General features: G+C 44.1%; 2 protein-coding genes across 5 annotated transcripts; one reads left to right on the forward strand and one right to left on the reverse strand.

Annotated features, from left to right (window-relative positions):
* Window positions 1–5,527: 5,527 nt before the first annotated feature.
* Window positions 5,528–15,228, forward strand: LOC110534900 (olfactory receptor 1496-like). Its single transcript, XM_090186470.1, has 2 exons — window positions 5,528–6,830; window positions 14,224–15,228. Exons 1-2 carry the CDS (start codon window positions 6,803–6,805, stop codon window positions 15,177–15,179), a joined length of 984 nt encoding a protein of 327 aa, XP_090042596.1. The 5' UTR covers window positions 5,528–6,802; the 3' UTR covers window positions 15,180–15,228.
* Window positions 15,229–33,155: 17,927 nt separating this feature from the next.
* On the reverse strand, window positions 33,156–86,205 carry LOC110533736 (connector enhancer of kinase suppressor of ras 2). 4 transcript variants are annotated; one of them, XM_021618221.3, is made up of 22 exons: window positions 85,508–86,205; window positions 79,163–79,326; window positions 69,280–69,482; window positions 66,905–67,010; window positions 66,049–66,090; window positions 65,779–65,898; window positions 61,638–61,697; window positions 61,430–61,498; window positions 59,852–59,998; window positions 51,659–51,792; window positions 50,393–50,598; window positions 49,748–49,837; window positions 48,724–48,899; window positions 48,566–48,614; window positions 48,258–48,436; window positions 48,004–48,077; window positions 41,499–41,570; window positions 41,226–41,293; window positions 39,928–40,031; window positions 38,209–38,716; window positions 35,796–35,995; window positions 33,156–35,262 (listed from the first exon to the last, which is right to left on the reverse strand). In XM_021618221.3, the coding sequence occupies exons 1-22, from the start codon at window positions 85,569–85,571 to the stop codon at window positions 35,215–35,217; spliced, it is 2,883 nt and encodes a 960-aa protein (XP_021473896.3). In that variant the 5' UTR covers window positions 85,572–86,205; the 3' UTR covers window positions 33,156–35,214. The 4 variants fall into 4 exon arrangements, with proteins under 4 accessions (XP_021473896.3, XP_021473894.3, XP_021473900.3 ...); XM_021618219.3 differs by having other exon boundaries at window positions 50,393–50,631; XM_021618225.3 differs by lacking the exons at window positions 49,748–49,837; window positions 66,905–67,010; window positions 69,280–69,482; window positions 79,163–79,326; window positions 85,508–86,205 and having other exon boundaries at window positions 66,049–66,462.
* Window positions 86,206–101,579: the final 15,374 nt, after the last annotated feature.

A 101,579-nucleotide genomic window follows, 5' to 3' on the forward strand; every position in this document is an offset into this window, starting at 1 on the left:
TCTTTCATTAATCCATCTATTCTGAATCTGTTCTGTCCACAAAATTATAATTAAATGTACACCGTTTTGAAAGGGATAGCTTAAGATAAATGTACTGAAAACCATATTGAATGGAAACTACAGAGAAAATCTGTTGGCCAGCAAGTGGGAGGGTTTTCAGTAGTTGAATTCAATTAATTCAGAGAGTGCAGTGGCGACCTGTCATTCAGCACAGGTGGGGCAGAGCCCTAACCCTAACACACATGTTTTGCCCCCCAAAAAACAAACAGGCTTGTTATATTGGCAATAATATGTGTCACATATTAAAATATCTTACAGGCATAACCTGTTGCTGTGTCTCTCTGTGCCTGTGTGTCTCTGTGCCTGTATTTTGCTACAGATTTGATTGTGAATACAATTTGACCCACTACAGTTGAGTCTGAAGTTTACATACACCTTAGCCAAATACATTTAAACTCAGTTTTTCACAATTCCTGACATTTAATACAAGTAAAAATTATCTTAGGTCAGTTAGGATTACCACTTTATTTTAAGAATGTGAAATGTCAGAATAATAGTAGAGAGGATGATTTATTTCAGCTTTTATTTCGTTCATCACATTCCCAGTGGGTCAGAAGTTTACATACACTCAATTAGTATTTGGTAGCATTGCCTTTAAATTGTTTAACTTGGGTCAAACATTTCGGGTAGCCTTCCACAAGCTTCCCACAATAAGTTTGGTGATTTTTGGCCCATTCCTCCTGACAGAGTTGGTGTAACTGAGTCAGGTTGGTAGGCCTCCTTGCTCGCACATGCTTTTTCAGTTCTGCAAACAAATTTTCTATCGGATTGAGGTCAGGGCTTTGTGATGGCTACTCCAATACATTGACTTTGTTGTCCTTAAGCCATTTTGCCATAACTTTGGAAGTATGCTTGGGGTCATTGTCCATTTGGAAGACCCATTTGCGACCAACCTTTAACTTCCTGACTGATGTCTTGAGATGTTGCTTCAATATATCCACATAATTTTCATTCCTCATGACGCCATCTATTTTGTGAAGTGCACCAGTCCCTCCTGCAGCAAAGCACCCCCACAACATGATGCTGCCACTCCCGTGCTTCACGGTTGGGATAAATATTTCACAGAGTTCAAGTAATAGACACATCTCAACATCAACTGTTCAGAGGAGACTGCATGAATCAGGCCTTCATGGTCAAATTGAAACCATTACTAAAGGACACCAATAAGAAGAAGAGACTTGCTTGTGCCAAGAAATACAAGCAATGGACATTAGACTGGTGGAAATCTGTCCTTTGGTCTGTTGAATCCAAATTTGCGATTTTTGGTTCCCACTGCCGTGTTTTTGTGAGACGCAGAGTAGGTGAATGGATGATCTCCGCATGCGTGGTTCCCACAGTGAAGCATGGAGGGGAGGTGTGATGGTGTGGGGGTGCTTTGCTTGTTACACTGTTGGAGATGTATTTCGAATTCAAGGCACACTGAACCAGCATGGCTACCACAGATTTCTGCAGCGATACGCCATCCCATCTGGTTTGCACTTAGTGGGACTATCATTTTCAACAGGACAATGACCCAGCACACCTCCAGGCTGTGTAAGAGCTATTTGACCAAGAAGGAGAGTGATGGAGTGCTGCATTAAATGACCTGGCCTCCACAATCACCCGACCTCAACCCAATTGAGATTGAGTGAAGGAAAAACAGCCAACAAGTGCTCAGCATATGTGGGAACTCCTTCAAGACTGTTAGAAAAGCATTCCAGGTGAATCTGGTTGAGAGAATGCCAAGAGTGTGCAAAGTTATCATCAAGGCAAAGGGTGGCTACTTTGAAGAATATAAAATATATTTTGAATTGTTTAACTCTTTTTTGGTTACTACCAGATTCCATATATGTTATTTCATAGTTTTGATGTCTTCACTATTATTCTACAATGTAGAAAATAGTACAAATAAAGAAAAACCCTTGAATGAGTACTTGTGTCTAAACTTTTGACTGGTACTGTATTTATATATTATATAAATAGTACATCCTATGATGGTGCCACATTGAAAATCACTGAACTCTTCACTAAGGCCATTCTACTGCCAAAATTTGTCTATGGAGATTACATGGCTGTGTGGCCGATTTTATCCACCTGTCAGCAACGGGCAGGGGTGTAAAGTTCTTTGAAGTACTACTTAAGTAGTTTTTGGTGTATCTGTACTTTCCTAAAGAAAATAATGTTATTTTTACTCCTTACATTTTCCTTGACACCCAATAATACTAGTTACATTTTGAATTCCTAGCTGGACAGAAAAATGGTCTAATTCACACACTTATCAAGAGAACATCCCTGGTCATCTCTACTGCCTCTGACTCACTAACACCAAATGCTTTGTTTGTAAATTATGTCTAAGTGTTGAAGTGTGCCCCTGTCTAGTCGTAAATTTAAAAAACAACAAGATCGTGCTGTCTGTTTTAGTACTTTTGATACTTATGTATATTTTAGCAATTACATTTACTTTTGATAATTCAGTACATTTTAAACCAAATCCTTTTAGACTTTTACTCAAGTAACATTTTACTGGGTGACTTTCAGTTTTACTTGAGTCATTTTCTATTAAGGTATCTTTACTTTTACTCAAGTATGACTTTATCACTGAGCTAAAGGCTAGAGCTGCCGCTTTCAAGGAGCGGTACACTAATCCGGACACTCATAAGAAATCCCGCTACGACCTCCATCATACAGGCAAAGCGTGAATACAGGATTAAAATGGAATCCTCCTGCCCTGGCTCTGACGCTCAACGGATGGCTTGTGTTTACAATCTGTTTATCTCAGATTACTAATGGAAGCCCAGCTGTGAGCTGCTCAGCGACACAAGCCTACCGAGCTAAATGAAAGCACTAGCTGTTCCGGAGTGCTTTGTGATTTCACTCTCCATAGCCGATGTGAGTAAGACCTAGGTTAACATTCACAAGGCCGCAGGGCCAGACGGAATACCAGGATGTGTACTCAGAGTATGCTCTGACCAGCTGGCAAGTGTCTTCACTGACATTTTCAACCTATTCCTGATCCGGTCTTTTTCAAGCAGACCGCCATATTCCCAGTGCCCAAGAACACCAAGGTAACCTGCCTAAATGACTATCACCCTGTAGCACTCATCTCTATAGCCATGAAATGCTTTGAAAGACTTGTCATGGCTCACATCAACACTATCATGCCAGACACCCTGGACCCACTCCAGTTCTCATACTGCCCCAACAGATTCACAGATGATACAATCTCTGTTGCTCTCCACACTGCCCTTACCTACCTGGACAAAAGGAATAACTATGTAAGAATGCTGATCATCGACTACAGCTAAGCATTCAACACCATAGTCCCCTCCAAGCTCATCACCAATCTCAGGAACACCTCCCTCTGCAATTGGTTCCTGGACTTCCTGACAGGCCTCCCACAGGCGGTGAGGGTAGGCAACAACATATCCGCCATGCTAATCATCAACACGGGGGCCCAGTGTGGTGCCAGGACAACAACCTCTCTCTCAGCGTCAGCAAGACAAATTAGCTGTTTGTGGGCTACAGGAAATAGAGGGGAGAGTACGCCCCCATCCACATCGATGTGGCAGTAGTGGAGAAAGTTGAGAGCTGTAAGTTCCTCAAGTGTCCACATCACAAAGAAATTAACATGGTCCACACACACAGTTGTGAAGAGGGCACGACATCCCCTCTTCCTCCTCAGGAGGCTGAAAAGATATGGCATGGGACATACCCTCTTCCTCCTCAGGAGGCTGAAAAGATATGGCATGGGACATCCCCTCTTCCTCCTCAGGAGGCTGAAAAGATATGGCATGGGACATCCCCTCTTCCTCCTCAGGAGGCTGAAAAGATATGGCATGGGCCATCCCCTCTTCCTCCTCAGGAGGCTGAAAAGATATGACATGGGCCCTCAGATCCTCATAAAGTTCTATAGCTACACAACTGACATCATCTTGACTGGCTGCATCACTATTGGTACAGCAACTGCAAGGTACCCGACCGTAAGGCGCTACAGAGGGTGGTGATTACAGCCCAGTACATTACTGGGGCTGAGCCGCCAACCAACAAGGACCTCTATACCAAGCGGTGTCCAAAAAAATTTTCAAGGACTCCAGCCACCCAAGCCAAGGAATGTTCTCTATGCTACCACATGGCAAGCAGGTACCAGTGTACCACGTCTGGAATGAACACTACCCTGAACAGCTTCGACCACTATGTCAGAAGACTGCTAAACAAGACCGCAAAATATCTAATCAAATGGCCACCCAGATTACCTGCATTGACCCTTTTTTGCACAAACTCTTGCACTGACTCTATGCACACACACTGGACTTTACCCACACACTCACACATGCATACACTGGCACCACAACACACACACACACACTACATACGTCCACACACACATAACATGGGCACATATGCACACTGATTGATGGAAAATGACCTGTAAGTAAGCATTTTACTGTTAGTCTACACCTGTTGTTTACAAAGCATATGACAAATAACATTTGGTTTGGATTTGATTTGATTTTCCTAGTAATTGACAGATGACTTATGGACATTGTCACTATGAAGAGAATGTAACTTCAGAGTTACAGCATATTAACTTTCAACTATAGATGTTGCTATCCAATTTTGGATATTCTAAAGTTGTGCACATTCTGGAGGGTTCTCAGTACCTTCTGGGATATCGCTGATGAACTGCAAAGTGGATAAACATGTTTATCAGAGGTCATTATCCACTTGATACTTTCATCCCCTGGAAAGCAATTAAAAACCACACACTGATGAGACCTAAAGGACACTCCGACCAAATGGAGCACTCTGTGGCCAGTGTCTGGAGGATAGGGTGAAGCAGATGAGGACAGAGCAGTAATTACCTCCCGTCAGACAACACTGATGGAACTCTGATGGAACTGGATGGAGGGAGAAGGGACCCATGTACCCAATGTGGCCATGCGAACAATGGCAACCCACGTTTGAGGGGGTTAAAATTACTGTAGGCCTATATCGCTTTGTGACCTCTGCATATAGCATTACCTTCCTGGCTAGGGCCTTATTGTAGATGAGAGCTTAGGTCAAATCAAATCAAATGTTATTTGTCAAATGCGCCGAATACAGCAGGTGTACCTTACAGTGAAATGCTTACTTACAAGCCCTTAACAATGCAGTTTTAAGAAAATACCTAAAAAAGTAAGGGATAAGAAAAACAAATAATTAAAGAGCAGCAGTAAATCACAATAGTGGGGCTAAATACAGGGGGTACCGGTACAGAGTCCACGTGTCAATGTGCGGGGGCACTGGTGTCGAGGTAATTGAGATAAATATGTACATCTAGGTAGGGTTATTAAAGTGGCTATGCATAGATAATAACAGAGAGGAGTAGCAGCTTTTGGGGGGGGGGGGGGGGAATAGTTTGGGTAGCCATTTGATTAGCTGTTCAGGAGTCTTATGGCTTGGGGGTAGTAGCTGTTTAGAAGCCTCTTGGACCTAGACTTGGCGCTCCGGTACCACTTGCTGTGCGGTAGCAGAGAGAACAGTCTATGACTAGTGTGGCTGGAGTCTTTGACCATTTTCAGGGCCTTCCTCTGACACCGCCTGGTATAGAGGTCCTGGATGGCAGGAAGCTTGATCCCGGTGATGTACTGAGCCGTCAACATTGTGTTTTTGAAATGTACAACATACAGTCTGTTGTACATAGAGTGAGTGAGTGAGGATGAAATCTTTTTCAATGACTGAGGAAAATATATTGTTTTCGTTTTCCAAGATGGCGTAGCAGTAAGTCGTCCTGTCGTGTCCCTTGTATATATTGTTTCTTTTTCGTTTTTTTACATATTTTTCTAAGCATATCTCTTTAAAAACATTTTGCTAAACCTAAGCTTCGAATACTCTCCTGCGACCCGCCTCACCCAATGTAGCTATTTTTCCTAAAGTATTTATATTTACTTCGGAACCCCTCAACTGAAGCTAGCCAGCTAACCACCAGCTGTGCTAGCGGTCTTCAGCTAACCGGTCATCAGCTAACCTTTAGCTCGGAAAGCTCTCGCCAGTTCGAACAACGCGACTCTAACCAGAGCACAACGGACCTATTTATTTTTTTCATCCCCGGATTCCCACCGCAAACGGAACATTTCTCAGCTGGATCTTCACAACTAGCTATCTAGCTAAACCGCAACCCCGGATGATTGCTCCTGGCTAGCGTTTCCACCCACTTAGTTTGAAGCTAGCCCGGCCAGCGCACCTGTGCTACCACCGTAGCATACTACTGGGCTACACGACCGGTCTATCGATGTCACCGCATGAAGAGGAATAAGCAGACTCACCCCATCGCGACGTCCCCCAAAGGCTAACTCTCTAGCCCTCGCTATCTCCCTGCTTGCTAATTAGGCCTGCTAACTGCTAGCTTGTCCAGCTCCGGTCCGCTAACTGCTACCTTGTTTAGCCCGGGCCTACAAACTGTTAGCTTGTTAGCACAGGCCTGCTAACCGTCTGAATCGCCGCGTCCCAAACACTCACTGGATCCATATTTACTTTCTATCTCTTTTTGATTTTTAACTTGTTTATACCTTCCGGAAACCTGCCTCACCCAATGTGATACGGAATCGCTATTATTTTTTATTTTTAGTACACACTCAAGAACCCCCAGAAGCTAACCAGCTAACTAGCTACAAGCTATTTAGTCACTGTTAGTTTTTTTTAACCTGGATAACACTCGCCAGTCCAGCTTCCCTGCCCCATCCACCGCTGCCCCCTGGACACTGATCTCTTGGCTACATAGCTGATGCACGCTGGACTGTCCATTAATCACGGTACTCCATTCTGCTTGTTTGTTTTATCTGTTGGCCCCGTTGCCTAGTCAACGCCATTTTACCTGCTGTTGTTGTGCTAGCTGATTAGCTGTTGTCTCACCTACTGTTTAGCTAGCTTTCCCAACTCAACACCTGTGATTACTGTATGCCTCGCTGTATGTCTCTCTCAAGTGTCAATATGCCTTGTATACTGTTGTTCAGGTTAGTTATCATTGTTTTAGTTCACAATGGAGCCCCTAGTTCCACTCTTCATACCCCTGATAACTCCTTTGTCCCACCTCCCACACATGCGGTGACCTCACCCATTACAACCAGCATGTCCAGAGATACAACCTCTCTCATCATCACCCAGTGCCTGGGCTTACCTCCGCTGTACCCGCACCCCACCATACCCCTGTCTGCGCATTATGCCCTGAATATATTCTACCATGCCCAGAAACCTGCTCCTCTTATTCTCTGTCCCCAACGCTCTAGGCGACCAGTTTTGATAGCCTTTAGCCGCACTCTCATACTACTCCTTCTCTGTTCCGCGGGTGATGTGGAGGTAAACCCAGGCCCTGCATGTCCCCAGGCACCCTCATTTGTTGACTTCTGTGATCGAAAAAGCCTTGGTTTCATGCATGTCAACATCAGAAGCCTCCTCCCTAAGTCTGTTTTACTCACTGTTCTAGCACACTCTGCTAACCCTGATGTCCTTGCTGTGTCTGAATCCTGGCTCAGGAAGGCCACCAAAAATTCAGAGATTTCCATACCCAACTATAACATCTTCCGTCAAGATAGAACTGCCAAAGGGGGAGGAGTTGCAGTCTACTGCAGAGATAGCCTGCAAAGTAATGTCATACTTTCCAGGTCCATACCCAAACAGTTCGAACTACTAATTTTGAATTTAATTTTGAAAATTACTCTCCAGAAATAAGTCTCTCACTGTTGCCGCCTGCTACCGGCCTCCCTCAGCTCCCAGCTGTGCCCTGGACACCATTTGTGAATTGATCGCCCCCCATCTAGCTTCAGAGTTTGTTCTGTTAGGTGACCTAAACTGGGATATGCTTAACACCCCGGCAGTCCTACAATCTAAGCTAGATGCCCTCAATCTCACACAAATCATCAAGGAACCCACCAGGTACAACCCTAACTCTGTAAACAAGGGCACCCTCATAGACGTCATCCTGACCAACTGGCCCTCCAAATACACCTCCGCTGTCTTCAACCAGGATCTCAGCGATCACTGCCTCATTGCCTGTATCCGCTACGGAGCCGCAGTCAAACGACCACCCCTCATCACTGTCAAACGCTCCCTAAAACACTTCTGTGAGCAGGCCTTTCTAATCGACCTGGCCCGGGTATCCTGGAAGGACATTGACCTCATCCCGTCAGTTGAGGATGCCTGGTCATTCTTTAAAAGTAACTTCCTCACCATTTTAGATAAGCATGCTCCGTTCAAAAAATGCAGAACTAAGAACAGATACAGCCCTTGGTTCACCCCAGACCTGACTGCCCTCGACCAGCACAAAAACATCCTGTGGCGGACTGCAATAGCATCGAATAGTCCCCGTGATATGCAACTGTTCAGGGAAGTCCGGAACCAATACACGCAGTCAGTCAGGAAAGCTAAGGCCAGCTTCTTCAGGCAGAAGTTTGCATCCTGTAGCTCCAACTCCAAAAAGTTCTGGGACACTGTGAAGTCAATGGAGAACAAGAGCACCTCCTCCCAGCTGCCTCACTGCACTGAGGCTAGGTAACACGGTCACCACCGATAAATCCATGATTATCGAAAACTTCAATGAGCATTTCTCAACGGCTGGTCATGCCTTCCGCCTGGCTACTTCAACCTCGGCCAACAGCCCCGCCCCCCCCGCTGCTCCTCGCCCAAGCCTCTCCAGGTTCTCCTTTACCCAAATCCAGATAGCAGATGTTCTGAAAGAGCTGCAAAACCTGGACCCGTACAAATCAGCTGGGCTTGACAATCTGGACCCTCTATTTCTGAAACTATCCGCCACCATTGTCGCAACCCCTATTACCAGCCTGTTCAACCTCTCTTTCATATCGTCTGAGATCCCCAAGGATTGGAAAGCTGCCGCAGTCATCCCCCTCTTCAAAGGGGGAGACACCCTGGACCCAAACTGTTACAGACCTATATCCATCCTGCCCTGCCTATCTAAGGTCTTCGAAAGCCAAGTCAACAAACAGGTCACTGACCATCTCGAATCCCACTGTACCTTCTCCGCTGTGCAATCTGGTTTCCGAGCTGGTCACGGGTGCACCTCAGCCACACTCAAGGTACTAAACGATATCATAACCGCCATCGATAAAAGACAGTACTGTGCAGCCGTCTTCATCGACCTTGCCAAGGCTTTCGACTCTGTCAATCACCATATTCTTATCGGCAGACTCAGTAGCCTCGGTTTTTCGGATGACTGCCTTGCCTGGTTCACCAATTACTTTGCAGACAGAGTTCAGTGTGTCAAATCGGAGGGCATGCTGTCCGGTCCTCTGGCAGTCTCTATGGGGGTGCCACAGGGTTCAATTCTCGGGCCGACTCTTTTCTCTGTATACATCAATGATGTTGCTCTTGCTGCGGGCGATTCCCTGATCCACCTCTACGCAGACGACACCATTCTATATACTTTCGGCCCGTCATTGGACACTGTGCTATCTAACCTCCAAACAAGCTTCAATGCCATACAACACTCCTTCCGTGGCCTCCGACTGCTCTTAAACGCTAGTAAAACCAAATGCATGCTTTTCAACCGATCGCTGCCTGCACCCGCATGCCCGCCTAGCATCACCACCCTGGATGGTTCCGACCTAGAATATGTGGACATCTATAAGTACCTAGGTGTCTGGCTAGACTGCAAACTCTCCTTCCAGACTCATATCAAACATCTCCAATCGAAAATCAAATCAAGAGTCGGCTTTCTATTCCGCAACAAAGCCTCCTTCACTCACGCCGCCAAGCTTACCCTAGTAAAACTGACTATCCTACCGATCCTCGACTTCGGCGATGTCATCTACAAAATGGCTTCCAACACTCTACTCAGCAAACTGGATGCAGTCTATCACAGTGCCATCCGTTTTGTCACTAAAGCACCTTATACCACCCACCACTGCGACTTGTATGCGCTAGTCGGCTGGCCCTCGCTACATATTCGTCGCCAGACCCACTGGCTCCAGGTCATCTACAAGTCCATGCTAGGTAAAGCTCCGCCTTATCTCAGCTCACTGGTCACGATGGCAACACCCATCCGTAGCACGCGCTCCAGCAGGTGTATCTCACTGATCATCCCTAAAGCCAACACCTCATTTGGCCGCCTTTCGTTCCAGTACTCTGCTGCCTGTGACTGGAACGAATTGCAAAAATCGCTGAAGTTGGAGACTTTTATCTCCCTCACCAACTTCAAACATCTGCTATCTGAGCAGCTAACCGATCGCTGCAGCTGTACATAGTCTATTGGTAAATAGCCCACCCATTTTCACCTACCTCATCCCCATACTGTTTTTATTTATTTATTTTTCTGCTCTTTTGCACACCAATATCTTTACCTGTACATGACCATCTGATCATTTATCACTCCAGTGTTAATCTGCAAAATTGTAATTATTCGCCTACCTCATGTCTTTTGCACACATTGTATATAGACTCCCCCTTTGTTTTCTACTGTGTTATTGACTTGTTAATTGTTTACTCCATGTGTAACTCTGTGTTGTCTGCTCATACTGCTATGCTTTATCTTGGCCAGGTCGCAGTTGCAAATGAGAACTTGTTCTCAACTAGCCTACCTGGTTAAATAAAGGTGAAATAAAATAAATAAATAAAAAATATTCAAAGTATACTTCATTCAGACTGATTCAAAAGCACAAAAATAAAAGTAGCTGGTTGGTCCATGTTATCTGTGTGTTAGGGCAGTAAATATCATAGCTAAAATGCTTTGTTTTCAGGGGATTTTTACTTAAAGTCCCACTCCAGCTATTTTTTTTTACTTTTCCAGTTAAAAAACAATATTCCAAGTACAAATACAGTAAAGAACACACACTCAATGGTTACATTTTTTTTTAAACAAAATTTAGTTTAGACACAACTGCGAAAATTAAGTGTTTGGCAATTCAAGGAGTTGGTCTGATCGTGTACTGTGATGTCATCGGCCTCCCCCTTGCTTGCGGGAACATTTGAGGAGCAATTGAGGACAAAAGAGAAAAGACCCACCCCCACTTGTGCCATGTCAGAGGACACATGGACTACCTATTGAGCCTTTTGTTAAGTAAATGAGGTAATAAATTAGGTTCTTCAGAGGCTGGTCGGGGATCTTTAAGTGTTTTATATGGTGTGTGTGCGCGCTGTTTTTTATAGTTCTTAGGAAGAATACTTTCAATACTTGGCTCCCACAGGAATATAGATGAATTGCCCTGACCTAGGGTGTTGTTTTTTTCATCCAAACTGAATACATTTCATTGAATCTCCCCCAAAAATTGACCTGTTATGTTTGTTAGCCAATTATTTAAATATTTGAGCTGCATTCTGTGTATTAAATGTGCTATGCAAATAAATGAATTGTTGTAATTATTATTATTATAAAATCCTGGACATTTCTAAATAACCAGCAATAACCAGCAACCAAACCAATCAACTCCAGCCACTTTAATAATGGGAATTGATGGAAATTGATGTAAAATATATCACTAGCCACTTTAAACAATGCTACTTAAAATAATGTTTACATACCCTACATTATTCATCTCATATGTATATACTGTACTCTAAATCATCTACTGCATTTTTATGTAATACATGTATCACTAGCCACTTTAAACTATGCCACTTTGTTTACATACCCTACATTACTCATCTCATATGTATATACTGTACTCGATACCATCTACTGCATCTTGCCTATGCCGTTCTGTACCATCACTCATTCATATATCTGTATGTACATATTCTTTATCCCTTTACACTTGTGTGTATACGGTAGTAGTTTTGGAATTGTTAGGTTAGATTACTCGTTGGTTATTACTGCATTGTCGGAACTAGAAGCACAAGCATTTTGCTACGCTCGCATTAACATCTGATAACAATGTGTATGTGACAAATAAAATTGATTTGATTTGAACCTATAAACAGTTTGGATCAAACGACAACACCCTTGTTAAGTCAAACATAAGATACAACTTTTTAAAAACAAACTATCCCTTTAATGTCAGGGCCCTAACCAACAAAAGTATTGCTCACTGTGTGTGATCCTGTCCCAAGATGTTTTTCCCATTAAATAAATGAGTTGATCAATTCAAATGCAATTCATTTGTGCAGTTAAGTATATTTTTCATGTCACTACTATATTTGACAGTGTTATTGACACGGTGTGTCTAGGAACACACAGATTACAGCTAGTGTCCTGTGGGATTGGAATACTCAACATCGGTCAAATATGTTGCACAAATAACTGACGTCATGTTTTCACATGTCTTAACAAAAAGACACTTGATGCAACATTTTCATTCACTTCTGCCAACCTGGGGAGGTGTAACACTGGCAGTGTTGGATTGAGAGGGACATTTCACTCTCACTCTCAGACTCTCAGAAACAGGTAAATCATGCACACTGCATTTTCGTTTTCTGAATAACTCTTAATTTATGGTTTCTCCTTTAATTGTTTTCTTTAAAATGTGTTTATTGTATACATTTGTTTCCTTGTTTTGAATTATTTCCTGTTGAGTTATTATTGTTTAATTCAATGACTAGGGATCACTGGAGCTAAGTTGTCTGAAGGTACAATGATATTTAGCAATAGTGTATTTATAAAGGCTAGTTAAAGCCATTTCATTAGTTCATTATCAAATCATTTCTGTGTAACATTTAAGTACCTTACTGTGACTGTTTTCAATACTGAAACTGAAAACGAGCTGTTATTGGAAGAGCGGTTTGGAATTCTCTTTCTTATTGGTCTACAAGGGGCGACAGGTATCCTAGTGGATAGAGCGTTGGACTAGTAACTGAAAGGTTGCAACATCAATAATGACATGCACTTCCTTCTCAGAGGTAATTGTTCCCTGACGTCCCTGCTAGTCGGAACATGGGAGAACCTTAATGCTTTTAATTAAACAAATCAAATTACCACATTCATACAATGGATAAGAGATTAATGTAGATCATATTTACTAAGTGTTTGCACTAGGTGGAATTTAAAGATTGTTGAGAATAATGAGTCATTTCGATGAAGAATAAATTAAGACAATTTCATGTTTTATCTTATTTATGTGTGTTTTACCTCTTGAAAAAACAGGTAGTACCCGCAGAACACCAGTCTCAACATCAACAGTGAAGAGGCGACTCCGGGATGCTGGCCTTCTAGGCAGAGTTCCTCTGTCCATGTCTGTGTTCTTTTGCCCATCTTAATCTTTTATTTTTATTGGCCAGCCTGAGATATGGCTTTTTCTTTGCAACTCTGCCTAGAAGGCCAGCATCTCGGAGTCGCCTCTTCACTGTTGACATTGAGACTGGTGTTTTGCAGGTACTATTTAACGAAGCTGCCCGTTGAAGACTTGTGAGGTGTATGTTTCTCAAACTAGATACTCTAATGTACTTGTTCACTTGCTCAGTTGTACACGGGGCATCTCACTCCTCTTTCTATTCTGGTTAGAGCCAGTTTGCGCTGTTCTGTGAAGGGAGTAGTACACAGCATTATACGAAATCTTCAGTTTCTTGGCAATTTCTCACATGGAATAGCCTTCATTTCTCAGAACAAGAACAGAATGATGAGTTTCAGAAGAAAGTTCTTTGTTTCTGGGCATTTTGAGCCTGTAACTGAACCCACAAATGCTGATGCTCCAGATACTCAACTGGTCTAAAGAAGGCCAGTTGTATTGCTTCTTTAATCAGGACAACATTTTTCAGCTGTGCCAACATACTTGCAAAAGGGTTTTCTAATGATCAATTAACCTTTTAAAATGATCAACTTGGATTAGCTAACACAGCGTGCCATTGGAACACAGGAGTGAAGGTTGCTGACAGCCTCTGTACGCCTATGTAGATATTTCCAGCAGTTTCCAGCTACAATAGTCATTTACAACATTAACAATATCTACACTGTATTTCTGATCAATTTGATGTTGTTTTAAAGGACAAAAAATGTGCTTTTCTTTCAAAAACAAGGACATTTCTTAGTGACCCCAAACTTTTGAACGGTAGCTTATGTAAATTAGATATTTCTGCATTTAATTTTCTATACATTTGCAAAACAATGTATAAAAATGTTTTCACTTTGTCATAATAGGGTGGGTGAGAATAAAATATACTTCATCCATTTTGAATTCAGGATGTAACAAAATGTGTAATAGACAAGTGGCATAAATACTTTCGGAAGGCAGAGTTGAATAAAGGCAATGTTTCTTGTCTTTTCAGAATTCAAGACAAACATGGACAACACATCTGTAACAGTATTTACCATGACTGCGTATGCTGTCATGGAAAATAACAAGTACCTGCAGTTTTCTATATTTATGTTGTTGTATATTTTGATCATCTCGTTCAATTTGCTGCTGATTGCTGTGATATGCTGTCAGAGAGCTCTGCATCAACCCATGTATGTGTTCATATGTAACTTAGCTGCTAACGGACTATACGGCAGCACTGGATTTCTTCCCTCGACTCTGATTCTACTTTTGTCTGAGACATATGAGATATCGTTGCCATGGTGTCTAATACAAATCTTTTGGATACATACATATGCATCGGTTGAATTTCATATTTTGGCTGTCATGGGATATGACCGGTATGTTGCCATCTGTTATCCACTACATTATCACAGCATCATGTCTATTCCCAAGATGTGTAAACTTATTGCATTGGCATGGCTATATCCCTTTTCTCTCTTTCTGATGTACTTCGGCTTCACTTTGAGATTGAGGTTTTGTGGGAGGTTCATACATTTTAAATTGTTTTGTGTCAATTTTGAATTGGTGAAAAATGCGTGTTCTACTACATCTTACCACAGTATTGTAGGACTTGTGCTAATAGCTTTCCTTATGATCCCACAGCTCCTCATGATTATATTCTCATATGCACACATTTTCAGGGTCTGTCTGAAATCCTCAAAAGAATCTCAGGTCAAAGCACTGAAAACTTGCATCCCTCATTTACTTTCAGTAATAAACTACTCTATTGGAGGGTTATTTGAAATAGCTCAAAGTAGATTTAACATGAGTGGGATATCTTTTATGGTTCGGCTCATCATGTCACTATACTATACATTGCTTACACCATTGATAAACCCTGCAATTTACGGAATGGCCAATCAAGCCATCAGAACGCATGTCTTAAATAAATGCCGTGTTTCTAACAGGTTGGCCTCCTGTTAAAAATGGGTTAGACACAGTTCTAGTCCTGTAGACAAAGTTTTCATAATGAATAATGAATAAATTATTAAAGTAAAAGCAATGTCACCGAAAAACTGCAACGTGCAATGAATGTACATGAAACAGATACTGTATATAAATGTCTCATCAAGATGTGGGTGGAGCCTGTCGAGCTTTACATGAACCCTATTATAACAGAATTGAATGGGATATTTACACTTCACATTTGTGAATGTACTTTTCAAAACCACCTTGTAGACCTACAATTATGCTGTAAACATTATTTTAGTTCTAAAGTCACTATAAATAAAGTGTATGAAAACAATGAAAAGCATCTGTAATCCACAATAGTGTATATTTTCATGTTGTCATCATTATTAGTACGATTACTTGTATAATTAGAACTATTTCTGCCACTGTCTGCCCTGTCTCAGAGAGCTGCCCTTCACCTCTGTTGATTTTTTGTTTAGCTATAATCATTTATGTATGTATCTAAATACACAATTGGTCAAAAAAGGGCTCCATGTGGGTTTTCTTAGTCAAGTCTGGGTTTTATATTTAATATCTTATACAGCATACAGCCGCATCAGTCACCAGACTACATTTTAGTCTGAGGCCTACTGTACATAGAGAATGAGACAGAATAAGTTCACATTTGTTAAGTGATGAACAATAATTGTAACTTATATATATTTCATGGATTTCTCTGTCAATTTAATAATAAAAATGAAAAGTACCAGATTAAACAACTGTGTTTTTTGCGTGTGATTTCCTTTATTTTGGAAATATCAATCATCAACCTAAATCATGGGTTATCTAAACAAATACAAGAGTTTGTAATGATCAAAATGGAAAATATAGACTGGCTGTAATCCATCATTTCTGAAAGTTTTACTGTGCTTGACAAATGGCTGATGTTAGTAATGATGATTGGGAGCCCTTGCATATATGCGCTATTCACATTGGCCCCGATTCTAACCCAGGGTAAGCACACGCAAATGGAAAGTAATTCCTTTTTATGTACTTTTATCTCTACGCATATTCTGACCTTGAATTTAAGCATGAGAATAGCATGCTATTCACCCGTTGGCTCAGGGTGGAGATTTAAGAAATGAAGGTGTGGCGGAGGTGTCTACAGATGAACCCTGTTCTGACCTTCACTTTATTCCCTCATAATCCCACCACCTTTACGCGCCAAGAAACCTTGAATAAGGTCGAGCAACCCTGCCGGTTTCTCAGTAGAGAAAGCATCTACTTTATTTTTTTCTGACAGAAATAGTAGCATTCTCCATGCACTGTAATTTATAAATGGATAAGAGCAATATAAAAGAGCTAGGAAAATAAGTAGTCCGTTAGGAGAAGGGGATTGTGAATACACATAGCAATTGTTTTAGATTGTTTTTCCTTAGGAACCATGTAGACAAATGTGAAACTAGCCATATGGAAGCAAACTGAAAATCATATAAACATGACGTGTGGCGTACCCTTTTCCACAGTGAAATAGGCTAGAATGAACAGCTGTATCGTTATTCAACATTTGAATTGTGTGCCCTCACAATTCAAATGGATGAAATTTGGACACCCAAGTTAGAGGCTTCTATAGGGCTGAACTTGCCGAGTTGATGTATGTTTTAATTATAGCCTATACTTGGGCTTTTCTCCGTTTTATATTAAATTGTGTATCATGTCATATATTAGCCACTATCGGGAGCCACCGTCAGTAATACACACATACATTTATAACTGTTACTTTAGTGTTAGTTTTCTTCAATTTGTAGAGGACATTTTTCATCATTCCATTCTGTTTACCTTTCTTTCCTCTATCACGTGGATCACATTAGTGGATCATATTAGGCTAACGTTGTGCAGTAATTTGGGACATGTAGTCTATTTGAATCATTATGGAACTCAGACCAGGTAGCAGTTTAAACCTGGAGCTTGGCTCACGGTTCACAACGACTGGACTGTTGTCATACAGTTCCATGAATAGTGAGGATTAAGGGTATATTTATAAGACTATTGTTCAACCCCTATTGTACACTTTTTTCCAACATCCAATATTTCATGTGTTTCAGGATGAATCAAACCCATGTATTTTTGATTAATCAATATATTTTGTGCGTAAAGGCTCTCCAAACACGTTTATTTAATGATTCATACATGCTTTCCTAACCCTAAAATGTGCCTAAAGAATCTACAGGATCAGGCTATTTTTAAATCTACAAGTTGCTGCTGAAACGGAGACGAAGATGCATAGATGGCATTCTTTCATTAATCCATCTATTCTGAATCTGTTCTGTCCACAAAATTATAATTAAATGTACACCGTATTGAAAGGGATAGCTTAAGATAAATGTACTGAAAACCATATTGAATGGAAACTACAGAGAAAATCTGTTGGCCAGCAAGTGGGATGGTTTTCAGTAGTTGAATTCAATTAATTCAGAGAGTGCAGAGGCGACCTGTCATTCAGCACAGGTGGGGCAGAGCCCTAACTCTAACACACATGTTTTGCCCCCCAAAAAACAAACAGGCTTGTTATATTGGCAATAATATGTGTCACATATTAAAATATCTTACAGGCATGACCTGTTGCTGTGTCTCTCTGTGCCTGTGTGTCTCTGTGCCTGTGTTTTGCTACAGATTTGATTGTGAATACAATTTGACCCACTACAGTTGAGTCTGAAGTTTACTTACACCTTAGCCAAATACATTTAAACTCAGTTTTTCACAATTCCTGACATTTAATACAAGTAAAAATTATCTTAGGTCAGTTAGGATCACCACTTTATTTTAAGAATGTGAAATGTCAGAATAATAGTAGAGAGGATGATTTATTTCAGCTTTTATTTCGTTCATCACATTCCCAGTGGGTCAGAAGTTTACATACACTCAATTAGTATTTGGTAGCATTGCCTTCAAATTCTTTAACTTGGGTCAAACATTTCGGGTAGCCTTCCACAAGCTTCCCACAATCAGTTGGGTGAATTTTGGCCCATTCCTCCTGACAGAGTTGGTGTAACTGAGTCAGGTTGGTAGGCCTCCTTGCTCGCACATGCTTTTTCAGTTCTGCCCACACATTTTCTATCGGATTGAGGTCAGGGCTTTGTGATGGCTACTCCAATACATTGACTTTGTTGTCCTTAAGCCATTTTGCCATAACTTTGGAAGTATGCTTGGGGTCATTGTCCATTTGGAAGACCCATTTGCGACCAACCTTTAACTTCCTGACTGATGTCTTGAGATGTTGCTTCAATATATCCACATAATTTTCATTCCTCATGACGCCATCTATTTTGTGAAGTGCACCAGTCCCTCCTGCAGCAAAGCACCCCCACAACATGATGCTGCCACTCCCGTGCTTCACGGTTGGGATGGTGTTCTTCGGCTTGCAAGCCTCCCCCTTTTTCCTCCAAACATAACGATGTTATTGTGGCCAAACAGTTCTATTTTTATTTAATCAGACCAAAGGACATTTCTCCAAAAAAGTACGATCTTTGTCCCCATGTGCAGTTGCAAACCGTAGTCTGGATTTTTTATGGCGGTTTTGGAGCAGTGGCTTCTTCCTTGCTGAGCGGCCTTTCAGGTTATGTCGATATAGCACAGAGCCCCACTTGTTTTGAGCCCCACATTTTTTGCCCCCCCACAAAATGTTATTTTGGCATTAATGTTAATGTTATTTTGGCATTAATACGTGTCACATATCAGTTTGCGAACAATGTCAAATGTTGCACCGTGATTGGCTCAGTGTTCTGTCACTCATGGGGACACTACGTCACCGCCAAGTCTAAGGGTAGAGCTGGAAAATTCTAGCCCTTTGGGTGCTGCCATAGAGTTACATTAGATGTGCCCATCCAAGAAGGCTCAAAGTCATTGGCCACAGATAAAATTAAGTCAAATCACGTTATATGTACAGTAGCTTTAATTGGACTGATTAGGTCAACATCGTACTTTCAAAATCTTAACTGGCAGTCATCATCACGAATCAAGTTGACAATTCACTGGCAAATCTGTTTTAATCCTTGTCATATGAGGAGAAATAATGAAGAGAAGCTATAGCTAAAACGTATCGGTGCTCATCGGCCATTGGAAATAAACATTACACAATCGCAATTTCAACAATGAGTGGTTTGGAAGAAATCAGTGACAGTAGCTAACTGCAAGCATTGTGAAGCAATCACTAGCCTGTTATTCAGTGGAGTTGCTGTGTGGTCCCATATCTGGAAATAAGGGGCTCTTTTCCAAGTTTAAAATGATAAACATTCAACATTTGCCATGCTGTCAATGAAGCATGATTTGTTCCGCGCTCAAAACAACTGTTAACTCAGAACTGTGAAAACTTGACTTCAGTGAGTTCAAGACAACTGGGAAGTCTTCTGTGAAGTATATACGTATGTATATAAAGTGCAATATTGGGATGTAAAAAAAAACTAACTTAAGCCACCAACTAAGCTACAAAGGACCACAAAGTTCATGTAGAATAGTGGAATACACAAGATTGTGTTGTGCATCAGCAGTTTTGTCTTGTTATGTCAGTTACTGAGTCACTCAATTAGCCATGGCAGCTAACAATTTTTAGATTGGTAAATTATTCTAGCCAGTTACCTAAACTTGTAGTTATCATGGACGAATACCAACAGGGCAAGCAGGACACGTGCCCAGGGCCCCAGACATCCAAGGGACCTACATTGATTTTGTTAGTCACTCTCACTCAGATATCATATTAACATGGCAAAATATGTAGAACTGCAGGAAATTAGCTTTAAAACTGCAGCATTTTCTCTCCCCATGGCAAAATATGTAGAATTGCAGGAAATGTACTTTAAAACCTTTTCCTCTCCGCGGTCAATAAAATGTTTTGCCCACGAGGTGGGGAGGGTCCCCCTCAACCAAATCTCGCTTCGGGACATGTTTTCATGAGCTTAGATCCCAGGAAAACACTGAATTTCTCATCTCGGTCTGAAAAGAGTCTAAAGAACCCCTAGTCTAAAGAATCCATATGTTCTTCTGAAATATGAAAAGAGAAATACTGGACATTTTGAATTCTTATTATGATGGCGATTTAACACAATTACAATCATGGTCCAACCGGTCAAATCGAGTCCGTCTCACTTTAGGTGGTCTCAAACACAACACTGCTAGTTGATATTTGCTTTTTTACCCTCTTTTTCTCCCCAATTTCATGGTGTCCAAATGTTAGTAGTTACTGTCTTGTCTCATCGCTACAACTCCCGTACAGGCGAAGGTCGAGAGCCATGAGTCCTCCGAAACACAACCCAACCAACTGCTTCTTAACACAGCGCATCCAACCTGGAAGCCAGCCGCACCAATGTGTCCGAGGAAACATCATACTCCTAGCGACATGGTCAGCACGCACTGTGCCCGGCCCGCCACAGGAGTCGCTAGTGCGCGATGAGACAAGAACATCCCTACCGGCCAAACCCTCCATAACCCAGACGACACAAGGCCAATTGTGCGTAGCCCCATGGACCTCCCGGTCGCGGCCGGCTGCGATAGAGCCTGGGCTCAAACCCAGAGTCTCTGGGGGCACAGCTAGCACTGCAATGCAGTGCCTTAGACCACTGAGCCACCCTGGAGGCCAATATTTGCTTTTAACCGTAATGGCTTTTAGCTACAAATGCAAATGTGTAAACCGCAGTTTATTTCTGTATCTTTGAAAATGCATCACTGTTAATGACTGTCATGACAGGCTACATTTGCGCAGCAATTGTGCGTGCACACATGCATGCGTGGGGGTTCTCAAGCTTTGAACCACTGTTTTTTGGGGGTCGCAGGTCAAAATGTTTAGGAACCACTTAGCTAGCAAACAGATTGCTGATTTGCTGTACAGCTAAAGGATCAAGTGCAGTGCAACATGTCACATTGTAGGGAGAGCAAATTGCCAAAAATAAAATATCCACCTCCAAAAACAGTTTGGTGGTCAAGAATATTACTTTTCAAGCTCACCAGCAATGGGCATCAAGCAACAATTCCTAGCATAGGCCTAGCTACTGGTCTTTTGGCATGTCAAAACTGCTTGTCAAATTGTGTTTCATAAAAAATAATGAAAAGGGATGTCTGATAGCCTCAATAAATGGACACATTTGTAGTTGTCATTGCATGTGTAGATTTATTTTTTACTTCTTGAGAATTGACTTGAAAAAACTTGTGACTTGACATTGACTCAAACTTGACTTGCTCGTAGAATGCACAACTTGGACTTGACTCGAGACTCGACCCGTTCTACTTGGACTCAACTTGAGACTAAGACCTTAGTTGTGACTTACGACTTGCTTGTGACACGAATAATAGTGATCTGGTCCCACCTCTGATGGTTACTCGCTGTTGTACATTGCTAGCTCTAGGCAGCATTGGGTTACTAAAGGTAGTTAAACTTACCCTCCGTCTTGTCCTTCATCAATGAACAAACATAAAACACAAAGCATGCTCAAACATTGAACAGCTTTTTACATACAGCTATTTACCTTTTTGCAGAGAACACTTCGAAATGTAACACTTTCTTATGTTGCTTTTACTTCAAATGTAAAAGATTTATTAGGAACACAATGTGCACGATGGGTTCACTGTTCTTCAGATCACACACACACCTAGGAATCAGGGCCGGATTAAGACATCATAGGCCCTGGGGCTGTTTTTTTATAGGCTCCCTCCCCCCGCGCCCCTCCGCTACAAATTGGGAGTTGTTGAGAAATGATTATTTCTATTGGTTCTACAGACAGATAGTCTTCACTTTTCAGCAGTCGGCATTTGCTTTCCAATACTTTACGTTTTTCTTGAGATTATATTTTGAAATCTGCAAAAGGCAAACTGACAGCCGCAACCAACCATAGAAATATAATCCATAGATAGTTCCCATTCTAGTCAGGACTGGCATCCATTGCTAGTGTACCCATGAGTTTCATAGTCAAATTGCCAGGATAAGAGGTTAGGAGACCCTTCTATGGATTATATGTCTTTGGCCACAACCTCAACAAGCTGTAGCCTATAATGCAGCCTTTCCAACTGTCGGCATACCAGTAACTGCCAAAATAAAGGAAACATTTGAGTAAACGAGGGATACAAAGAATATGTTGTGTGTGGGGTGCATTTTCCTGGCATGTTTTAGGTCTATGCCATGGCGCATTGAAGCTGTTCTGGCAGCTCGTGGTGGCGCAACACCTTTTTAAGAGATTTTATGTTGGCGTTTCCTTCATTTTGGCAGATACCTGTATGTACTTGAGATAAAACCTAATCTACAGTTATTTTTTATAAACTATTGTGCCTAAATTATGGTCTCTGGTGTATTTTCAAAATTGAGAGAGGACTCCAGTGGTTGGATAAAAATTATTATTATTACAGTAAACATTTTGTTGGCCTCTTGGGCCCCCCATAGGCCTGGGCCCAGGGGCCTCAGCCCCGGTAAGCCCCTGCATTAATCGGGCCCTGCTCGGAATACAAAACCAATTACAAACATTTGGATAGATAGCATGCATACAAAAATAGACATGTGTTTCTGATCAATGATTCATAATTTACAGTACTGGTTTATTATTGCCAGTTCTCGTAATGGCTGCCTACCTACACTACACAACCAAAAGTATGTGGACACCTGCTCATCAAACACGCTTGACATTGGCCATGGTGATTTTAGGTTTGTGTGGGCTGCTCGGCCAAGGAAGCTCCCTGCTAATAGTTCTTAGCTTCCAGAGGCAGTTTGGAACTCGGTAGTGAGTGTTGCAACCGAGGACAGACGATTTTTATGTGCTTCATCACTTGGCGGTCCCGTTCTGTGAGCTTGTGTGGCCTACCACTTCGCGGCTAAGCTGTTGTTGATCCTAGACGATTCCACTTGACAATAAAAGCACTTACAGTTGATAGGAATATCAATTCAATTCAATTCAAGGGCTTTATTGGCATGGGAAACATGTGTTAACATTGCCAAAGCAAGTGAGGTAGATAATATATAAAGTGAATACATAATAATAATATAATATATCTCTAGCAGGGCAGAAATTTCACGAACAGACTTGTTGGAAAGGTGGCATCCAATGACGGTGCCACGTTGAATGTCGCTGAGCTCTTCAGTAAGGCCATTCTACTGTCAATGTTTGTCTATGGGGATTGCATGGCTGTGTGCTCGATTTTACACACCTGTCAGCAATGGGTGTGGCTGAAATTGCCGAATCCACTCATTTGAAGGGGTGTCCATATACTATTGCGTGTATAGTTTATATAGTATACCCATTCATTCTTTAAGAATATAACTTGTAGATGCTCATGAGCTAAGTTCATCTATTGTGACCCATCAGAGTCTGGGTCTTGCAAGGCACACCCAGTTCGCTGAGAATTAAGAGTGCTGGGGGCTGACTTTTGTAAATATGGTGTATGTTCACCCAGTCTTGAAGTGTTAATAACTTCAGAATCTCTGAACACTAAAGTTGAGATGTAATTGCCTTACTTTTTGCACTGACATCGCAGCTAACAACAAATGTTCCCACAACTTTAGAGAACGTTCCCTTTAAGAGTCTCATTACGTCATTATCTAACGTTTTCATATGAATGTTCCAGTGATGTGCAAGACTTTTTCCAAGAGACCATTAAACACAACTTACCCAGATTGTGGTTACTATCAAGGCACAAGGCGAGACCCAGATGCAGACACAGGAGACAGATGGTTGGAGTCTTACAATGTTTAATAATCCAAAGTGAAGGCTGATACCCCATGGAGCACTCGAAAGGGGAGAGTCCCGTGGCAGAATTGGGAAGGGTGTTCCGGGCATACTCCACCACGGCAAGTGGAGAACAAGTCTTGTCTTGCACACACTGTGCAAGCGGCGATGAAGGCAGAGACGTCAGGAACCGTTGTGGGCCACTAGAAACGTTGTCGGAGGAAGGCTAGTGTACAACGGGACCCTGGATGACAGGTCATCCTGGAGGAATGATCCCATTCCAGACCCGGGACCGGACTGGATTAGGGACAAAAGGCCAGTTAGCCGAGCCCCCTTCAGGTCCAGGCTGAGAGCTTTGTGCCTCGCGGACTAGGTTCTCAATACCCCAATCCACAGTGGCAGCAAGGCATGGGGTAGGGAGAATGGTTTCAGAGGTCGAGGGTGTGGCAGAGGAACTGTATAGGTGGGAGAGGGCATCAGGCTTCACATTCCTACACACCCAGGGCGGTAGGAGATGGTGGAGTTAAATCTGGTGAACAGGAGGGCCCACCGGGCCTGCCTGGAGTTGAGGCGCTTGGCTGTACGGAGATATTCCAGTTTTGTATGGTCAGTCCAGACCAGGAATGGCTGTTCTGCTCCTTCCAGGCAGTGCTTCCACTCTTCCAATGCCTTCTTCACAGCCAGGAGATCTCGGTTTCCAACATCATAGTTTCTTTCAGCAGGATTGAGACTGGAAGGCACAGGGATGAAGCTTCTGGTCCTGGGCAGGTCGCTGGGACAGGATGGTCCCCACTCCAACATCCGAAGCATCCACTTCCACCACAAATTGACGCGAGGGGTCCGGATGGATGAGGATGGGTGCTGTTGTGAACCGATGCTTCACGTCTACAAAGGCTTTGTCGACAGCTGGAGACCATTTGAACGGTACCTTGGGAGAGGTGAGTTTATTTATTTTATTTTTTATTTTACCTTTATTTAACTAGGCAAGTCAGTTAAGAACAAATTCTTATTTTCAATGACGGCCTAGGAACAGTTAACTGCCTGTTCAGGGGCAGAACGATTTTTACCTTGTCAGCTCGGGGGTTTGAACTTGCAACCTTCCGGTTACTAGTCCAACGCTCTAACCACTAGGCTACCCTGTCGCCCCAGTGACGAGAAGGGGGCCGCCAGGGTGGTGTAGTCCCAAATGAAATGTTGGTAGAAGTGTGCAAACCCAAGAAACAGTTGCAACTGCACCCTGGATGTTGGTTGAGGCCAATCCACCACTGCTTTCACCTTTCCAGGATCCATCTGAACTTTGCCCTCAGTAATGACATATCCCAGAAAGGTGATTGTAGAGCGGTGGAAATCACACTTCTCGGCTTTCACAAACTGTTGGTTCTCCAGGAGGCGCTGAAGGACCTATCTGACATGAAGATTTTCTTGTGCAGATTGGGAAAAAAAACAGGATGTCGTCAAGGTACAAGAACACAAACCGGTTTAGCATGTCCCGAAGCACATCATTGACCAAAGCCTGGAAAACAGCGGGGGCGTTGGTGAGTCCAAATGGCATGACCTGGTACTCATAATGTCCACTGGCTGTGTTGAAGGCTGTCTTCAACTCATCCCCCTCACGTATCCAAACCAGGTGGTAGGCATTTCGAAGGTCCAACTTGGAAAATATGGTGGCCCCCTGGAGAGAGGAGAGGTAGGGGGTAACGATTCTTGACAGTAATGTCATTAAGTCCCCGGGAGTCACCGCACGGACGCAGGGTTTTGTCCTTCTTCTCCACAAAGAAAAACCCTGCGCCGGCAGGAGATGCAGACGGACGGACGGACCCAGTGGCCAGAGACTCCTCTACGTACTCCTCCATAGCTTTGGTCTCTGGTCCAGACAGAGAATACAATCGACCCCGAGGTGGTGTAGTGCCTGGGAGAAGATCAATGGCACAATCATAAGGATGGTGCGGGGGAAGGGAAGTAACATGTAATCAGATGGTTATCGGCTACATTAACATTGCAGTAGTCAGTGTAGGGTTGATTACCTAGCAAGCCATTGAGGCATGGTAAAATAATCACAAACAGAGCTAGATAAAGCCAGAAGAATAATATACTTGTTGAGCATAGCTATAGCCATCAGTCTTGTGTGTCTATAGCCATCAGTCTTGTGTGTCTATAGCCATCAGTCTTGTGTGTCTATAGCCATCAGTCTTGTGTGTCTACAGCCATCAGTCTTGTGTGTCTACAGCCATCAGTCTTGTGTGTCTATAGCCATCAGTCTTGTGTGTCTATAGCCATCAGTCTTGTGTGTCTATAGCCATCAGTCTTGTGTGTCTACAGCCATCAGTCTTGTGTGTCTATATCCATCAATCTTGTGTGTCTACAGCCATCAGTCTTGTGTGTCTACAGCCATCAGTCTTGTGTGTCTATAGCCATCAGTCTTGTGTGTCTACAGCCATCAGTCTTGTGTGTCTACAGCCATCAGTCTTGTGTGTCTACAGCCATCAGTCTTGTGTGTCTATAGCCATCAGTCTTGTGTGTCTACAGCCATCAGTCTTGTGTGTCTATAGCCATCAGTCTTGAGTGTCTATAGCCATCAGTCTTGTGTGTCTACAGCCATCAGTCTTGTGTGTTTTTCATGGTCATCACTCACTCAAGTATGTCATTCTACAGGGCTTTTTGTTGCAAGCATGCGCGCGCATCACTCAAACATGACGTTTGCTTGTAAACAAAAAAATGGGTCTATGAACCTAGCTAAGCTGTGGAGGTCACTAGAGAATGTTTGCTGTGCTGGTGCTTGTGCACATGTGTAATGTTTTGGAAATACAGTACATTGGGTTAGCGCCAGCCTAGTGCATCAACTCACATCAAAACAAAACACACTGAAAGTAGAGTAGTGAGCATTTTCACATTATAGCATCTAGTTAAATATGTTTGTATTTGTCAGGTGCGTGAATGAGGACCCAAAAGCGAATTAACAAACAGAGTTTCTTTAATGATGAACACACGTGGGCTCAGATGGACAGGTAGATTCCGACAAGACAGGACAAGGTTGCAGCAAACACGATGATAGTCTGGTTCAGGCATGAGACACACAAACAAGAATCCGACAAAGACAGGAGCAGAAACAGAGAGAGATATAGGGACCTAATCAGAGGGAAAAAGGGAACAGGTGGGAAAAGGGGTGGATGAGGTAGTCAGAGAAGACAAGGAACAGCTGGGGGAAAGAGGGACAGAAACGGTAACCTAGTACGACCAGCAGAGGGAGACAGGGTGAAAGGAAAGGACAGAAAGACACAACATGACAATACATGACAGTACCCCCCCACTCACCGAGCGCCTCCTGGCGCACTCGAGGAGGAAACCTGGCGGCAACGGAGGAAATCCTCGATCAGCGCACGGTCCAGCACGTCCCGAGAGGGAACCCAACTCCTCTCCTCAGGACCGTACCCCTCCCAATCTACGAGGTACTGGTGACCACGGCCCCGAGGACGCATGTCCAAAATCCTACGGACCCTGTAGATGGGTGCGCCCTCGACAAGGATGGGGGGGGGGGGGGAAGACGAGCGGGGGCGCGAAGAACGGGCTTGATACAGGAGACATGGAAGACCGGGTGGACGCGACGAAGGTATCGCGGAAGAAGAAGTCGAACTGCGACAGGATTAATGACCCGAGAAATACGGAACGGACCAATGAACCGCGGGGTCAACTTGCGAGAAGCCGTCTTAAGGGGAAGGTTCTGAGTGGAGAGCCAAACTCTCTGACCGCGACAATATCTAGGACTCTTAGTTCTACGCTTATTAGCAGCCCTCACAGTCTGCGTCCTATAACGGCAAAGTGCAGACCTGACCCTCTTCCAGGTGCGCTCGCAACGTTGGACAAAAGCCTGAGCGGAGGGGACGCTGGACTCGGCGAACTGAGATGAGAACAGCGGAGGCTGGTACCCGAGGCTACTCTGAAAAGGAGATAGCCCGGTCGCAGACGAAGGAAGCGAGTTGTGGGCGTATTCTGCCCAGGGGAGCTGTTCTGACCAAGACGCAGGGTTGCGAAAAGAAAGACTGCGTAAGATGCGACCAATAGTCTGATTGGCCCGTTCTGCTTGACCGTTAGACTGGGGGTGAAAGCCGGAAGAGAGACTGACGGAAGCCCCAATCAAACGGCAAAACTCCCTCCAAAATTGAGACGTGAATTGCGGACCTCTGTCCGAAACGACGTCTGACGGAAGGCCATGAATTCTGAAAACATTCTCGATGATGATTTGTGCCGTCTCTTTAGCAGAAGGAAGCTTAGCAAGGGGAATGAAATGAGCCGCCTTAGAGAACCTATCGACAACCGTAAGAATAACAGTCTTCCCCGCTGACGAAGGCAGTCCGGTGACAAAATCTAAGGCGATGTGAGACCACGGTCGAGAGGGAATGGGAAGCGGCCTGAGACGGCCGGCAGGAGGGGAGTTACCGGACTTAGTCTGCGCGCAGACCGAACAAGCAGCCACGAAACGACGCGTGTCATGCTCCCGGGTGGGCCACCAAAAACGCTGGCGAATGGAAGCAAGCGTACCCCGAACGCCAGGGTGGCCGGCTAACTTGGCAGAGTGAGCCCACTGAAGAACGGCCAGACGAGTAGGAACGGGAACGAAAAGAAGGTTCCTAGGACAAGCGCGCGGCGACGGAGTGTGAGTGAGCGCTTGCTTTACCTGCCTCTCAATTCCCCAGACAGTCAACCCGACAACACGCCCCTCAGGGAGAATCCCCTCGGGGTCAGTGGAGGCTACTGAAGAACTGAAGAGACGAGATAAAGCATCAGGCTTGGTGTTCTTAGAGCCCGGACGATAAGAAATCACGAACTCGAAACGAGCGAAAAACAGCGCCCAACGCGCCTGACGCGCATTAAGTCGTTTGGCAGAACGGATGTACTCAAGGTTCCTATGGTCAGTCCAAACGACAAAAGGAACGGTCGCCCCCTCCAACCACTGTCGCCATTCGCCTAGGGCTAACCGGATGGCGAGCAGTTCGCGGTTTCCCACATCATAGTTACGTTCCGACGGCGACAGGCGATGAGAAAAATACGCGCATGGGTGGACCTTGTCGTCAGAGAGGGAGCGCTGAGAAAGAATGGCTCCCACGCCCACCTCTGACGCGTCAACCTCGACAACGAACTGTCTAGAGACGTCAGGTGTAACAAGGATAGGAGCGGATGTAAAACGATTCTTGAGGAGATCAAAAGCTCCCTGGGCGGAAACGGACCACTTAAAGCACGTCTTGACAGAAGTAAGGGCTGTGAGAGGAGCTGCCACCTGACCGAAATTACGGATGAAACGACGATAGAAGTTCGCGAAGCCGAGAAAGCGCTGCAGCTCGACGCGTGACTTAGGGGCGGGCCAATCAATGACAGCTTGGACCTTAGCGGGATCCATCTTAATGCCTTCAGCGGAAATAACAGAACCGAGAAATGTGACGGAGGAGGCATGAAAAGTGCACTTCTCAGCCTTCACAAAAAGACAATTCTCTAAAAGGCGCTGGAGGACACGTCGAACGTGCTGAACATGAATCTGGAGTGACGGTGAAAAAATCAGGATATCGTCAAGGTAAACGAAAACAAAGATGTTCAGCATGTCTCTCAGGACATCATTGACTAATGCCTGAAAGACAGCTGGAGCGTTAGCGAGGCCGAAAGGAAGAACCCGGTATTCAAAGTGCCCTAACGGAGTGTTAAACGCCGTCTTCCACTCGTCCCCCTCCCTGATGCGCACGAGATGGTAAGCGTTACGAAGGTCCAACTTAGTGAAAAACCTGGCTCCCTGCAGGATCTCGAAGGCTGAAGACATAAGAGGAAGCGGATAACGATTCTTCACTGTTATGTCATTCAGCCCTCGATAATCTATGCAGGGGCGCAGAGACCCGTCCTTCTTCTTGACAAAAAAAAACCCCGCTCCGGCGGGAGAGGAGGAGGGGACTATGGTACCGGCGTCAAGAGCTACAGACAAATAATCCTCGAGAGCCTTACGTTCGGGAGCCGACAGAGAGTATAGTCTACCCCGGGGGGGAGTGGTTCCCGGAAGGAGATCAATACTACAATCATACGACCGGTGTGGAGGAAGAGAGGTGGCCCTGGACCGACTGAACACCGTGCGCAGATCGTGATATTCCTCCGGCACCCCTGTCAAATCACCAGGCTCCTCCTGTGAAGAAGAGACAGAGGAAACAGGAGGGATAGCAGACATTAAACATTTCACATGACAAGAGACGTTCCAGGAGAGGATAGAATTACTAGACCAATTAATGGAAGGATTATGACAAACTAGCCAGGGATGGCCCAAAACAACAGGTGTAAAAGGTGAACGAAAAATTAAAAAAGAAATGGTTTCGCTATGATTACCAGAAACAGTGAGGGTTAAAGGTAGCGTCTCACGCTGAATCCTGGGGAGAGGACTACCATCCAGGGCGAACAAGGCCGTGGACTCCCTTAACTGTCTGAGAGGAATGTCATGTTCCCGAGCCCAGGTCTCGTCCATAAAACAGCCCTCCGCCCCAGAGTCTATTAAGGCACTGCAGGAAGCTGACGAACCGGTCCAGCGTAGATGGACCGACAAGGTAGTGCAGGATCTTGAAGGAGAGACAGGAGTAGTAGCGCTCACCAGTAGCCCTCCGCTTACTGATGAGCTCTGGCTTTTACTGGACATGAAGTGACAAAATGACCAGCAGAACCGCAATAGAGACAGAGGCGGTTGGTGATTCTCCGTTCCCTCTCCTTAGTCGAGATGCGGATACCTCCCAGCTGCATAGGCTCAGCTCCCGAGCCGGCAGAGGAAGATGGTAGTGATGCGGAGAGGGGGGCAACGGAGAACGCAAGCTCCTTTCCACGAGCTCGGTGACGAAGATCAACCCGTCGCTCAATGCGAATAGCGAGTTCAATCAAGGAATCCACGCTGGAAGGAACCTCCCGGGAGAGAATCTCATCCTTTACCTCTGCGCGGAGACCCTCCAGAAGACGAGCGAGCAAAGCCGGCTCGTTCCAGCCACTGGAGGCAGCAAGAGTGCGAAACTCAATAGAGTAGTCAGTTATGGATCGATTGCCTTGACATAGGGAAGACAGGGCCCTGGAAGCCTCCTCCCCAAAAACAGATCGATCAAAAACCCGTATCATCTCCTCCTTAAAGTCCTGATACTGGTTAGTACACTCAGCCCTTGCCTCCCAGATTGCCATGCCCCACTCACGAGCCCGTCCAGTAAGGAGAGATATGACGTAGGCGACACGAGCAGTGCTCCTGGCGTAAGTGTTGGGCTGGAGAGAAAACACAATATCACACTGGGTGAGGAACGAGCGGCATTCAGTGGGCTCCCCAGAGTAACACGGCGGGTTATTGATTCTGGGCTCCGGAGATTCGAAAGCCCTGGAAGTGGCCGGTGGATCGAGGCGGAGATGGTGAACCTGTTCTGTGAGGTTGGAGACTTGGGTGGCCAGGGTTTCAACGGCATGTCGAGCAGCAGACAATTCCTGCTCGTGTCTGCCTAGCATCGCTCCCTGGATCTCGACGGCTGAGTGGAGAGGATCCGAAGTCGCTGGGTCCATTCTTGGTCGGATTCTTCTGTCAGGTGCGTGAATGAGGACCCAAAAGCGAATTAACAAACAGAGTTTCTTTAATGATGAACACACGTGGGCTCAGATGGACAGGTAGATTCCGACAAGACAGGACAAGGTTGCAGCAAACACGATGATAGTCTGGTTCAGGCATGAGACACACAAACAAGAATCCGACAAAGACAGGAGCAGAAACAGAGAGAGATATAGGGACCTAATCAGAGGGAAAAAGGGAACAGGTGGGAAAAGGGGTGGATGAGGTAGTCAGAGAAGACAAGGAACAGCTGGGGGAAAGAGGGACAGAAACGGTAACCTAGTACGACCAGCAGAGGGAGACAGGGTGAAAGGAAAGGACAGAAAGACACAACATGACAATACATGACAGTATTGTCATATTAATATGACAGTTTTGGTTGCACAAAACAAAATGTGTTGAACCAAGAAAAAGTGGCAAGTTATCCAATACACAGTGCTAGCCAACATAATTAATCTTGGCTCAACAAACATTACATCGAATTGAACACATTCATGGGAACATGAGTGGGAAAAGTCTTGTAATCATGTATCTGTAGGCCTAGTAGTGCATAAAGGGAAGGGCTGGCTACAGGATATTTATATCATAAGGGTGGCTTTCTAAACCTTAATGAACAGAAAACACATTAGCATAGTTTGATAACAATGACAAGCTCATTAATCAGTGTTGGCCGTCTCCAACGGGATTGTCTTGTAAGTTTACAGTGATCAGATATCGCTCTCCCCATATATCTAAATAAATAGGGAGCAAAAGTTTCTCGTTCTGTCCGAAGCTGATTAGCATGTTAAACTCAAACCAAGTGCAGCCAAATTAAATTGACCAACAAAGGTACAAACGTCCAATGCATTTTTTTAAGAACTTGAACTTGACCGGCTAACTTCAAAACAAGTAATCTTAGATATTAGCTGAAGAACTTATATGCCCTAACCCTCATAAAAATCTAGGATTTTTTTCCAACGGGATGCAACTTCTGCCTCCTTGCTGTCGTCAGCCAATTGCTTCTTCCTTGCCACTCCTTCAATGCTGAGCAGCTCCAGGGCTCTCCAGAGTGATTGGCTTGCGAAGCCCCTGCAACCGACCTAAACTGGGGGCGTATTCATTACGCCGATTCTGTTGCAAAACGTTTCTTCAACGGAAACATACGGAACGAAGCGGGGAGGAACCTACATTCATTTGTCCAATAGAAACTTTTGTGTTCATTGCAAAACACAACTGTTTGCAACTGTTAGGACTAATGTTTTCACACCTGGTAGATTTGAGGCTCTCCATCCATTCTGCTCAGGATGAGGGACTGGTATTTCTTGAGCTTCCAATCATGTGCCTCCTCTATCCTCTCCTCCCAGGGCACTGTAAGCTCGATGACGACCTGTACCTGCGTGGTGCCTCTAGACCAGAGAATGATATCTGGTTTGAGGCTTGTGCTGCCTATCTCCTCTGTAAATCTGAGCTGCTTCTTCATCAACCTCCTGATAGGCTGACAGCCATGTTCAGCGATGGATTTATAGGGAATGTTCTGTTCTTTTCAATAGTGTATCAACATGAGGGTTACCAAGTAAGAAGTACTTATTAATGCTTACTGCTGATACAGTATAAGGAAAAATCCAACATTGAGGGAGAATCTTTCAGAGGAAAATAGTTTTATCTTGTACAATCTGTGTTCCCCTCATCAGGAGTAGAGCACCTAAGAAAATACTTGAAATGGAGGATTCACCATTCAGGGAGAGTTCAGGAGATGGACAAGCCATCGTTTATTATTGAATAAAAAAGTAAATTAGCCACGATACGCCAAACATGTGCGACTTCCATAGATTTCAAATGGCATGATATTCTGTTTAAGTTATACAAAGCATGCTCAAACAACGAACAGTTTATAAATACAGTTATTTACCTTTCTGCAGAGAACACTTCAAAAACAAACACTTTCTCCTGTTGCTTTTACTTCAAATGTAAAATAGCTCTTAGAAACACAGAGTGAATGATGGGTTCACACCAGCAGTCCTCATGATGGGTTCACACCAGCAGTCCTCATGATGGGTTCACACCAGCAGTCCTCAGATCACACACCTCGGAATACAAAACCATTTACAAACATTTGGATAGGTAGCATGCATACAAAAATAGACACGTGTTTCTGATTAAATGCTTCACAATTTACAATACTGGTTTATTATTGCCAGTCCTCACCTGTCTTTCTGTCTCTGTGCACCAGTTTCTGTTTATTATAAGGGAGAGATTACGCCCTGCAGCCATCAACTATTTATGTTCACCCAGTTTTGGAGTGGTAATACTTTCAGAAATCGCTGAGGCACAACACTGAAGTTGAAATTATATCTCCTTAGATTTTGTTCTGACCTACCAGTTATGCGATATCCAGTTTATGAAATAAATATATATGATTAACATACTGTACACTCTCCTAACACACAGACATACATACTCATTTACCATTCACACATGCATAACATAAACATTGTAGACATCAAAAATACAATTGCTTATTATAGTTCGTTTAAGATCAAGATTCATTGTAGTGTTACTGTACACAACCCTGGCATAGTCTTCAGAACAGACAGTACTGTACAGAAGCAGAAGGTTCTAACATGGCCATGCAGGTGAGCAGTGAGTTAAAGGGCGCTCCACTAATGCAGTCTTTCAGATGAGGGGACATATCCAATATCATCAAACCAGAAAAGGCTGTGGAAGTCTTATGTGCCTTCTAGAAGCTTACTCTTAGTAAGTCAAACAATACTGTCCTTCACAGACAATGTTCTGAGAGAGTGAGAGAGATAGAGTGGACAGAAACCCAGAGTGAGATGAATATGTGTCCAAGAGCTGCTGAAACAGGTGGAGGGGAGATGGAAATAAAGACACACAGGGCAACATCCTCATGCAAAACAGCATTGAACTGTGCAAAAAATACCATAAAACTCCATGTTTCAATCAGATCAGCGCTAACAGACAAACTCATAGCTTAATATTGCTTTTATTTAGCCGGTGTCGGAGGTGTAACTGCATTCGTGGACATTGCCATTAGATGCACTGAGTCACATGAGTAGAAATCCCATGCAGCCGTGTTACAAGTTTGAACACTGGATTGTGTGATATAATCTATACCTCGATTAGGCTGATATAAATCATTATTATTTCGTTTAATGATTTTCAATTTGAGTGTCATTATTTCTATATAACCTACACTTTCTCCTTCTGAACTTCTAACGCAGGTGGGACATAAGGATGGCGTGGTTTTCGTGACAACGACCACAAGCGCAGCCGCTCACCGACTTAACAGCTCCAACGCAGATACACCTCCGACATCGCCTAAACAAAGGCAATGTTAAGCTACGCATTTGTTGAATACCGTGGGTTAAAGCTAATCTGATTCAATCCTGGCCTCACTATATTCTCCAGTGCAATTTATGTTATAACTTTCCTTTAACAATGTCAATGAGAAGAAGACTATTATTGAACTAGAGTTTAATTACTGTAAATAGCGTGAACATGCATTGCACGATGCAACTATTGAATATGTTATGGTTATTTTGATCACTGAACAAACTATTTGGCATGAGGGAAGGTCCTTAGAGGTAGATGTGGGCATGCAGAGAGAGAGTGAGATTGAGTGAAAGAGAGAGGTAGAGAGGGGTTAATCCTGGTTGTTGTGACTGTCTTCCAGGGATGTGGGCATGTCTGGGGGTAGGGCAGTAAGGTCACGTCCCTTGGCAGGATGAATTGGGTGACTATGATGGTGCTGCTGTGTCCATGGTCCGTTCCATACAGGCTATCCTAAAAAACCCAACGACGGGTCAGAGTCCTGAAGAGGGACATTCTGTCAGGGGGAAAGAAGAGTATGATTTAAGATGTGATACACTGTATACAGTACATAAACAGTACACCCACTGTGCACACTATATTCTATAGGTCCTGTCATCTATCAATCAAATGTATTTTATAAAGCCCTTTTTACATCAGTAGATGTCACAAAGTGCTTATACAGAAGCCCAGCCTAAAACCCCAAAGAGCAAGCTTTGCAGATGTAGAAGCACGGTGGTTAGGAAAACTAGGAACCTAGGAAGAAACCTAGAGAGGAACCAGGCTCTAAGGGGTAGTCAGTCCACTTCTGGCTGTGCAGGCTGGAGATTATAAGGATACATGCAATTAAGGTCAGATCGTTCTTCAAAAAGATTTTCAAATGTTCATAGATGACCAGCAAGGTCAAATAATAATCACAGTGGTTATAGAGGGTGCAACGGGTTAGCACCTCAAGATTAAATGTCAGTTGGCCGAGCATTCCACACAGCAGGTGCAGTAGAGAGAGAGAGAGGGAGATGGGGAGAGAAAAAGAGAGAGAGGGGGTCATACCTTGAGCGCACTCTGTAGGATGCGGAGACGGTGCAGCTTTTCGCTGAGCAGTGGGTCGTTGACGCGGCGGACAAAGGAGCGTTTGTACTCAAGGCGGGCGGAGGGCCGGTGGTCTCCCATGGAGGACAGGTTGGCCCTCTCCAGGGCCCGGTACAGGTCCCCCAGAGAGTCCGCCTGGGGACGGCCCTCTCTCTCACGGCCTGAGGAAAAGCAGAGTCACAATACATGGCATTCACCGGCTGGCACCACATTCAACAACAAAAACAGCAATATGCATGTGCATCAAGATCTCTCACTCCTGGAAGTTCAGAACAATACTGCATTTCCTCATAGGCAGGCAGAACACACACAGTAAGCTGCTACAGTGGAATGTCCCATGCTATCCTTTACTGCCCTCTTATGGTGCTATTGCCACATAGCTCTTATCTTATCTGGCACCCGTTCAAATGAGTGGATTCGGCTATTTCTGCCACACCCGTTAATGACAGGTGTATAAAATTGAGCACACAGCCATGCAATCTCCGTAGACAAACATTGGTAGTAGAATGGCACGTACTGAAGAGCTCAGTGACTTTCAACATGGCACCATCATAGGATGCCACATTTCCAACATTTCAGATTGTCAAGTTTCCGGAGGTGTCAACTGTAAGTGCTGTTATTGTGAAGTAGAAACGTCTATAAGCAACAACGGCTCAACCACAAAGTGGTAGACCACACAAGATCACAGAACGGGACCGCCGAGTGCTGAAGCACGTAGCGCATAAAAATCATCTGTCCTCGGTTGCAACACTCACTACCGAGTTCCAAACTGCCTCTGGAAGCAACGTCAGCAAAATAACTGTTCGTCGGGAGCTTCATGAAATGGGTTTTCATGACCGAGCAGCTGCACACAAGCCTAAGATCACCATGTGCAATGCCAAGCGTCAGCTGGAGTGGTGTAAAGCTCGCCGCCATTGGACTCTGGAGCAGTTAAAACGAGTTCTTTGGAGTGATGAATCACGCTTCACAATCTGGCAGTCCAACGGACAAATCTGGGTTTGGTGCATAGTGACAGCTGTAAAGTTTGGTGGATGAGGAATAATGGTCTGGGGCTGTTTTTTCATGATTCGGGCTAGGCCCCTTAGTTCCAGTGAAGGGAAATCTTAACACTACAGCATTAAATGACATTCTAGACTATTCTGTGCTTCCAACTTTGTGGCACAAAGCGACAAAGCGAGGTCCACACAGAAATACTTTGTCGAGATCAGTGTGGAAAAACTTGACTGGCCTGAACAGAGCCCTGACCTCACCCCATCAAACACCTTTGGGATGAACTGGAACGCTGAGCCAGACCTAATCACCCAACATCAGTGCCTGACCTCATTAATGCTCTTGTGTCTGAATGGAAGCAAGTCCCCACAGCAATGTTCCAACATCAAGTTGAATGCCTTCCCAGAAGAGTAGAGGCTGTTGTAGCAGAAAAGGGAGGACGAAGTCCATATTAGTGCCCATGATTCTGGAATGAGATGTTCAACTGGCAGGTGTCCACATACTTTTGACAATGTAGTGTATGTTGACTAAAACTTAACCAAAGTTTTTGTGTCTGGTGGTTGTCATACTGTGCTGTGCATTTTCAATACGTGTTTTGGGGGTCAGCAATACGTGAGTTTTGGGGGTCAGTTGTGAAGCTGTGGGGCTGTGCCTCTTTAAGTGTATCATGCAGTATTTGCTGCGTGTTTTTGTGTTAGAGTCTATAGAGGGAGTAGTAGAGACAGTGAGTGATAGAGTGGCAGAGAAATTAGGACAGGAAAAAAGGCCCCTTGGGCATGTTTCTTTGTCCTCTTCAAAATTCAATGTTAACTTGGGCTGAAAGGATTCTCCCTCGCCCCACCTCCCCAAACACTGGAGGTGGGGCACAGCGATGTCTCTATCATGGCTGTGTGTGTGTGTGTGTGTGTGTGTGTGTGTGTGTGTGTGTGTGTGTGTGTGTGTGTGTGTGTGCGTGCATGTATGGAAGACATCGAGGAGGAGCCCGGGCTGCCAGGATGAATTAGTGTCAATTAGGACACTAAGATTTCCCCTCACTTTAGAATAGTGTCCTGGAGATCTGTAGGGATGGGGGATGGGGCTGGTCTAAATCTCAGACAATCAGCAATGTCTGTGACACAGACTGTGTCTGAACAATGCCTATAATTAGCAACATCATTTACCATTGGATACCAGGTTATAACCCTATAAGTACTAATTTCCATGTAAGTATATAAAACAATTTTTACACATCAAGTTATCCTAGAATGTAACAGGGAGAGAGAGGTTAAGGTCATTGTCACATCTCTTTCTTCTCTGTCTCATGGTGCCATGTCTCTCTATCTCATGGTGTCATGGCTGTCACGTCTTTGTCCTGTGTCTCAGTCATGCCTTAGTAATGTCTCACCTGTGTCTCTGGCCAGCTGGTAGTGGTGGTGGTCCCTGTGGTCAGAGGCGCTGGCCGAAGCTGAGAGAATGGCATGGAGCCCACTGTCTCGGGGCAGGGTGAAGCTACGTTGTTTCCCCACAGCCTCTACAGGGACACTGGAGCTGAGTTGCAGGGGCAGTGGGCCATAGTGCTCCTGCAGCAGGCTGCGCTGGGCAGGGAGGGTTGACTGGCGGCGGTACTCCACAGACAGACCTCCTCCTCCAGGGGAACATAGCAGGGCCTCTTCCAGGGGCAGGGGCAGTGTCTGCAGGTAGTGGAGCCCCGTGCTGCCCAAGGGCGTCTCAATTAGGTCCTGCCACGAACGCCGTTGGCTGGAGGACTTCTGGCCAGGCGAGATGCCGCCTCCACTGCTGCTGCCCTCCTGTGGCTCGGGGTGGAACTCCTCATGAGAAGAGCGTGACTGGAAGGTCTCAGAGGAGGAAAGGCGGCCGTGTTTGGGCTCCAGGTATGGACTCATCTGGGACACCTACAGACAGAGAGGTGTCATGGCATAGCATTGTGTCATGACGTTGACCTGGGGGTAGGTTTATGACAGTCATAAATACCTCTTCCCCCCTTTTCCCTCTCTCTACCCTACTGATGTGACATGGTTAACATAGAGATTCTGGGAACATCAGAAGGAAATGAACTATATTCTGGTAATCCGACCAATTGAACATATGCGGTGGTACTTAATGAATATGATGTCAGTTCGGTTGTCATTTGAGACATTCTCATCGATGATAGGATGACATAAACTCTACAGTGGAAAGTCTACACATCAGAGTTATCAGATTCACATGGAATTGTTGTTCAATTTAAATGTTTGAATATAAAATTATTGGTGAAAAGATTAAATGTAATTTTAGCTTCCAAATGAGAGATTTGGGTTTTCATAAGGTTAGGGCTCAGCTCAATCAGTGGCCTGCCCCTGTGAAGGGACATGGATTATAAAACGTTTCAAACACACCCTTCTCGCTCCACTATATAAAGCCTTGACGAAAATGTAACCTCCTGTTCCAAGGAGGTGAGGTCTGCAGCCCCTGCATTAAAAGGACTAACATGTCAACTACAGAATTAAGCAAACCTCAGCGTGAGCTTTGGTTGCGAATGGTATGAACTTTGAACTCTTATTCTCTACAGAAGTGATACCTCCTAGCCATTGAGTTAGCAACAGCAGCTGCAAACGCGGGCTAGGAAAGAACAGACAGAGTATCCCGTCTACCACACAATGACGTTACTACAATGTATTCAATTTACCACCAGGGACATTCTTCAAAGGACTCGGTTGGGCAACACGGCCTTCCATCTACCACCAACCTACCGAAGCGCAGCTCAGAGTAAATATCTATTGCATTTTCCTTTTCCAAATGGGCAGTAATTTAGAATGCATAAGATACTGTATTTACAATAGCACAGCTTCGCCCTTTGTTCCTCAGTCTTCCCGCTCTTTCACTCAATCCCAGACCCTTTTCTTTTGTGTAACCAGCTGTCATATCTGTTCCGCTTGCTAGGGATGTTTTCCTTTATGACGTAATTTGTAATCAAGGAATATTTTTTGTAAAGGGAAGAGACTCAGCTAGAGAGGTATATAATGGCATTGTAACAATAATGTAAATAACAGGAGGATTAGAAAAGAGGGAAGAGTCCAGATTAAAACTATGCACAGAGTAGCTTTTCACAGAAAGAGTGACTTACCGAGGGGGGCCTGGGGTAGGTATCATAGGGGGGAGGAGGGCTGTCCTGTTTGGGCATGGTTGAAGGCATCTCCATGTCCTCATGGTCACTTTCACTCCAGTAGTCTGGTCATGATGACAAGGATGAAGCAGAGAAGAGGACACGTCACCATCAGAAAGAGACAATGTGGGGGGATTTTCTAAAGTAGACCCAGGGCAAATGAAGCAGCTCTTAGCCTCTATTATTGTCAACTATATTAACTTCTTATGGCTGGGGGGCCGTATTGAGTAGCTTGGATGAATAAGTTTGCCAAACTAAACGGCCTGCTCCTCAGTCTCAGTTGCTAATATATGCATATTATTATTAGTATTGGATAGAAAACACTAAAGTTTCCAAAACTGTCAAAATATTGTCTGTGAGTATAACATAACTGATATTGCAGGCGAAACCATGAGGACAATCAAACCAGGAAGTGGCTTCTATTTTGAAAACTCCATGTCCCTTAGCCTGCCTTTGCTCCATTTAAAGGGATATAAACCATATTCCCTTTCCTATCGCTTCCTCAAGGTGTCAACAGTCTTTAGGCATAGTTTCAGGCTTTATTTTGAAAAATGAGCGAGAAAGATAACATTGCGTCATTGTATGGCCGGGTGCCAGTAGCGTTTTGAATGCGCAACAGAGTTTGGGTAGCCATTGCCTTTCCCTCTCCTACTTAAAAAGAGAGTTGCGGTTGATATATTATCAATTATATATTTTTAAAAACAACCTGAGGATTGATTATAAAAAACGTTTGACATGTTTCTGTGGACATTACGGATACTATTTGCAATTTGTCTGCGTTGTCGTGACCGCTCTTTCCTGTGGATTTCTGAACATAACGCGCCAAACAAACAGAGGTATTTTGGATATAAAAATAATCTTTATGGAACAAAAGGAACATTTATTGTGTAACTCTCGTGAGTCTCGTGAGTGAAAACATCCGAAGGTCATCAAAGGTAAACGATTAATTTGATTGCTTTTCTGATTTTCGTGACCAAGCTACTTGATGCTAGGTGTTCATAATGTTTTGTCGAGCGATCGATAAACTTACACAACCGCTTGGATTGCTTTCGCTGTAAAGCATATTTTCAAAATCTGACATGACAGGTGGATTAACAAAAGGCTAAGCTGTGTTTTGCTATATTACACTTGTGATTTCATGAATATAAATATTTTTAGGGTATATTATTTGAATATGCAATTCAGCGGTTGTTGATGAAAATTATCCCGTTAAGGGGATGGCAGCCATAAGAAGTTAATGTGTATTGACGTATTCTCACCCTGGTCCTGTCGGATCCTCTCCTGCTCCGAGTAACCTGCCACTGCCATGGTCAGACGACTCAGCCACCTGTGAGGGAACAACATCAATGACCCCATTCCAAATCTCACACACCATTCTGTTATCTCCTGCTGTTTTTGCATCTCACATCAGCTCACCTGGTCATCTGCCTAGCCCTATTTGTCAAAACCGTTCAGTTTTTCTCACCTCCTTGTCTCTGCCTGCCTCCCCCTCCGTGTTAGCTACAGTAATTATGTCTGACAGTGACTCTCACCTGTTCATGTCATCTGCATTGTCTGCTGCAAAGTAGAAACTCTTGATCTTTGGATGGCAGGCCTTGAAAGCACTGGAACACAGAAACATGCGGTCAAGGACAGATTATACCATACAGTAAATAGTGCTGAGCGGTTAGTGCTTTTTGAGGTCGGTTAGGTTCGGTTTCGGGTTTGATTATAACAAAAATAATTACATTTTTTGGTTTCGATCATTTTTTAATACATTATGAAATACAGCTTTTTAATGGACATTCCAAAGCCAAAAATAGTGGGCATTCAATTGCCAAAACATTTTAAACATTCCATTGTCTCTGTCACGTCTACATTGGGTAGACATTCAAACCCCCGAGCTGACAAGGTACAAATCTGTCGTTCTGCCACTGTTCCTAGGCCGTCATTGAAAATAAGAATTTGTTCTTAATTAACTGACTTGCCTAGTTAAATAAAGGTAAAATAAATAAATAAAATCAATAGAAAAACAGGAAATTACTATGAAATAATAAAATATTTCAGTTATGTGTATTACTTTGTTTTATTTGATGACTTTATTATTTTTCATTTCTTCAAGTCATCTCATCTCTGCTCAGGCACTAGCAGCCAAACCTAGCTTTACCTGTGTGTTCCCCATAATTTACTGTCTTTAGTTATCCTATTTAGCTATTCAGCCTAAGTAGCCTATGCTGCAGAACTGTCTGACAAAATCATTTTACTAGTTCTTCAACGTAGATAAGAGATACTTTCACAAACTGTCTCTGTCCCTCTCGTCGTTGTGTTGTGAACATTCCTCTCTCATGTGGTCTGTGTTTATCTAACCCAGGGTTGCCAGGTCAAGCAAGAAATTTCAAGCCCAATGACCACTCTAAACCCACCCAAAAGACCTGAAAACTAGCCTCATTTTTCTATATACAATAAAGCCTTTTTCCATAATGTTTTCGAGACAATTAAGAAGGAATATCATTGTATCTTGTAATGGCATACAGTGCCTTGCGAAAGTATTCGGCCCCCTTGAACTTTGCAACCTTTTGCCACATTTCAGGCTTCAAACATAAAGATATAAAACTGTATTTTTTTGTGAAGAATCAACAACAAGTGGGACACAATCATGAAGTGGAACGACATTTATTGGATATTTCAAACTTTTTTAACAAATCAAAAACTGAAAAATTGGGCGTGCAAAATTATTCAGCCCCTTTACTTTCAGTGCAGCAAACTCTCTCCAGAAGTTCAGTGAGGATCTCTGAATGATCCAATGTTGACCTAAATGACTAATGATGATAAATACAATCCACCTGTGTGTAATCAAGTCTCCGTATAAATGCACCTGCACTGTGATAGTCTCAGAGGTCCGTTAAAAGCGCAGAGAGCATCATGAAGAACAAGGAACACACCAGGCAGGTCCGAGATACTGTTGTGAAGAAGTTTAAAGCCGGATTTGGATACAAAAAGATTTCCCAAGCTTTAAACATCCAAAGGAGCACTGTGCAAGCGATAATATTGAAATGGAAGGAGTATCAGACCACTGCAAATCTACCAAGACCTGGCCGTCCCTCTAAACTTTCAGCTCATACAAGGAGAAGACTGATCAGAGATGCAGCCAAGAGGCCCATGATCACTCTGGATGAACTGCAGAGATCTACAGCTGAGGTGGGAGACTCTGTCCATAGGACAACAATCAGTCGTATATTGCACAAATCTGGCCTTTATGGAAGAGTGGCAAGAAGAAAGCCATTTCTTAAAGATTTCCATAAAAAGTGTTGTTTAAAGTTTGCCACAAGCCACCTGGGAGACACACACATGTGGAAGAAGGTGCTCTGGTCAGATGAAACCAAAATTGAACTTTTTGGCAACAATGCAAAACGTTATGTTTGGCGTAAAAGCAACACAGCTGAACACACCATCCCCACTGTCAAACATGGTGGTGGCAGCATCGTGGTTTGGGCCTGCTTTTCTTCAGCAGGGACAGGGAAGATGGTTAAAATTGATGGGAAGATGGATGGAGCCAAATACAGGACCATTCTGGAAGAAAACCTGATGGAGTCTGCAAAAGACCTGAGACTGGGACGGAGATTTGTCTTCCAACAAGACAATGATCCAAAACATAAAGCAAAATCTACAATGGAATGGTTCAAAAATAAACATATCCAGGTGTTAGAATGGCCAAGTCAAAGTCCAGACCTGAATCCATTCGAGAATCTGTGGAAAGAACTGAAAACTGCTGTTCACAAATGCTCTCCATCCAACCTCACTGAGCTCGAGCTGTTTTGCAAGGAGGAATGGGAAAAAATTTCAGTCTCTCGATGTGCAAAACTGATAGAGACATACCCCAAGCGACTTACAGCTGTAATCGCAGCAAAAGGTGGCGCTACAAAGTATTAACTTAAGGGGGCTGAATAATTTTGCACGCCCAATTTTTGAGTTTTTGATTTGTTAAAAAAGTTTGAAATATCCAATAAATGTCATTCCACTTCATGATTGTGTCCCACTTGTTGTTGATTCTTCACAAAAAAATACAGTTTTATATCTTTATGTTTGAAGCCTGAAATGTGGCAAAAGGTCGCAAAGTTCAAGGGGGCCGAATACTTTCGCAAGGTACTGTAAGAAGCAAATTTTGGGTTTCTTTCAAATATAAATTATTTTAGTTTCCATACTATAGTTTCTATACTATGCGTTGTGCATGTAACATGAAAAATTATGAAAGTGTTTTAGTCTTGTGAGGGGTGTGATTTGAGAAGCTATAAGAGATAATTATTTTCCATGAACTTTGCACAGGGAGCAGTCACCGCCCTGGAGTGAGGTCAGGGAGCATGCCAGCCTGCCGGAACCACCCCTTTCCAGCAAAAGGTATAAATGATGGGTTTAAAAAAACTCACATTGGACCAAAAAAGAATGAAGCTGCAGCTGCGCATTTAAAGTGGTTTGAACTTTGAAACTCAACACGAGGTGGAGACGATAAACTCACCTCCCAGACAATCATTGGTACGGGTGATTAGCTGTTCTAAGTAAAGTATTTTTGAAAGCGAATTTAAGTAGGATCATCCTGTTACTCTGCTCAAACCATCGATACAGCTGGCTAGCCTATCTTCAAATAAGCCTCTTCCAGAGTGAAAGGAAGGAAAGTCAACTCTGTAGTTCTGTTCAGGACTACACGACAAGTCACCGGATACCGAACAACTACAAAGAAGGACAACAGTAGAAGACTTGGTGGAACCATTTCGGACAATCGGAGCCTTACAAACATGCTGCGAAAAGGACCAACGCCCTTTCCAAGGCTGCCCTGTTTACCGAGAGATCCCCGGGATTTCACGTAAATACATTCATGATTTCTTGCTCAAAGTGGGCGGCTGTTCGTGTGCAAAGTATTTGGTTACTATAGGTGAGAGTAGTTTCTGAATGTACCAAATTTTAAGTGCCTCTGTCCCTCTCTCTCTCCCCCTCTTCTTTAACAAGCTTTAACAATGTTGTTGTCATTCCGCTAGAGACTGGTTTTCAGTGTATTACGTCTCCAGTCAATAACCGGTGCAGAGTGTGTATGTTTATCCTGTGTCCTATTTAAGTAGCTAATAAATAAATACATTTGTGTTGTAGTGGATCACAAGTAAGGCTCAGGTTTTTGCAGATGCAATGAGGTTACGACTGTTCAGAATGATGATATGATACGAGGTTATGATTAATAAGTTAACTGTTTATAGATGTGATAGGTAAATACCTTTTAGAGTTTAATTCGGGAGATGGTAAGAAAATAAAGGTTAAATAAAAAAACAAAAACTAGTTGATAGCACTCTTGTGTTGCCCCAGATCCTAATCAGCTAATTGTTACATGATTAATTGAATTGGGTAACAATTAAAGATAATTAGTTAATTTGATGAATAACCGCCTTCAGATTAATATTAAAGTCAAGTCACGAGAATATGTACAGAAACAGTCAAAAGTCTGGACACACCTACTCATTCAAAGGGTTTGCTTTATATTTACTACACATATACATTGTAGAATAATAGTGAAGACATCAAAACCATGAAATAACACATATGAAATCATGTAGTAAAAGAAAGTGTTAAACAAATCAAAATATTTTTTGCCTTGAAGACAGCTTTGCACACTCTTGGCATTCTCTCAACCAGCTTCACCTGGAATGCTTTTCCAACAGTCTTGAAGGAGTTCCCACATATGCTGGGCACTTGTTGAGTGCTTTTCCTTCACTCTGAGGTCCAACTCATCCCAAACCATCTCAACTGGGTTGAGGTCGCGTGATTGTGGAGGCCAGGTCATCTGATGCAGTACTTCATCACTCTTCTTCATCACTCTTCATATTATTCCAGTGCTAGCTTCCCTACACTGGCTTCCTGTTAAGGCAAGGGCTGATGACGTTTTATTTAAGCAGTCAACATTAGAATGCAGTTTAAACCACCTCTGAGCGAATGTATGTAATGCGCTCTAGTGTGCCTAAAGTCATTTTCCAGTACTTTTTCTCCATTATTTCTTGATGTGCATTAGTTCTAGTGTAATAATATGTTTTATGGAAAAAAGGGTTATAAATAGGTGTCTCCATACCGACAATCTAAATAGCCTACCTACAACTGGGAAAAAGTTGTCACAATGTGCAAGCGTGCTGCTCTCTCTCCTCTCGCTCACGTGACACAGCCAATAAATGTAATGCTCTGTCAACACACACACACACGCACACACCCCTCCGGCCCTCCACGTCACTCACTCATTCAGCAACTATCACGCCCTGACCTTAGAGAGCTGTTTTATTTCTCTATTTGGTTAGGTCAGGGTGTGATTTGGTTTGGGCATTCTATGTTGTCTATTTCTTTGTTTTGGCCGAGTGTGGTTCTATCATTGTCTCTGATTGGGAATCATACTTAGGCAGCCTTTTTCCCACCTGTGTTTGTGGGTAGTTATTTTCTGTATAGTCTCTGTTACCTGACAGAACTGTTCGCTTTCGTTTTGTTACTTTGTTTGAGTGTTTTTTGATAATAAAACAAATCATGAACACTTTTCACGCTGCGCTTTGGTGGACTCCTTCCGACGACAGACGTGACAGAACGACCCACCAAAGAAGGACCAAGCAGCGTGGTCAAAAGGGCGAGTGGACATTGGAGGAGATCCTGGACGGAAAAGGACCCTGGACGTAGGCCGGGGAGTATCGCCGTCCGAAGGAGGAGATAGAAGCAGCAAAAGCGGAACGGAGGCATTACGAGGAGTTGTTCGAGGCATTACGAGGAGTTGGAACAACGAGGCAAGAAGGAGAGGCAGCCCCAAAACATATTTTTGGGGGGAGGCACACGGGGAGATTGGCAGAGTCAGGATTCAGACCTGAGCCAACTCCTCGTGCTTACCGTGCTTACCGTGAGGAGTGAGTGACCGGTCAAGCACCGTGCTATCTGGTTCTGCGCACCATGCCCGCACCAGCTCGGTGCGCTCTGTGCAAACTCCCCGCAGTGGCCGTGCTAGAGTGGGCATTCAGTCAGGACGGATTGTGCCAGCTCAGTGCTCCTGGCCTCCGGTGCGTCTCTTCGGCCCAGGTTATCCTGCGCCAGCTCTACGCACGGTGTCCCTGGTTCGCCAGCACAGCCCAGTGCTGCCTGTTCCAATTCCCCGCACTTGCCGGGCTACGGGGGGTATCCAGCCAGGACGACTTGTGCCAGCTCTGCGTTCAAGACCTCCGGTGCACCTCCACGGTCCAGTGTGTCCTGCGCTGGCTCTATCCTAAAGTACACCGTTGCCTCATTTTGTATCACATTCCAAATATAAAACTGGGGGGGAACAAAAATGCAATTTCAGAATGTGGAGGGACATGCCGCCCCCCGTCCCCAGTGAAAGTTGTGCCCCTGCGTAAAAGTGTATCCATCCAGAGATCTGTATATAATGGCGAGATGCTATTGTCTCCGTCCTATCTATGGGAGTCGTTGTCCCAAAGGCAGGAAGACAGGCGACATGTTTAAATCCAAAATAAGCCCATAGAAACGCATTGGGCTTATTTTGGACAGATTTTGGCGAGAGTAAAACCTCTCGCTTCGCCTCTTCCCCATCTCTGTCCAAAAAAGAAAAAACTGGCGCAATGGATTATAGGATTATAGTTCATTACCACGTTTCTGAGCTAAACTAGGTTGAATATTTGTGAACTACAACTCCCTTTAGCCCAGCGTTCCACATAGCTCTTGACTTGATTTCTGTCTTGAAAGATTTCTCTAGAGAAACGTCACACTGGGCTCACAAAAAAACAAACTACATGGAATACCAGTAATTGAACCGACGTCGGTCAATTAGTTGTTAAATAACAACAAAAAATGAAATGTCGGTTAATCGCTCAGCACTACCTGTAAGTATTCTGGGGCACAAACACAGGTTGCATGTACTGAACATATATTGTATTTAAAGACTCACACACTACATTCTCAATAGATTCAAACAAACACATGCCAAGGTTCACACAGACAAACAGACTACAAGACTCACATATGAATTTATTGTATACAAACACAAATGCATGTACTCACTACTTCCTACGGCACTCAGACGCACGATCAATCTTGAATTCTGGGAGACTAACAAAGCCCTCTGCCTTTTCATCCTGAGGGAGGAACAAACATAATATCATACACTGTTCTGAGTCTGACAAACATTACTTTACTGAGTTACAAAAAATATAGAGGAATGGTTAACATCTTCACAGGATAATCAAGAGAGGATGAAGAGAGGGAGTCACAGTACAACAAATTAGCAAGTTGGTCAGTATCACTCACACACTCACCTCCTCATTCATGTACCAGTATAGGCAGGTATCTTTCAGGATGAACCAGTATTTCTTCCACTTCTGGGAGAAGTAGCTTTTAGCATCCTTCTTTTTCCACAGCCAGCCCTCACAGTCCCCCCGCCCCAGGTCTTTACATGAGATACGCCTCTTACTGATGGAGGACAAAGAGTCACCAGCTGTAGGAAGGAGAGAGGAGTATCAATGAAACAACTGTATTGGATGGTCTGCATCAGATTACATGTATGTATGTAGTGTATATTTGAAACTGTACATGCATTGTGGACTGTAGGTTTTGAATAACTCACCTTTACTCTTCTTCCTAGACCTTGAGCGCAGCGAGGATCGTTCAAACATCTACAAAATAACACACAGGAAAATGAGAGATATCAAACCACATTAATCTGTCTCCACTGTGCTCAGACCTCTATATATCTACTCATAATCACAACAAAAAAACACTTACATGGTAGAGGGAGGCGGAGTCAGAGCCAGACGTGGAGACTTCCATCTGGAGGGCTGGGAGGAGGGCGTAGTGGGCGGGGCTGCCCTTGTCACTCTTCTTCCTGCTGCGCCCTGTCAGGTACTCCTCTGGCATGGCCTTGTCCTCACTCTGATTCACATAGCACAGCAGGGAGTTCTCTACGAGAGCAGGGGAGGCCAGCAATTAGATCACTTTGTCTAACACCATTTGATTATATCGGCCTACTATGTGTACATCATTTCTACCTACTGAATATTCATTGTGCTGTCACTTTGTTACTACAAACTTTAAACAACAGCGAAAAACAAGTCCAAAGCCAATTCTAGAGATTGTGTAATGATTGCTTGGAGGAAAAGGGACAGTTGTGTGACTTGTGGACTTAGTCATGTCATTAGGGCCTTGAGGATACAGCGAGACCCCTGATGAACATCCTCCATCTGACTCTTATAGGCTAGTTTTGGGAGCCATGTCATTGGGAAGTGTAATTGATGTTTTGTGTAATCCTGTGGTGTGTCCAGGCATTCGGCTTTAGGGCTCTGAGGCTTTACTCGGTCTTGTCATTCAGACAAATGCCTAGGCTTCACTCTAACCCCATTATTGCAAATCTTGGGAAGAGCCTGGTTACAGTTGCCAAGGCAACGACATACCTTCAAGACCCAAAAGCAAAGAGAGAGAGAGAGAGAGGCAGAGAGTCACTGAGAGAAATGGGTGAGATTGAAAGAGAAAGAGAGTAGGAGGGACTAACAAAGATACACAGAAAGAAGAGACCGGAAAAGAGGGACAGATAGAGAGGAGGATAGCTAATTCAGCATCATATCTATTATGCACTGAGCCCTGCCTGGCTGCTCAGCTTCCTAGTCCCTTGGCTAAGACATCTGAGATGGGGAAGCAGAAAACCCAATTATGAGAGATATCCACCCACTCACCTCTGCTGCTATAGCTCTCTCTTTCTGTCTCCCCTCTCTTTTTATCTCTCCCTTTCTCTCCATCCTGGCCTCCCACTCACCTCTCCTGCTCTCTCTCTTCAGCTTGGCCGGGTCTTCATAGTCTCCCACCCAGTTATATTCCACTGGCATGGAGATGGGCCTAAGCCTGCCTGGAGCACCAGCACAGATAACACACAACATTACAGACCTACCCAGGAAAATCTAAGAGCTACAAACAGCCTATATTAACAATACAGTGACAAACATCACAAACACAGCAGGCATTGTATACAGATGTAGGATCATTAATTTTGCTACAACAGGAAAATAATCCTGCAGCAACAGGAAATGTGAATTATTATGTGTATTACAATTAATGAGCATTTTTGTAGGGGTTGATACATTTTTTGTTAGGGCAAATCAAGTCTGAAATGTTCAAAGTGGAGATTACAAACTTTAGAAGCATTTTTAAAACAGAAATACACTACACGTTTGCATTTCCTGCTTTGCAGGACATTTTTCGCAGCAACAAAAGAGTGATCAAATCTATAGGAAGTGCACCACCCGCATCTCTCATACAAACACACAGCCTTGGACTGGGTCGTAACATATATGGGGGATAGACATCCTACATACAAACAAACAGGCTTGGACTGGGTCATATCATACAGTATATGGGGGACTGACATCCCTCATACAAATATGCGGTTTGGACTGGGTCATACCATAAGTGGGGGTGCAGTCCCTGCGGACAGGTGGAGGCCCGTGGTTCTGGTCGTATTCGTAGCAGTACAGAACAGCATCCTCCTCCACCAGAGGGAAACGTCGGCGACACTCCTGGTCCAGGAAGGAGTTGGGGGACTCAGAGCCCTTGGCCACCGGGATGTCAGTTTGGAGGTCGTCGTCACCTGATAGATTTCCCTTGTCGTCTCTGCAGCACAGATCATGGAGAGAGTCTGTTCGCCTATGGAGCATCGACTGCATTGGTAAACTTCAACAAAGTCATATACTACAAGGCACATAAATCCCCCCACAAAAGGGAATAAACTGACTAAATTCACAGAGTGAAGTAATTACACAGGTAAACCACTACACTTTTTCACTGCAGATAATAACATAAAACATAATCAAAGTACATTATACAGTGACTACACTGTGTAATCCCTCAGGTAAAACATACAGTATAAATAGTGACTACACTGTGTAATCCCTCAGGTAAGGCATACAGTATAAACAGTGCCTACACTGTGTAATCCCTAAAGTAAGGCATACAGTATAAACAGTGACTACACTGTGTAATCCCTCTGGTAAGGCATACAGTATGAACAGTGACTACACTGTGTAATCCCTCTGGTAAGACATACAGTATAAACCGTGACTACACTGTGTAATCCCTCTGGAAAAACATACAGTATAAACAGTGACTACACTTTAATCCCTCTGGTAAAATTTACAGTATAAACAATGACTACACTGTGTAATCCCTAAAGTAAGGCATACAGTATAAACAGTGATTACACTGTGTAATCCCTAAAGTAAGGCATACAGTATAAACAGTGACTACACTGTGTAATCCCTCTGGTAAGGCATACAGTATAATCAGTGACTACACTGTGTTATTCCTCTGGTAAGACATACAGTATGAACAGTGACTACACTGTGTAATCCCTCTGGTAAGACATACAGTATAAACCGTGACTACACTGTGTAATCCCTCTGGAAAAACATACAGTATAAACAGTGACTACACTTTAATCCCTCTGGTAAAATTTACAGTATAAACAGTGACTACACTGTGTAATCCCTAAAGTAAGGCATACAGTATAAACAGTGACTACACTGTGTAATCCCTAAAGTAAGGCATACAGTATAAACAGTGATTACACTGTGTAATCCCTAAAGTAAGGCATACAGTATAAACAGTGACTACACTGTGTAATCCCTAAAGTAAGGCATACAGTATGTCAAAGTGAGGCAGCTTGTGTGTCTACCTGGGGGTGTATGGTTCCTCGGGGGGCGGGGGGATGAAAAGGTCCTGCAGGGCACAGCTGTCCCTCCTGGAAGGGGTGCTCAGGGTACTGGTGGGTGTGACCACACTGCTGCTGGGGCTCTGAGGGATGATGGGCTGTGAGGAGAGAGAAACCTAATCAGTTGCACAACTGAATGCATTCAACTGAAATGTGTATATGTAACCCAACCCCTCTAAATCAGAGAGGTGCGGAGGGATGCCTTAATCGAAATCCACATCTTCGGCGCCTGGGGAACAGTGGGTTAACTGCCTTGCTCAGGGGCAGAATGACAGATTTTTACATTGTCGGCTCTGCGATTCGATAACCTTTCGATTACTGACCCAACGCTCCTACCCGCCAGGCTACCTGCAGCGGGGGAGAGAGGGTGAGTTTTCTGACATACTGCTGTGATGTGTCGTTTCATAATAAATTACGATCAATCAAACCTTTAAAGCTTCAATATGTAGGAAATGCTAGTCTTGTTTCTCGATTGGAGAATGGCTAGAGGCAGGGTTAGGGAAGGGAAAATTGATTTGATCCTTTGCATTTGATGAATTATAAAGCATAAATCAATAACTGAATCTGGATGTATGATGAAATGAGGAGGAGGGTACAGAGAGGAGAAGAGAGGAGGCAGAAAAGAGGTAAAGGAGAAGGGGGAGGAGATGAGAGGGGATTAGGAGGCGGCAGAGCTCTGACGCGCTCCAGTTGGTCAGGGCCCCAGGGGGAGGGAGGGAAACAGCACTTAGCCCAGCGTGGGACTCAGAGGGGGACAGGGATAGAGTCACATATGCCCGTCTCATCTCCACACATACGCTTCCCTCCACGCACCAGTTCAGATACAACACAGATATGAAATAATTGTTTGGGGTAAAATATGACAGACACAGAGACAGACACATTCACAAAAAGTCACTGCTTTAACGAGACCCACAAACATGGAATGCACTCTCCTGCTTGCATACTCACCATGCACAATCAGGCACATACTGTGCACATACAGAAGCTTGCCCTCTCAGTCATTAACCCAAAAGATAGTGGTATACAGTACATAAATCACCTCTCACTAACACACAGGGCTCTATTTTAACAAACCTAACGCAATGGTAAATCTTATCACTGGTGGTAGCGCTATAGGTCCTGGGTGTGTCAGAAATACTTTTGTTATTTTCACAGCAGGAATTATGAGCTCATAGGCTGGCGGGGGTGTGAAAGGGTTTAGATTAATAAACAATTTGTAGGTGCGACGAGAACTTGGCCACTCACTGGTCAAACAATGTGTTCCATGGCTTAATAATTTTTTTATTTCACCTTTATTTAACAAGTTCTCATTTACAGCTGCGACCTGGCCAAGATAAAGCAAAGCAGTGCGACACAAACAACACAGAGTTACACATGGGATAAACAAACATACAGTCAATAACACAACAGAAAAATCTATATACAGTGTGTGCAAATGTAGTAAGATTAGGGAGGTAAGGCAATAAATAGGCCATAGTGGCGAAATAATTACAATTTAGCAATTAACACTGGAGTGATAGATGTGCAGAAGATGATATGCAAGTAGAGATACTGGGGTACAAAGGAGCAAAAATATAAATAACAATATGAGGTAGTTGGGTGGGCTATTTACAGATGGGCTATGTACAGGTGCAATGATCGGTAAACTGCTCTGACAGGTGATGCTTAAAGTTATTGAGGGAGATATAAGTCTCCAGCTTCAGTGATTTTAGCTATTTTTGCTGGAAGGAAAGGCGGCTAAAGAAGGAGTTGGCTTTGGGAGTGACCAGTGAAATATACCTGCTGGAGCGCGTGCTACTGGTGGGCGTTGCTATGGTGACCAGTGAGCTGAGATAAGGCGGAGCTTTACCTAGCAAAGACTTATAGATGACCTGAAGCCATTGGGTTTGGCGACAAAAAAATAAGCGAGGGCCAGCCAACGAGAGCATACAGGTCACAGTGGTGGGTAGTATATGGGGCTTTGGTGACAAAACGGATGGCACTGTGATAGACAACATGCAATTTGCTGAGTAGAGTGTTGGAGGCTATTTTGTAAATGACATCGCCGAAGTCAAGGATCGGTAGGATAGTCAGGGGGTATGTTTAGCAGCATAAGTGAAGGAGGCTTTGTTGCGAAATAGGAAGCCGATTCTAGATTTAATTTTGGATTGGAGATGCTTAATGTGAGTCTGGAAGGAGAGTTTACAGTCTAACCAGACACCTAGGTATTTGTAGTTGTCCACATATTCTAAGTCAGAACCGTCCAGAATAGTGATGCCAGATGGGCGGGCGGGTGCGGGCAGCAATCGGTTGAAGAGCATGCATTTAGCTTTACTTGCATTTAAGAGCAGTTGGAGGCCACGGAAGGAGTGTTGTATGGCATTGAAGCTCGTCTGGAGGTTTGTTAACACAGTGTCCAAAGAAGGGCCAGAGGTATACAGAATGGTGTCGTCTGCGTAGAGGTGGATAAGAGAATCACCAGCAGCAAGAGCGACATCATTGATATATACATAGAAAAGAGTCGGCCCAAGAATTTAACCCTGTGGCACCCCCATAATACCGCATGCGGTTGTCTCAAGTTGTGTAGGTCATTGACGGTCTTTGAGTTGCTGGGGGCACGGAATATTCTCGTCCTAGTCCACTGTGGAATGACACCAACTACGGTTTATTAAATGGCATAAGCTACAGTAACGAGTATAACAAGAGTAAAAAAAACATCCAGTGTTTGCTCAATATGTTCAGAGTGTTAGCAGTCAACATTGTTGTAATTGCCTTAAATATTTACACACCTCAAATATCGCCACTCCTCCCATCTCAGCGCAAGTGAAATGCCACCCTATTCAATATTTACTATAAAGTAACCACTAAAAAGGAGGACCTTCTTGATGCAATTAAAGCCTTTGAGTCTAGGAAAGGGCTGGATGACATACCAATTAAGGTAGTATATCAAACCTTTTTGGTTGTACTCGGAGGACCGTTATTAGCATGTTTTAACCACTCCTATAAAAATGGTAGATTATCAGACACTCAACAAGAAGGTCTGATTTCACTATTACTGAAAGAGGACCCAAGTGGTAAATATAAAGATCCAGTCCATTTAACAAATTGGAGGTCCCTTATACTTCAGTGTTGTGATACAAAAATTCTAGCAAAATGCAAAGCGCATAGAATTAAAAAGGTACTGTCAGATATTATTATACATTATAATCCTATTAATCCAGTTTTCTTTAACATAAACAATACATTGGAGATAGTATACAGTGCTTCTTCCATGTAAGAATGATCGAGGCCACTGTGTTCTTTGGGATCATCAATGCTGCAGAAATGTTTTGGTACCCTTCCCCAGATATGTGCCTCGACACAATCCTGTCTCGGAGCTCTACGGAAAATTCCTTTGACCTCATGGCTTGGTTTTTGCTTTGACATGCACTGTCAACTGTGGGACCTCACATAGACAGGAGTGTGCCTTTCCAAATCATGTCAAAGTAATTTAATTTACCACATGTGGACTCCAGACAAGTTTTAGAAACATCTCAACGATGATCAATGGAAACTGGATGCAGAGGGTCTGAATACTTATAAGGTATTTCCTTTTAAAATTATTTTTATACATTTGTCATTATGGGGTATTGTGTGTAGATTGATGTGACTACAATTTACTGTAATCCATTTTAGAATAAGGCTGTAACGTATCCAAATGTGGAAAAGGGGAAGGGTTCTGAATACTTTCCGAATGCACTGTAAATACTGGAAACAATAGAACACTATGCCAAGTCTGGGAAACCAGGCCTGGTATTCATAGCTGACTTTGAAAAGGCTTTTGATAAAGTGTCCTATATTACATATATGATCTAAAAACAAAATGAAACTTTTACATTACCGTGTCGTTTACCAATAAAATGGTCTGAATGGGAAGTGGACATACTCTGTATTCATATCCCGAAAGAAAGAAATGTTCTCACTACAATACATTTTAATAGAAAGTTAGCAAAAAATAAATAAGATCTTGTTACCGTGGAAAGGAAAATATCTGTCTATTTAGAAAAATCACCCCGAGTCATATCCCAGTTAACCTATTTGCTTATGGCCCTGCCTACACCTAACGACTTGTTTTTCAGTTATATGAGCAAAAAATATTCAATTTTATTTGGAACGGCAAGACAGACAAAATTAAACGGGCCAATTTATATAATTAATCTGAATTCGGAGGGCAGAAATGATTAAATATTAAAGTATTAGACCTCTCACTAAAGGCTTCAGTCATGCAAAAGCTATACTTAAATCCGAACTGGTTCACTAGCAGATTAGTAAATATGGCTCACTCCGTGTTCAAGAATGGCCTTTTCCCCTTTATTCAGATTACAACCTCTCACTTTCACATTATTTGAAAACGAAATAATCTCCTAAATATTGCTATTTTTAAAACAAACCAAAGAAAGTTGGTTGCAATTTCAGTTTAATCCACCAGAAAAGACAGAACAAATATTACAACAAATATTTTGGTTAAACTCAAATACACTAATTGATAAAAAAAGCATTATTTTTGGAGGAACATTTTTTTAAACGGTATAATCTTTGTAAATTATATCATAAATAGCACTATTCGAGTTATGTCACACATGCAGCTAACAAAAATATATCTAAATGTCTGCTCTATCCAAAATGTCAACCAACTAATTGCAGCAATACCGCAAAAATGAAAGAGGCAAGATGAAGGGGGAGAAAGTGAGGAACTTGTCTGTCAGCCCTGCATTAAAGACCAAAATTTGTTAAAGAAAATTGTGATGAATAAAATAGTATAAGAATCAAAACATTTACAGCTGTGCCATACAGATTCAAAAATAGTTGGGAAGAGATTTTCGATGTACCGATTCCATGGCACTGATACACAAAATAATGCCAGATTTAAAACATAGAGTTTTTAAAATTTAAATGATTATTCAAAATTCTTGAAACCAATGGTATGTTATATACAGTGCATTCGGAAAGTATTCAGACCCTTTGACTTTTTCTATATGTTATTACGTCACTGCCTTAATCTAGAATGGATAAAAAAATATATGTGTATATATATATATATATATATATATATATATATATATATATATATATATATATATATATATATATATATACAGTGCCTTGCGAAAGTATTCGGCCCCCTTGAACTTTGCGACCTTTTGCCACATTTCAGGCTTCAAACATAAAGATATAAAACTGTATTTTTTTGTGAAGAATCAACAACACTTGGGACACAATCGTGAAGTGGAACGACATTTATTGGATATTTCAAACTTTTTTAACAAATCAAAAACTGAAAAATTGGGCGTGCAAAATGATTCAGCCCCCTTAAGTTAGTACTTTGTAGCGCCACCTTTTGCTGTGATTACAGCTGTAAGTCGCTTGGGGTATGTCTCTATCAGTTTTGCACATCGAGAGACTGACATTTTCTCCCATTCCTCCTTGCAAAACAGCTCGAGCTCAGTGAGGTTGGATGGAGAGCATTTGTGAACAGCAGTTTTCAGTTCTTTCCACAGATTCTCGATTGGATTCAGGTCTGGACTTTGACTTGGCCATTCTAACACCTGGATATGTTTATTTTTGAACCATTCCATTGTAGATTTTGCTTTATGTTTTGGATCATTGTCTTGTTGGAAGACAAATCTCTGTCCCAGTCTCAGGTCTTTTGCAGACTCCATCAGGTTTTCTTCCAGAATGGTCCTGTATTTGGCTCTATCCATCTTCCCATCAATTTTAACCATCTTCCCTGTCCCTGCTGAAGAAAAGCAGGCCCAAACCACGATGCTGCCACCACCATGTTTGACAGTGGGGATGGTGTGTTCAGCTGTGTTGCTTTTACGCCAAACATAACGTTTTGCATTGTTGCCAAAAAGTTAAATTTTGGTTTCATCTGACCAGAGCACCTTCTTCCACGTTTGGTGTGTCTCCCAGGTGGCTTGTGGCAAACTTTAAACAACACTTTTTATGGATATCTTTAAGAAATGGCTTTCTTCTTGCCACTCTTCCATAAAGGCCAGATTTGTGCAATACACGACTGATTGTTGTCCTATGGACAGAGTCTCCCACCTCAGCTGTAGATCTCTGCAGTTCATCCAGAGTGATCATGGGCCTCTTGGGTGCATCTCTGATCAGTCTTCTCCTTGTATGAGCTGAAAGTTTAGAGGGACGGCCAGGTCTTGGTAGATTTGCAGTGGTCTGATACTCCTTCCATTTCAATATTATCGCTTGCACAGTGCTCCTTGGGATGTTTAAAGCTTGGGAAATCTTTTTGTATCCAAATCCGGCTTTAAACTTCTTCACAACAGTATCTCGGACCTGCCTGGTGTGTTCCTTGTTCTTCATGATGCTCTCTGCGCTTTTAACGGACCTCTGAGACTATCACAGTGCAGGTGCATTTATACGGAGACTTGATTACATACAGGTGGATTGTATTTATCATCATTAGTCATTTAGGTCAACATTAGATCATTCAGAGATCCTCACTGAACTTCTGGAGAGAGTTTGCTGCACTGAAAGTAAAGGGGCTGAATAATTTTGCACGCCCAATTTTTCAGTTTTTGATTTGTTAAAAAAGTTTGAAATATCCAATAAATGTCGTTCCACTTCATGATTGTGTCCCACTTGTTGTTGATTCTTCACAAAAAAATACAGTTTTATATCTTTAGGTTTGAAGCCTGAAATGTGGCAAAAGGTCGCAAAGTTCAAGGGGGCCGAATACTTTCGCAAGGCACTGTATATATATCAATCTACACACAATACCCCATAATGACAAAGTGAAGACAGGTTTTTAGAAATGTTTGCAAATGTATTAAATATTTAAAAAAAAACAGAAATACCTTATTTAATTGAGTATTTAGACCCTTTGCTATGAGACTCAAAATTGAGCTCAGGTGCATCCTGTTACCACTGATCATCCTTGAGATGTTTCGAACAACTTGATTGGAATCCACCTGTGGTAAATTCAATTGATTGGACATGATTTGGAAAGGCACACACCTGTCTATATAAGGTCCACAGCTGACAGTGCATCGGGGGAGATGGGCCTTGGTCAGAGAGGTGACCAAGAACCCAATGGTCACTCTGACAGAGCAACAGAGTTCCTCTGTGGAGATGGGAGAACCTTCCAGAAGGACAACCATCTCTGCAGCGCTCCACCAATCAGGTAGAGTGGCCAGACGGAAGCCACTCTTCAGTAAAAGACACATGATAGCCCGCTTGGAGTTTGCCAAAAGGCACCTAAAGTACTCTCAGACCATGAGAAACATGATTCTCTGGTCTGATGAAAACAAGATTGAACTCTTTGGCCTGAATACCAAGTGTCACGTCTGGAGGAAACCTGGCACCATCCCTACGGTGAAGCATGGTGGTGGCAGCATCATTCTGGGGGGGGGGGGGGTGTTTTTCAGCAGCAGGGACTAGTCAGGATCAAGGGATAGATGAAAGGAGCAAAGTACAGAGAGATCTTTGATGAAAACCTGCTCCAGAGCACTCAGGACCTCAGACTGGGGTGAGGGTCACCTTCCAACGGGACAACGACCCTAAGAACACAGCCAACACAACGCAGGAGTAGCTTCCGGACAAGTCTCTGAATATCCTTGAGTGGCCCAGCCAGAACCCGGACTTGAATCCGATCGAACATCTCTGGAGAGACCTGAAAATAGCTGTGCAGTGACGCTCTGCATACACCTGACAGAGCTTGAGAGGATCTGCAGACAATAATGGGAGAAACTCCCCAAATACAGATGTGCCAAGCTTGTAGCGTCGTACCCAAGAAGACTCCAGGCTGTAAACGCTGCCATAGGTGCTTCAACAAAGTACTGAGTAAAGGGTCTGAATGCTTATGTAAATGTAATATTTCATTATTTTTTTTATAATATATTTTTTTTGCAAAAATTTCTAAAGAACAGTTTTTGATTATTATGGGGTATTGTGTGTAGATTGACGAGGGGAAAAATATATGGGAAATTGGAAATGATTGGAAATGATGCAGACAATTACATTGATAGAAGCCACAATCTATCTGCAATACTAAAGCTGATCTAATTTAAAAAAATAATAATAATAATAATAAAGAACCACTATTAAGGGAATGGTTTGTGATTTCACACCCATTCATCAGTTGTGTGGAGGTTGAAAGTGAATGTGTTGTCATACTTGCAGGGCTAAGGGTTTCCATCTCATGTTCTTCAGCAGTGCTGGGGTGGATGTCAGCGTGCTCTGTGGTCGCTTCTTCAGAGTCAGCATAACACCCCCGGGGTCCCCACGCAGAGAATTCACCAAGTTCTTCAACTGCCAGCCCACCTAGCGCCACAAGCCAATACACACACACACACACACACACACACACACACACACACACACACACACACAAATATAACACACACACACACACACACAAATATAATGAAAAACACATAGGGCAACATTTCGCACAAACATAGTAGTAATCATAGGGTAGTCCTATAACAGTATGTAAACGTAAGATAAATGGGGATGGACAAGGGAGATAATATAAAAAATATACAAAATTCATGACCTTCACCAGAGCTCGCTCTCAGCCAGAGATGGTTAGCATGTTATAAATGTTTTCTGTAGGATATTACAAAATCAATGTCAAAATGTAGTTTTCTTTATCAATTATCAATGACATAGAATGAATCATTAGATTGGACTTTACAATATTATAACCTTAATATTTCTTGTGTTTGACAGTGTTGATGAAATAAGAATGTTAATTTGCGGTGACCGTTGCTAGTTTAGATTGTGCAACTCTTGGTTGTATCTCTTCCATATTAGGCATTGTGTGGTGGTACCATTTGGATGTGTTTCCAAATGGTTGAACCAATCAAAATCAACTTGATATCATTTTCACCTCCAGATCCTTGGCTTTCATTGCCTAAAATGATGATCACTCTACGTTGAGAGGGGCCATTTCTATGCCGATTTAAAGGGAAAGACTCAGAAATACACTACGAAAACTGGAACAGATTGTCTTTCGCAAAGGGTGGATATTGAAATTCAATCTCTTAGCTTTGTAAATAAATATATATTTAATCTAATTTTAAGTATTGTTTTCAGCAGATTTCATTTAGAAAAAGCCCATGTTTTCACTCATGAACCTGCAGCCACTAGTTAGCTTGTCAGTTGAGTTTCGAAGTTAGCGCCGTTCTGCCACGGAGCAGCGCCACAGAATTCTATTGAGCAGTGACCGCTTTTTTTATCATACAGTGATGACATTCCATTCACTCTAAACATGCTAAATTCTCAGAGTAAATTGTCTGTAACGTTTGAACCATATACAGTGTAGTAGAGACATGAGGTTTGGATTATTGTTTTTCTGATGAAATTCTATATTGACTGGACTTTTCTTTTTATGCAGTCAGATGAACACTCCAAACAGCCTACCCCGACCGATCAGAGGTAGCCGCATGGTCCTAAAGCACACCGTCACATTCCTATGATAAAACTGGGGTTGACAAAAATGCAATTTCAGAATGTGGGGGGGGGGGGGGGGTGTCCTAACCGTCCCCGGTGAAAGTTGCACCCGTTTGTATTAACCTTGAATGAATTAATCCTTTCATGGGTGAACATCTTAAATGTTGTATTGACTACTACTGCTATCTTGGCCAGGTCACCCTGGAAAAAAAGAACCTGCTTCTCAATGCGTTTCTTCCTGGTTAAAGAAAGGTATCATTTTTTTTTTTAAAGGTTAGAAAATAGAGAGAGACGCACCACTGTCTGATGATTGACCTGGATGACTTCATCGCCTGCATGAATTTTCTTACAGCGGTCAGCCAGAGACTGATGGAGAGGAAGAGACACATCACACAGCTATAAAAACACTGATGGGCCTGATGCTGTTCACTGTCATTTAGGAGATTCACTGTGACACCGCCTTGAGTGACACATCTCCCTCTGACTGAGCATGATCGATACTCACTCCCTCTGTAGTTCCAGTGATGACATGCAGGCCATCATATGTTGATTTGATGTACATGCCCTATAGAGATACAGAGAGAGGTAGCTTAGAGCCATAGCCTGGTAATAGTTTGCACATCCATATACAGTACATTACAAACACAAACACATAAATGCATACAGTACAAAATTACAAAAAACATCCATGAATCTATATTGTACATATTCAATCGGACACTGTCACTCAGAGAGGCAAACAGACAAACATACTCAAATGTTCAAGCCTTTCCTCAGGGGGGCTGTAAGTGCATAACAAACAGACACACAGAAACGCACACGCGCGCATACACACACACACATTCAGTGCATCTCAGTCTGAGTGAGAAGAGAGTAAGAGGTTTATTTTTGACCCACTCTGCCCACTCCTCTGTTCAGGTTCAATTGACAGTCCTGTATGTGAAAAGCTCTGTTGCCTTCTGTGTGCTCTGTGGCCCTATGAGGGCTCTGTGCATTTGTGTGTGTGGGTGGGGTGGAAGTTTACAGCCCCACGCAGGACAGACATATCAACAGTTGCAGTCAGAAGTTTACATACACCTTAGCCAAATACATTTAAACTCAGTTTTTCACAATTCCTGACTTTAAATCCTACAAAAATTCTCTGTCTTAGGTCAGTTAGGATCACCACTTTATTTTATAGAAAGTGAAATGTCAGAATAATAGTAAAGATAATTATTTATTTCACCTTTTATTTCTTTCATCACATTCCCAGTAGGTCAGAAGTTTACATACACTCAATTAGTATTTGGTTGCATTGCCTTTAAATTGTTTAATTTGGGTCAAACGTTTCGGGTAGCCTTCCACAAGCTTCCCACAATAACTTGGGTGACCCATTCCTCCTGACAGAGCTGCTGTAACTGAATTAGGTTTGTAGGCCTCCTTGCTCGCACACGCTTTTTCAGTTCTGCCCACAAATTTTCTATGGGATTGAGGTCAGGGCTTTGCGATGGCCACCCCAATACCTTGACTTTGTTGTCCTTAAGCCATTTTGCCACAACTTTGGAAGTATTCATGAGGTCATTGTTCATTTGGAAGACCCAACCAAGCTTTAACTTCGTGACTGATGTCTTGAGATGTTGCATCAATATATACACATAATTTTCATTCCTCATGACGCCATCTATTTTGTGAAGTGCACCAGTCCCTCTTGAGGCAAAGCACCCCCACAACATGATGCTGCCACCCCCATGCTTCACGGTTGGGATGGTGTTCTTCAGCTTGCAAGCCTCCCATTTTTCCTCCAAACATAACGATGGTCATTATGGCCAAATAGTTCTATTTTTGTTTCATCAGACCACAGGACATTTCTCCAAAAAGTACAATCAGTTGCAAACCATAGTCTGGCTTTTTTTATGGCAGTTTTGGAGCAGTGGCTTCTTCCTTGCAGGGCGGCCTTTCAGGTTATGTCAGTATAGGACTCGTTTTACTGTGGATATATGTCACGTTCTGACCTTAGTTCTTTTGTTATGTCTTTGTTTTAGTATGGTCAGGGCGTGAGTTGGGTGGGTAGTCTATGTCCATTTTTCTATGTTGCGTTTATGTGTTTGGCCTGGTATGGTTCTCAATCAGAGGCAGGTGTCGATCGCTGTCTCTGTTTGAGAATCATACTTAGGTAGCCTTTTCCCACCTGTGTTTTGTGGGTGATTGTTTTCTGTTGAGTGTTTGTATCTGCACCAGACAGAACTGTTTCGGTTTTGTTCGTTCACTTTGTTGTTTTTGTTCAGTGTTCTATTACTTTATTAAAAATATGGACACTTACCACGCTGCGCATTGGTCCTCACCTTCTTCCATCGCCAACGGCCGTTACAGAATCACCCACCAAAAAAGGACCAAGCAGCGTGGTATCGGGCAGCAGCAGAAATCTCTGGACTCATGAACATGGGAGGAGATTCTGGACGGAGAAGGACCCTGGGCACAGGCTGGGGAATATCGCCGCCCCAAGGCAGAGCTGGAGGCAGTGAAAGCTGAGCGGCGGTGGTATGAGGAGGCAGCACGGCAGCGCGGCTGGGACGAGAGGCATCCCCAAAACTTTCTTGGGGGGGGCACACGGGGAGTGTGGCTAAGTCAGGTAGGAGACCTGAGCCAACTCCTCGTGCTTACCGTGGAGAGAGGTGGACCGGGCAGGCACCGTGTTATGCCGTGAGGCGCATGGTGTCCCCGGTGCGCAGGCATATCCCGGTGCGTTACATTGCAGCGCCTCGTATCGGCCGAGCCAAGTACCATGAAGCCGGCTCAGCGCATCTGGTCTCCAGTGCGTCTCCTCGGGCCAGGGTACATGGCACCTACTCACGGTGTCCCCGTTCGCCAGCACAGCCCAGTAAGGTCTGTTCCACCTCGCTGCACTGACCTGGCAACGGGGAGTATCCAGCCAGGTAGGGTTGTGCAGGCTCGGTGCTCGAGACCCCCAGTGCGCCTCCACGGCCCGGTCTATCCTGTGCCTCCTCCAAGCATCAGGCCGGTGGCAGCCCCACGCACCAGGCTGTCTCTCCGTGTCCTTCCTCCAGGTGCTCCCTCCTGTCCAGCGCTGCCAGAGTCTCCCGTCTGTCCTGAGCTGCCAGAGTCTCCCGTCTGTCCTGAGCTGCCAGAGTCTCCCGTCTGTCCTGAGCGGCCAGAGTCTCCCGTCCGTCCTGAGCTGCCAGAGTCACCCGTCTGTCCTGAGCTGCCAGAGTCTTGCGTCTGTCCTGAGAGGCCAGAGTCTCCCGTCTGTCCTGAGCGGCCAGAGTCTCCCGTCTGTCCTGAGCGGCCAGAGTCTCCCGTCTGTCCTGGGCGGCCAGAGTCTCCCGTCTGTCCTGAGCGGCCAGAGTCTCCCGTCTGTCCTGAGCGGCCAGAGTCTCCCGTCTGTCCTGAGCTGCCAGAGTCGCCCGTCTGTCCTGAGCTGCCAGAGTCGCCCGTCTGTCCTGAGCGGCCAGAGTCGCCCGTTTGTCCTGAGCTGCCAGAGTCGCCCGTCTGTCCTGAGCTGCCAGAGCCGCCCGTCATTCAGGAGCTGCCACAGTCGCCCGTCAGTCAGGAGCTGCCAGAGCCGTCCGTCAGTCAGGAGCTGCCAGAGCCGCCCGCCAGTCAGGAGCTGCCAGAGCCGTCCATCAGTCAGGAGCTGCCAGAGCCCCCCTTCACTCCGGTGCTGCCGGAATCGCCACCGCGGACAGACGCCCACCCAGACCCTCCCCTATAGGTTCAGGTTTTGTGGCCGGAGTCCGCATCTTTGGGGGGGGCCAACGGCCGTTACAATATACATACTTTTGTACCTGTTTCCTCCGGCATCTTCACAAGGTCCTTTGCTGTTGTTCTGGGATTGATTTTCACTTTTCGCACCAAAGTACGTTCATATCTAGGAGACAGAATGCGTCTCCTTCCTGAGCGGTATGAAGGCTGCGTGGTCCCATGGTGTTTATACTTGCGTACTATTGTTTGTACAGATGAAAGAGGTACCTGGTCTACAATTATTTTTCTGAGGTCTTGGCTGATTTCTTTAGATTTTCCCATGACATCAAGCAAAGAGGCACTGGGTATGAAGGTAGGCCTTGAAATACAACCACAAGTACACTTCAAATTGACTCAAATTATGTCAATTAGCCTATCAGAAGCTTCTAAAGCCATGACATCATCTTCTGGAATTTTCCAAGCTGTTTAAAGGCACAGTCAACTTAGTGTATGTAAACTTCTGACCCACTGCAATTGTGATAAGGTGAAGTATAAGTGAAATAATCTGTAAACAATTGTTGTAAAAATTACTTGTGTCATGCACAAAGTAGATGTCCTAACCGACTTGCCAAACTATAGTTTGTTAACAAGAAATGTGTGGAGTGGTTGAAAAAACGAGTTTTAATGACTCCAACTTAAGTGTATGTAAACTTCCGACTTCAACTGTAAGTGCAAGTTAGGGCAAACATGCAGGTTTTAGATAACGGTTTATATCCACATACTGTACTGTACAGGACAAATATACTAAGTAAATACATAGTAGTTACTCTCCAAAATCTATTACCCAGAAGAGTGATCTGTCACCCAGAAGGAGTGCATGTGTTGTAGTTGTGTTAGAGAAAGAGAGAAGGTAAGTAAAAGGTACAAGACCTTCTAGTCTGTACGTCTGAGTATCTGGGGAGTCTTACCAGTCCCTCAGTGGACTTGATGTTGGCCAGCTGAACCACCTCCAAATGGGCTGACTGGGACACCATCGGGTCAGAGGACAGGGAGATGATGTGATCACATACTCCAGATAGAGTCTTACACTGTAGACAGAAAGGATGGAGAGTAGGGAAAGAGAGAAAACAGGGATTTTAGATGGATTAGGGATGAGTCGCCAGACAGTAACTGAGTTATGGGGACTTTAATTATGTTTGGATGCATTGAAAGGAATGGAAATAAGTGGGCCCACTCACCACATGCAGAATCTTATTTTCTGTCTCATACACAGAACAGTCCTGCCAAACAGAGGGAGATGGAGAGGCAGAGGTTACCACAGGACAACGTGTCAGAGAAGTGCTTATTCCAGTTATAACAAGGTGGCAATATGAAAAGAACAGAGAAGTTCAGCACTGATGCCCCACTCTCACACAAACACACACAAACAGTCCGCTACGAGTCACTCTGCCTTGTCAGGGGCATGTGTCCCCTCTCTCCACTCCTTCTCTCTCTCTACAGACAATATCTCCTGGCCATCAGATAGACTCCATAGACAGCCACACATGGATGAAACCTCTGCTGCTCTACCTGCTGCTCTTTGTAAACACCTCTGCAGCCTTGGACCAGGCCCTCTTGTAGAGCCTGTACCCGAGCCAATCCCTGCAGGACCAGGCCTGAACTCACCCTCCCTCCCTCCCTGCAGCCCTCCTCCTACAGTACGTTGTCCTGCTCTAGTGAAGACGGATGCCTCTATACAGTCACAGCCTTCCCCTATTTATATCTATTGGAACAGTTCAGTTCTGCTCCCGCAGTAGGAATTAGAGCAACACAGAGAAACCCTTCCACATCCTCCCAGCGTACACACATACTGTATGGTAGGCAGGCAGGCTGTCATGCTCTTTACAAAAGGAAAGGCTCCATTTGAGTAGCCAGAGGCTGTCTTTGCTCAGTTGGCATGATGACACATACAGTTATTTCCAATAGCAGAGCAGAGAACACAGGTCCTGTGTTGACTAACTCCATTTAAAAAGACCTTTGAGACATGTTTGTTACAACAGTGGTTAATGCTAGCTAGTGGTACAGCTGTATATGGGATTGTGTTTGATGGCTTGCCTGCTGTACAATCGTGGTGAGCTCTAGACACAGCTGAATCACATTGTTTCTTGTCATGGAGTAGTCTGCCACTGCTGCGAACGGAGACCTGAAAAAGAAGTAGCACCTGGAATGAACCATTAGATCATTCTTCATTCTGATCCCTTTGAGTGGACAATGCATGTGGGTGAGTATGAAGTGTGTCTCGTGTGCCATATTATATATGACAATGACCGTTATCTATGAAGCCGGTGTTGTTCAGTTCTTCAACTAGAGTGCAAGTCTAGGGAATCAAACTAATAATGCAGCTTTCATACAAGTTTGCCTACTGCATATGATAGTCTTAATACACCCACCCACACGCCGGTCCACACACACAAACACACACACATACACACTGTCTGGCAGCAACTCACAGAGGACCTGAGGAGGATACACAGCAGCTCTTAACAGCTCTCATGGCCAACCTCTCAAAAACAACCCTTACATAAAGGCTTTACTCATCCTTTGTTCGTCAGCTGATTGCTCATGGAGATTATGTAAGGACATAGACTTTTGAGTGGTCGAAAACAGACCCTGTCTGTCTGCTACCCAGTGAGCCATCGCTGACCCTTGACCTCTGAATTAATTATGGGTAAATGTTCATATGACACCCTATGGGTCTGGACCAGTGGCGACTCGTCATTTAGGTCAGGTGTGGCAAAAAAAAAAATGGGGGGCTTGCCTGTTTTGCTTGTTATTTTCGCATTTACATGTCACATATCAGTTTGCAAACAATGTAAATAAACAAAAATGTAACTGAGTTAATAAAGCTGCATACATTTTCTTGAGTAAGGCAGCTCCAAAAATGCAGGTGTTTCAGCTTAGCTCAGTGCTTTCTGTGGTGGTGGGGGTAGCCAGCATGATTGGCTCAGTTTTCTGTCATTCATGGTACAGTACGTCACCCCCAATTCTATGGTTAGAGCTCGGAAATTTTAGCCCCTTGGTTTCTGCTATAGAGTTATATTAGAAGTGCCCATCCAAGAAGGCAAAAGATCATTGGCCACAGATAGAATGACATCAAATCACGTTATATCTACAATAACTTTGATTGGACTTTCAAAGTCTTAGCTAGCAGTTATTATCATGAATCAAGTCGACAATCTACTGGCAAATTATTTTTAATCCTTGTCATATGAAGAGAAATAATGAAGAGAAATTATAGATAAAACGTATCGATGCTCATCTCAATTGGAAATAAAGATTACACATCAAGTTGGAAATCGCAAATACAACAATGAGTCTTATGGAAGGAATCAGTGGCTAACTGCAAGCAGTGCGAAGCAATAAGTAACAGCCTGCTATTCAATCGAGTGGCTGTGTGTTTTCTTTTCGAGTTCCTACCATAAATCCAGAGAATGACAGACTTTGATGACAAAGTTTGATGACAAAACCGCAGCGTCACCTTCATGTTTAAGTGAGCAAATCACAAGCCAAGGTGAGTCCAAAAATGTATTGTATGCTGCTGCATAAATTATGTAATATGCCAGGGAGATATGTATACTGCAGCTGAGAGAGTAATACTAAATGTATGTTGTGTGGTAAGCTGTTAGTAGCCCATGTGCCTCACCCTAATCATTTGGTCAATTTTCACCAGCGCGGTACTGTAAACACATCGTTCGTGGCCGGTGTGTGCTTGTTTGCCTATCACCTGTTTAAGAGAAATGTATTCATCAAATATTGTAAGAGCTTTCATTGTCTGTTTGTATGTAAGAACGGCCCATGTTCTGAATTCTGTCACTGTACATTTAAAAAATGCTGAACAAATAGTTCAAGTATATTGACTACGTGGCAGCAGGTAGCCTATATAGTTGGGCCAGTAACCAAAAGGTTGCTGGATCGAATCCCCAAGCTGACAAGGTAAAAATCTGTCTTTTTGCCCCTGAGAAAGGCACTTAACCCACTGTTCCCCTGGCACTCAAGACGTGGATGTCGATTAAGGCAGCCCCCCGCACCTCTCTTATTCAGATTTCAGTTGAATGCATTCAGTTGTAGGGGACTGTGTGATTTGAAAAACAACCTTTGAGAGTAGTCTGTGTATGATAGTGTGTCTCTGAGCATGTACAGTGCAGATGCTGTCAAATATGTTATTGCACTTTACAATGAAGTGCAATGGAGCAGAATGTTCTGTTTCCTCTTTTCAAAACTGGTGGAATGTCTTTTCTACCCTGTAGGCACCTGAAACTTACCACAGGTGAGATAAATTACACAGTAAAGAGAATCACTTGCCACCAACAACATTAATTTGAATGATTTACTTGTTTTACTTTGAAGTGAAAAACGATGTATGCGATTACGTGTGTGTGTGTGTGTGTGTGTGTGTGTGTGTGTGTACTGTAGCTCTTTGCAAATCTCACCTATCCAGCCATGCCAGCAGGCTCTTGGCTGCAGCGATGAGGTCCACCACAGAGGTGAGAAAGTCGTTGGGCAGCTTGTGGGTGGCGCGGCCGTCATAGTGACCACTGCGACGCCTCCCTGTGATGAAGTTCTGCAGGTTCTTGGCTGAGGCATTCAGCTTGTGGGATAGAGTCTTCAGATTCTCTGTCTCCAGACCGTAGTTCTGAGAGAGCGAGAGAGAGAGAGAGAGAGAGAGAGAGAGAGAGAGAGAGAGAGAGAGAGAGAGAGAGGATTTGGTTGACTCTCGTTGTCATTTATTACCGGGATGTTATTGTAGTTTTATTTGGGATTTTGGATGATTTCTGTTGTTGTATGTCTCTACAGAACCCTCATGAAGAGGGACCGGCCGGGGGAGTGGGCGGCGTTCATACCCTGGGCAGAGATGGCCCAAAACTCCCTCCGCCACTCCTCTACCAACTTCTCCCCCTTCCAGTGCGTACTGGGGTACCAGCCAGTTCTGGCGCCGTGGCATCAGAGCCAGATCGAGACTCCTGCGGTGGACGACTGGTTTAGGCGCTCGGTGGAGACAAGGGACGCCGCTCATGTGCACCTCCAGAGGGCCGTGAGGCGTCAGAAAGCAAGCGCAGACCGTCACCGCAGTGAGGCCGCAGTCTCAACTGGTTTTAACCTGTCGATAACAATTCAAAACAAACTACAGAAACTTCAGAGCCAATATAATACATAATTACAGGAAGTTCCCTGCCATGGAGTGCATTTTGCCAAAGAAAATCTTGACTATAGTGTGTGTGTAGAACAAGGTGCACACTAACCAGTAAGTCACATCCTTTACATGTGAAGGCAACTAAAGGAGAAAATTAAAGGTTCCAAACACGCACACAAACATGGGGGAAACCAGAGGGTTAAATAATGAACATGTAATGGAGAAATTAAAACCAGGTGTGTATAAAACAAAGACAAAACAAATGGAAAATGAAAAGTGGATCGGTGATGGCTAGAAGGCCAGTGACGTCGACCGCCAAACGCCGCTCGAACAAGGAGAGGGACCGACTCCGGCTGAAGTCGTGACAGTACCCCCCCCCCCCCCCTTGACGTGCAGCTCCAGCAGTGCGACGACACCGGCCTCGGGACGACCCGGAGGGCGAGGCGCAGGGCGATCCGGATGGAGACGGTGGAACTCCCGCAGCATTGAAGGGTCCAACACGTCCTCCACCGGCACCAAGCATCTCTCCTCCGGACCGTACCCCTCCCACTCCACGAGGTACCGAAGGCCCCTCGCCCGACGCCTCGAGTCCAGTATGGATCGGACTGCATACGCCGGGGCCCCCTCGATGTCCAGAGGGGGCAGAGGAACCTCTGTCACCTCAGGCTCCTGGAGTGGACCAGCCACCAACGGCCTGAGGAGAGACACATGGAACGAGGAGTTAATACGGTAATCTGGGGGAAGCTGTAAACTGTAACAAACCTCGTTCACTCTCCTCAGGACTTTGAATGGCCCCACAAACCGCGGGCCCATCTTCCGGCAGGGCTGCGGCAGGTTTTGGGTCGAGAGCCAGACCGGTGCTAACACCGGGGCCTCACTGCGGTGACGGTCTGCGCTTGCTTTCTGACGCCTCACGGCCCTCTGGAGGTGCACATGAGCGGCGTCCCTTGTCTCCACCGAGCGCCTAAACCAGTCGTCCACCGCAGGAGCCTCGATCTGGCTCTGATGCCACGGCGCCAGAACTGGCTGGTACCCCAGTACGCACTGGAAGGGGGAGAAGTTGGTAGAGGAGTGGCGGAGGGAGTTTTGGGCCATCTCTGCCCAGGGTATGAACGCCGCCCACTCCCCCGGCCGGTCCTGGCAATAAGACAGCAGAAGCCTACCCATATCTTGGTTTACTCTCTCCACCTGCCTGTTACTCTTGGGGTGAAAACCTGAGGTAAGGCTGACCGAGACCCCCAGACGTTCCATGAACGCCCTACAGACCCTTGACGTGAACTGGGGACCTCGATCAGATACTATGTCCTCAGGCACCCCGTAGTGCCGGAAGACGTGTGTGAACAGGGCCTCTGCAGTCTGTAGGGCCGTAGGGAGACCGGGCAAAGGGAGGATACGGAGGGACTTAGAAAACCGATCCACAACGACCAGGATCATGGTGTTGCCCAGTGAGGGAGGAAGATCCGTCAGGAAGTCCACCGACAGGTGCGACCACGGCCGTTGTGGAATGGGTAGGGGTTGTAACTTCCCTCTGGGCAGGTGCCTAGAGGCCTTGCACTGGGCGCACACCGAGCAGGAGGAAACATAAACCCTCACTTCCTTAGCCAAGGTGGACCACCAGTACTTCCCACAGCGCACTGTCCGACTGATGCCTGAATGACCAGAGGAGGGTGACGTGTGGGCCCAATAGATCAAACAGTCGCGGACAGCAAACGGAACGTACAGACGCCCAGCTGGACACTGGAGGGGAGTGAGCTCTGTACGTAACGCCCACTCGATGTCCGCGTCCAGCTCCCACACTACCGGTGCCACCAGGCAAGAGGCCGAGAGTATGGGAGTGGGATCCCTAGACCGCTCCTCTGTGTCATACATCCGGGACAGTGTGTCTGTCTTAGCGTTCTGGGAACCTGGTCTGCAGGACAGGGTGAAAACAAAACGGGTAAAGAACATGGCCCACCTTGCCTGGCAAGGGTTCAGTCTCCTCGCCGCCCGGATGCACTCCAGATTGCGGTGGTCCGTCCAGATGAGAAAAGGGTGTTTAGCCCCCTCAAGCCAATGTCTAGACGCCTTCAAAACAAATGGAAAATGAAAAGTGGATCGGCGATGGCTAGAAGGCCGCTGACGTCGACCAGCGTTCCTGCTCGAACAAGGAGAGGGATCTACTCCGGCGGAAGTCGTGACAGTACTAACTTTCCCAAAAGCTGTAAATATACTGTATGACAATGTTGTTTAGATAATCAAGTCAACAGTAATCATAAAGATGCTCCTTAAACTCACTTTCACGTTAACACTGTTCACCCTCATTCAAAGGAAGGGAATGTGGCATAAACACACAATTCACTGTAGCATGTTTCTTTCCATAAAGGCAGAGAAAGTAAGGGATTAAAAGTGTGGTAAATAAAAAGCCAATTGTACTGACAGGGGCTCACAGGGAGTCTAGCCTGCCTGCTTATGCCTGCCTCAATGTGTGACAAACATGCGAGGATCTAACAGAACGAGTGACCCATCAGACCCGTCCCCCATTCCCCCTCCAGCTGTCACCTCGCATGTGTGGGGAAACCAGAATACTCATTACCCGCTACCCACAATGCCCCGCTGCACGTGGGGGCCTGTGGGCGTCTGTCATGAGAGGGTTTCTTGGAGGGGGGCTGGCCGATGAGTAATCATATTTAATACAGTGCCTAACTGTGCCTGACTGACTGACTTAACCAAATCCGAGTTACATAAGGGGCTTAGGGAGTGAAGGCGAGCTTACCCGTACGGCTAGGGAGGATGAGTGGGCTTCAGATAACATCTGTGACCTCTGACTGGTTACTCTCTATCCCCTCCTCTCTCTATACCCTCCTCTCTCTCTCTCCATTCCCTCCCCTCTCTCTATCGCCTCCTCTCTCTCTCTCTTTCTATCCCCTCCTCTCTCTATCTATCCCCTCCTCGCTATATTCCCTCCTCTCTCTCTCTCTCTCTCTCTCTCTCACTCTCTCTCTATCTCTCTCTCTCTATCCCCTCCTCTCTCCCTCTCTATTCCCTCCTCTCTCTCTCTCTGTATTCCCTCCTCTCTCTCCATTCCCTCCTCTCTCTCTATCCCATCCTCTCCCTCTCTATCCCATCCCTCTCTCTATCCCCTCCCCTCTCGCTCTCTCTCTCTCTCTCTCTATTTCCTCCTATCTCTCTATATCCCATCCTCTCTCTCTATCCCCTCCTCGCTCTATTCCCCCTCTCTCTCTCTCTCGCTATCCCCTCCTCGCCCTATTCCTCCCCTCTTTCTCTATTCCCTCCTCTCTCTCTCTCTCTCTCTCTCTCTCTCTATCCCCTCCTCTCTCTCCCTCTCTCTAGCCCATCCTCTCTCTCTATCCCTCCTCTCTCTCTCTATCCCGTCCTCTATTTCCCTGTCTATCCCCTCCTCTCTCTCTCTCTGTGTATTCCCTCCTCTCTCTATTCCCTCCTCTCTCTCTGTATTCCCTCCTCTCTCTCTATCCCCTCCTCTCTCTCTATCCCATCCTCTCTCTCTCTGCATTCCCTCCTCTCTCTATTCCCTCCTCTCTTTCTCTCTCTCTGTATTCCCTCCTCTCTCTCTATCCATTCCTCTCTCTCTCTCTCTCTCTCTCTGTATTCCCTCCTCTCTCTCTATTCCCCTCTCTCTCTCTCTCTCTCTCTGTCTCTCTATCCCCTCCTCTCTCTCTACCCCCCTCTCTCTATCCCCTCCTCTCTCTCTATCCCATCCTCTCTCTCTCTCTTTCTCTCTCTCTCTCTCTCTCTCTCTGTATTCCCTCCTCTCTCTCTATTCCCTCCTATCTTTCTCTCTCTCTGTATTCCCTCCTCTCTCTCTATTCCCCTCTCTCGCTCTCTCTCTCTCTCTATCTGTCTCTCTATCCCCTCCTCTCTCTCTATCCCCCCTCTCTCTATCCCCTCCTCTCTCTCTCTATCTCTCTCTCTGTATTCCCTCCTCTCTCTCTATTCCTCCTATCTTTCTCTCTCTCTGTATTCCCTCCTCTCTCTCTATCCCATCCTCTCTCTCTCTCTCTCTCTGTATTCCCTCCTCTCTCTCTATTCCCCTCTCTCTCTATCTCTCTCTCTCTGTCTCTCTATCCCCTCCTCTCTCTCTACCCCCCTCTCTCTATCCCCTCCTCTCTCTCTATCCCATCCTCTCTCTCTCTCTCTCTCTCTCTCTCTCTCTCTCTCTCTCTCTCTCTCTCTCTCTCTCTCTCTCTGTATTCCCTCCTCTCTTTCTCTCTCTCTGTATTCCCTCCTCTCTCTCTATCCATTCCTCTCTCTCTCTCTCTCTCTCTATCTCTGTATTCCCTCCTCTCTCTCTATTCCCCTCTCTCTCTATCTCTCTCTGTCTCTCTATCCCCTCCTCTCTCTCTACCCCCCCTCTCTCTATCCCCTCCTCTCTCTCTATCCCATCCTCTCTCTCTCTCTCTCTATCTCTCTCTCTGTATTCCCTCCTCTCTCTCTATTCCCTCCTCTCTTTCTCTCTCTCTGTATTCCCTCCTCTCTCTCTATCCCATTCTCTCTCTCTCTCTCTCTCTGTATTCCCTCCTCTCTCTCTATTCCCCTCTCTCGCTCTCTCTCTCTCTCTCTCTATCTGTCTCTCTATCCCCTCCTCTCTCTCTATCCCCCTCTCTCTATCCCCTCCTCTCTATCTCTCTCTCTGTATTCCCTCCTCTCTCTCTATTCCCTCCTATTTTTCTCTCTCTCTGTATTCCCTCCTCTCTCTCTATCCCATCCTCTCTCTCTCTCTCTCTCTCTCTGTATTCCCTCCTCTCTCTCTATTCCCCTCTCTCTCTCTCTCTCTCTCTCGCTGTCTCTCTATCCCCTCCTCTCTCTCTATCCCCCCTCTCTCTATCCCCTCCTCTCTCTCTATCCCCTCCTCTCTCCCTCTATATTCCCTCCTCTCTCTCTATCCCTTCATCTCTCTCTCTCTCCTTCCCTCTCACCATCAAACAAAATAATATTTAATTTGTCACATTCTTAGTAAACAACAGGTGTTGACTAAGAGTGAAATACTTATTTACGGGCCCTTCCGAACAATTCAGAGACAAAAAAAAAAAAATATTATAATAATAATAGAAAATAGAAAAAAAATAACACGAGGAATAACTACACAATGAGTAAAGATCACTTGGCTATATACATGGGGTACCAGTACCGAGTCGATGTCAAGGGGTATGAGGTAATTGAGGTAGATATGTACATATAGGTAGGAATAAAGTGACTAAGCAACAGGATATACACTGAGCATACCAAACATTAGGAACCTTCCTAATATTGAACTGAATCCCTCTCTTTTTCCCTCAGAAAAGCCTCAATTCATTGGGGCATGGACTCTACAAGGTGTCGAAAGCGTTCCACATGGATGCTGGCCCATGTTGACTCCAATGCTTCTCACACATGTGTCAAGTTGGCTGTATGTCCTTTGGGTGGTGGACCATTCTTCATACACACAGGAAATTGTTGAGTGTAAAAAACACAGCAGTGTTGCAATTCTTGACACAAACCGGGGCGCCTGGCACCTACTACAGTACCATATCCCGATCAAAGGCACTTAAATATTTTGTCTTACCCATTCACCCTCTGAATGGCACACATACACAATCCATGTCTCAAGGCTTAAAAATCCTTCTTTAACCTGTCTCCCCCCCTTCATCTACACTGATTGAAGTGGATTTAACAAGTGACATCAATAAGGGATCATAGCTTTCACCTGATTCACCTGGTCAGTCTATGTCATGTTCCTAATGTTTTGTACACTCAGTGCATAATAAACAGTAACAGCAGCGTATGTGATGAGTCAGAAGAGTTTGTGCAAAAAGGGTCAATGCAAATAGCCCGGGTAACTAGAGTTGACTTCGGAAGTTTACATACACTTAGGTTGGAGTCATTAAAACTAGTTTTTCAACCACTCCACACATTTCATGTTAACAAACTATTGTTTTGGCAAGTCTGTTAGGACATCTACAAGTAATTTTTCCAACAATTGTTTACAGACAGATTATTTCACTTATAATTCACTGTATCACAATTCCAGTAGGTCAGAAGTTTACATACACTAAATTGACTGTGCCTTTAAACAGCTTGGAAAATTCCAGAAAATGATGTCATGGCTTTAGAAGGTTCTGATAGGCTAATTGACATAATTTGAGTAAATTGAAGGTGTACCTGTGGATGTATTTCAAGGCCTACCTTCATACCCAGTGCCTCTTTGCTTGATGTCATGGGAAAATCTAAAGAAATCAGCCACGACCTCAGAAAATAAATTGTAGACCTCCACAAGTCTGGTTCATCCTTGGGAGCAATTTCCAAATGCCTGAAGGTACCACGTTCATCTGTACAAACAATAGTAAGCAAGTATAAACACCATGGGACCACGCAGTCATCATACCACTCAGTAAGGAGACGCATTCTGTCTCCTAGAGATGAATGTACTTTGGTGCGAAAAGTGCAAATCAATCCCAGAGCAAAGGACCTTGTGAAAATGCTGGAGGAAACAGGTACAAAAGTATCTATATCCACAGTAAAACGAGTCCTATACTGTATCAGCATAACCTGCAGGAGGGACTGGTGCACTTCACAAAATAGATGGCATCATGAGGCAGGGAAATTATGTGGATATATTAAAGCAACATCTCAAGACATCAGTCAAGAAGTTAAAGCTTGGTCACAAATGGGTCTTCCAAATGGACAATGACCACAAGCATAATTCCAAAGTTGTGGCAAAATTGCTTAAGGACAACAAAGTCAAGGTATTGGAGTGGCCTTCACAATGCCCTATAGAAAATCTGTGGGCAGAACTGAAAGAGCAAGTGCGAGCAAGGAGGCCTACAAACCTGACTCAGTGACACCAGCTCTGTCAGGAGGAATGGGCCAAAATTCACCCAACTTATTGTGGGAAGCTTGTGGAAGGCTACCCGAAACGTTTGACCCAAGTTAAACAATTTAACGGAAATGCAACCAAATACTAATTGAGTGTATGTAAACTTCTAACCCACTCATTCTTAAAATAAAGTGGTGATCCTAACTGACCTAAGACAGGGCATTTTAACTAGGATTAAAAGTCAGGAATTGTGAAAAACTGAGTTTAAATGTATTTGGCTCAGGTGTATGTAAACTTCCGACTTCAACTGTATTTGTTATCTATTTAACTAACTATTTAGCAGTCGTATGGCTTGGGAGTAGAAGCTGTTCAGGGTCCTGTTAGTTCCAGATTTGGTGCATCTGTACCGCTTGCCATATGGTAGTAGAGAGAACAGTCTATGAGACAGCCTACAGGGAGTTCAGAGACCTGGCAGTGTGGTGTCAGGACAACAACCTCTCCCACAACATCAGCAAGACAAAGGAGCTGATGGTGGACTACAGGAAACAGAGAACCGAACACGCCCTCATGCACATTGATGGGGCTGTAGTGGAGCAGGTTGAGAGCTTCAAGTTCCTCTGTGTCCACATCACTAAGGAATTATCATGGTCCACTCACCAACACAGTCGTGAAGAGGGCATGACAATGCCTCATCCCCCTCAGGAGGCTGAAAAGATTCAGTATGGGCCCTCAGATCCTCAAAAAGTTCTACAACTGCACCATTTAAACCACATACAACTGCTTCTTGACTGGCTGCATCACTGCTTGGTATGGCAACTGCTTGGCATCCGAATGCAAGGCGCTACAGAGGGCAGTGTGTATGGCCCACTACATTACTAGGGCCGAGCTCCCTGCCACCCAGGATCTCTGTTCAAGGCCGTGTCAGAGGAAGGCCCTAAAAATTGTCAAAGACTCCAGCCACCCAAGTCATAGACTGTTCTCTCTACTACCGCTTGGCAAATGGTACCAAGTCACCAAGTCTGGAACCAACAGGAACCTGAACAGCTTCTGCCCCCAAGCCATAAGGCTGCTAAATAGTTAGTTAAATAGATATCCCGCCTCACTCGTTTCCCTTTATTCCCATCAATCTCACCCACTCAATCTTTACTCGGATCCTCTCTCTTCTCTCTCATCCTCTATCTCCCCCTCTTTCTCTATATCCATTATCTTCTGTTGGTCATCGTTCTTTATCGTCCATGTGTCACACCCACCCAAACCACCCTAGAAGCTGGTGTGATTGTGTTGTGTGTTTGGGGTGGTGTGATTGTGTCTGTACAGTATGTGTGGGGTGGCAGAGAGAATGGAAAATTAGTCCAGGGGATTATCAGAGATTATCAATGTTTATTTTCTGTGAGTAACTATCCCTCCGGCATACAGGTGGAACAAGGGAAATTAACTGACAAACAGGGCAATTACCTGATCTGTCACAACACTTGTCAGCCTAAAACAGATATTAGCCAACTGTGAATATGTCAACAACTAATTATCAATAATCAGAAAGAAAATCCAACCTAAAGGGAATATTGAATGATAGAATGTCCTAAAATGGACACAGATGTCAGACAAACAAAACATACAAGATGGAACAAGAGTCTGAAATGCTGTCAGCACAGAAATGCTTTAACATATCACAGCACTTCAATCCTAAACTGTAAAGACTCTTACAGTTGAGCCCTACGCCAGCTGCCTGTCTGACCTCTCCAGAAAGGGGTCTTCACTATGGCCAAAAAATAAGGGGTTGGTTTCCCGGACACAGATTAAGCCTAGACCTAGAGTTTTTGAGTTGGTCTAAGGATGGTTCTCTGACTTCCTGACTTGATTCACACTCTTTGGTGGGTTCATCAGTCCTCAATGATTCTCAACTCCTAATATTGAGCAAATTACAATCACTGGAGTATCTGACATAGACTTTGAAAAAGCCCCCGCGAATAGGCTACCAGTGTGGCAAATGCTACTGGTTGTTGGTAAGCTTTCTTGACTTGGTAAATCATTTTTGCAAAAACATGGCTAACCTTTGTTTAACCAGTTAAACAGCTGCTATTTTTTAGCTGCTATTTTCTAACTTTCTAGCTAATAGGCAGGGATGGAGGACTCACCAGGGCACAGAGTAGGTAAACTTCATCTTCCAATAATAATGTGGGGAGGTCAAAATAGTGAAAAACGATCTACCATATCTATTAATAAAAATAAAAAAATGTTGATTACTTCGCCTTGCCATTATCATTCACCTGATGATAAGACAAGATATGAAAAAAAAAGTTTGGTAACAACAGGTTGAAGACCTGCTCTGGAGGGGAATGAAATGACTGAGTGAAAGGGATGGAGGACTCACCAGGGCACAGAGTAGGTCCACAACCTCCAGGATGAGCTCCTGGTGTCCGATGCGGGTGACCCCCAGCTCCTCCAGCTCCTGGTGGGTGATACGAAGCAGCTGGTCTCCTCCCACCTTCTCTCTCTCAAACGTCTTAATGTACTGCAGCAGACAGTCATCCAGCCCTGGAGGGAGAGGAGGAAATGACACGGTGAAAAGTCTCATTGCATAGGGATATGTTCAGGTAAACAGATTTGTATTGGCTTACTCCTCTCTGCTGCTATCTGCTACTGCTTTATACAAGTATTGATGCATGTATAATTGAGAAATAGCATATTTAGCATATTGTTTTGAGAGACAACATAATATAATTTAAGTAACAGTAATCTTGGTATCAACTCCATCTATCCAGATTACTACCAAGACCAATGCAGGCAGTGTGTTTCAAATGTAAGCTCCAACAACCTCAGTCCCTCAAAGGCATCACTCTAAATATTGTGTGTGAAGATGTTATGTTATCTGGTCGGGGCAGTGTGAAGAAACTTTCTCTTGTCAGCTCTGCAGTCCTGAGGGGTTTACAGTGACTCTATCGCTCCACCTTGTCTCCCCCCCCCCCCACTCTCTCTTTCTATCACTGACTGTGTGTGTGTTTGTGTCTCTCATTTCTGGGCTTTGAAACTGCAGCCTGTGAGTGTGTGCCAGTGCTTGGTTTAACGAAAATGGACAAACAGAGATCTCAGAGATGAACATAGTGCCTTTCTGGGCATCGCTGAACAGATATACACACACAGACTCACCAAGCTTTAATCAACCACGTCACACAGACCTCCACACATGTCCAACAAATTACAGTGGTATGTACAACCCACAAACAACCAACCCTTTCCACATACCATTACATACGCATAACCCCTACGCATACCATTACATACAACCGTCCTACTATTATTGTGTAGTTCTTTCCACACAAAGAACTACACAAAAAGTATCATATCTTTATTAAGATCATGACACATTCAAACACTCTCACATTTACTGCACACTTACAGCCCACTCATAACCAACAGTTGGCACAGGTCATTCATGAGTAAACATTTAGCCCCACACTAAACCCACTTGAAACACAGTACCATCCTTCCATCCTTCCCTCCTTCCGTCCTTCCCTCCCCAGTTTGAACAGAGGAGCTGTTCAAACTGATCCTCCTATCCCACTGGCATGCAAACACAGCGATAGCACCATCTCTGTCATTATCTCTGAAAGCTTTCATTCACAGCTGTACAAACGCTATCTGTCACTGTCTCAATCTGGACTCAACACTCACGCAGACACAAACATTCGCTCCAGCACTGACACACACTGCTGTCTCACACACACTGCTGTCTCACACACACACACACACACACACACATCATGGATCTCATCTCAAGGACCGTTGCCTCAAATAGGGGCAGACCTACTTGGCAGAGCTTGATGTTGTCATGGAAACGCCCCCCCCCCCCCCCCCCCCGCTCTTCATGGATGGTGACATTGTCCTCACATTGGCTACCGAAAGATACCGATATACATATAAACACACACACACGTAAACACACACACACACGTAAACACACATATACATGTTTAAACACACATATACAATGTTCCTCATCTCTCTCAGTCTCAGTGTTTCTCAATCTCTCCTTCATCCACTCTCATCCCACACTCCCTCTCCCACACTCTTTCTCTCCTTTCTCCTCCCTCGGTCAGCCTCCCACAAAGAAGGCTGTGGAGCCCTCATCTCCTCCTTTTGATTCAATCTCAGTGTGTTCTCTGGCCTGGACCTAATGAAGCATTCGGCTCAAGTTCAGCTGGCAGAGAAATTGTGGAGAAGCAGAAAGAGGAGAGTTCCATGGCTTTGCATACAATTTAAGGGCTTAACAAATCAGCCTCTTTACCCAGTTAATCAAGAAGCATTTGTCAATGAAGAAAACCCCATGTTGCTATAGAAACCATGCAGTGGGGTTTGGAGTAGTGGCTCCTGCAAGACAACAAGCCAACAATACTGTAACTAAACATGTAAGTGAAAAGGTAGAGAGAAAGAAAAGACCCTTCTAACATCTTCCCACCAAAACAAGCAGGGACATTGTCTAAAGTATGAATGCTGTGCCTCGCCAGATAACAGCGCTATCTCCCTGCATAAACACAGTAATCTGTTCTAAAGGACAAATACGTACTTGTCCTTTAAACACCTATATTACACCTCAATTCAGAGATGGGCTTTGTCATTCTAAATGGGCAGAGCAACCCTTCTATAACAAACTAGCCTTGCTTTACCCCACATTGCATAGAGCCTTCCCCCCACTTTGCAGAGAAATTCCCCGTTAATCAACTGGCCTGGCCTCCCTAAACAAACAGAGCTATTCTTTGTGATGAGACCAATGGATGAGACAGACAGCCACCCTGACTGGGAAGAGCACACAGAGAGACACAGAGAGAGATGAGATGAGAGATCTGATTAAGAGACTATTAATTTGCTAGCAATTGAGGCTGCGGTGAGTAAGTTGTGTTTAGTGCTGTGATACATTATTGTGTTGGCTTTGTAGGGGAGGGGCACTATGCTAATCTACATCATTTATCAATGTCAAGAGACATGGGCAGGGTGCCAGCCAGTCAGATCAAAACACACACACACACACACACACACTCAAAGTGTAAGACGATAAACACACTTTAACCAGAGAAACATGCTGTAAATGTGTACACACATACTCTATAGTCTATACATACACTCACTTACCCAACATATGGCACATAATAATATTCAATAAATAAAGAATGTCGCCCACTCCATGTATAAACCAGCAATGTGATGGGTATTTACCAACGTTTCGGCATCACTGTGCCTTCCTCAGGGCCAGTGTGACTTCTCTTTATTTGGATAGTTTAAAGTTTATTCGCCGTTAGTCAGCACCTCCACACAAACACATTTTTCAGGGTGTCGGCCAGCTCATGTTTTTTAATCACATAATAATATTCAAACATCAAATGCATGCAATGTTATCCAACACAAGTGAGGAAATGTGTCTAATTTTCGACATGATTCTGCTAGGGCAGTGCATTACAGCTTAGCTAGCTTGACAATCATCTCAGTAATTGCCTTTAGCACAAATGTATGGCAGGTGTTTGTGTGAAAATAACACATTTAAGATAAAAAATATATATTTTTATAAAACCCTTAGCTGGAACATTAGCCAAGTATTTGCAGCTTTCTAAAACAGGGGCTGGAACCGGTTCAGGGAACGGAATCGAAAACTGGAAAAGACCAAACATTTTCAAGGAACAAAAGTTATCCATACTGTTCTAGAACAGAAACATTATTTTAAAAGCATGGGAACCGGTTAATAACATTATTTTACATTCCAGGCATTTTTCAGTGGTATCTTGCACCATAGGCTACACTTGTCTGTCCATCACGCATGTAATCAACTAGCTTGCCTGCTCTATCTGCACTGATTGGTGAAGTCATTTAATGAGCTAATTGTAATATATATATATATATATTTCACAGGTTAAAAAAGGAACAGAAAGGAACGATATAAACCGGTACTTTTTGAAGGTTAAAACCGGTTCAGAACTTTATTTGCTGGTCGGAAGAGTGGAACGAAACAAAAACAATAGCGGTTCTGTTCAGAACGTTCCAACCCCTGGTTTAAAATGCAATACATGGGTAAATAAATTATATGTGCACAATGCACAGTTCACCCTTCATTTCAAATAAGTGGAGGGGTTTCTCAGTGGAGAGGTCTTTGTAGGTGCTGAGAGAGTAGAGAGCTTGGACAGTGCCAGGAGGATGCAGAGAGTGGCATTATGGGAAGGTCACTGGGTGCTCCTATTTGGCCTCAGGTGACATCACTGAGCCCTATGCTAATAATGGAACCTCTGAATGGTAATGATGAGGTGGAGATGCTGTGGGCCCTTGCGACGGGGAGTATATGAATGGATACGAGACAAGATTACACAAACTCCATTTCCTTTCCTTTGTGACTGTGGCATCTTCCTACATCCCTCACTTCACATCCCCATTACTAGACTCTGGGCCTATAACTTGTCTCAGCTCCACTCATCAGATGTGGCTGGGCCACTGTAGGGCCCGCTCTCTGAGATCCACGCTCAGTTTCTTCCAGACCTCATCTCCTCTCCTTCTCTTGCAATATGCAATATAATAATCTCTCCATCAGCTCTGAATATCATCATTATTGTCCTTTTACTGTCTCTTCTGCCATTTCCTCTTTCCACATCCCTCGAATCCTCCTGTTCCTCTTGTCTTTCCAGGCAAAAAAACACACACACACACGCACACACACACACACACACGCCACCTCAAATAGATGTTTTTCACCTCTTCTTCCAATATGAATTGTATGAACTACTGACTCCAGTTTAGAATTAAGTGGAGCGGTAACACTTAATACACTTCTCAGACGTGTTTAGATAATGTAGGCCAAAACGCATGCATATTCAGGGGGGGGGGGGGTCATGCATATTCATTTGAGAGAGGGTATGTTTTCTGTCCATTCTATGTTATTGTTTACATTAATTGTGTGTTGCTGTAATGTGTTTTGTGTGTATCACATGCCTGTGTATGTCTGTTTTCATATATGTCGTCATTACTGTGTAATGTGTTGTTTGTCTCTGCTGAGCAGAGTACTCATGTGGAGGATTCTAACCTCGCAGTGATGCTCCAACCACTTGTTCATTTACTTATTCACGCCTCCACTGCCTGAAAACACACTCACTCAAAGATTCAGTCAATCTCCAAACGTACACAACAGCTCAGCTGGCTGACTGAGACAGGCACACTAGTGCCTGACTGCTGGGATCAGACACAAAGTAGTTCATGAGTTCAGTACAAGAGAACATAGTAGTCAAGGCGTCAGTGTGTGTGTGTGTGTGTGTGTGTGTGTGCGTGCGTGCGTGTGTTTTTTTGCCTGGAAAGACAAGAGGAACAGGAGGATTAGAGGGATGTAATGGAAGAGAAAGAGGAAATGGCAGAAGAGACAGTAAAAGGACAATAATGATGATATTCAGAGCTGATGGAGAGAAGAGAAAGAGATTACATATTGGAAGAGATGGAGACCCACCGGGCACAGAAGTCAATTCAACATCTATTCCACAATGGTACAACTTAATTTTATTGAAATGACGTGGAAACAACGTTGATTCAACCAGTGTGTGCCCAGTGGGAAGGTGATGTTGACTGAAAGAAATTGAGCTTGGATCTCAGAGAGCTGGCCCAGCCACAGGTTCTGGGCCCAGGGGAGCCTAGTGAGTGTTAAAGATAGGCTTACCAACTGCAGTTACCGCAGGCCACAGTGGCTCAAAAGCACATAGGGCACTACCACCATCAGGTTAAGCATCTCTCCAAAGCAACATGGGCCTACTGCCAACCGTTATCCATTGCCTCACACACAATACACCTCTCATATGAATCACCCGAAGTAGCACCACATCCATCTTATCTTCTTCATCTAAGATGAAGCTATTACTGCATTATTACCACCACCTGTGTTGCAGATCTGAAATAGTATTTTTGGATGTAGTTAATAAATAATGGATGCATTTGGTATATGCACTAGATCCACTCCAGAGTGATGATGTAATAGCTATTAGTAATATATTCTCTAGAGTCCATCTTTGACTTTCACTTAGATGGGACTCAGAGAATCAAACAACTATCTCAGCTCCACATCCACAGAAATGAAATACATTAGTGTCTCTCTTCTAGACATTTCGGTTTGTTCCATTAATTATATTCTGCATATTCGGAAACATCAACTGCTTCACTTCAAATACCTACAGGTTTTTACTGTAAATACTTTTATCCCTTCAGTGTCATTCATCCCAATGCCTTCATTTCAGTGGATCATTTCTCCCATAATGCCAATATTCAGACCGATCTGAAATGCTATTTAAAAGGCAAAGACTGCCTCCACACAGAACTCTTTCAATTACCAATAAACCAACTCATCCACCAGTGCTTTGACATTTTCTCGGGTCCAAGTCTATATCACTGCCAATTCCACAGCCCACATTTCAATTGAAATTTGAATTCCATTGGTGGTATAGAGAGCCCATTATAGTAAATAATATAATATAATAGATTATCAATTTGTTGCCATTATAATTTAATACATTATTTCTGAGGTCCAGCAGGTGTTTTTGTTTCACCTAGTCGCCAATGATGGCACTAGCCTCGCACTGTTAATTGATCAGTGTTAGGCGCATTTGGTGCCGTTATACTTGAGTCCAGAGAATATATATTTCCCAGCATTTTGTGTGCAGGTTGATTGGCAACATCTAATGCACATCTTGAAACCGTGGCGTACCTTTCATCCAGTCCACCACTTGACTCGAACTCCACTTGCTCACAGGCTCCATGACCAGAGCCATTGTAGAAGTTTTTCGGGTCTCGCCTGACAAAATAAACGCTCCAACAAGCCCAAAATTCTCAAATGTTTGTTTCTGTAATCCGTTTTCCTGTTTTATAACAACGACGAAGGAGGTCCAACGGATCTGAGACTACGTTATTTTCTGGGTGGCTTGATTCGAGTCGGATAGAGTTATACACATTCCTCTGCGGTCGGTGTTTGTTGTGTTGTGCGCTCGAATAGCTCCCTTGTTTGTCATTAATGCCAGGCGGCTGCACGATTCTGGTGGCACCGTCCGCGACCCTCTCGCCAATTCATCTCATACTACCCTAAAGAGAAGGCATGTAGTGGCGTCTGTGGGTTTATTTCCCAATCGCACCGTGCGGTCCACGCATTCTCCTTCTAGACTGCTACCACCCCATCTGAGTCACACAAGCGCTTGCAAGCTCCCTCTCCCTCTCCCCCTCCCCCTCGCCAGACGTACGTCCACTGTATCTCCCTCCTCTTTCTCTCCCTCTCGCCCATGTTTCCCTCGCGTCTTTGTCGTTGCTCACGCCTCCATCATGCAAGCAAGCGCTGCCTAATGGAAACGACACTCGTAACTGAAGCGAGGATACTGTAATATCTCCTTCTCTTATTCTAATCTTCTGGGAAGCAAGATTTAGGCATTCAGTAAAACATTAATTGATCTGGTTAATTAACATTATGAAAGAGAAGAACGAGCCTATTACAATGTATTTTTATTGGAAATAACAGATAATCAATTTAATAGCACAAGATGTATAATAATATGGTATACTTGCACTTATGAGATTTTATTGAAAGCTTCTGATAAAAGCCTATTAATTATTAATGGGGCAATCAGCAATTGCTGCTACATTCATTTTTGGACTTAGGTAGGGTATAGGTTACCCTATTATAAGATAATAATGAACGTATGGGCGTTTATTTTAATTGATTATTAACATGAACTAATTGTCCTTGCTTAAAGAGAAAATCTGTAATTGATACATTGATTTTTAGACTTAAAACGAATGATACAATAAATTACCAAATGTATGTGGACACCTGCTCACCAAACATCTTATTCCAAAATCATGGGCATTAATATGGAGTTAACCCCCCCCACCCTCCACTCTTCTGGGAAGGCTTTCCACTAGATGTTGGAACATTGCTGCGGGAACTTGCTTCCATTCAGCCACAAGAGCATTAGTAAGGTCGGGCACTGATGTTGGGCGATTAGGCCTGGCTCGCAGTCGGCGTTCCAGTTCATCCCAAAAGTGTTCGATGAGGTTGAGGTCAGGGATCTGTGCAGGACAGTCAAGTTCTTCCACAGTGTCTTGACAAACCATTTCTGTATGGACCTCACTTTGTGCATGGGGGAAACAGGAAAGAGCCTTTCCCAAACTGTTACCACATAGTTGGAAGCACAGAAATAGTCTAGAATCTCATTGTGTGCTGTAGCGTTAAGATTTCCCTTCACTGGAACTAATGAAAAACAGCCCAGACCATTATTTCTCCTCCACCAAACTTTACAGTCAGCACTATGCACTCGGGCAGGTAGCGTTCTCCGGGCATCCGCCAAACACAGATTTGTCCGGCGGACTTCCAAACTGTGAAGCATGATTCATCACTACAGAGAATGCGTTTCCATTGCTCCAGAGTCCAATGGCGGCGAGCTTTACACCACTCCAGCCGATACTTGGTATTGCGCATGGTGATTTTAGGCTTGTGTACGGCTGCTCGGCCATGGTAACCTATTTCATGATGCTCCCGAAGAACAGTTCTCGTGCTAACGTTGCTTCCAGAGGCAGTTTGGAACTTGGCGGTGAGTGTTGCAACAGAGAACAGACGATTTTTCCCTGCTATGCGCATCAGCACTCGGCGGTCCCGTTCTGTGAGCTTGTGTAGCCTACCACTTATTGGCTGTGCCGTTGTTGCTCTTAGAAGTTTCCTCGTCACAATAACAGCACTTACAGTTGACTGGCGCAGCTCTACCAGGGCAGAAATTTGACCAACTGACTTATTGGAAAAGTGGCATCCTATGACGATGCCACATTGAAAGTCACTGAGCTCTTCAGTAAGGCCATTCTACTGCCAGTGTTTGTTTATGGAGATTGCATGGCTGTGTGCTCAATTTTATACACCTGTCAACAACAGTGTGGCGAGAGCGCTGGGAGCTGACACATCACATAGATTACACTCCCTATTTAACATATCCACCAACAGACTCAAGACTCCGTCGAGACTACAATGAATCTCTTTGACATAACAAAGACATCCCACTCACTCAGGTGGAAGCTATAGAATACTGCCATGAATGCATCCCACTACCACAATATGAATAGGCTTACCATAGGTTGAGATGCTGCCTCACGAAGTAGGCCTAAAGAAACAACAAACTCAGATTACTTTGAAGTGGTTTTGCTTCACTGGTGGTCTGGTATAATGTGCAAACAGTATGTGGCGTTCATGGCCTTGGCAAGATGTGATGTAATACACCTGTGCACTGAACAATTATAAATCATATGAATTCCTTAATTAATAATCTAGTCTAAAGCAGGGACACAGCCACTTCAGAATCCTCAGTATTGGTAGTTAGGCTGTTGTGAGGAAGTTTCTACTCAGAGAGCTGAGCCTCACTCACAGCCTTAGCCTGCACACTAGCCCCAAACGCACAATACCTCTGTCAGAGAGCCTACAGAGCGTAGATAGAGAGAGAGAGACTATGGAGTATAGAGAGAGACGTGTCATCAGAACAAAGAGAAACTATTTTCCCATAACCCCTGACCTGGGCACAATATCACAGGCTGTTCAGGCTTTGCTCAGTCTTTTTTTCAGTCTATGCTCCGGTCTGGTTAAATTTGAGGTGAAGTTAGACACTATCATGTTATTCATGTAACAAAAATGTTTGTTCCGTCCAGAATAATGGCACAACAAAGAGTCTAGGTTTCTAAAATGCCTTGAAGACTAATTCTCAGTGATATCAATCAAGATGTATATAAAAAAAGTAGTGTTTGAAGTCCGAGGATATACAGCAAACAAGAGACAAGACATAAGATATTAAATAGGCCTCTCTTAGGACAAGCTGTTAACCAAGTCTTGCTTTGTTAAATCAAAGCATCTTGGCTTGTTCTTTGTTTGGTTTATGTAAGTTTAGCGATGGTTCCTGTCCCTCTGTCACACCCCCATGGGTATGTGAACACATTTGCTCTGTGTGGGGGTATCGTTGTCAGCATCTCTGACAAATTTAATCCAAAGAATGTGTCATCTGCATTGCAAGGCGGGCATGTGAAATACCATAGCCTTACAGCTGTTCAGTCCATTTTGTCCTTGCAAGTTATGAATGGATGGGCTTTTATGTCGCTATTATTTTTCCCATTTTCTGTGAATAATTTATATCCTTGGGGAAGGAAGCTCTCTCTTCTCTCCAGCTATTATTACTCTGCCCTCGTAGACTCGTACCTGTCCCTGTCCTCTGAGTGGGTGTGAGCCGAAATGGGTCGAAGTCTACATCCAAAAGTCTGTTAGGTTTCTTTGAATGATTTGTGAACTAAGTTGTAATTCATAATATTACTGGTATTTTTGGAAATACTGTGTGTCCAAAAACAGTTGTATACAATTTCAGAGCAGATGAAGAGCCACTTTCAAAACACATTGGGCTAATTCAGCCCAATTCTGATCTTTTTCCACTAATTGGTATTTTGACGAATCACATCAGATATTTTTCGGAGCTGATCGGAGTGAAAAAAATATCAGAATTGGGCTGAAGTAGCCCAATGTGTTTTGAAAGTGGCTCTTCATCTGCTCTGAAATTGTATACAACTGTTTTTGGACATACAGTATTTCCCAAATTAGTGAGCACATATTTCACAGTAGGTTAAATCTTTGTTTCAGTTAATCAAACATGACATTACATTTTCAGCTGAGACTCTTATAGTCCTCCTAATGAAAACAGTTAATAGGATAGCATTGTATATCATTTTAATCAGCCCATACCCATGAATATTTACACATATGAATCCATTTTAAATGTTTGAAGATTAAATATTGCAATTAAGGATCAAAACATAATCAGAAATCAGTGATTCTGACAGCTTTTTGGGCACATTTAAAAAAACATTTTAACATATTTATATATCTGGCACACCTGGCTCATTTGGTTGTGTATTCTACATCACTACGAACCTTTCAAGATATTGTTGGGCATACTGCAGTTATATTTCATACATGTATGATCATGCGAAACTGATCCAATAAGATCCCATTGAGTTGTTTGGAGGCCATATTGGAAAATGGCTTCTGTGGGGTTAATTCCTGAATCCTGTGATGGCCCTGTATCTACAAATCCATGTTCTAGCTGTGAATGTGCAATTTGGTGCCTCTATCTGCTAACAATCTTATGTCAATGGCACAATATGGGTGATTTTTAAACAATAGTTGTAGTTAGTGCTTTCAAAGTTGGTTATTTTAGCTATAATTTGAAAGGTAATTTCATGACCTTTCAGAACCGCTTGTCAAGCAAAGTTCAAAATGTATCAGGGTTCCCTTTTTAAAGCCATTTATAAAGGTTATTCTCATACCCTAGGTGTCAAAGGTCATACAGTGCCTTCACAAAGTACTCCGAAAGTATTTTTCCACATTTTGTTAGGTTACAGCTTTATTCTACAATTGATTAAATTGTTTTTTCCCCTCATCAATCTAAACACAATACCCCATAATGACAAAGCAAAAACTGTTTTTTAATAAACGGAAATATTAAATTTTCATAATTATTCAGACCCTTTACTCAGTAGTTAGTTCAAAAATCAAAGCAAACTTTATTTGTGACATGCGCCAAATACAACAAGTGTAGACCTTACCATGAAATGATTACTTACAAGCCCTTAACCAACAGTGCAGTTCAAGAAGAGTTAAGAGAATATTTCCCAAATAAACTAAGGTAAAAAAAAAAAAAAAGTAACACAATGACATAACAATAATGAGGCTATATACAGGTACAGGTACCGAGTCAGTGTGCGGGGGTGCAGATTAGAGGTAATGTGTACATGTAGGTAGGGGTGAAGTGACTATGCATAGATAATAAACAGCGAGTAGCAGTAGTGTATAAAACAAATGGGGGTGTGGGGGGGAGGGGTCAATGTAATAGTCACGTGGCCATTTGATTAGTTGTTCAGCAGTCTTATGGCTTGGGGGTAGAAGCTGTTAAGGAGCCTTTTGATCCAAGACTTGGCGCTCTGGTACCTCTTGCCATGCGGTAGCAGAGAAAACAGTCTATGACTTGGGTGACTGGAGTCTCTGACAATTTTATGGGCTTTCCTCTGACACTGCCTATTGTATAGGTCCTGGATTGCAGGAAGCTTGGCCCCAGTGATGTACTGGGCCGTGCGCACTAACCTCTGTAGCGCCTTAGGGTCAGATGCCAAGCAGTTTCCATACCAGGCAGTGATGCAACCGGTCAGGATGCTCTCGATGGTGCAGCTGTAGAACATTTTGAGGATCTGGGGACACATGTAAAATCTTTTCAGTCTCCTGAGGGGGAAAATGTTTTGTCGTGCCCTCGTCACCACTGTCTTGGTGTGTTTGGACCATGATAGATCGCTGGTGATGTTGACACCAAGGAACTTGAAACTCTCGACACGCTCCACTACAGCCCCTTTGATGTTATTGGGGGCCTGTTCGGCCAACCTTTTCCTGTAGTCCAAGATCAGCTCCTTTGTCTTGCTCACGTTGAGGGAGAGGTTGTTGTTCTGGCACCACACTGCCAGTTCTCTGACCTCCTCTCTATAGGCTGTCTCATCATTGACGGTGTTCAGGCATACCACTGTTCGTCGTCAGCGAACTTAATGATGGTGTTGGAGTCGTGTTTGGCCACGCAGTCGTGGGTGAACAGGGAGTACAGGAGGGGACTAAGTACACACCCCTGAGGGGCCCCAGTGGTGAGGATCACCGTGGCAGACGTGTTGTTGCCTACCCTTACCATCTGGGGGTGGCCCGTCAGGAAGTCCAGGGTCCAGTTGCAGAGTTGCTAAGTCCCAGGGTCCTTAGCTTAGTGATAAGCTTCATGGGCACTATGGTGTTGAATGCTGAGCTGTAGTCAATGAACAGCATTCTCACATAGGTGTTCCTTTTGTCCAGGTGGGAAAGGGCAGTGTGGAGTGCGATTGAGATTGCGTCATCTATGGATTTGTTGGGGTGGTATGCGAATTGGAGTGGGTCTAGGGTATCCAAGAGGATGCTGTTGATGTGAGCCATGACCAGCCTTTCAAAGCACTTTATGGCTACCAACATGAGTGCTACGGGGCGGTAATCATTTAGGCAAGTTACCTTCGCTTCCTTGAGCACAGGGACTATGGTGGTCTACTTGAAACAGGTATTACAGACTCAGTCAGGGAGAGGTTGAAAATGTCAGTGAAGACACTTGCCAGTTGGTCCGGGCATGCTTTAAGTACACGTCCTGGTAATCCATCTGGCCCTGCGGCTTTGTGAATGTTGACCTGTTTAAAGGTCTTGCATCGGCTATGGAAAGCGTTATCACACAGTCATTACAGTCCCTGGCCACTAGGAGCGCCGCTTCTGAGTGAGCATTTTTTTGTATGCTTATGGCCTTATAGATTTGGTTGAGTGCGGTCTTAGTGCCAGCATCGGTCTGTGGTGGTAAATAGACGGCTACGAATAATATAGATGAGAACTCTCTTGGTAGATAGTGTGGTCCACAGCTTATCATAATGTACTCTACCCCAGGTGAGCAATACCTCAAGACTTCTTTAATATTAGACATTACGCACAAGCTGTTATTGACAAAAAGACACACAAACACACCCCTAGTCTTACCAGACGTAGCTTCTCTGTTCTGCCGGTGCATTGAAAATACCTCCAGCTCTATATTATCCGTGTCGTCGCTCAGCCACGACTTGTGAAACATAAGATATTACAGTTTTTAATGTCCCATGGTAGGATAATCTTAATCGTGGATCATCAATTTTATTTTCCAATGATTGCATGTTAGCAAGTAGGATGGCAGAATTCTCAAAAAGCAGCCTGATCTGCGTCCTCTTTTCCTTCTTCTTTTATTCACGCAAATGACTGAAATCTGGGCCTGTTCCAGGGAGAGCAGTATATCTTTCTTGTCGGACTCATTAAAGGAAAAAGCTTCTTCCAGTTGGTGGTGAATAATCCCAGTTCTGATGTCCAGAAGTTATTTTCGGTCATAAGAGATGGTAGCAACATTGTGTACAAAATAAGTAAAAAAATAAGTTTCAAACAACAAAAACAACAAAAAATAGCACAATTAGTCACGGGCATGTAAAATGTCAGCCTTCCTCTTTGCGCCATCTTGATCTTGAAGCACCTTTGACAGCGATTACAGCTTTGAGTCTTCTTTATGTTTGACGTTACAAGCTTGGCACACCTGTATTTGGGGAGTTTCTCCCATTCTTCTCTGCAGATCCTCTCAAGCTCTGTCAGGTTGGATGGGGAGCATTAAAACACAGCTATTTTCAGGTCTCTTCAGAGATGTTCGATCAGGTTCAAGTCTGGGCTCTGGCTGGACCACTCAAGGACATTCAGACACTTGTCCCAAAGTTACTCCTGTGTTGTCTTGGCTGTGTACTTAGGGTCGTTGTCCTGTTGAAAGGTGAACCTTCACCTCAGTCTGAGATCCTGAGTGCTCTGGAGCAGGTTTTCATCAAGGATCTCTCTGTACTTTGCTCCGTTCATCTTTGCCTCAATCCTGACTAGTCTCCCAGTCTCTGCCGCTGAAAAACATCCCCACAGCATGATGCTGCCACCACCATGCTTCACCGTAGGGATGGTGCCAGGTTTCCTCCAGATGTGACGCTTCGCATTCAGACCAAAGAGTTCAATCTTGGTTTCATCAGACCAGATAATCTTGTTTCTCATGGTCTAAGAGTTTTTAGGTGCCTTTTGGCAAACTCCAAGCGGGCTGTCATGTGCCTTTTACTGAGGAGTGGCTTCTGTCTGGCCACTCTACAATAAAGGCCTGATTGGTGAGATGGTTGTCCTTCTGGAAGGTTCTCCCATCTCCACAGAGGAACTCTGTTGCTCTGTCAGAGTGACCATTGGGTTCTTGGTCACCTCTCTGACCATTCCCCCCCGACTGCTCAGTTTGGAAGAGTCTATGAAGAGTCTTGGCAGTTCCAAAATTCTTCCATTTACGAATGCAAATGTGTTCTTTGGAGCCTTCATTGCTGCAGACATTTCTGGTACCCTTCCCCAATTTTAGAATAAGGCTGTAACGTAACAAAATGCGGAAAAAGTCAAGGGGTCTGAATAAATTCATTAGGCCCTAATCTATGGATTTCACATTAATGGGAATACAGATATGCATCTGTTGGTCACAGATACCTCTAAAAAAAGTTGGGAAGTGGATCAGAAAACCAGTCAGTATCTTGTATGACCACCATTTTCCTAATGCAGCACAACACATCTCCTTCGCATAGAGTTTGATCAGGCTGTTGCAAAGTTGCTGGATATTGTTGGGAACTGGAACACGCTGTCGTACACGTCAATCCAGAGCATCCCAAACATACTCAATTTGAGACATGTCTGGCGAGTATGCAGGCCATGGAAGAACTGGGACATTTTCACAATTCCAGGAATTGTGTATAGATCCTTTCGACATGGGGCCGTGCATTATCATACTGAAACATGAGGTGATGGCGGCGGATGAATGGCACGACAATCCTGGGCCTCAGGATATCATCACAGTATCTCTGTGCATTCAAAATGCCATCGATAAAATGCAATTGTATTAATTCTCCGTAGCTTATGCCTGCCCACACCATAACCCCACCGCCACCATAGGGCACTCCGTTCACAACGTTGACATCAGCAAACCACTTGATCACACGACGCCATACACTTGGTCTGTGGTTGCGAAATCGGTTGGACGTACTGCCAAAACAGCAAAAACTGTTTTTTAATAAACGGAAATATTACATTTTCATAATTATTCAGACCCTTTACTCAGTAGTTAGTTCAAAAATCAAAGCAAACTTTATTTGTGACATGCGCCAAATACAACAAGTGTAGACCTTACCATGAAATGATTACTTACAAGCCCTTAACCAACAGTGCAGTTCAAGAAGAGTTAAGAGAATATTTCCCAAATAAACTAAGGTAAAAAAAAAAAAAAGTAACACAATGACATAACAATAATGAGGCTATATACAGGTACAGGTACCGAGTCAGTGTGCGGGGGTGCAGATTAGAGGTAATGTGTACATGTAGGTAGGGGTGAAGTGACTATGCATAGATAATAAACAGCGAGTAGCAGTAGTGTATAAAACAAATGGGGGTGTGGGGGGGAGGGGTCAATGTAATAGTCACGTGGCCATTTGATTAGTTGTTCAGCAGTCTTATGGCTTGGGGGTAGAAGCTGTTAAGGAGCCTTTTGATCCAAGACTTGGCGCTCTGGTACCTCTTGCCATGCGGTAGCAGAGAAAACAGTCTATGACTTGGGTGACTGGAGTCTCTGACAATTTTATGGGCTTTCCTCTGACACTGCCTATTGTATAGGTCCTGGATTGCAGGAAGCTTGGCCCCAGTGATGTACTGGGCCGTGCGCACTAACCTCTGTAGCGCCTTAGGGTCAGATGCCAAGCAGTTTCCATACCAGGCAGTGATGCAACCGGTCAGGATGCTCTCGATGGTGCAGCTGTAGAACATTTTGAGGATCTGGGGACACATGTAAAATCTTTTCAGTCTCCTGAGGGGGAAAATGTTTTGTCGTGCCCTCGTCACCACTGTCTTGGTGTGTTTGGACCATGATAGATCGCTGGTGATGTTGACACCAAGGAACTTGAAACTCTCGACACGCTCCACTACAGCCCCTTTGATGTTATTGGGGGCCTGTTCGGCCAACCTTTTCCTGTAGTCCAAGATCAGCTCCTTTGTCTTGCTCACGTTGAGGGAGAGGTTGTTGTTCTGGCACCACACTGCCAGTTCTCTGACCTCCTCTCTATAGGCTGTCTCATCATTGACGGTGTTCAGGCATACCACTGTTCGTCGTCAGCGAACTTAATGATGGTGTTGGAGTCGTGTTTGGCCACGCAGTCGTGGGTGAACAGGGAGTACAGGAGGGGACTAAGTACACACCCCTGAGGGGCCCCAGTGGTGAGGATCACCGTGGCAGACGTGTTGTTGCCTACCCTTACCATCTGGGGGTGGCCCGTCAGGAAGTCCAGGGTCCAGTTGCAGAGTTGCTAAGTCCCAGGGTCCTTAGCTTAGTGATAAGCTTCATGGGCACTATGGTGTTGAATGCTGAGCTGTAGTCAATTAACAGCATTCTCACATAGGTGTTCCTTTTGTCCAGGTGGGAAAGGGCAGTGTGGAGTGCGATTGAGATTGCGTCATCTATGGATTTGTTGGGGTGGTATGCGAATTGGAGTGGGTCTAGGGTATCCAAGAGGATGCTGTTGATGTGAGCCATGACCAGCCTTTCAAAGCACTTTATGGCTACCAACATGAGTGCTACGGGGCGGTAATCATTTAGGCAAGTTACCTTCGCTTCCTTGAGCACAGGGACTATGGTGGTCTACTTGAAACAGGTATTACAGACTCAGTCAGGGAGAGGTTGAAAATGTCAGTGAAGACACTTGCCAGTTGGTCCGGGCATGCTTTAAGTACACGTCCTGGTAATCCATCTGGCCCTGCGGCTTTGTGAATGTTGACCTGTTTAAAGGTCTTGCATCGGCTATGGAAAGCGTTATCACACAGTCATTACAGTCCCTGGCCACTAGGAGCGCCGCTTCTGAGTGAGCATTTTTTTGTATGCTTATGGCCTTATAGATTTGGTTGAGTGCGGTCTTAGTGCCAGCATCGGTCTGTGGTGGTAAATAGACGGCTACGAATAATATAGATGAGAACTCTCTTGGTAGATAGTGTGGTCCACAGCTTATCATAATGTACTCTACCCCAGGTGAGCAATACCTCAAGACTTTTTTAATATTAGACATTACGCACAAGCTGTTATTGACAAAAAGACACACAAACACACCCCTAGTCTTACCAGACGTAGCTTCTCTGTTCTGCCGGTGCATTGAAAATACCTCCAGCTCTATATTATCCGTGTCGTCGCTCAGCCACGACTTGTGAAACATAAGATATTACAGTTTTTAATGTCCCATGGTAGGATAATCTTAATCGTGGATCATCAATTTTATTTTCCAATGATTGCATGTTAGCAAGTAGGATGGCAGAATTCTCAAAAAGCAGCCTGATCTGCGTCCTCTTTTCCTTCTTCTTTTATTCACGCAAATGACTGAAATCTGGGCCTGTTCCAGGGAGAGCAGTATATCTTTCTTGTCGGACTCATTAAAGGAAAAAGCTTCTTCCAGTTGGTGGTGAATAATCCCAGTTCTGATGTCCAGAAGTTATTTTCGGTCATAAGAGATGGTAGCAACATTGTGTACAAAATAAGTAAAAAAATAAGTTTCAAACAACAAAAACAACAAAAAATAGCACAATTAGTCACGGGCATGTAAAATGTCAGCCTTCCTCTTTGCGCCATCTTGATCTTGAAGCACCTTTGACAGCGATTACAGCTTTGAGTCTTCTTTATGTTTGACGTTACAAGCTTGGCACACCTGTATTTGGGGAGTTTCTCCCATTCTTCTCTGCAGATCCTCTCAAGCTCTGTCAGGTTGGATGGGGAGCATTAAAACACAGCTATTTTCAGGTCTCTTCAGAGATGTTCGATCAGGTTCAAGTCTGGGCTCTGGCTGGACCACTCAAGGACATTCAGACACTTGTCCCAAAGTTACTCCTGTGTTGTCTTGGCTGTGTACTTAGGGTCGTTGTCCTGTTGAAAGGTGAACCTTCACCTCAGTCTGAGATCCTGAGTGCTCTGGAGCAGGTTTTCATCAAGGATCTCTCTGTACTTTGCTCCGTTCATCTTTGCCTCAATCCTGACTAGTCTCCCAGTCTCTGCCGCTGAAAAACATCCCCACAGCATGATGCTGCCACCACCATGCTTCACCGTAGGGATGGTGCCAGGTTTCCTCCAGATGTGACGCTTCGCATTCAGACCAAAGAGTTCAATCTTGGTTTCATCAGACCAGATAATCTTGTTTCTCATGGTCTAAGAGTTTTTAGGTGCCTTTTGGCAAACTCCAAGCGGGCTGTCATGTGCCTTTTACTGAGGAGTGGCTTCTGTCTGGCCACTCTACAATAAAGGCCTGATTGGTGAGATGGTTGTCCTTCTGGAAGGTTCTCCCATCTCCACAGAGGAACTCTGTTGCTCTGTCAGAGTGACCATTGGGTTCTTGGTCACCTCTCTGACCATTCCCCCCCGACTGCTCAGTTTGGAAGAGTCTATGAAGAGTCTTGGCAGTTCCAAAATTCTTCCATTTACGAATGCAAATGTGTTCTTTGGAGCCTTCATTGCTGCAGACATTTCTGGTACCCTTCCCCAATTTTAGAATAAGGCTGTAACGTAACAAAATGCGGAAAAAGTCAAGGGGTCTGAATAAATTCATTAGGCCCTAATCTATGGATTTCACATTAATGGGAATACAGATATGCATCTGTTGGTCACAGATACCTCTAAAAAAAAGTTGGGAAGTGGATCAGAAAACCAGTCAGTATCTTGTATGACCACCATTTTCCTAATGCAGCACAACACATCTCCTTCGCATAGAGTTTGATCAGGCTGTTGCAAAGTTGCTGGATATTGTTGGGAACTGGAACACGCTGTCGTACACGTCAATCCAGAGCATCCCAAACATACTCAATTTGAGACATGTCTGGCGAGTATGCAGGCCATGGAAGAACTGGGACATTTTCACAATTCCAGGAATTGTGTATAGATCCTTTCGACATGGGGCCGTGCATTATCATACTGAAACATGAGGTGATGGCGGCGGATGAATGGCACGACAATCCTGGGCCTCAGGATATCATCACAGTATCTCTGTGCATTCAAAATGCCATCGATAAAATGCAATTGTATTAATTCTCCGTAGCTTATGCCTGCCCACACCATAACCCCACCGCCACCATAGGGCACTCCGTTCACAACGTTGACATCAGCAAACCACTTGATCACACGACGCCATACACTTGGTCTGTGGTTGCGAAATCGGTTGGACGTACTGCCAAATTCTCTAAAACGATGTTGGAGGAGGCTTATGGTCGAGAAATGAACATTAAATCATATGGCAACAAATTTGGTGGACATGCATGCATTCAGCATGCAAATACCACACTCCCTCAAAACTTGAGACATCTGTAGCATTGTGTTGTGTGACAAAATTGCACATTTTAGAGTGTCCTTTTATTGTTCCCAACACAAGGTGCACCTGACTATTTAATCAGCTTCTTGATGTGCCACACCTGTCAGGTGGATGGATTCTCTTTGCAAAGGAGAAATACTCACTAATAGGGATGTAAACAAATTTGTGAACAACATTTGAGAAAAATACGCTTTTTGTGCGTATGAAACATTTCTTGGATATTTTATTTCAGCTCATGAAACATGGGAACAACACTTTACATGTTGGGTTTATGTTTTTGTTCAGTGGTATGAATGAGATTTTGTATATCGATGGAGTCGCCTCTTTACTGATGACGTTGAGACTGGTACTATTTAATGATGCTGCCAGTTGAGGACTTGTGAGGCGTCTGTTTCTCAGACTAGACACTGATGTACTTGTCCTCTTGCTCAGTTGTGCACCGGGGCCTCCCACTCCTCTTTCTATTCTGGTTAGAGCCAGTTTGCGCTGTTCTGTGAAGGGAGTAGTACACAGCATTGTACGAGATCTTCAGTTTCTTGGCAATTTCTCTCATGGAATAGCCTTCATTTCTCAGAACAAGAATAGACTGATGAGTTTCAGAAGAAAGTTATTTGTTTCTGGCCATTTTGAGCCTATAATCAAACCCATAAATGCTGATGCTCCAGATACTCCCACCCACACATGCGATGACATCACCTGGATTCAATGATGTTTCTAGAGACAATATCTCTCTCATCATCACTCAATACCTAGGTTTACCTCCACTGTATTCACATCCAACCATACCTTTGTATTATTATTATACCTTGAAGCTATTTTATCGCCCCCTGTTCTGGACGTTCTAGACGACTAATTCTCATAGCTTTTAGCCGTACCCTTATCCTACTCCTCCTCTGTTCCTCTGGTGATGTAGAGGTGAATCCAGGCCCTGCAGTGCCTAGCTCCACTCCTATTCCCCAGGCGCTCTCTTTTGATGACTTCTGTAACCGTAATAGCCTTGGTTTCATGCATGTTAACATTAGAAGCCTCCTCCCTAAGTTTGTTTTATTCACTGCTTTAGCACACTCTGCAAACCCGGTTGTTCTAGCCGTGTCTGAATCCTGGCTTAGGAAGACCACCAAAAATTCTGAAATCTTCATCCCTAACTACAACATTTTCAGACAACATTTTGGACACTGTGTTAACAACCCTCCAGACGAGCTTCAATGCCATACAACTCTCCTTCCGTGGCCTCCAATTGCTCTTAAATACAAGTAAAACTAAATGCATGCTCTTCAACCGATTGCTGCCTGCACCTCCCGCCCATCAATCATCACTACTCTGGACGGTTCTGACTTTGAATATGTGGCGAACTACTAATACCTAGGTGTCTGGTTAGACTGTAAACTCTCCTTCCAGACTCACATCAAACATCTCCAATACAAAGTTAAATCTAGAATTGACTTCCTATTTCGCAACAAAGCATCCTTCACTCATGCTACCAAACATACCCTTGTAAAACTGACCATCCTACCGATCCTTGATTTCGGCGATGTCATTTACAAAATAGCCTCCAATAAATTGGATGCAGTCTATCACAGTGCCATCCGTTTTGTCACCAAAGCCCCATATACTACCCACCACTGCGACCTGTACGCTCTTGTTGGCTGGCCCTCGCTTCATACTCGTCGCCAAACCCACTGGCTCCAGGTCATCTACAAGACCCTGCTAGGTAAAGTCCCCCCTTATCTCAGCTTGCTGGTCACCATAGCATCACCCACCTGTAGCACGCGCTCCAACAGGTATATCTCTCTGGTCACCCCCAAAACCAATTCTTCCTTTGGCCGCCTCTCCTTCCAGTTCTCTGCTGCCAATGACTAGAACAAACTACAAAAATCTCTGAAACTGGAAATACTTATCTCCCTCACTAGCTTTAAGCACCAGCTGTCAGAGCAGCTCACAGATTACTGAACCTGTACAAAGCCCATCTATAATTTAGCCCAAACAACTACCTCTCCCCTTAATATATTTATTTATTTATTTTGCTCCTTTGCACCCCATTATTTCTATCTCTACTTTGCACATTCTTCCACTGCAAATCTACCATTCCAGTGTTTTGCTTGCTATATTGCATTTACTTCTGCAAAAACTTAAATTGGACTCTTGTGTTGAGTGATGGGTTTAATACAGAGTGCTCCTTACTCAACCCACTTCATTCACTGCAATGTACATGGGATACACATTTGGTTGTAGAGAGAAAAATACAGCTGTCTCAGCTAAAGTGGGGTGGAAAATATTCATTAGGGTCTCTACTAACCAAATATAGTTTGTTTTTGAGGGAGGCTGTGTCACACGACCTGCTGCTGGCTTTTTACTCCACCCCTTCCATAGCACCCAACGCAAGACACTATATATTAATACATATTGGGTTGTAGAGAGAACTTTTCTACCTTTCTCAGCTTTTTTTTTTTTTTTAACAGGCAAGTCAGATAAGAACAAATTCTTATTTACAATGACGGCCTACCCCGGCCAAACCCTAACCCGGACAATGCTGGGCCAATTGTGCGATGCCCTATGGGACTCCCAATCACGGCCGGTTGTGATACAGCCTGGAATCGAACAAGGGTCTGTAGTGACGCCTCCAGCACTGAGATGCAGTGCCTTAGACCGCTGCGCCACTCGGAAGCAAAGTCTCAGCTAAAGGGAGGGGGTGGAGAAGTGCTCCTGGATATGTATGACACAGTCCCCCTCCAAAACGAATCATACTAAGTATTTCCCACCTAACTTTAGCTGAG

This window comes from Oncorhynchus mykiss, chromosome 10 (assembly GCF_057628025.1).
Source record: "Oncorhynchus mykiss isolate SJ-2025 chromosome 10, ASM5762802v1, whole genome shotgun sequence".
Taxonomy (NCBI): Eukaryota; Metazoa; Chordata; class Actinopteri; order Salmoniformes; family Salmonidae; genus Oncorhynchus; species Oncorhynchus mykiss.

Excerpts from the sequence above, each read along its gene's own strand:
- LOC110533736 (XM_021618219.3), bottom strand. The coding sequence starts at position 85,571 with ATGGCTCTGGTCATGGAGCCTGTGAGCAAGTGGAGTTCGAGTCAAGTG. Across the intron at positions 61,499-61,637 it reads TCACTGGAACTACAGAGGGA|TCTCTGGCTGACCGCTGTAA; the intron begins GTGAGTATCGAT and ends CCTCTCCATCAG. Across the intron at positions 59,999-61,429 it reads AGGTCAATCATCAGACAGTG|GTGGGCTGGCAGTTGAAGAA; the intron begins GTGCGTCTCTCT and ends TTGTGGCGCTAG.
- LOC110534900 (XM_090186470.1), top strand. The coding sequence starts at position 6,803 with ATGCACGCTGGACTGTCCATTAATCACG. Across the intron at positions 6,831-14,223 it reads TGGACTGTCCATTAATCACG|AATTCAAGACAAACATGGAC; the intron begins GTACTCCATTCT and ends TTGTCTTTTCAG.